At 40.1% G+C, this 144,179-nt stretch overlaps 1 protein-coding gene across 1 annotated transcript; it reads right to left on the bottom strand.

The window, feature by feature from the left end:
• Positions 1 to 3,244: 3,244 nt before the first annotated feature.
• Positions 3,245 to 120,327, bottom strand: PREP (prolyl endopeptidase). The gene is made up of 15 exons (XM_076333319.1): positions 120,127 to 120,327; positions 118,707 to 118,781; positions 110,989 to 111,122; positions 107,865 to 107,995; positions 104,901 to 105,110; positions 103,539 to 103,660; positions 90,153 to 90,258; positions 62,391 to 62,582; positions 49,976 to 50,173; positions 42,937 to 43,040; positions 20,610 to 20,746; positions 14,459 to 14,553; positions 11,392 to 11,523; positions 6,466 to 6,622; positions 3,245 to 4,062 (listed from the first exon to the last, which is right to left on the bottom strand). Exons 1-15 carry the CDS (start codon positions 120,169 to 120,171, stop codon positions 3,768 to 3,770), a joined length of 2,133 nt encoding a protein of 710 aa, XP_076189434.1. The 5' UTR covers positions 120,172 to 120,327; the 3' UTR covers positions 3,245 to 3,767.
• Between the last annotated feature and the right edge of the window lie 23,852 nt (positions 120,328 to 144,179).

Raw genomic sequence — 144,179 nt, forward strand, 5'->3', positions numbered from 1 at the left:
TCCTGGCATGCAGTATAGTAAGGCAGAAGTAATTAAAAGAACATATGGAGAAATGAACAAAGTTGCCAAACCTGGCTGTTCAAACAGCATGGACTATCCAAATCCTGAGAGGTCTGCACAAAGAGGCAATTGCAAAAAAAGCTGTCTACTAAAGGTTTTCAAAGTAGAAGAGCTTGGCAGAAAATTGGGTGGTTGTTTATTAGCTTGGCTTCCAAGTCCCTCCCTCGGCCCTCCCCCCTAAATCCTGCTCAGCTTGGAAAACCCCTTTCACAGGAGAGGCTGTCAGGAAGAATCTATAAGCAGATCTTTAGGCAATCCTGAGGGGCTACCTCAGGCTAAAAATAAATAAATGACCTGACAACATAGATGTTTGAAAGCTGTTGCTTGCCGTATCAAATCCAAAAGTACTGCTGCTCATGTTTCTGCCTTCCTACAGACAGATGGCAAAGTAGAGTCAAGTCAAGAAAATCCTGGTGAAACAGGAGAAGTCCTAGGTGCCAGGAACAGATGTCTCCAAACTCTGTCTTGAGCGCCCTTTATTCTTACATATCCACAGGCCAGCTGCCCTTCTTCCACCCTTAGATCTTGGTGGTTATATTGCTGGGGAGGGTGAAGCACCTATCTAAAGCCAGTATGTTGTGGGGTTGTTTTTTTTTTTCAGCTACCAACATGTAAATTACCTCCGATGCAAAGGAATTCAAATCTCTTTCTGTGAAGAATTTGAAGACTCAGCTTTTAAAAATACTTCTGACCTTTTTCACATAAATCAACTCTGATGCAAATGTCTTCTCAAGGGAGCAAAGACAACTAAGATATCTTTACATTAGTTGTGAAGAGTATCAGAAGGAGCAATATGTAAAAAGTTAATTTATTTCCACTTAAAAATCAGATTTCGGTTCATGTAGCATAAGCCTCTTACAGGACTTTAAAGATTTTTCTGGTTTTGATCTTGGCACAAAACACTGGTATCTCTTTTTCTAAGAAACATGATTTTGAAAAAGCAGATAGTTGTGAGGAGGTTACGTTGCCCAACTAGTGAATTTTGCTTCACGTACTGGAAATAAAAGGCACAAAATACAGAGCCTCTTCATAAAACAGCATTTCCACTGCAGAGAAAAGAAGTTAACCTTGAAACCAGACTAATAGAGATTTCATTAGGTTTTATATAGAAGGAATGGTTTGGCTCCAGGTCTATTTAATCCAAACCCCGAAGGTTTAAATCCCACTATATTACAAAAGCATTATTAGCTCAGAGTTAATTACAGATTCCAGTTGGAGCATGACCCTTTCTGCACGGAAAGGAGCAACTCAGCTAATAGGACAGCTCTGCAACATCACTTTTTTGGCACCTGAATCCTGGATTTGGCATACCTGATTAAGATCAATTAAAATGTTGACATTAAGACCCTATTACAGAAACGCAATGCCTTCCCAGTAGAAATACCAGCATTCTACAAGGGATACTCTTGAACACTTCTTATTTTGTGAGTGGTGTCTCCAGCAAGCCAGCTCCACCTCCAATACTGATGATTGCCACTCAAAGAGAGATGTTTGTTTCCAAACTCCCCACATTACAGGTCATCTGCCCCCGATACTGAGCCATTCAGGGAACTCAGCTTCAGCAGAAAGCTTCAGGAAGAAAATGAATGTTTTTTAACCTGTGCCAGAAGTTTTGTGTTTGAGCAGCTGGAGAACAAGGAAAAGCATTTTTAGGAACAAAGACCTGAAGAGATGATTGAGGTGGCTGTGCCCAAGCCTTTGCAATTCAATGCACCGACGCAGTTCAGCTCTATTTCATGAACGCATGAGGACCATGTTTTCCACACACCCTATCCTGCAAAGCTCTCCTCTCAGAGGTGAAGCTCTGCCCTCTTGATGATACTGTAACATTCGGTAAAAGGCCAGATGCCCAGCTGTGAGGCCTTACAAGTGGAGATGGCACTGCTTTATGTGCTTTGTTTCTGCCATGCAGGGAGGCCGTTGAATATTCCGAGATGATCACAGAAAGCAGTTCACATACCTCTGAGAAAAGGGGGGTGCTGAACCTGAACCCTGTTTTCACAGCCTGGAGGGAAAAAAAAACCCCAACCCTCCCTCAACTCCCTAATACTGATTGTTTAATTCAATGCTGTGATCAGAATGCATCAGTCCATAAAGTATCTGGTAAAACTGTAATGCCCATGGATCACAAATAAACCCCAGCTCACATACAGATTTTAGGTGTGGTATTTCATAGGAGAGCAGAAATCCTTTTTTTTCCCCTCTCCTAAAATCAAATTATGCATAATAAGGGCCTGGGAGGGGTGATCCTTCCTGGATTGCAGAGGGAATCAGCAGAAGTCCCAGAGCATGACAGAAACACAGAGCAAATCTGGTGCAAATTTATTTTTAATTTTGCTGCTGTTTACAGCAGCCTACTCCTCTTTTAAATACCACTCCCTCCTCTCCCTGGGCTGAGACACTGTTCACTTAGAGATGAAACTCCTGAGCCCAGAGTTAAGATACAGGCCTCAGGGTCTAAGTGTGAATATAAGGATGAGCATGATTCTGGAAGAATGTATCAGTTTCTCCAAAACTGAGAAGCAGCAGTGTTTTCTGGAGGAGCAACAAGACTAGTAATAAAATACTTTTTTGCTCTGCAAAATCAAATGCTAATTGCTGCAGTGCATCAGAGTTTAGACAGCTAGTAGGCAAATACTCACATCTACTTTACAGCTCTACAGCCTAGATGGGAAAGATATGAAATGGCAGTTCAAATACTGCGCCTGTGTCAAATCATTAGGGAGTCTGACTATGAGCTCTTGTTGTTCTGCAGCCAGAACTAGGTTATATACATATGTTCAGATTTTGGCTTGTTAGAGAACATTCTGTCAAAGGCATCAGGAAAAACTGAACTTGAACAATCTGGACAAAGCTGCGGTTTTGGGTTGGGGTTTTTGTTTTTTTTGGGTTTTTTTTTTGTTTGGTTGGTTTTGTTGTTTGTTTGGTTTTTTTTTAAACCAATGTCTGGCTACTATGCAGAAATAGTTAAAGAACTAACAGCAGATGGGTTGTTGAAGAATATCTGTATAGCTTGACTGAGATTACAGTGAGAATCTAAGAATTCTTCAAGTTTTCCGGCCTCCAATTTTCTCTTCTGTGTGGAAATAAATGACAGAAGAGAAAACTGGTGACATTTTGAAGTCTCTTTGGAAAGCAAGAACAATGTAGCAACATCATTATTACAGACTAACACACTTATGAACAGCATGTAATATAAGCTTTTTAATAATATTTGACTTAATTACCCAGATTACTGTCTCTTCAGTATTTCATGGTTATCACTGAACACCCTCAATTTACATTCTTAAATAAGTTACTGTGTAAATAAAGTATGCTCAGAGTTCTTGTATGTGGACAGTACTTACATTTAATTACAGATGATCTGGATATATTTATAGGTGCAAAATACATTAAAATTGTTTACAGGAAATAAGGTCAACTAGCACTAACTCTGGAATCTAAATGTTCACAACAGCACCGACAGTAGCTCAGCTATTTATTTGAACATGCTTTTCAAAACGTACTTTGGAACGCAGTAAAAAAGAAATTCAAAGAAATGCCAAAAAGAGGGAAGCACAGAAGATCAAAACTCCATAGCAGGTTGGATCAATAAAATATTAAACTGCAGTTCTTAAATGTAAGTACTACACCAAGTAGTAGTCTGGTTGGTCTTATATGGTGTCAAAGCCCTTGTTTTCTTAAGGAGACAGTAATAAGCATTTTCCCTATTCGATCCAATCAAGATTTAGGCATCGTGCTATAAAAGCAAACATATCTGACACTTCTTCTATAACTTTAGCAGTTGGCTTTCCTGCTCCGTGCCCAGCCTTGGTGTCAACATGTATGAGAAGTGGATTGGTTTGTTTACGGCTTCGGCCCACAACATATTGCAGAGTAGCGATAAACTTCAGTGAATGTAGAGGGACCACACGATCATCGTGGTCTGCTGTGAGAAGCAGCGTAGAGGGATACTGGATGCCATCTTGTTCTGGTAGTTTGATATTGTGAAGCGGAGAGTACCTGAGAAGAGCACACAAATGTTTACGTATTTTTTTTCCTCAAGACCCAACAAGAAGGTCCTCTCATACTGAAATCGTCACAGTGGCATTCGATAGCACTCAGAGTACTACAGTTCTCAGCTGCATAAATCAGAATTGCACTACTGGCAACTGATACATGGTCGTGGCCACAGATCTCTGGCTCTCAAATGTGAAGCAAGTACATTTCTTTAATTTCAGAGAGGCATATGCATACGTCTCACAGAAATGCCAAAAATACCAGGAACGGGCAACAGGGAAACGGCAGCAAAAACTGTCAAGTCCGTAGCAGGATCCATTTTCCTGCTGGGAAACAGGGAAATCAAGACTTTTTCACAGCATACGTATGTAGTCCAGGTCTGCATGTGGATGGCTTCTTCCCATGCAAATTTGGAAGCAGTCTCTGATGGTAAGCCACAAGTGCTGTACAGCTATTAAATTTGCTCCCTCCAATATTTAGGTCACCTTCGAACATGCACATACTCTGAGGGAACACCATGCAGGAAACTGAAAGGAGAACTGTAAGTTTTCCTGCTTTCAATAGATGACCTTGATTCCTATTTTTTTTGAGCAATGAACAATCTAACTTTCAAAATTTGCTTTCTTTGCAGGAGAATTTACATCTGTACATTTAGCTACTGTAACATAACATAAAAGGTGTTTCTACATATCTCAACACAAAGTACTCTCTAGCATTAGAAATTAAACATAATCGTAAGTCACAAAGAATTCCATCTAACCATTTCATACTTCATTTAGACAAAGCTACACCTAGGAAGAATGTTACATTCCTTAAATCAAGAGTAGGATACTATTTTCCCCCCCTATTTCATGACAGGAAATACAGAAGGAAATGTTGCTTTATTTTTGAATTACTTTCCCACTTGGAGGAGTACCCATTAAGTAAGTCCAAATTATTTTTAAGAACACGTGACAATATTTGAATGTCTAACCTAATAGGTTCCCAGCTTCCTCATTTTCATCTAAGGAACAATGTAAGTGAATTTGCAGACTATGATTTGTTTTGAAAAGAAGTTAAATGATAGTCACTACATGCTACTATTTGCCTTATGTATTTTTTGGGTATCTGTAAAGGCAACGTCTAAGCAACATTACATATATATCTTCCTACATTTGGTAAGCAATTGCCAGCTGTTGAAAAGGAGGCAAAAAAATATTTCAGGTATTACCATATCAGATGCCTCTAAAACTATGCATTGAGATCTTGTGAGTAAGCATGTGTGTAAGTAGGTATGGAGTGACTCCTTCCTACAGATGCATTTCTCCTAATCACAGAATGAATTTAAAACTTTGCTTCTACTTTACCTCTTCAGAATATCTGAACTCACAGATGTGCAGGCAAGTTTCAGCGTCCAAAATCATGAAGATTATTTGGATCATTTTTATAACAGTTAATATTTTATCTATTATCTAAGATGTAAGTTATCTATTGATAAAAGATGAATTATGAAATGTTAATTGTTTTGTGCACTATATTTACAAAAATGTGTTTGCCAGTGAAAGCTTAAATTAGGCAACTGGAGGTTTTGAAACAATCTAATTACAATGGGCCCACCTGATATCTAGTATTTGAACTTGACATTGATTTTTTTTTTTTTTTAATAAATGCTTTAGATCAAGTTAGATCTCAATGTACTTGTAGCACATGTACTTTTTAATATCTAAACACTCTATTAAATTTCAGACCAGCCAAATTGTTTAGTGTGTTTGAAGCATTCTCCTGGAATGTCAATCTTCATTATTAAAGGAATACAAATGCAATAACAGAAGACAATGTTCCAGAAAAATATTTTAAAATGATGGCACTTGTTATTAGCCATATCCAATGTGCAGATCGTTTCTGTTCTCACACAGCTGTCTCTCTCGTCTCTCTTTTTTTTTTTTTTTTTTTTTTTTTTTTTTTAAATAATCTTTCCCGACCTCTCAGCAAGGAGTTAAGAAATGGATTAATATCCTGTTATGGTCTACTGCCATTCAATTCCTACAAATAAATTCCATCCACATTGTCTCATATAATTCACAATGGTGATTGCCTCTCCCCCATCATAAAAAAATACAATTTATGTAGTGGTTCACTTGAGAATCTGTTGTGACAGCCTAAAGGAGTCATTATTCAGAAAGAATACCTTACGAGTTGTTAAAGCTGCTAGTAGAACAAGGTCTTTGAAAATATGACCAGTTGCCTCAACAGGGCTTTGAAGATAGTCTTTCATGCAAAACTGACTAGTAAGGAAATGCTGAACTCCCCAAATCCAGTGTGGGAAAGGATGAAATAATTCTTAGAATAGATATTGATCATGACAACCTGAAACCGTTGAGCAGACTATGCATTTTAACAACCACAGAAATATTTAAAGGCACTTACTTGCACAGCCATTCAAACTGCTCTTTACAGTCGGAGCAACCGTAGTCAGTGGTCCAAGCATGGCCAATGGTGTACTTGTGGAACTTGAGCATGTCCATCACTCCCACTTGGGCAATCGCACAACCAAATAGGTCGGGGCGCTGATTAGCACAGGCAGCTTCGACAGGAAAACAACTCTATTAGTATTCATATCTTAAAGAATTAAGCTCAGTAGTGAAAGGTCCGCTGCCAAGTTCGTGAAAGACCAACTTCCAAAAAGTTGTCTTTTATAAACTCAAAGTTTCTTTAAAAAAAAAAAAAGGTAAAACTGTTAAGTTAAAACAATGTGAGAAGAACTATAGGTTACCATATAATTCCTGGAGCCAAAAAACTTCAGTATAGAATATCTGATATAAACCCAATTGCACTGGGAGAAGACTGCCAGTGAATATGAAGTCAAAAAGACTTTTAAGCAAAACTGAAAGCAAATACACAAATGGATAAAAATTATAACTCCCAAAGATGGTATGTTCAAAAGAGCTTAAGAGCTATTTCCCTTTTCTTCAGGCACCAAACATGCTGTTCTTTGAAAACTGCCTTCCAAACTAGCAAACTGGGTTTAAAGGAGACATGCACTTTTAAAACATGTGAGCTTTTGGACTACTGAATTGAAGTTTCTTAAATCATTCACTGTCTAAACTTTTAATATTAGTATCAACAAAGAAAAGGGCTTTACGGAGCAAAAGCCCTCCATTTATTGATGAAAGTTTTCTTCCATAATTACTATGTAAACCCATATGAAAAGAGTTTTGATAAAAGCAGACTACTACAAAATCAGAGGAACAACCTCATTTTAATAAAGCAAATTACTGGTTTTCTTTTCTTTTATTAGTATTTCCATCTTCCTACTACTGGAAGGGACAATTTCTTTAAGAATAATGCTTGCCTCATATATTTTAAAAATAACCACAGTAGGCCCATCTAGCTCAGTGTTCAATTTATAAGAGCGGCACCTGGCAGATGCTCTGGGAAAAGGCGTTAAGCAAATACTAGATGTTTCCTGTACATTATCAGCCAAACTAGTTGTTTCGGTTTTCCCTGAGTTGGAGTTATCTCCCGCCATCCTGTTAAACAGCCATCAAAACACATATCCTCTGTAAATACATCTATTTCCTTTCTTAATGTTTATTCATCTAGTGTTCATCATATCCTGTAGCAATAAGTTCTTCAACTCCAATTTCTGTTGCTTGATTTAAATCTGTTGCCTGGTGATTTTACAAATTCCCCTGTTTTTTTTGAATTTTAAGAAATAAGAGCACTGAGATTTTCACATAACTACTACAACGCATCCCAGAATCCCTTTCTTAATTCAGAGCTAATCACTGCGCATCCACACATAGGTATTATCTTTCCCTAATTCTTCTATCTCCTCATTTTTGTCCATTGTGAAAATGGATCATTTATTCCCATTCTTTGCCTCCTACTAACCAGGGTATTGCTATGACATGACCTTGCTTCCAGCTCAGCAAGAACTTTCTTGCATAGCCTTATGCGAGGGACCTTGTCAAAAGCTTTTGAAAATCCAAGACTAACTCCTCACCTAGATCACTGTTACAAGCACCATACACTGCCTGACTCCTTCAAATAGCTCTAATAGATTTGCAAGATATAACTTCAGCCTGCAAAATTCTTCCTTATATGTCAACTATTATTTATTGGTTTCAATTGGTTTGCCCATTAGAGAAGTCAGATTTATTCATCTGCAGCTTGTGGATCACCATGAACCATTTAAAAATTGGCATTACGCTTGCCCCCTTCTGTTCCTCAGATATTCAGGCTTAGTAGCCTGCAATTTCACATCGGCGTTCACTTAGGAACTTGCATGTGCACCATCTGGTCCTGGCAACACACTACTTTTCATTTGATTGATTTATTCCAAAACCTCCTCTGCTGATGCTTCAGCTTGAGTCAGCTCCTCAGAGTATTCCCCATGAAGAGAGACTCTGGTGCAGGGAACTCCCCACACTCCTCAGGAGGGAACATCAGTACAAATAGACCATTTAGTTGTTCTGCTCTGCCATTATCTTTCTTTAGTGTTCCTTTTACACCTCACTAACCTGTAAGTCCCACAGATCCTCTGGCCAGCTTCCTGCTTCTGATGTGCATAGAAAGCTTTCATTGCTAATCTTTATATTGGAAGCAATTTGCTCATCAGTCTCCTGTGGTCCGTCAGTCCCTGTCAGAGTTTACACTCTACCCTATTTTCTTCATTTGAACGTGATTTCTATTTTCTGAAGGATGCGATTTTACTTCTGGTCATCTCTGGTACGTAACCAAGCTAACTCTTCCTGGGTCCTTTCTGAGCCATTTTCATAAGGTATATATAGTGCCTTAAACACATGCCATGTAAAAACTCTTTATCCTTTTAAATGAAGCTTTCGATCTGATCCCTCCTCTTCATGTTATTTCACTTTATGAACATAAATTATATTCTGGTAGGAAAAAAAGCCAAAACAACTATCATAACATTTAATTTTAGTACACTCTGTTGTAGTGTTTCTTGAAGCACTGTGGGTTGCTCAGGATTTTATAAAAAATTGCTGCTCCTAGTTCCCTAAATAGTTACTTCAGTAAGCAATCACTTACGGAGACGCTCATCCATTCCCACTGCACCCCTTTAATTAGCCACAATACTTAATTATATGCATTAATAAACTGTAACCTGGAACAACAATTTATTTGTGAATTTTACTCCCCTACACATACTTTGAGCTTCGAAATTCAGTACAAAAGTAAGATTTCAAAACCTCAGAACTGTTTGTCTAAGCAAACACGAGAGGTCAAACACTACGTTTGCATGAAGGAGGTTTTCAGCTCACAGCTGTGCTGCTCTACTCGGCTTTGGGATCACACTGCAGGACAAGGAGGTCTTGTTTCACAGTTGAATGAGGCAAGAGCTCAGGACTCTGCACTCTCTCAGAGACACCTCCTGTTAGTCAGACTAAAAGGAAACAGTATTTTGGAAGAGCAACAATAGTCTTCCTTGTCAGTTTTTTCTTCAATAAATGAGAACTGAGAAAATCTGGCAGTGGGTCCTTGCACCTAAAGTATGAGTTATGCTCTCTAGTGCTGCATGAACATCTATTGCAAAATTTAGTTCTGCTTTGATGAAAAAGCACTTACAAGAATTTCCTAAATTCACCTAATTCTACCCAGTCAAGGAGAATCCCTATCTGGCTAATCAAGAGCATGGAAATCCAGCTGGACTGTAATCCATCTGCAAGTGCAAGGGAAGGTTTCTAACAACAGATTTTTCAGAGCAGGGAAGTCTAGATTCCTAACACCTGTCTCCTACTGGAATGACCTACACTCTGCAGATGTCACTCGCTTCCCTTTACCTAAACAAGGAGCCCAGCTGACTTGTTCAGCCAGAAACACATGGTTTTTTATGACTAAAGCTGGGTAGGATGAATCTTATCCTGTCTGAAACTGAAGTCCATGTAACCATAAAACAGGATTTTCAGAAGCTATGTAACATGTTGACAGTTTAACTGCATTTCCAAATATACATTTACACTCACATAAAATTGATTTGTGCAATGCTTGCACTCCCAATGGTGTGCAAACCCTTTAATCCTTTACCATATTCATCCATTTCTATTGGTGCTCTTATTTACAATGCACAAATACCTCCTGCCACCTGTAACCGAGAAGCATGTAAGCAGAAAGCAAAAATACAACTTTACTTGTACTTGTTATTTATCTTTAAAACAATTGCTTTTTAAAAATAAGAATGCATGAATAGCCAAGATGCCTTAGACCAAAGATCTGTATAACTCCAAATCCTGTTTCTTATGCTGGATGCTAGTTCACTGAAAAAAAAAAAAAAAATCAATAGAGCCAGTATTCAGCAGCAGACAAATAGGGAGGAGTATAAAAAGAAGAGCAAGCAAAGAGTGTGCCTAGTAAATCTGCTCATTTCCTATACGTCAGTGGTTTATGAACTTGAAATGCTTTTTTTTTCCTTCTCACATGAGTAGCTCAACTCTGTCATACTGTCACATGCCTTTCATGCTGTTTAAGAAAAATACAATCCCCAATATTATTCATTTGTGTTTTCTTCTCCTTTCAAAATTGAACAAAATCACCTCCCTTTTCCTTCTACTACTTTCAGATACAGGGATTTAATCAGAAATAAATTTTGTAGCTCTTTCAATACTGCTTAGACTCTCAGACACTTTTGTGACAAGCTTTTCTGTTTAAGAGAGGGCTATTGAAGTGCTACATTTACACAGTCCCTCAAAAGCTCATGACTTTTTCAAGTAGCTGTGCTTGTGTTTTATGTTTCTCACCAGAGATATTCATGATTTTATTTGTGGTCATGTAACCACACAGTGAAAGTAGAGTCAAATTATTACATGTCCCTGTACAAAGGCTTTAAATGCAGAACTGTCATGTTTTCATTTGCTCTCTAAGAACAAGAATGCATGACTACGGAAAGAGTAAACGAGAAACTCTGATGAAGGATTACAGGACATGGGATTCTGGCTTACGCTACAGACCGCACAAAGTTTCCCAATGCTATATAACAGATTTCTGGTTACTCAGTAATTATTCTGTAATGGTTAGCCTTAAGAAAGAAAAATCAAAAAACAAATGTTTTTTAAAGCATTCTTACTTACTGTGTGATTCTACCACAGGGTTAGCTCTACCACACAAGACAGTAATTGTAAGCATGGCTTTTAACAGTCAGCCTTTGCTAGAGACTGCAGAATCCCAACGTCCTATGCAAACAGCAAATGGAGTACAATTATATGTATTTAACACCTGGTATATATTAATGCATTGACATTCTGGCAACTTTTGAAAAGAGGATCTCATAAATTTTTGTCTGTTTACTTTGACGAACCCAGTACCAAACCCAGGAAATACACGAGCAGTTCTTACCTACTAAGAGGCCCCCATTTGAGCCTCCATTAATAGTCAGCTTCTTTGGGGATGTGTAGCCTTCCTTGATGAGGTATTTGGCAGCACACTGAAAGTCATCAAAGCAATTTTGTTTGTTGGCCAAGATACCACCTAGCACACAAGTAAAACAAATCAGTTGATGCTGTAAAATCCATTTGGTACCGTCTCTTCAGAAAAACGTGTGCAAAAATACCTGGGAACAATTCCAGTTTCATGAACATTTTAATAATTGATGCAGCTCAGAAAGACAGCAAAAATGAAAGATTCTTTCAACACAGAGAGGGTATAAGATGGTTCTGTCGATAACTCTAATGCTTTCAGAAACTCTGAATAATACATACCTATACTGTGGAGTGAGTGCCAGGTAATGCTCCTAACCAGTAAAATTAAAGCTAAAAGCTTTGCATTGCAAAATATATACAAAATGACCACATACAATCCACTTGTGGTTTGATCTAATGGGACTTTAACAGCATTAAACTCAGTCACAGTTTCTTAAGGCAATAAAGCTTCAACTTACAAAATAAGCTATATAAAATACGCACTTCTAATTTCCTGAACATAGAATATGTGGCTGGTAATTTACTTTTTTTTCTGTTAGTTGTTTTCAAATCAGATGATATATACCTATGGTCAAAAAAGGACTTCAGAGTTGCATCTTGGTTTGAAATTTTATTAATTAACTATCAATAGGGAAATGCTTAAGATGCTGCCATCCTGTTGAACAAAATTCCAAACGTGATCAGATGTATGAGGAATAAATCATGACTGAAAATGTAGGTCCAGATGACATCATTGGTAAGACTTCCAGTTCTCAAAACAAAAAATTTTGCAGGGTGGGATAAGGAAGGAAAAGGACGGTTTTGCCCTACAATCTTTCAACTATTTGAGCAGAAGAATATCAGCCTAGAGAACTCACAGTTGACGAATTCTCATAATCTTCCCACTTCAGATGCTTTGGGAAGGGACTAAAACTGGCTTCTCCTTGGAGGTATCCTACCTTAAGACCTGGTATGTTCTTTCTCAGGCAATTAAATGCTAGTAAGAAATGGGAACTAGGAAGAAAATCCTCATATTCCTGTAGCAAAGGCTGTGGTCCAGCCAGGTAAGAGGGGCTTAGTGGATTCAGAAGTGGAACTCCAGTTCCTTCTACTTTGTTTAAAAGCTGGATGTTTATTCTAAGCTAATTGCCTAAGGTTCCCACTATGGTCCAGGAACCTCCAGGATAATTAACTCTACCCTAAAATAAGTGAGATGAGCTATAATCTGGAGGTGTCTCTATCTCCATTGTCCATCCAGTGATCCTAGACAGCCAGTTTACACCAGATGCTTCATTTCTATGTTGCAAAAGTTTGGTAAGATAACTATGACATTTAGTCATACAGATTTTGTAGAACTGGGACCAGTAAATTTTTAATTTTTTATTTTTTAACAAATACACAATATTCTCACATTAACAAGACCATTGAAGAGAGACATACTGGGACAACAAAAAAGTCTTCAAGTGTGTGGCAATAAAGGAGAAATAAACCTTACTCTTTGCTCAAAGTTCTGGTCTGGTGTAAGGTCAGAATCCTATCTATACAATTAAGCCTAAGCAAACAGACTTCTGTAATTGCTTCTGGAATTAACAAAGAACAGATACATAGCTTATTATGCAACTGCAATAAAAGACTTGGGTCAAAATTAAGCAGGAAATAGGTGGACCAAAAAAGCATTATCATATTAAGATAAATTTTATTAAAACCTATTACAAACCAATTGGCAAATTAAAATTAATGAAGGATACTTCATCTTTAGCAATAATATCCTGTATCTGCAAGCATCTATAGCTTCTATTTATGAAACTATTATATATTCAACTCAATTGTGAGGAAATGACCCAGACAAAAAGTTACCGCAGATGAAATAGTAAAACCAAGATGTAATGATCTGGGAATACCGTTTTGTTTGATAAAAAGTTATTATGAATTACTCCCATGGCAAATTGCTGCATCATAAACACCACTGTTTTGGTGCATTTGCCTTGCTGACAACATCTCCAGCAACTTATCCACCAGATTCTTGGGATATGAATAAGGTGTCACCATTAAATAGTGATGGGTATGTTACAGAGATGAGTAGGACTTTTTCCAGCTTTTTCCTCTGGTGAAGGGATGCAGAAAATTGTCAACAATAGGGCAAGTGGACAATCAAAGGATTAAGACAAGGATTGGATGGGAAAAACATGGAGAGAAATACATCAAAGGTATTAAGAAAAGGGGAAAAGAGATTGACAGGGTTTTGTAGTGAGTGACTTGGTTTCCCTGCAGCATAAAAGTCAGCTTAAAAAAAACCAAAAAGGTCAAATGCCTGCCTAGAAAAAGTTGGACCCCCTAGGAGAGTGGGGAGGGGATGACATGTCACTGCACCTGTGGAGCTGATTGTTTTCATATGAACTTCAATCACATTCACTAAATACAAAAAAAAAAGGGTCTATTCATAAATTGTGCAAAAACAATCTGGAGGAGTTACATTCTGAACTCAAAAGTTTACACCTTCTGTAAGGTTCTGCAAATGGTTTATTTTTTTTGTGTGATACCAACAGAGTCTAAATAGTCAGTGCTGTTGTCTTGGGGATCTAGAATTGTGGGGCCATGTGCACCTGCAAACAATGAAAAAGGTATGTGAAAGCAAGCCAGGTCTCCTGCAATACAGACAGACATTTTTTTGAAAATCAGTTCAAGATAAATAGCTGCATTTTCAAATCCTTAAGTCTAGGGAACTTGATCTTGCTTAAAAAAAGGCAATAATTTTATTGGTAAATATTGTGTTTCTACGAAACTATTTTTAAGTAGGTTGCAGAAATTAAAACAATCTAATGCAAACCATCAGATAACACTGGACAACGTACAGATCTAACATATGAGTAAGGAAAAAATTTACTTTTCTACAGAATAAATAAAAGGCAAAAGGAGATGTGAGTATGGAAGAGGGAGTGAAGAGAAAATGTTGTCATTTTCATTGCTAAGCCTGCAGTTTTGTTCCTCTACTTGGACTGATTTACCTTTGTGCCAGGTCTCTCCATATTCACCACCGCCCCTGATGTTCGCCACCGCTAGAACACCCCCTAGGTGTCGCACAAAAATAAGTCTTGACACACTGAAAAAGCAAACAGATAGAGGATTATTTTTAACTTCCAATTTTTATATCCCTACCACTTTTACAAAAATACTTTGAGGGAAAGATCTCTCCCAAAATCAATTATAAAATCGTGAATGAAGTCCCCCTTGATGGCATACCTGAGTAGCCAGGCTTTTTTCAACGGTTATCCATGGAAATGAAACCCTCTGCAGCCTCAGGAGAGGAAGGAACCAGTGCTGGTCCATTCTTCCTCCTTTAGTTCTGCACTTCGGAGGAGAGTGGCCAGTGGTTCTGCCTAACAGAAGAACCCCCCCCTAGGACGTGTCACCATTTTTTTTATCATCTTCAAAGCCTTCAGGGTGGGGACTAGAGCTATGCCGTACCACTATAGCTTTCTGAACTGTTCCTCTTCCGTGGGTCCTCTGCTTTTTCAGAGGAAAGGAAGGCTTAGCCCAAATGAAGAAAGCAAAGAATTAAGATCAGCACTTGATCTTTGTTTATGAGCAGGTATTTTCAACTTCTGCTTAATGTACTTCTTTTTGGACCTTTATAAAACTGTGTTTGCAAAGAAAAACTCTGCTTCTACCATTGTTTTGTGCCAGGATCTGCAGTCAAGTTCTGGCCAATCCCCTTCTTATTTATTTTCCACTTGCATTGCTAAATACAAAACAAACACTAAAAAATAAAATTACAAGTTCTGCCTTCCCTAGTATCTCTAGAACCTCGCTGAAAGCTAAAGTAGCATATTTTTTTTAAATGTCAAATTGCAAAAGTATCAAAGCTATTTCTATCTTTTTAAAAGGGACTGAAGTAATTTAAATTGTATTTAACAATTCAGAGAAATAGATCTCTGATCTGCTGAGGCAGCAGCTTAACATAGTAGAAGCTGCAGATGGCAAACCACACATATGCCAAGGAGACCAGTAAAATACTAAAATTTAATCCCAACAAGACTTTTTTTTCCTCTAGTAGGTTTAAGTTTCTTATTTACTTGAAATCTTTGCTCATGCAAGAAACCACTGCCTGCAGAAATTAATCCTATTCAATCACAAGAGCAAGGACTGGGCCTTTTTACCTTTAAGTCCCCCTATGGCTTATCAGAAATGTCTTGAAAGATGGTAGTCCTACAGTGTGTCTCATGTGGATGTAGTATCAAAACAGGTAAATTTTTCGTACCTCCCAAAGCAATTATCTATGTACTGGCACTTGTTCTTGACAGCACATACCAAGGATTAAGGAAACAAAAAGAAAAGCAGGAGGATGACTGATAAGAGATTTCTGTATTTTCATAACTCATCAAAGGAAAAACTTTCTACCTAGGCTGGTTATCTGTGGCCATCAGATGGCTCAGGAGGCATGAATTATCTCTGCTTCTGTAAAATCAATTCTGAAGTCCATCACTGTGAATTGTACTTTTCTTAGATTGCTGTGACATGCTGATCAGATGCAAGATTGATATTTGATAAGCACACTGTGCACAGGTCAGAGAGCATTATTCTGTCAAACTCCAAGACACCTAATTTCGACAGGCTGCTGCACAGCTAATGTGGAATAGCCTGACAGTAGGTTGCCTCATGAGATTGTGGCTTCTTAGTTTTTGGTATGTTAGAGCCACAAAACCTCCCAGAATATTCTGCGCTTCTTTTCCCTGTCTCTGTCCCAAACAAAATCAATGGAAACATTTTGGTCCAAACTTACTTGATCTCCTAGTAATCCAAGGTAGCAAGTATAAGAATTGCAGGTAAGGTAAGAGCTTGCTACCCAAATATATTGCCTGAGAATATTTAAAAAATAAAAAATTCCAGAACAGAGTCCATCCTCTTCCATCTGCTGAAAGAAACTGTGCCCGTCTGAGGGATCAGCATATTTAACCAGCAAAGAATCTGCGAGCAACGCAAAATGAAAGTATTGAGTGCATCCTATCCTGTTCATGGACACCTCTAACAGAGATGGTACCTTGATGATAATTTTTGGAGGAGTGTAAGTGACTTAGGATCTCACAGGATATGCAAGTACTCTTATTATAGGACGCTAGTCCCCATTTCCACAAACAAACAATTTTTCTGTTGCACAGACCCTCAATAGGATAAAGTCCAGAGTTTGGTAACAATCATTATATTGCCCAAATTATAAGTAAGGTTTAGTATATCTGTGCTCACTCTCAGCAATACTACTGGGATTTAGACACCTCAGAAAATATTACCCCATATACCCCAACATATACATCTAGTAATGTCACTGCCAATGACTATTAATTAATACCCACTCTGGTACGGGCAGTAGTAAAGTGAGTCAGGACCCTAACTTGACCAATACTTTGAAGTAGATGTGCCTAGAGCTTATAACAAGCTTTCTCAAAGTGACTTTTAAGTTCAAGGAACCAGGTTTTATAAGTATATAATCAGGACTCATTAACGTTTAAAAAAAGTGAAAATTCCAAGTGATCAGACAGCACAAAATTCAAGTTTTATACGCAGCCCTGCTACTGCCTCCTGTGTTCTTCCAGGCAGGTTCTTGCTTCCAGATTTGATTTCAAGTCAACTTGCTGTCTGAGTCACAGCAAACTGCCCAGTCGCCCTGGATGCCTACGAAATGTCTCATTCTGCACAGGAAGGTCTGGCTCCCTGCTCTTCCCAACAGTCTCTATAGCCTTTTGCTTATTATCCCTGTTTTTCCTTCTCTCCTGGGAGCTGGGTAAAGAAAAACAGGGTCAGGAAGGAGCCAGTGGAAGGAGCAGAAGATAGTTCCTTCCCTGGAGAGCTCCTTCCAGATCCTATCACTCTTAAGGAGCATAACATAAAAAATAAGAAAACAGGTATTGTTTTTTACAGTATAGAGCAACGTGAGGAGCTGTGCTTCAAGGAGCAAGAATGCTTTTCCAGAATTACTGATCTGCTGTCAGGTATTACAGCTGACAGAGAAATGCAGGCTAGTACACTGGTGATGGGGAAAAAAATTCTGAGTCACTGGACGTGGTTGCTTTCTTGGCTTTTGTGGAGAAGGAGGGAGTGGTAACAAAGTAACCCAAAAGAGTAACCTTGCACTCTGCAGCGGTGGCTGCTACGTTGCCTGACCTTTCTGTGGGCTTACAGTCTCTCCCCGCACCACCTCTTTGCTTAAAGGCTTGGTACAACCTGGCCCTGTAGCAGTGAAATGCAATTTCACAGCCTGCTTCACAATCAGCTGTATTCCAGCATGCAGTAGAAATTGCTTCTCCTGTACCCACACAGGCAGATACAGAACAGTGAAGGGAAACACGTTGGTTCCTGCTGGGTAATTAGCCAAATCTGAGGCATTAGTGGTGGGTTTGTGATGGCGTTTCCCCAGCAGCTCTGCCAAGCCACTGGTGTCAGTTCCATCAGCCTTAACTTGCACTTGCTATGCAGGCTGTATAATTAATGACAGTGCTTTAGCGGGCACCATACTCAAAATGCTACCAAATGCAGCTCTTCAGTCCAGAGGAGCATATAAAAGATGCATGCTTGCATTCAAAAATAAACCACTACTGTAACTGACTTAATGACTTTGGCCTATCATTCTCATAGTTATTTCTGGATCCTCTAACCTGTTGGTTTGTTTCTATTGCTTTTGGTGAAAAAGATTTTAGTTTCATTTTTTGTGTTGGAGAACAAATGAAAAGCAACATCAGTTTCTGAATTAAGCAGAAATAAGCTCCCCAAGCCAGAGAGTTGGCTCATGTTGACATGTGCAAAATACCAGTGAGAAAACATTGTAGTGGCTTGAAGAAATACAGGGCAGAAACGAACCACTGGAAAGGAGAAGGTGGAGTGCTTTGTGAAAAGTAAGAGGCTTAAGTTCAAATAAAAAATCCAGGAACTTTTTTGTTTGTTTTTTAAAGGTAAGCAGGCTACTACTCGGTTGCGTTTCCATAGCCATGTCTTGGCTCAGGATCAGGTAAACTATGTGGTAAGCCTCAGCCTTGACCATCCTGTGGCTGCTTTCTAGCACTCGTGCCTGTGGTCATCTACAAAAAGTGACCAAATCGTGGTGTTGGGCTGTGGCTGGAGCAGCACACGGACCTGGGAACTACTCATGGAATATTGCAGTACATAGTAACAGGGATGTAGTCAAACATTACTTGAATCTGCCAGGTAAAGGGGGAACTGGACGTCCTGCCTTTCTGGCATAAATTCTTTTATTGCAATTTCCTTTCCCCAATCTTACCTGCCTACTTTTGGAACACACTTCCTTACTGAGTACTCGGTTCTCAGGTTATTAACCATAAAGATGAATTAGAAGGCTTTGGCTTTTCTTACTTTTCTGTTAGAAAGAGAAAGGCTGAGAAGGGATATGTTGGTATTACAGGGAGAGAATGAGGGGGGAGGTGTGGCCAATCATGTTTTACTTATGTTGTCAGTGGGATAATGTATTTTGATCTGGAGGTGACTGATAGTTCTCTGTGCATTTACTTTTAAGGGACTGTTACAGATTCATATTCTTATTTTATGAACTGTATAATAAAGGTTTCATAGCGCTCAGGAAGACATAGGTCACTGCTCCAACCTCCCACCTTCCTCTCTTCTGTCAGCTGCACCCTCCTGCTGCTGTTTGCTGGACTCCTACGAGAGTCAATTTTTAACTTGCCAAGATGGCAGAAAACCACCCACCCCTTTTTGTTGGGATAGTTTTCTGCCATTCTTGCGAGGTAAATCAGCTTAGCAAAGGTTCCAGCAAGCACCAGGGAGGTGGAAGGAGGCACCGTGAGATACCTTCTCCTTTTGCCAGCAGCCAGCTCGCGTCAGCTCTGCAGTATGTGAAATTTTATCTTAAATCAATAGATAGATAATATTTACTTTAAAAAAGAAAACATGATAAGTTTTATCACAGTTTTCAGCAGCTACAATAAACTGTAATAAATCAGTGCTTGAGCCTAATCTAAAAAGGAATTTAAAAACTATTTTGGTTATATAATTGTCTCTCTCAAAACCCACAGGAAATTAAAAGTGTAGCTTTACAAGGCAGATAAAAACCATTCAAATAATCATAGAACACAAGATGGGAGGTCCATTGTTAGACAAGGTATTTGCTAGAAAGAACGAGAAACTGTAAATGCTATTTAGAAATACAATCACAGTGACCTGGAAGAGCAAGCACTACAAAGGATTTCTTGAAGTGTGCTGGCTCTAAAGCAAAACTGGTAGCACCTAAACTTAATAGGATGGTTGCATAATAAATTATTTTTGTGTTGGTGAGCTGCTCTTCTACTATCTGAAAAACTGCTCTCCATTCAAGTCTTTTGCATTTCTGTTTTCCCCTGCCTTGCCTAGGAGCATTTCTTACGTATTACAGACAATCACTGCCTCTTGGTAAGTCTATTCAAATTCCCTTGCTGAGGAAATAAGCCTTTTCTTTAAAGAGATCATCTATTCAATAAAGCTTATGGCTTTTGAGGGCTACAAATCCTGTTCTGCACACAGCATTTTTGATTTACAATGCATCGCTTTGCATATGCAGAGCCTGTATCATGTGCATCTCCAGACAGAATCATCTTTCTTCTTCCCTGTTTATATGGGAACACAGTAGGATTTTGCTTCTGACGTAATCTCCTCAAAAGTATAATATGAAAATACAGCTAAATTTTAATTATTTACATTAATTTAAACAAATACTCGATTTTCTATACTATTTAGGCATAGGTAATTGTGTAACTTGGAAAAAAGAAAACTTCCTGTGTTATTAGTTCAGCAAAGGGCTCAAATACTTGCTTAATGTAATATGTCCATGTGCTTTTCTGTTGAGCTCAGTGACAAAGCAGGAAGAGGTTAAGGTGTAATCAAAAGGGCAGGGTGCCTGCTGTAAACCTCAGAACAGCACAGTACTTCTCTGCTCTGACATACATTTCTTCTGTGACCCTTGAATTCAGAACTAACAAAGCAGACAAATGATGCCTGGACACTGATGACAATAGTGACCTATGTCCTTATGGCCCCCATCTTGTGTCTCAGGGACCTCAAATGCATTACTCTGTCAGATCCATAGTGCACCCTGCCCTCAGTCTGTGACAGTTGTGAATACCAGATACTTCAGAAGAAGGTATAAATTACCCTGCTTACCTGTAGCTTGGTGTAATTGATATGTTGAAGCCTCCATATCCATACAAGAAGGCAGGATGAGAACCATCCAACTTAATTCCTTTCTTGTGAATAATAAACATCGGGATCTTAGTACCATCTTTGCTAGGGTAGAAAACCTAAGACAAGAGAAAAAGAAATCTGAAATGCTGTTATTGTTGTAACTCTCCATAGCTGCTGTTAACAAGAATCAGAGGCGATCAATTCCATGGTGTCCAATGGGTAAAACTTTCCAAACAATCTGCACCAATTGCCCAGGTCAGGTTCAGTAATGGCCATCACCTGCTTGGTTGCTTAATAGCTCTGGAAAATGTATCAAAATGAGACAATACAAAAGGTATGACAGTATCATTTTTACGCATCTTATCCATCAATTCTACATACAAGGGGGTTTAAGAAAATGCTACAAAAAGGATACAATTCTCTGCAAGGGAAGACTGGTGTTGTGAAAACACAAGAACTGCATGGTCCATCATATATGAAAGCAACAAAGACTGAGCTGGCAAGGAGAATGAAGAGAACTAAAACCAGATTTTCAATCTAAAATTGTAATTTCTAAAAATTTCTCCTTTTTAAATATTCAAAATTTCAGACACTAGAGAACAGTGGACAGAGAAGACACACACTCGTGGTAGGGTGGTGACTTAGTGAGACCCCACCAAACATTACATTGTTCTGGATAACAGAGAGCTATGTTACTACCAAATAAATATGTAAAACTCTCTGAAGATCTGGTCTTGTACCACTGAAATCACAGAGAATTCCTTTATATCAGTTGATGCAGCAGCCTTTGCTTGTAAAAACATAAATTTAATCCCAAGCAGAAGGCCAAAGATATTTAAAAAGTCACGGTATTTTGGTTTTAGTATTAGTACATTGACATTAACAACATTTCTCAACGGAGTCACTCCACCCACCAGATTCAAGTCAAGAGAGTAAACTTTGAATAGCTGAAGACACTGTTTCTTACTAAGCCTTGTGAAAACAGCAAAAAGCTGACTACTCAACACTTGTACATACAGCATGAATTCACCAAAGCAAGTCTGCATCCAGCAAAAGTGGACTAAGCATTGGCCAGTCTTTCCAGGTGGTCTCAATGACAACCGCACCTCATCAGGGTGGTAACGTAAGCCATGACAGAAACTTTCGTAGCACTCGGTGCATTTTCAGGCATTACCTAGCAGCTAGAACCAGGAGCCCTAATGCTGCAGAACCCCCAAACCCATCCAGCAAGACAACTGAACTACCTGCTGGCTTTCAGGAAATCAGCTCCCAAAACACCAAGTATCCATGTAGCACGTGCTTTCGTATGTCTTTCTATTACTGCCACAGCACTGTGTGAACTTAAAAGCTAAATTCCATGTACACAGAGACTGCAATTGCTTAACACAGTTCCCATATCTTGTTGTTTTGATGCATGTATCTGCCTGCATGCTCTAATTTAGGATCCAGCATGTCTTATTTTGCCAGTCAAGCAAAACACGTGGGTGTGAGTGCAGTTTACTGCTTGCCGTAAAGTTCTTGTTGACTACTTTTCATTGCTTTGTTTTAGCATCATTATTTGCAGCTTCTAGTCTAATTAGGACAAAGAAGAAGCAAATGAAGAATGACATTCTTATCACCTTGTTGCATGTTTACAACCTCTGTGCTTCTAAAGGAAATAGACCTACCATGCTTTATAAAGCACACAATCAACAGGATCTATTTTTATAACACATGAACTCCAACAGTAATATGAACCTGTGCAACACATTTATTCTGAGAATTTCCTATAATGTGAAACATATAAATCCACATGGCATGTTGAAAACAAAATAATCACATTTAATTTTAGTTTAATCATTGCTAAGGAACTGTGAGACATTTCAAATGAAACCACATCTACCTCCGAAGGCTTCACCAAAACCTGTAGACATATTCCAGATAAGATTCAGTATTTCACAGTTCCCAGCAGATGCAAAAATTCAGAACAAAAGCCTGAAGGCATTTTTACACAGATGAAATCACTGTTTCCAACTACTGCCACAACTGTATCTTCACTGACAAAGCGCTCATCAGAACTCACTGCAGCAGAATACAAAGGATTTTCATTTTAAGTATTTAGCTGAACACTATAAACAAATAAAATATCTGATGGACAGGAGAACTGCTGAGGCTGGTGATGAGTTCCAGAGAGACTCCTCTCTAACGTGCCATCCATCAACTCCAGTTGTTGCTGGCAATTCACAGGAAGCGAGCACCCGGCCCTCCTATGTTTCCAGCAACTTACTGCTGTTGGCCAGTCCTTTCCTGATGATTAAAGGATGCCACTAATTTTCCTGCTTCTTTCTGAACAAGGGGCTGTTTTCTTTTTTTTAAACAACTCTGAAAACTGACTTCAGTAGGGCTTTTATCATCATCAGTTAAGATTAAATAACATACCATTAAATGAAAACTCAACAACAAAAAGATGCATGTCAAGGTGACATTTGCAATTTAAGAGTTTTCACTCCTATCTTTGCTAAAATAATGATTACCTCTCCCTCCAAGATGAACAAACGGGATGGGGGTGGAAATCAATTCAGTGAGACACCGAGATATGTGAAGCTATTTAAGCTTCTCCAAATAGACTATGTTCAACAACTGATTCAATCTCACCTTTAAATTAGGTGTTATCTCTGAAGCAAGTCCAATGGTTTATTCATGTAACCAATAAAGGGACGTGCTTCTATCTCAAAGATTAAGGTAAACTGGAAAGGGCAAGCCCTAAAAAGAATTCCCCAAGATGGTATTTCATGCCTAATTTTAGAAGCTGTCAGCTTTTACAGAGTAAATGCTCATAAAAGGGTACTACCTTTTCTGCTTTATCACAGATAGGAGTGATCCACTTGTACTGGTCACATTATATTATTACTCATTGCTCATATATTTTCAAATAAAGACTCATGTTGCTACAGCGTTAGCACATATAAGCAGAAGACAAATCAGCAAAGTGATTTTGGAGGGAAAAGGATGGAGAACAATGCTTCAGACATATTATTATGAATGCTGAAACTCACCAGTCAAGGGGGGACATGCTAAAAATAAATATTTTCAGCCTCTAGGAAGGCACCAGCAATGCTGTGTGGTTGACAGGACGCTCCTGCTGCATGCAACCCTTCATGCTATTCTAGGAGCATACCGCTGGAACAATACAGCAGCCCTGAAATAGTTGTAGCTAACTTCGGCTCACACTAATGTCCCTATCTGTCACACAGCAGAGGGGTCTCAGTGCCAGAAAGAATCACTTTAAATTCAGATGCCAGAACCTGAGGCATAAATTTATAGCCCCTGTTCTTCTTCTTATGACCCAGGGAGAAAGCAACACTATTTGCACGATTACTCATTACTATAAACTACATGAAGATTAAGCTGTATAAGCTACACAAACAACAATCTTAGTCATTCTTCTTTAGTGCATACGTATATATTTATAGAGTGGTGGTTTTGTTTTGTTGGGTTTTTTTGTTTGTGTTTTTTTTTTTTAAACTTAGCATTTGAAAGCAATTTACACTCCATTTTCACCTAACGAAGACAATGGAAGTTTACTTCCAAGACAGTTTACAGAGTAAGTTTTACAAGTAAATACAGTTAATGGCTGTGTGATAGGATTTGTAAATTTACTTAGGAGTTAAGTAGGATAAAAAAGTTCTGTGCATTCACTCCTGGGGAGGTCTTTGTCCTCCTAATTATTATTTGCTTTAAATGTGCAGTATTTATGTTAGGTGAATCTTCACTTAGGGAAGAGGGGAACAATCAGCCAGTATTGCAGACACAGACCTAAATTCAGAAAGACTCTTAATCTCTTTATCCACTTCTGCCTCTGCAGTGACAAGAAGCATCCTCTCCATCTCAAGTCACCAGGAGGCAAAACTAAGTATTTTACCTTTTAAAAAGCTAAGAGGATTTGAAAGAGAGAGGTTGAAGACAAAGTTTTTCTTTCATTTGTCTATAGAGATAATATAGCCAGACACTGAGACTTACACACAGCCCTAAAAATAATTTTGGCAATCATCCACTATGCACTTCTCTTGTGAGTAAATATGAAATCAGTATCTTTGAATATTAAACAAAGTGATACAATCATCACAACAAATGAAGAAATAAAACTAATCTGCCTGAATACTCACATTGTGCCACATAATTAAACATACCTAAAACTACTGACATTGAATAGAAACTTCAATTTTTAAAAATTAAAAAACTCAGCAATTTGTGAGTATTCAGTTTCACTTCTTCTCCCTTTCAGAAATGTTTTCTCTCTTTATATAATGGAGAGATTAAAAGATGTATGTAATTACAATTGTTTGGGGAAAAAAGTGCATGTACGCCAGAAATCATCTTACTTTTACAAAACCAAAAATCCTTCTAAGCAAAAACCAACCCCAAACTTGTACAGATTTAAAATTAACCTTATAAAGGTAACATTCAATGCAGGTTTTGAAATACTGCTGTAAACCACAAATAAAAAATAATCTTATCCAAACAGGTCTAATGCATATATTTTTAAGCTGTGAACAATACCTCAATGTCTAGAAACCTTTTATAATTTTTCTGACTCGCTCATTAATGGCAAAGAGAATGAAAATCCAATTAAAAAGTGATTAGTTTGGCTTTTCAGAAAGAATTATTTCCTGCAGATAACACATGAATTTTACATATGAAAAGAAACTTTGACTTCTGGGACTTGAAAACACCCCTTAAGTCACAGTGGGCTAATTATTCTTAGAAAGCCACTAGTGATTCTAAAAATGTCTCTCTCAACCTCTCTTTCAAGATTAGGTACTACATACCAGAGATATCAATTCTTTCCATGTCTTTGTGTGCTTGATCAAAACCAGGCGAGAGTTACACTTGTCATTAAATTGACATCCATTGTGCAAAATGCCAAAGAATTTTACAAAGAGCAACTAAAAAGGCATACAAATCATGCTGGAATACTCCTTGTTAAAAATGCACGTTCAATAATTTAGGTTTAATAACACCACGACAATGCCTTTAAAATTAGTTTTGTTCCAATGTCTTCTATATAGTTTTACTGAGATAATTTCTTTTCATTTGAAACAAATACAAGATGTAGCAGTCCTGTGAAATTTAGCAATTGTTTTCTGCCTCTAGATAAGAGTGGCTGCCCTTCCACATGGCTGCTGTGATTCCACTAGCAGCCACCACAAAGTTACAGGCAGCGCTAGAGAAGCACAGTATCCCATTGGGTCCCAGCAGAGACAGGTACAAGTGAAGCACGCGTGGCTGTGTTGAGCAGTCGATCAAAGGGAATGACTACTTCAGTTTTTATTTCCTGGAACTGCATGTCAAGCTTCCAGTTTCACATAAAGTATTTCCTTCATTGAGTGTGAAATGAAGATTTCTCATCACGCTTACACCAACATTTGTGTTTTGAGATTTGGGGAAGAAAAGCATAAAGAATTCATAGTAAATTACTTAACGTCGCTCACATTTTCCCAAACGTCGCAAATGCTTTGTGAAAGGCTCACCAGTTTAAAAATCTCACACAACTATCTTTGAAAGATGTCTGGAAGAGTAAACTTAAGGGAGTAGTCCCTGGAGAAAGTTTTCTTACACAGACGGTGGCATCAGGGTGTTCAAACCCGTATTTAAGTACAGAGAGAATGGTGCCCGAGGCTGAACAATGCTATACAGCAACATCTCCCACTGACAAGTCCTAATAGCTGCTACTCAGTGCTTCAGGAAGGCAAGTCACAAAGACTCTGCCTTCACACCAGCAAGTCTGAACACTTCAGCATTGGCAGGCAGGGAGAAATCCTCTCCTTGAGAGGACAGGAGAGAAATCTCATTGATTCAAAAAGAATCATGCGCTGCCATGCACACCACCTCCCCACAGCCCATTCAATCCCTCATCGCCTCTGACCTTACAAAAAACCCGATACTAGTCTGGGGCTAAAGACTATATAGCACATCACAAGCAAAATGCCTTATTTATTGCAGCAGTGGCATGGACCCAAGTGTAAGACCACCAGTGGCCCCATGGACAGCTCTGGCAGCCAGCCAATGGCCATCTATAAGAGCAGCTCTTACTAACCACCAGTTTTTGTATTCCTATATACAGGATGAACCAGAAGTCAGGAGAAGTAGTAAAGAACTATTACCACTACACAGCAAATCCACTGAATCTGAGGTTTCCTTTCTTCAGAGGGGAATCCTCATCAATCTTCTTTAAGCCTCTTAAATTAGCTTCAAAGCAATTCTGTGCAGGTTGCAAAGCTTGCTTAATACAGACCTGGACAGGGGCCAAAGTAACTCAATACAGTAAAAATTCGTGCAGGTAAAACCCAGAAAGAACACCCACTACAGACATCTGCAAAAGCACTACTAAAATAATCAAGAAACCTTTTAGAAGAAATTGTTTCACCACCCACCCACCGGCACAAAAAGCAGCCTCATGCTGACAGAGGCAAAGTACCAGGAGATGGTCTTTTAGAAGAAATGCCTCCTTACTAAGTTTGGCTGCCTAGCTGCAAATGACTACAGGGAGGTATCTCACAGGGTGGTGGGAAGAGGGAGGGGAAGGCAAGAGAAAAATATGGCTGAAAGTTCAGAAATCCTGCAGGACCGCCATGGTAGAAATTGCTTTTAAATCACACTTTTCTAGATTAGTTAAAAGGCAGCATTCCGTTTACCTAAAGCCTTAGTGGTAAATGGCATCCAGTGAGACCCCTTTACTCCACTTCTGCAACCTGAAAGACTTCTTGTCTCTTCTCTAAATGTTTATCCTCTGCCCCTTTCAGTGTGATCTCAGGGCTTCCTGCAGCAGAATAATTAGCATCTGCCATGTACGGTTATTCCTTTTCTTTCATCAATTTGCCTTAAATAAAACTTAGTGTACAGTGTAGAGACAGACAGATATCAGATAGGTAACATTTACCTTTTGAGTTAAATATACATTATAGTCATGTTAAACAGAAAAAAGTCCCAGGGACAGTTACAGTCTCTTTCTTGAATTACCTCTGCGCTTACACATTCAAGAAATATATTACTCTGAAGTAGTATAGCATGAGATAAGCAAAGGGCTGTATCAGTTGAAGTAGCACACTGTTATAAATAAAAACATAAGTAACAGCTGCTGGCTAGTGCTATTTCTTTCATTAAATTAAGCTTTACTTCATTGAGAAAACTGCTCTGACAGGAGACAACTCACTGTAATAGTGTGTAGGCATTAGAAAGCAAACACCACTTATCTTCACCATGCTGGAAATCAGTTCAAGTCCTAATGAAAAACACTATAAGAATAAAAATGTAGAGGCAAGTTACCACGGGGTAAGCAAGGGGAAGAACTTACCTTATGCAAACTACTCCACAATAACTATTCTTATTTACGGTTTTACACTGTGGTAGGTGCACACATCTAATTCAACATGCTGAGAAAGAGAGATATTCACTCAAACAGTAACTGGCTAATCCAGCTTTTCTGTTTCTGACTCCATCTTGCTCAAAACTTGCTTCGCTGTTGAGCTTTTACAAGCTTAAAAAAGAGGATACAAACCCTGTTGTTTTTTCTCCCTAACGCAGGGGCATCTACATGGTTCGGGTTGCTCAAATTTCACCTGTAAACCTGTATCCAAAAATTCTGGCATAGAACAAATTCAATCTTGACACTGGTGATGTCAAGTGCCCAGCTTGTGTCAAAGCCCCAACAGGACCCACATATTCCACTCACATTGCCAAGAAGCTTTATTTATGACTTTCAATAGCTGGACAATTTCGGAGCACTCCGCTCTCTCTTCCTTAGAGAACTGTATCCTGTTTATAGATGTCAAGCTGGCTACCCAAAACCAGAGGTGGTATACATCACTAAACACCTACAAAAATTCTGCATGCGGCTAGCACAATATTGAAAAAATAGCTGATACTCTTCATTTCTACTCTTTGGTTTGAAAAGAAACAGATCATCTACACCGGACAATGCATGTTTCAAAATCAGTCCCAGATCACTCATCCTGTGAATATTTATTCTGAAGAACTTACTGAAATAAGCAGGTCACTTAAAAGTATTGTGAAGCACTTCCATGTGTGGTTTCTCACTCAAATCATAGCTACAAATAATTTAATTTCTGAGATTTAAGCCTGAATTTAAAGTTACCCATTTGTGCCCCTACATGATTAAAAAAACCCCACCAAAATGGCAGCAGAAGAAAAAAACCCTTGAGAATGGCCGAGGATAAACTAGTCCTAGAAAATATCTGGGGTGCTAGCTTAGAAGAAAATAATTCTAAGGATCAGATGCTATTGATTTCAACAGTTGTGTCTTGGTGACCACCTCCTTGCTGTGGAGACAGTACTTCAGGCTCATCTATTGTTTTCAGATTTGCAGTACTCATTGTACAATGAAGAAAAATCGCCCAGCGAGTAGCAGGACGTAGAAGAGAATGATGAGAATGAGTTTTTGTGACCCTGTTGTAGCAATACTTAGGAAAAAATTAAACCAAAACTAGTATAAAGCAACGCAGGAAAAATTTCACTCGATGGTGTAATTTCCAGACAAACGTCGTAACAAGACTTTAAGGTACTTCTTAACAGGAACACCACAAAGTATGCTGATACATCCCTGTAATACTGTTGGAATGCCTTTTTTTTTTAAAGCCGTAAGACTAAGGACAGTTTGCAGCAATCTTCTTTCTTGGGCAAAATGTGAACAAGACAGCAAAATTCAACAAACATATCAGTCATAAGGAATTTAACTGCTAATAGTCACACTCAACAGCTCAAATGTCTAACGATCTCAAGTCAACTTCAGTGAGTGCTAGCAGTTCAAAAAACACCGATAAGTGGAAGGAAAAAGTCAGCGATGTTCCTATTGGTAAAAGATTCCCTGATTTTAGGCATTCTACCATTATGCTTCAAGGCTTTTCTGCATCTTGTATATTTTCAGCTGTTAGCAGTGATCACTGTGCACTATTACTTTCAAAAATAATTGACAAATTGGCTGAAAAGCAAGCAGTTCAGGGAGCTGTCAGGGAGAATTTCTGTATCAAATTTTCCCTGTCCATGAGTTCAGCAAGCCAGAACTAAGGAAATCATCTATCTCTTGATATCATTAATCTACACAGTTGAAAAACTAGTTACTATGAATAATAATGATATTTCTAGGAGGCTTCCCTTGTCCCATAAATTTCCTGGGAGATGTCTCAAGGACAGAGCAGAAATAATTAATCTAAGGAAAATGATATTCTATCAGTACCTCTGGGCAGTGTTGATAAAATCAAATCAACGGCTAAATGAAGATGCAAACTAGATTACCCTTAATAAAATTGCGCATTGATGAATTTGTACTGGATCATAAGCAGACAAAAGCCCACAGAAAAAAACCTGACATTATTAGTGACTGAACTGTTTCTGGGTGGAAATTGAACTGCCACCTCCCTTCCTTTTCCTTGGAAAAAACATTCTTTCAGAATGCCCCAAGATTTTATAATTTTTAAACTTTTACTACTTCTGATCTTATACTGAGGGACAAGAGAGAAGTCTCCTGAATGATTCCACTCACACGAGTGTTCCACATACACAAGTTGACAACTGCATTTCTGGATACTTACCAAAGCACTTTGTGTTTAATTTGTCCTATCTTTTCACCGGCGAATGACAATTTCAGGAAAAAACCCAAACCAAACAACAACGCCAAAGCTGTCTAGATAAAAAGCTATTCACTAAGAAGCTTTTTTAGCTCTGCCTTACATGTTATTAGTGCAAACTTTTTGTGTTTGGTATTAATGGAGACTACGCCGTTTGAAAGCGTCCAGCAACACCAACATATTGTTAAGAGGTTTGAGTGTGCTACAGAACACTGATAAAAGATAAACCTTTGAGAGGTTCTCCAAAACCCCCACATTTCTATTTAATAAAAATTATTTTCTCAGTACAAACTGAACTGCTCATAACTATTATATGACCATCTTGGTTAATATGCATCCTTTTCTAAGGTAATCATGTTCACAGTGAAAGCAAGGGTCATAGCCTTATGCTATCATTTGCTTCCCTTTTTTCCTTTAAATTGCGAAGTCTGCTCCAAGCAGTGGCCACAGAGCCTCATTTACTTTGCAGAGGCTCCCGGGTTATAAACGACTTAGTTACACTAAGAGTGAATGAAGTCTATGTAAGATCTCACCAACATTTGAAATTGCTATTTTCCATTAATAGTCACCACTCTCAACTCTATTAATCTGTTTTCCACCATAGTGATGAATGTTAATTAACAACAACAAAAATCCTAATCTACCAAGCAGTTTTAGCCCTGGGTGAAGAGAGCAAGTAGAATTTTATTAGGCTGCTGTCCTGCTTTCAGCTGAGGTAGAGTTAATTTTCTTCCTAGTAGCTGGTACAGTGCTGTGTTTTGGATTTAGCATGAGAACAATGTTGATAACACACCAATGTTTTAGTTGTTGCTAGGTAGTGCTTACACTAGTCAAGGACTTTTCAGCTTCCCATGCTCTACCGACTGAGAAGGCTGGAGGTGCACAAGAAGCTGGGAGGGGGCACAGCCAGGACAGCTGACCCAAACTGGCCAAAGGGACATTCCATACCATGTGACGTCATGCTCAGTACATCAACTGGGGGAAAGCTGGCCGGGGGGGCCACTGCTCGGGGACTGGCTGGGCATCAGTCGGCAGGTGAGCAATTGCACTGTGCATCACCTATTTTGTATATTCTTTTATCATTATTATTATTTTCCCTTCCTTTTCTGTCCTATTAAACTGTCTTTATCTCAACCCACGAATTTTACTTTTTTTTTTTTCCTCTCCGATTCTCTCCCCCATCCCACTGGGGGAGGGGGGGAAGTGAGCAAACGGCTGTGTGGTGTTTAGCTGCCTGCTGGCTTAAACCACAACAGCTACTGTAATATATATTAGAAGTTTATCTGCATTTTTCACTAGTGTTAAATATTACCAATTATAATTTGTTTTTGTCTCCTGTATGTAGTTAATGCATAGTTAAAATTATTAATCTTCCAAATGCATAATTTATTTCTCTGTCCTGCTTTCAAGCTGTGGTTGGTAAGGGCCCTGCGATGGCCTGCACTGGTATGCTATCCAGCACTCTGGTGAATGTGGTCCATGACTAAGACTCCAAAGTGCTGCGATAACGCAAGTAAATAAAGAAGCAACAACCTTCTAATTTTATTCTCTGCAGGCTGTACTACCTTAAACCTCTTTGTATCAGTTGTATGCCAAGCCTAACGAATGACTGCATAAACGAGTTACCAACTTCTGTGTGCTTGGAGGCCTGCAGCTCTGAAACACAAACCTCCCAGCTCTGCCAGAGCCGTTTCTCTTCTGAAAACACCCCAGTTCCCTGGTAGCCTACAGGGACACCATTCAGAATGAGAGATGCATCCACTGTAAAGTATTTAAATGGAACATGTGGCTGTGGGGAAGCTTAATTGCTAACAGGAAACACTGAGGCACTGCAGAAAAGAGGGGACAAGGGAGTGCTTTTTGGAAGGAGAAACAAACAGAAGGCAAACCTACCTGAAAAAGTAAAATGCAATCCAGTAAGGCCAGAAGTGCAACATGCTATACTCTAACAGGTGTAGTCACCTACAGGATAGGGAACAACTGACCAAAAAAAAAATTCAGGAAAGTATCTTGGAGTTATAGTACACACCAAACTGAACTTTAACAAACAATGAATTGTTAGGGAAAAGGCAAACCCTGTACTGCGACATATAAGCTGAAGTCTCACCCACAAGAAGTATGAAGTAATGCTGTATTTCTGCTGTATTCAACATTTACAAAGCCTCAGCTAGAGTGCTGTGTTCAGTTTAAAATATGGCACACCATATGCTGGCCATCTAAAGAGATTCTGGGGAAAGAAAGAAGAGTGATAGGAGGCCCAGAAAATACAATCTGCTAGAAAAACTGAACAGAGTGCAGTTTGTTTTTTTTTTTAAGTTTAAAGAAAAAAAAAATTGTGGGGACACACAGTGAGTGTCTCTAAATATGCAGAAGTTTGCTGTAACTAGAAAGAGAATTACCTGTCTTCCATGTCTGTGAGGAACACAAAGCAATGCATTTCAGCTGCAGCAAGGGAATTTAGGTGAGACCTTGTGGCGGACCCCCTGCTCCCTGCAAAAGCTTTTTAACAGTAAATACAGTGAGACACCGGGACAGATTGCCTAGGGAGACTGAAGGCTTTTAAGTGCAAGGCAGACAAAAGCCAGGCAGGAATGGTACAGGCAGAAGTGACCTGCCACAGAGCCCAGGACAAGATCAGCATGCTCTAGCCTTGGTAGCCACGATGGCCAGCTTTGGGACATGGGTACATGCCCACGTTGCCGCCACTACCTCCAACCACATTCAGGCACTGTAGTTTCTTCCCTTTCCCAGTTTTTCTGTCCCTTGGTTATTACAGCAGCTCTGCCATGGGTTTTTCTGTTCACAACTGCAACATCACCTGCTGGGCAGTAACAGCTGGTTCCTCTCTTCTTGCAGGAAAAGCCAGTATCCTACCTCTTGGCCTGCAATGGATTAGATGATCTTTTGAGATTGCTTTTACCCATGTTTTATATGATTTCAAGAAGAGAGGCTTCAAAAGTAGAAGTGGAGAAGATAAAGGGACCTCCCTTCTCCCTGCCTTCTACCTTTCACAAAACCATGATTGTTTGAGAGATGTGAAGGCCATCCAGGGAGCTTACATATATAATAAAATTTACAGGAACAACTGGTGAGAATAGAAACATTAAAAAAACCACCACTTGCATTGACAATTTGTACTAGTTAAATTTCAGCAAATGGTTTAAATTTTTAAATATTAAAAATGTAAATGTTAAAATTAAAAACAATCTTTTAAAACTTGCCCATATATATTACAGATGTGTAAACACCTATAAACAGAGTGCACAATATTTTATTCTCAAGCAGCATGGGCTTCACTAACAAGTAAACAACTGTAATGACTATTGTTCTGGAAATCTGCTTGAATTAAAAAAACATCCCATGGCAGACATGGATATATACCTCTGTATATAGTTCTTACTAAATGTAAGTCCCCTTCTTTGGAAACCTAATGACTACTCAAGAGACTTACATGACACTGCTAGCATAATACCGAAAAAGACAACCAGAAGAGTCTGGTTGTCTTGGTGACCTGGTAAAGGAATTCAATGCGTTTCCCTGCTGGATCAATGGCTCGAATGCTGGCCCACACCAGTGATGACTGACAACTGCAATCATCTAATGATCTTTTGCTAGCTGTGTGAATAAAACCAACGATTGTGGTCCCAGAGCATTCTGTCCTCAATACAGCATTATCATCACAATTTAACACCCTCCTGGGTAGGCTTCATGAGGCAAAGTAATGGGTGGGCAGATGGTTAGAAAAATTCCCACACTTGCAGAGGAGCGCTCTCATTCTGAACAATGCTGGCACGCCGAAGTTTGACATTTAGCCTCAAAAATGGGACAGAGAAAAGAAGTGGTAGCTACCACTTCTTTCTTTCAGTAGAGGACTATACATGCAGTCCTTAGTGTGCTGAAATTTTCCATTTTTATGACTGTTTGGTCTGTGCAAGAATTGAACACAAAGCTTTGGAGCAGTTTTTTTGTGGAAGCATCCTGTGTGTTTAATCCTCCACCACTGATGTATAGTACAGATTGAACAGCCAATTCCAAGACACACAAACACCATACTGATCAAAAGACAGTGTTTTGTCAGCATTTAATATTATTAGAGATATCGAGAGTGGGGGCTTTTTATTGATGCTGAAGTTCTATGAACTGCTACTTGTGTAAGACTAATAACTGTCTTAAGTTTTCAAACCACATCTGAAGACTCAACTCTGAGGATCAGCAAAAAGAGGAGTAGTAAACTACTGCCATTAGAACAGCAAACCATCAAAACATATCCCCAGTGCAACACCTCATCAATGTGCAACCACGGACAAAATTCATTCTGAATGTTTCTGCTCCTGTAGAATGAAGCTAGTAATACTCACTACCTTTGAGGAATAACACTGATATGCTTATACAAAAGGGAGAAGAAAAGTTGAAAGAAGATTCCCACTGAGAATCATTAAATAGAATTCTTACTTATCTTGTGAGTAAGGGAGTTAATTAAAATAGTAATGTGTTCATGGTTAATTACTGGAGGTGAGATCAATCACAGGAGTGAATATGAAAGCTGGAGAAAAAAGAGAAGGGATGAAATCTTCAGTGATTTGTATAGAAAGAGGACACGAAACGAGCATTTTCACAACAACAACATTCTCATTTTAATCTCTCTATATCAGCAAAGAATCTACCTACTGAGATTCCTGAAGGTTTAAACACACATGTTCATTTAACGTGTCCAAGTGAATGACTTTTTAAATCTTTATCCTGATGGCAAAATGTATTTCACCATTTATTGTAAAAATCAAAACTATTTTTTATTCACAATTAATGATACAATCATTTAAGACATGGGAGGCTGTAAAACAATCCTTTAAGCTCCATTACAATTGCTTAAGCTCTTGTTTAAAACTCCTGTGTGTAAAAAGGGATTCTCTACACTATGTTCAATGGTTACAGCTCTGTTTCAATCCATGTTATTTCACCTTGTGTTTTAAGGAATTCTGAGAAAGAAACGAAGCACTGAATGCAGTTTGGGATCAAGTATGCCAACTAACAGCTCCGCTCACTAGAAAAGTGGATAACAAACCACTGCGAATTCAAACAGAAGTTCTACTAAGGCATAAGAGTAATATTTCGCAATGAGTTTTAGTTAAACTACTAAGCAATCACTTCTCTCATAGGCTTCAAACGAATGTTTTTATAATGTCTTGAGGAGCATGAAGTTTCTACAGACTCTAACATTTTAAGAAGCTCTTCAATTCCCTGCACACTTAGCAGAAAAATAAACAATCTAATATTAAAAGCTTGGAACTAGTGAATCACAAAGCTTATATGACGATCCAAATGAACACAGACTGGTATTTTAGTATTATCCCCCGCACTGTGTGGTCTGGTATTGTGCTAATTCTTCCTAAGAGCAGTTCTGTACTCCTCCATCCCAAACCACATTTCCTTTGTTCTGCATTCTGCTGAACAAAAGCTCCCAACGTCCTAAACTGTGCAGCAATCCTCTGTGGTATGCAAGAAGGGGATAAAGCAACCCCAGACATTTAGACCTTAAAGAGGGATTTGAACTGGATTGGTGAAGAAAGCAATGCAAAATCCTATCACTTCATCCTCTTACTTGGAATACGGAGATCTGGTTCCTACTCCAGACACTTAGGGAGTATCACAGTCTGCCAGAATTACTGGTGTAATTATCTGAAGTGCATTGGATGGGGCTGCTTAAATATAATGGGTGTAGAGCCAACTGCTACTCCTCTGCTCAGACATAAGGATTTCAAAGTTCAAGAGCATGTAAGGCCATTATGGGAAATCCTTCTACTTGATACTCTTCTAGACATAAAGTCCTTCACACCGACAATTTCTCCCCTTAAAATGGAGTGTAATGTGGCTGCAAATATGTAACATATTTAATACACAATCTCTCGGCTTTCAAGAAATACAGGGCCTTAAAACTAGAGGACTGCACTTTCAGTTAGCGTTTCTTCACTGACCTGCAATTAGAAGAGGTAATGGCAGATTAAAGTGGTGTTGTAACAACCACATGCCAAGGGTGTAAGATGCTAAATTCACACTGGCAAACAGCCAATACTGCCACAGTTGTCACTGTGATTTTCTTGAAGTCCTCTGGAGTGAGACCGTTTTTCTTGGTGCCAAAACCAGAGCCGTTGCCAAAACACTGGCAGAGATCAGAGCTGAAGACTTCAGTCTTCTTCCTGGGAACTCTGACGGAAGCAGCTCAAAGCTCATTTTCCCCCCTGCAAGAGGGCAGGTGTCTGACACGCTGTAGCAAGCACTAAAACTGGTACATTTCTTCACATTCTGTCCCCCCGCCCCGATATTTCTTCAATTTCTTCCTCACTGCAATATGGAACCACAAGGAAATAAAAGGAGTAAAATAGAAACAAAAAACAATAAGCAACTTGTTTCCCCCAAATATTAATTCTACCCTCCCATCCCATGAGATTGAGGCAGGATTCAAACCCCAAATACTGTTAGAAGCAAGGAAGTCCAGCTCCTCAAAAATCAATCCCCTTTTGGCTGTGCTGGATTCTCAGGAGGGGGAAGAAAAGGATGCCAAAACAACTTACTTCCCTGAAGAAAAGAGGGGAATTCTTTGTGTCTGCTCAGAATCAATGTAAGAAGTACATGCCTCTCTTCTCTGGTTTGAGAGTGCTTTTTCTCAACAGAGATAAATTCAGAGCTATTGAATTTCTCTCCAAACTCCAGTGATCTATTCATACATACTTAGATAAGGGAAAGAAACAACAGTAAGACCATCTCTATATCCACACTGAAAAAACAGGGATAATATCAGCTCTTGCATTGCTAAGCAGGTTGAGCTTACTACAGCTTTCACAGGACGCTGCTTTCCTCTGCTGCCCTCTGTTACTTTTTATTTTAATGATGGAATCTAATCTAATGCTCATGGAATGACACCACCAGCAATGGCGAGATCCAGGAATAGCGTGGGCAGGTGCTGTGCACAAGTTTCTCCCACAACTCTGCCAATCAACCTCAAGCCTGACCCATCTTCTCTGAGTTGTATTTTCCTGAAACAGAGATTAACCGCTGTGCCAAACTGTACGGTGCAAAGTTCCATCAGGAATTAGAATGACTGTAGACAAATTTTCCCTATCAGTGACTCACAATGTGAAATCAGTGCTGTAAGGGCTTGAAGATGGGGGTGAAAGACTGAAGAATAAACTTCTCATGAAAATTACTTCACCTATAAAAAATAATTTCTGCAAAAGAAAGAGGAGGAAATTCACCCCAGCCCCAAGAAAAGAAATATCCTTTTTAAGGCTTGTCCTTCTTTCATCTCTGCAACAATATCTAAACAGCAGCTGCTCTTAAATCAAACTAAGTTGTAAAACTAAGTTGTGTTATGAATTTCACCATTCTTCTGCAAGAGCTAATCCAAAGTGCATCTGTCAATAGCAACATCTATTTTTGGTTCATCTCAAACTATTTTAAGGACAGTACTGCAAGGTATTCAAAGAATGGCAAAGGAAGCCAAACAACATTTTTATTGTTGCAGTTTCAACACTTATAATCCTGCATATCAGCCTAAAAGTAGGTGAGTTATGAGCCAGGCCAGAAGACTGCTTATCCATGATTAAGTGTCACTGTGAGGTGTTAATATGGAGAGGCATAGAAGAACTTAGTTGGCAACTCTGTAAAGATAAAATAAAGGCTTTTTACTTAAAGCAGCAGTTGAGTTATTTATGCAGTAAACAGCTTACAGCAAGTGCCATTTGTAAGTTCCTGCGAAAGTCTTTTTTCCTCCTGTAAAACCCACCCCAGGCTATTTCCTGAAAAAGTCTGTCATTGTGATGGATGGAAGCGTGCAAGGAAGCAGAGGCAAATTTCAAGAAGCGTTTGGCAGAGGAAAAGTTATTAACACAACTTAATATATCGTTTAACAAAAGTAGCCAGAATAAATTTTTGATGTGTGGCAAGCATTTTAATCAGTCTGACTTTTTCATGAAGGTCACACAGAGTCTTTCAAGGTAAGGGCATATGCACGCGCTACTGCACAGTAAGTCAGACTATGTACTCGCAGGGTGTCACATACAGCCAACAACCTACAGGCACACTCTTACCCTGGTGTAACAGTCGGGTACATTGAAACAGCTCTCCCTTCAGTGCAAGGTAAGTTGGCTAATTTGTTCTTACTTTGGGCTGCCAAAGGGCAAGAACTTAACCTCAGGTACTACAAAGCAGCTGCTCTACCATAGATTTACTTAGTGTAGTAAACTTTATCACTGGTCCACACTTGCACTGCACAGCATCTGTGAAATACTGTAAAGTGGATCCAAAAGAGCAAAAAACAGGCACCGTGGCATTTTCCAATTGCCATTAATTCAGGTTTCATATACATAACACCTTACACTTCAGCTGAAATCTTCTTAACTCAGTTATGTTCAAAGACTGCTAAAGAACAACTCATTAAAGTTTCATATATGCTACACAGACAAAGCTAGGCAGATTGCTAGTCTTAGTAGGTATTTCTTCAGGTATATGAGAATAAAGGAAAAACCTGGGCAGGAGACCTGCTTTTCATTAAGGACATGGATCAGGACAGAGCGAGCAATATTTTTCTTTACTACTTAATAATTCTGATGGAAAATAAAATTATGAAATAAATCCCACAGTGTTGTTCATTCTCCTGTAACCAGCAATCTTTGCCTATTCTCAATATATTTCTTGCATTCTTAATTTTGAGTTTCTTTCACAATTCCCTGCAATGTTGCCTGAGTTTTGCAACGGCTATGCAAGGCTTTCATCTAAGTCAACAGCCGTTTATAAACTGCTTTGATAAGCTGCCATCTCCCTTTCCCTTCTCCAACCAGAAGCATCATCAAGGGTCCAAGCGGGACCCCACAAATGGAAACGAGGACTGAAGTCTGGCAGAAGTGTGTAGCACTGGCAGGCTGAGTTACTACAAAGGCGACCAGGCAGTCCCAGCCCTGGCCCTGACGAACAGCCTCTTTCACAGCTCAGCTGAGATTTCTCCATGGATCTGAATGATATGGGAAACCAATCTCCAAGATGTTGCCACACTGAGATCATTTATTGATAAAAGGCAAAACTGGATGAGTGGTGAGCCAAGAGTGCTCTTTATAAGCACTGATCCCAGTGTAACTACACAGGTCACACTTCCCTTGAGCTGGTACTGAGCAGGAGTGAGTAAGGACAAAAACCAGAAACGGTGATATTGACTTCCACCCCATTACAGCCTAGCAGTGAAGCTCTGCCAGTGATTTACAAAGTGAAGGTTTCCAAGGGCATAGCAACAGCATGCTTCCTCCTTGAAATTATTTGTATTACTGTTCTACTTTACCTTAATTTAGCATGTAATTGATTTAAATGCAAAATGAGATTTTGTTTTTCCAGATATTTATTTCATAAAATTTGATTTACTAGAAAAATACATTATTTCTAATTCATGGCAACCCCTTCTAAGCTCTTTTTAATTACATGGGTATTTGTGTTCCATTATTATCCTTCTGAGTTTGACAGCAGTATTATAATTGTACCAAGTTCTTTCCTAAAGAGAATGCTGTTTTCTTTCCCTTTTTCAGCTCACTATGCCCTGAAGTTATCCTGCGGAAGTCCCTTAATGAATCTGAGTGAAGCAGTAGCAACATACTCTCTGTGAGAACATTTCCAGCAGCTGTCCTCTACAACAGTCTTATTTCTGTCTGGAGATGCAGAGACAAACAGATGGGGCTGTTTACAACCACCTCATGCACACACACTACTGTCTTTATGCTTTTGGAGAATCTGCCCTGTGTATGTGCCAGAAGCAAAATTAAAAATAAGAGATTAAGAAAAATATCTAATCTCCTTTCAAAGACTCCAAGCCATGCTGTCACACTGGTGCTTAACTTTATCTTCTAGATCATTTCACCGTTTTCCAGGCTAAGCTTATTTAAGTTCCACTTTAGGCGCTGGATCTTGTTATACCTTTGTCTATAGAAATAAAAATCCTCTATTCCACTCTTACTCTACAGATGCAAAATCCTACATATAAAATAATTAATCCACCCTCCAATATTTCTTCTATATATTGCAGGTATTAAATATACTAAGCATCACAGTATAATGACTGTTTTTCTAGACCCCTAATTATTTTGGTTGAGTCACCATCCCTGGAGGTATTTAAAAGACGTGTAGATGTGGCATTTAGGGACATGGTTTAGTGGTGGACTTGGCAGTGTTAGGTTTATGATTGGACTCGATGATCTTAAAGGTCTTTTCCAACCTAAATGATTCTATGATTTCAACAAGTTTCTATGAACTCCCTCTAGAAGTTCCGTATCTTCCTTAAAGTCCTGATCAGGGCATAGTATTTTATCAGGGGCTTACCTAAGCTGTGTTTAGCTGAAAGATCACTTACTACTTAAAACGTATATTTTGCATAATCTTTTTAGTCACAATACTTGTTATGAGGCCAAAGCAGTTGTCTGTGAAGAGCCCTGTACTTTCCTGAACCTGTTCCATATCATCTGTAGCTTACGCTGTTTTCCACAGGAGTAATTCCTCTTAACTTTATAAGCCTTAAACTTAGCTAATTCTTACATGCCTTCACTTATGTGTGAGGAATAGGCACCTCCAAAGAGTCTCCATGCTACTAAACTAAGGTACCTGTCTGAGCCTTTGCTGCACCTACAATAACATTTCAGTTCAAAACAAAAGTGTGGTTCCAAAGCAAGTCTCCTCACCACTCTCACTTCCCACAGCAGAGTGGTTTCAGTGTATGCAGACTAGATTCCTTCTGGATGAAACTCAAGTAGCAGATACACTCCAGGAGTGCACCAAAAGTACTTCAATCGATAATGGAGATTCAGTTCACAGGACAGGACTACAGCTAGTCCAAAGTAAAACTCTCAAAATGGCCATTGGATCCTCAGCACAAGCCATTTCCCTCCTGCTATTATTATGCCACACTGCTTGTTACTGTAGATGCAGCTTATGGCCTTCCAGGGATTGCAAAGGGAGCTCTGGGAGACCAGCTGAGACAACCTACCTGATTTCAGATTTTGAAGCGGGATAAATCCCTTCTTGGTTCCCAGATGTCTTACCCTCACTTGGTTATACTGAAAAGCAGATTGTCATAATGGGACCATTTAACAAGGAGTTCACATCGTTATAAATCAGTAATCTGCTGTCCTGCTTACTTTGTTAACTGCCAATCTTTGCTGACTCCAAATACTTTATCAGCAAAGATTTTATTTTCTAGATTCCTGAGGAATGTACTGAACAGCATTATACCTTGCTAGGAAAGACCTCACTCATTTCTCTCCATGTTCACATCTCACAGAACCAGTTTGTAGATCATCCATGTCTGTAATTTTAACTCCACTTGTTCAAACTTTTAAATCCAGGGGCCTTTGTTTTATCAAGGCAAAAAGCCTCTTAGGAAATTTGAGCCTTTGATGGCTTTATAAACCATCCATGCAATCTTGCCCTCCCAAGAGGCATATTTGACAACACCTGTTTTTCACAAAACCATGCTACATAGGACTAATATGTTTGTCTTTTAGTTCTTTATCCATGGAGTCCCAATGAATCATTAGAACCTTGGGAAACAGAGTATTAATGCAGTGCTAACCTACTATTTATTAAGTACTGAAGCAATATCCCATGGACCCAGATCCTATGGTACTAGGTAGTGTACAGATAGAATGGAAGGGTCCCTGTCCCAAATTGTTTAAACATCTAATATTAAAAGCTGTTAGACCTGTACAATAATTCCTTCATGGGATTTTACATTAGAAATGTTAATTACATACATGTACGTATTTTAAATTGCTTTTATCCTTTGCTCCTTGTTCTAGTTGTTCCAGCACTGCAAGCAAAGGGTCTAATCCCCTTCTTATGAAAACCAAAGTGAGTTGCTCCAAGTGTAACTGCACTGATGCATTAATGAACACAATATACTACGGCACTTCTTGCAAAGGTGGACAGAATGGGAAATTCTTACACAGCATGAATGAACGTGATTTTTCTGTTCACATCACTAGATATTTTCCTGCTTTCCTTCCAAATAATCATGGTTAAGACCTTTCATAGTTCCACGGCAGATTTCATATTTGATGCCCGCTACAAATGAATCAATGCATTTCCTTCTTTCCTCCCAATTTCTTCTTGAGGTCTTAATAGAGATCCACAGGATGAACTTGTGGCAAAAATCATCACTATTTTTATACAAGAGTGGTGGGGACAGAAGTGTTTTATCTGTTGTTGCCACTTCCCACGGTGGGCCCCGGAATACTGTGGAAGTGCTGGGAAGATGACTGGCTATTCCAAGTTTCCTCTATTTCTCCACTGCCTCTTAAGCCTTGCCCTATCACACACTTGCCTACTGGAGCTGTGCCAAGTTGCCCTGGTGGAAGAAATACATAAACATGGAAAAGCAGCAACTTGATGTTAAAACAAATACCAAAGAATACTGTAACATGGGAGAAAAAAATAAATCAGAGAACATATTGCCTCATAATGTGAGATGACTGAGGATTGAGTCTGCCCCATTACTTGCAGTGGCATCTTCCAATCTCTCTAACAAGACTTGGTGGAATTCCTTCAGACTTGCAACCCAGGAGCTAATCAAAGCACTCTCACCTTTAGCCAAGTGCAATTTTGTTAAATCCTTGCATAAGTGATTGCAGCAAAACAGCAGAATTCATGTTTATTACCTGAACTGTCTGGTAAACTGAAGGATCAAATCCTTTCACAGTCACCTCCCGGAAAACTCTTGGCTCCAGTTCCTCTTTGGTCAGATCACAGTGATATATAATACCTAAAACAGAGTGCAAGTTTGTCAGCTTAGTGTATGTCCATCATTAAAAGGATGCTGGTTTAGGCACTGTGATGGATTAATGAATGGCAAAGGTAGCTCAGCAGGGTGAAAAACAGTAGCTCCAGACACATTCTTTCAGTTAATATGTAATTTAACACATACATATATGCACTTTGTCTAGGAAGGGTGCAAAGGCTTTCTGTACATAAAGAATAATTCTCACCGCCCATACAAAGCCAGGTATCCAAAGTGGGTTAAGCAAAATGGAGAAAAGATTTGTTTTCATAAAGTTACACAGCACTTACTGAGAATGATAATGTTGGAAGAAAGAAGTATAAAGTCAATTTTAAAATATCTCCTCTAGAACCACCAGACTGAGAATAAATTTATCAAGAATTTCACTCAGGTCAACGTTTTTCTCTTTATGATAAAATATTTTGAAATTACAATTCAAATGGACCCCCAGATAACAGAAGGAGCTGAGCATCCACTTGAAATTGTGGCAGACTAGCACAGGTTACCTATGTAACTGAATGAATTTGGTCTCGTATAATTTGTTTTACATCCTGATCCTGCAGGTTTGAAGGCAACTTCACTTGCTTGAGTTGTACCTACGATTTCCAAAGGATTGTGCACATGAGAAAATTTATGTCTATAAGCAGTATAAAATTTCTGGGTTGCAGCAGAGGCAGAATCACAGAGACTATAGCAATCTAGACACTACACAGATGTGTCACTGGCCAAGAAGAGTTTTGCATTTAGACTATAAATCACATTTCCTGTCATTCAATCCTAAGAACATTTGAGCATGTGCCATACAGTGTGACTATCATTGTGTTTGCACACTGGTTAATGTACTACAAAATCCTAATATTCATGGATATACTACAGATACATAAAACTAACCTCAGTGTTTATTATTCTTTGTTTTTCTGCTTTACAACAAACTGGTCTCTGTAAAATTTTAAATGTGTATCAGAGAAAACAACACTAAAAGTTAAGACAACAAACCCTCTACAGGGATCCTCAATGTAATAAAATTAATCAAGGTGGAGAGGACTTGACTGAAATACTGCTGGGTTGTGTATATTTTGGATACTTTCAGAAAACCAGAAGTAATTATTATAGAGGTTATAGCTATAAAAAATTATATTGAAACATGAAATAATGGAGGAAACATATCTGATACAAGAGATTTACCTTGTTAAATCACTTTTAAATGACTGTGGAAAATCAAAGATACAGATTGGCAAAGGAGCACAGATGAAAACCAATATTTCTAATAACTGATAAAGCCTTTTTCCACAATGGTGAATTAATAGGGGAATAAAAGTAGGACTACTCTAATCCGCTGGGAACTTTTTTTCTTCATTTGTTACAAAGTGACTAGCAAGCCTAATGCAGGGTGACAGGTACAAACAAGCATTAAAGCAGCATTTCCCTTAAAGATTAGGAGCCGGAAAGTGATGCGAAAGCACAAAGGAAAGCACACCAGGCAGTCACAGGCAGAGCAGTCATTTGACATATATACAGCTGCCCAAGCTGGATAATGTATTGGCAAACATTACACACAGAGCAGGCAGAATAGCTGCATATTAGGAAACCACATGATGAAGCATAAGCACAGTCATAGACTGCATTTCAGGAGTCAATCAACCTAATATTACAGTAACATGCAATTGAACCTCTGGTACTGCATCTCTTATTCTGTTGTCTTTTTAGCGGCATGGCAGTTAATATCCAAAAACATAGTAATGCTGGGGCTTGCACTCTTTTGGTGGGTGCTAAATAAATGCAAAACACTAGAGTTGCTCACTTAAGCGTCTGACTGGAGTGGACAGCAGGGATAACTATTTTTTAGGGAATAGCAAAAATTGTTTTTATGGTGTCGGCATCTATGCTTTTAGAATTGCTTTATTCATTATTTCATATACATGTTTACTATCACTTTTGTTGTAGGTATTAAACACCAGTATGTTAATTTGTTTCTTATTAGAAAAAAATATAGTGCAACTTAATACAAGTGCAAGTTATATTGATTTCTAAGTAAAGTAGGAAGATCTAGGTTAACCAAGGACCATCCCTATACCTTTTCTCTAGTTATTTTACTGATAGGCAAACGGAGGTTGCATGCAAATTAAAAACATATCTGCACACCTACCTAAAAATTACCTCTCTGTTCTGCTTTCCTCACCCTTTCCTTACTCCCATACATTCTACCTCCACTTCTTCCCTTCCTCTTTCTTCCAGCTTCCAGGTCGCTCTGCCCCAGTTAAGAGAGCTACGCTATGGTGAATTCTCTGTAGGCACATGGATGAAAAGGAGAAAAAAAAAAATCTGCCTAAGCAAGCAGCAGGCAGTGAGAGCAGCCATTACTGGCTAGCTGGCAAGCCAGGGGCTAAAAAAGATCTGAGGGCTCTTCCCCTCCACATGTTTAGCAGCTGCAGAGACTCTGCTGGCTCAGCTGAGATGAATGGTGCAGGTTTACAAGACTGGCAACTTCTGGCCCACGAGGTGGGATGTGAGCAAGTGAACTATCTGAACCATCAAGTTGGGATGAAGTTAGAGGTAAAAGCAAGAGTGTCCTCAAGCTCCTCCCCAGATGCAATGGCTGCAATGATCTGAACGTTATTTACAAGCTTGTTTAAAAAAGGAACTAGAAACATAATACATCTTATTTCTGGTTATGCAAACAGTAAGATAAGAATAGGAAATTCATCACACTTCTTATCTGCTAAGCTTGAAACATAGTTTTGATAATTTGACACAATCCTTTGTAGCAAAACCAGCAAACCTATCAAAAATATTATATAGCCATTTTGCAGTGTGGCTGTGCTCTGAAACAGCAAAAATATGTCAGATGCTATAAGAACATTTTTGATCATCTTATGATTCATGATCACTCACAACACTGGAAGAAGATAAAGATTCTGGAGACTATCTCCCCTCTTCATATTTGCATCCTGTCCTGTATTAGCTATTGATTGTTTGGGCCATAAAGAAAGAAAGAAAAAAAAAAAAAAAGAGAGCACAGCAAATACATTTTCTTGTCATATACTAGCTTGACAATTGTGTAGAAACTCCCTTCCTGTTCAAAATCCTGGAATACTTATTGGTGTGCCACACATATATTACATAATGCTTTGGACAGCTCTGGCTTTGCAGGATTGTACAAAGAGGATTCCCACAGCAATCCAACACCACCAAGTGTTGTAAGGACAGATAGTAAGGGTGCTTTAATGAGGCTATGCATAAATGAATCACAAAGCTGTCAGAGAAAGAATATTTGTGACTTTTATTAACGTTCTACAAAACTGTGATGAAAGTCACATTAAATGCATTAAAAATTGTCTTTAACAGAACTCGTAAACTTGTATCTCGCTGTATGAAGCAAGAGCCGTGAGAATGCTACAATTTCATCTCTAGTACAAGCCCGCCTTGAGTAATTTCTCAGTGCAGGTCTCTCAAGTATTAGTAGGCATATTATTCAGGCTTCATGGATCAAGGACTGGTACATTTTAAAGTGCACAACCACTGTGCACGGGGGGGGAAGTAGTTTAATCTGCATCTTAGACATACCTAATAACTAACTGAGCCTGGTGTCACCAGCAGAATTTTGGGGGTTTTGATCATGGATCGGTCTACACGACACCAGGCCTGCTGGCAACAGACGGGGTACACCTGTCTCAAAGGGGGAAAGGGATCTTTGCACAGGAGTTAGCAGGACTCATTGAAAGAGCTTTAAACTAGATCTGAAGGGGGAAAGGGATAAAACCAGGCTCACTACAGATAAGCCTGGGGGCAGCACGCCAATGTTTGAGGGACAGTCTACTGGTGAGGTCCTTCGGTCTGCTGTCTCAGTGGAGGTAGGGGATGGAGATCCATGCAGCAGCAAAGGCGCCAGGATTATGGATGTGTTAGAAGCCACGGAAGCGCCTGAGAATGGTCACATAGGAATTAGGGCTTCTCCACTCCAAAAGGTGGCGGGATCAATAGCCCAACTGAAGTGCATCTACACCAATGCGCGCAGCATGGGCAACAAACAGGAGGAGCTGGAAGCCACTGTGCAGCAGGAAAACTATGATATAGTTGCCATCACAGAAACATGGTGGGATGACTCACACAACTGGAGTGCTACAATGGATGGCTATAAACTCTTCAGAAGGGACAGGCGAGGAAGGAGAGGCGGTGGGGTAGCCCTGTATGTTAGGGAGAATTTTGATTGTCTAGAGCTTAATGATGGTGATAATAGGGTTGAGTGTTTGTGAGTAAGAATCAGGGGGAAGGCCAACAAGGCAGATATGGTGGGAGTCTGTTATAGACCACCCAACCAGGATGAAGAGGCAGATGAAATATTCTGTAAGTAGCTGGGAGAAGTCTCACAATTGCTAGTCCTTGTTCTCTTGGGGGACTTCAACTTACCAGATGTCTGCTGGAAATAACATACAGCAGAGAGGAAACACTCTAGGAGGTTCCTGGAGTGTGTGGAAGACAACTTCCTGACACAGCTGGTGAGGGAGCCAACTAGGGAAGGCGCCCCACTGGACCTGTTGTATGTGAACAGAGAAGGACTTGTGGGTGATGTGATGGTTGGATGCTGTCTTGGGCATAGCAATCACGAAATTATCGATAGTTTTTGATTCCTGGAGAAGTAAGGAGGAGGGTCAGCAGAACTGCTACGTTGGACTTCCAGAGGGCAGACTTTGGCCTGTTTAAGAGACTGGCTGACACAGTCCCTTGGGAGGCAGTCCTGAAGGGCAAAGGAGTCCAGGAAGGCTGGACATTCTTCAAGAAGGAAATCTTCAAGGCGCAGGAGCAGGCCGTCCCCATATGCTAGAAGATGAGCCGGTGGGGAAGAAGACCGGCATGGTTGCACAGAGAGCTTTGGCTGGAACTCAGGAAAAAAAGGTGAGTTTATGAACTTTGGAAGGAGGGGCAGGCAACTCAGGAGGACTACAAGGATGTTGTGAGGTTATGCAGGGAGAAAATTAGAAGGGCCAGAGCCCAATTAGAACTTAATCTGGCTACTACCATAAAAGACAATAAAAAATGTTTCTATAAATACATTAGCAACAACAGGAGGGCTAAGGAGGATCTCCATCCTTTATTGGATGCGGGGGGAAAATTAGTGACAAAGGATGACGAAGAGGCTGAGGTACTTAATGCCTTCTTTGCCTCAGTCTTTGATAGTAAGGTTCTCCGGGCACCCAGCCCCCTGAGCTGGAAGACAGGGATGGGGAGCAGAAGGAAGGCCCCATAATCCAAGTGGAAATGATTAGCAACCTGCTATACCACTTAGACACACACAAGTCTATGGGGCTGGATAGGATCCACCCAAGGGTACTGAGGGAGCTGGCGGAAGTGCTCACCAAGCCACTTTCAATCCTTTATCAGCAGTCCTGGCTAAGCGGGGAGGTCCCAGTTGACTGGAGGTTAGCAAACGTGATGGCCATCTACAAGAAGGGCCAGAAGGAGGATCCAGGGAACTACAGGCCTGTCAGCCTGACCTCAGTGCTGGGCAAGGTTATGGAGCAGATCACCTTGAGTGACATCATGCAGCACGTACAGGACAACCAGGCGATCAGGCCCAGTCAGCATGGGTTTATGAAAGGTAGGTCCTCCTTGACCAACCTGATCTCCTTCTATGACCAGGTGACCCGCCTAGTGGATGAGGGAAAGGCTGTGGATGTGGTCTACCTGGACTTTAGTAAAGCCTTTGACACAATTTCCTGCAGCATTCTCCTGGAGAAACTGGCTGCTCATGGCTTGGATAGGTGTACTCTGTGCTGGGTCAAAAACTGGCTGGATGGCCAGGCCCAGAGAGTTGTGGTGAATGGAATTAACTCCAGTTGGCGGCCGGTCACGAGCGGTGTTCCCCAGGGCTCAGTACTGGGGCCAGTTCTGTTTAATATCTTTATCAATGATCTGGATGAGGGGATCGAGTGCACCCTCAGTAAGTCTGCAGATGACACCAAGTTGGGCGGGAGTGTTGATCTGCTCGAGGGTAGGAAGGCTCTGCAGAGGGACCTGGACAGGCTGGATTGATGGGCCCAGGCCAACTGTATGAGGTTCAACAAGGCCAAGTGCCGGGTCCTGCACTTCGGCCACAGCAACCCCATGCAGCACTACAGGCTTGGGGAAGAGTGGCTGGAAAGCTGCCCAGCGGAAAAAGACCTGGGGGTGCTGGTGGACAGCCAGCTGAATATGAGCCGGCAGCGTGTCCAGGTGGCCAAGAAGGCCAATAGCATCCTGGCCTGTATCAGAAATAGTGTGGCCAGCAGGACTAGGGAAGTGATTGTGCCCCTGTACTTGGCACTGGTGAGGCCACACCTCGAATACTGTGTTCAGTTTTGGGCCCCTTACTGCAAGAAAGACATTGAGGTGCTGGAGTGTGTTCAAGAAGGGCAACGAAGCTGGTGAAGGGTCTAGAGAACAAGTCGTATGAGGAGCGGCTGAGGGAACTGGGGTTGTTTAGCCTGGAGAAAAGGAGGGACCTGAGAGGTCTCCCTCTCAAGGGAGATCTTATTGCTCTCTACAACTACCTGAAAGGAGGTTGTAGCGAGGTGGGTGTCGGTCTCTTCTCCCAAGTAACAAGCAATAGGACAAGAGGAAATGGGCTCAAGTTGTGCCAGGAGAGGTTTGGATTGGATATTAGGAAAAATTTCTTCACTGAAAGGGTTGTCAGGCATTGGAACAGGCTGCCCAGGGAAGTTGTTGAGTCACCATCCCTGGAGGTATTTAAAAGACGTGTAGATGTGGTGCTGAGGGACACAGTTTATTGGTGGACTTGGCAGTGCTAGGTTAATGGTTGGACTTGATGATCTTAAAGGTCTTTTCCAACCTAAACGATTCTATGATTCTACTAAACAACAGAAAATGAGAAAGATATTGTTCCCAGGAAAAGAAACAATAACTAAGAGAAAAAACAATCTTACCTGGAGATAAAAAGGAAGTAAACTGATAGAATATTTCTGTGTCCTTCTTTTGGCCACTATATCCCACAATACTGCCAACCTCTAGGGGGAAAGTCTTGAGATGTGCACCAGTAGCTAGATCATGAAGTTGCAGGATATTCTTCACGTCGTGCAGATAGCACAAAACCAGGAAGTTCGACCTCACACAAGCAACCCATTCTGCAGAGTGTGGAAAAGAAAAAAAAAGCCACAGAAAATACAGTAAAAAAAAATTGTAAGAAACAAACAATCAGACATAATCTGATTCTAAAATTCTTTAGCATACCTAAATACACGCACCAAAATTTCTGACATGCATTGAATTTAACTCTTAAATCTTTAGAAGTCACCTGCCTTCTGAAACAAAAAAAAATGAACCCAAAAGTAAAGGCTGATATTCTTTGGAAATGCACTAACCATGCCACTTGAAGCTAATTTATGCAGACACAGGAATAAAGAATTGCTTAACCAAGATGCTTATGCATTTGGGGTGCTTATAGATCAATACTGCTCTTAAATATCACATATTTCAATGCAAAACCCAAGCAAAACATTGATCTTTGCCAGCAATACTTACGGAAATGCATGAAAATCAAAACAATAGTTATGATTTAGACTCAAGCTAAACTAAGAAGAACAAAAAAAAGACATGTGATCTGGTATTGCACATTAAAGTATACAATCTAGAGGTTACTGTTCATCTTGTTTTTATTGCCTAAGTATTCAGGAGGCTATTCTCGTAAGCAAGCCCTACCGGGTGTAAGAAAAGGGCTATTCTGAGGCGATATCCTCAACACACCATTTTCAGAAAAACCACATTTATTCAAGAAGCTAGTGTTGTTACACAGCATTCTTGAGACTCTAAAGGTAGTAGGAACAGGATACAGCACAGTGAACTCAATCTGGCAAAAGGACCCTGGAACGAAGTGTTCTGCAGAGGTTCATTTCCTTTATGCCTCTGTCGTGGTTTAACCTCAGCCGGCAACTGAGCACCACACAGCCGCTCGCTCACTTTCCCCCCCACCCCTGGTGGGATGGGGGTGAGAACTGGAAGAGTAAAAGTGAGAAAACTCGTGGGTTGAGATAAAAACAGTTTAATAATCAAAATAGAATAAAACAGTAATAATATACAAAGCAAGTAATGAACAATGCAATTGCTCACCGCCTGCCGACCAATGCCCAGCCAGTCCCCAAGCAGCAGCCGCCCCAGCCAGCTTTCCCCCAGTTTATGTACTGAGCATGATGTCATATGGTATGGAATGTCCCTTTGGCCAGTTTGGGTCACCTGTCCTGGCTGTGCCCCCTCCCAGCCTCTCGCTGGCAGGGCACGAGAAGCTGAAAAGTCCTTGACTAGTGTAAGCACTGCTCAGCAACAACTAAACCATCGGTGTGTTACCAACATTATTCTTATGCTAAATCCAAAACACAGCACTGTACCAGCTACTAGGAAGAAAATTAACTCTATCCCAGCTGAAACCAGGACAGTGTCTCCTGACAGTCGTGGGCCCCTGCAGAGCTGCCCACCTCAGATGTGCAGCTGTGCAGGAACGAGAGCTTCTGCTTCACAGAACCTTTCACATTCTGAATTTGTTCCTCAGAAGAATTAAAGGAAGAAGCACCCGAGATACGTGAACTTTTTCATGGAATGCTAATTTTTTTAATTGGACTTTGGAAAATCCCAACTGATTTTAAAGAAATGGTCTGGGCTGGCAATTTCTACAAAAATCCCTGCAGTTCTACTGACCATCTCACTTCAATCCCCATCTTTATATCCTGTGAAGTGTAGAAACTTTTCAGGGCTCCAGTCCACCCAGAATATATCATATAACATACTCTCTTCTGTCTCCTGTGCCACTGGCTTTAGACCTTTAGTGACAAATCTATTTATTTACTCATGCAGATAGAAAAAAGATTGAAGCCTCTTCATCTCTCTTAGTATTTCTGTCATTTAAGAAATGGGTTACCCTACTTTGCAACAAAAGTATTTCAACTTCTTCTCATTAATTCACAAATCAAATAAAAACTAGACAAAATACAAACAAGGTTAAAAGTCAAGAAAAAATATCTGGAAAAAGGGAATGAGGGATATTTTTTTTTGTCTGTAGGACTAGGTAAGGTGGTGATTCTTGTCCTCTTCCAACTACGTATGTGCAACTTCTCCCCTGACAAGTGAGACTGGAAACCTAAATAGAATCATAGAATCATAGAATCATTGAGGTTGGAAAAGACCTCTTAAGATCATCGAGTCCAACCATCGACCCAACACCACCATGTCCACTAAACCATGTCCCTAAGTGCTGCATCTACTCATCTTTTAAATACCTCCAGGGATGGGGACTCCACCACTTCCCTCGGCAGCCTCTTCCAATGTTTCACCACTCTTTCCATAAAGACATTTTTCCTCACATCCAATCTAAACCTCCCCTGGTGCAACTTGAGGCCATTTCCTCTCGTCCTATCGCTAGTTACTTGGGAGAAGAGACCGACACCCACCTCGCTACAACCTCCTTTCAGGTAGTTGTAGAGAGCGATGAGGTCTCCCCTCAGCCTCCTTTTCTCCAGGCTAAACAACCCCAGTTCCCTCAGCCGCTCCTCATAAGACTTGTTCTCCAGACCCCTCACCAGCCTCGTTGCCCTTCTCTGGACACGCTCCAGCACCTCGATGTCCTTCTTGTAGTGAGGGGCCCAAAACTGAACACAGTATTCGAGGTGCGGCCTCACCAGTGCCGAGTACAGGGGCACGATCACTTCCCTACTCCTGCTGGCCACACGATTTCTGATACAGGCCAGGATGCCATTGGCCTTCTTGGCCGCCTGGGCACACTGCCGGCTCATATTCAGCCGGCTGTCGACCAACACCCCCAGGTCTTTTTCCGACAGGCAGCTTTCCAGCCACTCTTCCCCAAGCCTGTAGCGCTGCATGGGGTTGTTGTGGCCGAAGTGCAGGACCCGGCACTTGGCCTTGTTGAACCTCATACAGTTGGCCTGGGCCCATCGATCCAGCCTGTCCAGGTCCCTCTGCAGAGCCTTCCTACCCTTGAGCAGATCAACACTCCCGCCCAACTTGGTGTCGTCTGCAAACTTACTGAGGGTGCACTTGATCCCCCCATCCAGATCATTGATAAAGATATTGAACAAGACCGGCCCCAGTACTGAGCCCTGGGGAACACCGCTCGTGACCGGCCGCCAACTGGATGTAACTCCATTCACCACAACTCTCTGGGCCCGGCCATCCAGCCAGTTTTTGACCCAGCACAGAGTACACCTGTCTAAGCCGTGAGCCACCAGCTTCTCTAGGAGAATGCTGTGGGAGACAGTGTCAAAGGCCTTGCTGAAGTCCAGGTAGACCACATCCACAGCCTTTCCCTCATCCACTAGGCGGGTCACCTGGTCATAGAAGGAGATCAGGTTGGTCAAGCAGGACCTGCCTCTCATGAACCCGTGCTGGCTGGGCCGGATCCCCTGGTTGTCCCGCTCATGCCTTGTGAGCGCCCTCAAGATGAACCGCTCCATAATCTTCCCCGGCACCAAGGTCAGGCTGACAGGCCTGTAGTTCCCCGGATCCTCCTTCCGGCCCTTCTTGTAGATGGGCGTCACATTGGCAAGCCTCCAGTCGTCCGGGACCTCCCCCGTTAACCAGGACTGCTGATAAATGATGGAGAGTGGCTTGGCGAACACCTCCGCCAGCTCCCTCAGCACTCTCAGGTGGATCCCATCCGGCCCCATAGACTTGTGAGCATCCAGGTGGCGTAGCAGGTCATTGACTGCTTCCTCTTGGATTATGGGGGGTTCATCCTGCTCGCCGTCCCTGTCTTCCAGGTTGGGGGGCCAAGTACCCTGAGGATAACTGGTCTGCCTGTTAAAGACTGAGGCAAAGAAGGCATTGAGTACCTCAGCCTTTTCCTCATCCTCAGTGACAATGTTCCCCCCCGCATCCAATAAAGGGTGGAGATTTTCCTTGGCTCTCTTCTTGTCATTAATATATTTGTAAAAGCTTTTTTTGTTGTCTTTAACGACAGCAGCCAGATTGCGTTCTAGCTGGGCTTTTGCCTTTCTCATTTCTTCTCTGCACGACCATGGGCAAGGTACCAGCATTGGACAATGCCTTCTCTTATCTGCTGGAAGCAAAAACTGAAAAGATGGGCTCAAACGAGCAAGAAAAAACAGCCCCAGAAGAACTGGGGCATGCTGTAATGTCAAAGTAGCACTTTGAAATGGGGAGTTTAAAATACCAACATCGGAGGAAAAAACAGAAAACAAAACAGAAGCAAGGCAAAATTGACTGTATTTCAGTTTTACACTATTTTACGTTGTTCACATTTTAACAGTTCTTTCCAGTTTCCCCAAAGCCCTATAAAACCAAATAATTTGAATTCACAGAGTTGTACTGAAGACAGTCTTATTAATGCATCTTTGCACATTCCATAACAAAAGTTCAAAGTTGTATCATGTGCCCCTTCCATTAAGGGTAACAAGCTCTTTCTGAATTGAAGGTCAAAACTCATTATTCTGTAACACTTAGCTTCTTTAACCATCCCTGCTTTCATATACAGTTCAGGTCTGTCACGACCCCCTAGAGCTCGAAGACCTTCAAATCCTAATAGCTCGATAGAGTCTACTTTCCTTTTAGCTTGTTCCTGAAGGACCGGTGAAATTTAACACCAGTCTGACTTTCTAGCCATATGAATTTATGCTACATAAACACCAAAATAAAGCTTTACTACTCCCCTCTTCCCAAAGACCACCACTGATATTTCCCCCCGCCCCGCAGACTTTCTAACTCCCTCATGAGCTTCTAGCCTAAATCTCAGAATTTTCGAACCAAAGCCCCAGAGTACAACACTAATTGAAATTTCAACCATGAAGCCATGACCTGAAATAGTAAGATACAGCACAACATAACACTGCTTATAAATTAGTAATTGATGTGTAATTTTGGCTCTGGAGTGACTTAAATTTCTTAAGTGAGGCTGGAGAACAGAATAAACTGTAAGTTTGTTATATGCAATTACATATTTTGAAATATAGAATCATTCTTGCCTGTATGAACAGGGAGAGTATGCAGTAATTTAAAATATTTATTACATTTTCATTGCGCAAATCTGCCAACATTCACATGTATAACTGGTTTTATAACACAAAATATGAATTTAAAAAATAGCATCCCTACAGTAACACACCATTTTTGCCTGTAGAATTAATTGCTCTGCAATAACTATGAGATCCCATGAACTCCATTGGTATTCTCAGTAACATCTGTAACTAAAATATCCAGTTTTACTCTCAGAATTTCCTGACACTTAAAGTTTCATAAAATGGATTATAGACACTCTTAGATCAACTTCAAATGTATATAATATGTAGCATTGCCTCAGCAAAAATACTATTTAAGCAATTTTTATTTTAAAATTAAATTGTGATGACCCTTGATTCCTCACTAATCATTTGATGAAGCACTGCAGTTTAATGGATGTTTTCATTAAAAGTTGAGGTACATTATTACTTCAACTTACATATTACGAAGAGATATTACTCTTTTATTAAAAAGATTCAATTGCCCAGGGGTAAGGCTGCTGGCTTATGTGGGGATTCTTGCTATTGAAGAACTTGCCTAGGAAGCAGCAATATTAATTCTCCATCACCCCTTTCGTTTACAAATTAGATGCTCTCAGCAAGGTGAAGATAACAGATGAGAAGACAACACAAAACGTTTTTAAAACATTCCATGAGATTTAGGAACACAGCTTCTGTGTACAATACCTGTATTATAACTGGTTTTGGTGCATTGCTAACTGCCTCCAAAACTTACAGCAATGGAAGCTACAAAGAAATGCAAAAATCAAAACAGAGCAAAACATTGAAGCAGACTTGAAAGAGCAGAAGAAAAAAAAGACACTAAGAACCAACACTTATATACATAGCAAGCTAAAACAATGCTGAATTATTAACAGCAGCTATTTTTTGACTACAGGCTGAGCCTCTGTTACTCCCATGCTTGGCACCGAGAACTGCAGATACTGACGAGTTTGTTGCATTAACAGTCAGTCTCCTTGGTTTTGTTCATGCTTTGCAGAGTGCATCCTGCATGCCTCTGTACTTCCTGGAAGCTTTCAAGATTGTGCGCTTGCAAACTTCACAAAGCTAAGCCTGACACCACTGTTGTAGGCTCCCTTTATAGAAAATGGGCAGGAATAAGCACCTTTCGAATGCAGTTCACCCAATTATTTTGGATACCCTGTTCTGGGATGCTGTGAATTGCTTGCTGAGCAGTTTCACTCACACAGGTGTTTTTTTAAAAAAGCTAACCATCCAAGACCTCTCCAATGTATAGGGTCAGTTTATTTTCAGTTAATACCAATGAACAGAGCAGTTTGTCTCACAGTTACACCTGAATTTATCAATTGTTCTCCAGCATACTTACAATCCACCTACTTACAATACCCATCAGGCAAAGGATTTATTTTACTAAACGATAAATATGTAGAGGTTGCCTTTTCCAACCTGAGTCTCTTGACTCAGGCATCAGAGACAGATGGACACACTTGGAGGCACTTGTAGGTACTGAAAGCAGGTGTGAAGAATTATCCTTGGTACTGCCCATTTCTCTTCAAAGATGACAGCGAACACCTTGATGACTACAATAGGTTACACACAATTCTTCAATAGCTAAATTTGGGCTAGAGGAATTATACTTCTTAACAAGGCCTAGAAAACTGAGCCTAACCATCTCTAGAAGAAATGGTCTAGTTCAACCTTTTAGAAATTTTCTTTTCCAAAAAACACTTTTATTTTGACAGCTTTCATTAGTAGCAAAGGCATGCCATTAACTTGGCACCTGCAACGTTGCTACGAACAACTTTTGAAATAGTTTCAGGAAAAAAAAAAAGGTTGAATCCTCACACCAAACATCTGTGCCACTAACCTTAATTACTTATGACAGTTCTGACCTTTCATTTCTGCAGCAGTAGCTACAGCATGTTAAGTGTCCAACTGTACAAACATGCTTTGACAGATGCAGGCTAAAATGTTGATGGAAAAGAACATGCCAAGCTAGAAGAGCTAGGTAGCCATAAGTCTTCGGCAGAAACTGCTGAGTTACTTGCTGTACAATGTGCTTGTGTGTCTACTCAACAAAGAATGAATATATTTTAATGGACTGTCAAAGCTTTAGCTGGAAAATAGACCTGGAAGGTCCTTTTGGTTTCTTTGGACATCACAGACAGCCATCATAAACTTCAGTGTCTCTGCAGATTAACAGGTATCCATGCTGATCTCTATTAAAATGACCCGTAACCACCACTCAAGGCTACTTATGGGTGGACTTGCAAACAAAGCATGAGCAATTTAGAGAATAAAACATGAATCATTCTGAAACATGTGAGTAAATGTTGATGAGCCCTCACAACATATGAAAAGGCGTATGTCTTCTTTGAGAGACCATCCTCAGTGACAGCCTGCCACGTTTAAGTTAATGGAAAAGCTCCAACCAATTTCAACAAGACAAGGATCTTATACCCCACATCCTCTCAGTATGAGACACACAAACGAGAGACAGAGTCGGGGCGGGGGCAAAGCTCTTCTGAAGCTGCAAACATCAGGAGCAACGCTTCCTTAAGTAACCTACAGGCTTCAGTCATCTGTGACTGATGCAGGTTTTCCATGGTAAACAGAATTAAACAGAGCCACAAAAGCCCTACCAGCGGAGCAGAATAAAACTTTCAGTCAGGGACGTGCAACTGGACCACCACCTTTCCCCATGTCCCCAGTGAGTGAGGGACTGTATCTGGCTTGGCCAGATCTTAGGGGGTGCTTTTTGTTGCTGGGAAACACTGGAGGTAAGCCACATTCCAGGTTGGTTTTTTTTTTTTTTTTTTTTTATACATTTCACAGTAGAAGCTTATCAATCTGGTCATTTGTGTTGCAGCCAATTTTCTCCTCTCTGCCACGCTTTGCACTAGCCGTCTCTGCAGGGTGCTTCCTCTGGGCTACACACAGAAGGTCACACAACTGCTCCTCAGAACAGTAACACAATCCTTCACATACACACTTTGCAAGCAAAACTCCCAAGTGTGTAAAGCTATGGGTACTCTGAAAAACACCACAGGGTAACGGAGAGCACAAGCTTCCTGACGACCGAGATGAACATGAGGGATTACTCACACCCATGCACATCCTTGTCATTCAGGATCAACAATTTTGTGGTACTCATTCCAGACTTTCCCTCCTGGTTTCACTACAGTGCCAAAAGATAACTATTTATCTCGCAATGCATTTGACGATTCTGGGTGGTTGCTCAGTATATTGTCTCCACGCTGCATTTTCCACTGTATGCTACATTCAAAAGAATTAAATAAAATCTGAAAGAATGCCTGGGACTTTTTTTTACTTAATGCTGTACGTCAGGCGTGGATAGGACAGTGACCCAAAATCTGGCTTTAGAGCTTAAATTTGTAAAAACGCAGCTAGAAATCTTTGTCACACTGCTGGAGCATAACAACATTTTAGTTGCAGTAACTCCCCTCCCCAAACTCTTAAGCGTTTATAAATTAGCTAGTAGGTTAAAGGTATGAAGAAAAATACTATTTTTTCACTTGGAGTGCACATGCTAGCTGAGGGAAGGGAAGCATTTTACATGCACTGAGTTTACGTGTGCAGATGTGTACAAGGTACAGGAGCATTACTAGCTGTGCCCCTGCTTGTTAAATGGCCAACTGAGATTCAAGGAATTGTTCCAAGATCATTCACCTCATCTATGACACATTCAGGAATAAGTCTTATTTCTTAGCTCTCCTTACTCAGGAGATCTATTCTGTTTTTCTTTTCATTGTCACAAGTACAGGGCTGGATATAACTGCTACTCTCAAATTGCCCTGCTCCACTGGTATTGGGCACTTCTAGAGGGAGTCACAGTTCTCAGAATTAATTATTTAACCTTCTAAAGACAGCAGAGTTATCCTATGCCTTAGAACTAGGGTCACAGTGTCTGTAATGATCAGTCTGCACTTACTGTTTCATAGCTGCCTTTTAACTGATTCAGCACACCCACTTGCAGGTATGTGGTCATTTAAACCACTTGTTCAACATTAGATGTGAATCTCTCCTATGGTTCTATTTTAGACTCCCTGAAAATTAAAAGTAACACTTTATAAACAAACTCCAAAGGGGGGGAAATGAGTCTCATCACACCCCAACATATTCTGAGGCCCCCCTTAAATTTCATTTTAAAATAGCTGTCATTTATTTCTTCCCCTCAGCTCACAGAGTAGAGATCTAAAATTACTTCAACTCTGTGTGAAATCCCTGCTGAGAGGTGTAAAATGAGGTGTGTGTACAACCTCATTGCAGGAATATGTCTGTTTTTTTTCCCCTGGATTTCCCAAATAAGTTCATCTATAAACAGTTTTGAAAACAAAAAGATCAAAGCCAATAAAAAGGTCTATCTTGAAGAATATGTTGGAGAAACCAAATGACATTCAGACTGCCTTGTAGGCATGTGTGTTTATTTCTTGGTTAGACTATATTAGCTGTAGCATCTTCCCTAAGAATACATTATGATACTTTGTAGAATTTATCTTTTTTGCCATTGATAGATGCTGGCAGAGCTTCATAATTCTTAATCCTGAATTTATTATTCATAAATAAATCTATTTCTATATGTGCATGGTGCACCTTTTATGAAACTGAATCTCAGTTAACACATAGAAATAAAGAAGGCTATGGCTACCAGGCAGATCACACCAGGGTAGGAGACTTTTGAACTGAGTATCTATATATTCCAGTAAAAAACATTTGTGACCTAAAGCATCACTAACTATAATGTTTATAAAGAAATTCTAATACAGCTAATTACATCTGTGTAAAGAGTCACTCCCACACATATGTAAAATTGGACAAGCAGCAATACTCATTTACCCTTTGAATCACTGCTGTCCTAGCTTTTGCAGAAGGCGTTTCATTACATTGTCATCTCTGGATCACTCAAAATCAAATTCACTTGACTGCAAGGTTTTCAAGACAATGAATTATTAACTGCCTTCTGCTATAATTATGTCTTTCTAAACCAAATCTTGAAATTATTAAAACAACATGACATAGAGACTGGCTTGCTTGCTGACTTCATCAAGTGAACAAGCGGGTTTTTTATTTATTCAGGGCTACAACTTCCTGAACATGATAAACTCCTTTATTTTGGTGCTGAGGATACAAAACTAATTTGCAAGTGTCTGCCACAAAGAAGCAACTGAACAATTCAAACTTACTTTACTGTAGTGCTAAGATCTTAGTAGTACTTATAACTCATCTTCTTAGGGAGACTCTTTCATTTGTTAATTTAATCCAATTCCTTTACGTACCACTCCAAAAAGCTAGAGAGAGAAGTGGACATATGATTGCCTACTCTGGCTTCACATTCAAATACAGTAGAAGCTTAATGATACACAATAGACTCCTGAAAGTCACTCTGATGGTTTTATATGACAGATTATGTTTGCCTTCAAGTGTTTAAGAGCTGAATGATGCCTGTTGTGTTTACAATCTGAAGGCCAGTGCCCTCAGCAAACCCATTTATCTGATCTTTCCGTTTTCTAAATGCAGTTCTTGTTATGTTTGTATAGTCAAGGCTGTCACGTATAATCCATTAAAGGAGCATTGCGTGCATTAAAATTTTTTTTGCATGTCCACAAACATGAACTCAGCACAACTTTGCCTTTAGAATGAAAACAAAATGGAGTTGAGCTAAATAGTGCAGCGTAGTGAAGAGCAGATGTGGCCTTTATCGTACTGGGAAGGAATATACAGTCAGTGCTTATACAGCCACTAGTCAAAGCTCCTTTGGCTGCCTAGACCACATCTCAGGTAAATCCACACGTGCTAACCACATTTCATGTCAATCACACGTTTCTGTCCCATCCTATTTGGACATTCGCCATCTCTAAGTCAATTCTTCAACTTGGTCCCACTTTATAAACTGCTGTTCCTCATAACTTAAGCATGGCTTCACAGGCTGTCAGCAAATTCACATGCAATCAGAAATTAGACTTGGAAGCAATTTTTCACTTACACCTATTATTTACTCTCTGCTTAGGACTTGAATCGTAGAATGGTTTGGGTTGGAAGGGACCTTTAAAGGCCATCTAGTCCAACCCCCCTTCAATGAGCAGGGACAAGGTAAAGGTACTTCATTTAAGATGCAGGTGGTTCCTGTTTCAGAGAGTTCACAATCTTAAGAAAAAGATATGTGTCCCACCAAGCTCTATTTTGCTACTTTTGTGTTTACCAAAGTTCTTGCAATACTGTAGACCCCCAGTCGTTTGCAACATCACTACAATTCTGGGCATACTCAGAGCCACCATTTATGTCAAACTGGTGACATACCTTGTCTAGGCTGTTGGCAGAAATCATGCAGGACACGTTGTGAAATGCAGACAGAAATTAAGATTTTTTTAGGTGTCTTGAAAAGCAAGATCTTAAAAGGAACTTGAAAGAGTAGTCAAATAGGTTTGTTTTAGTGTGGGAAGACAGAAGTTACTGAATACACACACACACAGAGAATTCTACTCCTTCTACAAAGCAGCTCTTCACTGGAAAAGTAGCAAACATGAATGAATTTGTATAAAGATGGATTAATAAAAAAAATTAGAGTCTTTTTGAATAGCTATAGTTATTCTAGTCACATAAATCATAATTGTATTTTGCACTGTATGGAGAACGGACTACATAAATGTACACAAAGCATCTGTCAAAAACAGCTCAGAGGAGGTTTTTCTGTATTATCTGTAACTAAGTCTAAGTTTTAATTGAATTTTCCCAAAAATGATCGGATTAAAAAAATACACCTTTATTTCAATTATATTAAAACCAAAGATATATGTTTTGAACTTGCTTTTATACTTAGAGAATTCCATGCCCTTCAACTTCCCTAAGGCCTTTTTTCAAGTGTTGTCTACTCCTTTTATCCCAGGAACAACAGAAAATCCTGTCTCAAACTCTGACCAACTCTGTTCACAGTGTGCTGCGCTACTGCCAGACTTGCTCTTTCCCTTCTTTCTGCTTACAAAGTCCCTCTTGCTGTAATCCCTGACTGTCTAGTAAACGTTTACTATGCTGACATGAAGCAGGAAAATACTTTCCCCTAATTTCCTACAAACACAGAACTAGAACAAGGACAGATGAAGCAACTTCACTATGGCCACACAGGACGAGAGAGAGAGAGAGAGAGAGAGAGAAATGGATCCTGGATCTCTCGAGTCTCAGCAAGTCTTTTAATCGCAAATCCTAAACAAAGTTTAAGCACAGGAAAAAAGTAAGAAGGTCTGTACAAGATCATTCAATAGACTAATTACTGAATTAATTTGAAAAAAGGAGAATAGGAAGTCTTTTACTTGACATGAACTCTTACCTAGAACATCTCTTTCATGTTCGGGGATGAGAACTTTCCATTTGGATTCCTCTGGGTCACTGAAGTCAATGTTGATTAACCGGTAATTTGGAGAATGGCAGTTTGTCTTGAAAGTGAATACTGTTCCTTCATTGGTGACATACTCATACTCAGCCTCAAAGTTATCTATCAGCTTCACCCATTGAAGAATTCCTGCAAGATAAAACATATAATGTAAATTCTTCACCTCCTGAAACAAAACCTTTTAACACCTGAGAGCAAGGTCTTCCTGACAATTGCTGTAGGCTCTTTCTTGAACAACGGCAGTGACCAGAAAAGGTACAGCTATGGAAAGGGCTGAATATGTACTAAGTATTAAGAACTTAAAAAGAATTCTCCAGATTAATAGGTTGCAGTGGAAAAATGCCAGTTCACGGACATGTTAACATACTGGTTTTGAGGAATTTCTAGCAAAATACATGCAGAATACTGACAGAACTATGTTGAGCGTTTCACCAGCTTTCCTAAGGGACTGCTGGAAAGCTCTGATGTTTGCTACAGAGGTGCTTCTACCACACTGACTGCCGTGGAGCCCACGCCACCAAGCACATCAGGTTCTTGCCAACAGAGCTCACAAGCCCCCACTTCTACAGACTTCTTGGAATGGGGAGTCACAGCTGAGTCAAAAGACTCTGCACTAAGCTTTCAAGCTCAATTTTATTTTTAATAGCTTTTTTTAAATTACTATTTAATTCTAAAATAAATTATTTTTATTTTTTTTTCTTTCTGCAAAAAAAGTTACTTGTTCTTGAAATGGGAAGTTTTCCATCCTCCTTAAAAGCCCGGAACTTCCCACAGAATAGAAATGATGCTATTTGAATGAGTACAATAAACTTCGATATCAGGAATTTCCCTGTTAATTCAGAAACAACATTTCTGAAGTGTTGTTCTGCAGAAGCTTGTCACCACCAAAAGACAACTACAGGCAGTTAGCTAAAATGTTAACTTCTGGATTTGCGAAGAATGAAATTGCATTTTCCCTATCAACCTTCTAGAATATCACACTCACTAATAGAAGTGCACTTCTCTCAAACATGAATTGCCTCAGTTTACTCACTCTGTACCACAGTCTTAGTATTGACTCAACCTGGAGTTGGGACTGAAAGACTCCACTACTTTTTATTCACATTTTGCTGTTTTGCAATAGGTTTAGAGGCTAGTAGAAAGAAAAAGCAGCAAGGCTAGATCAGATATGCAATATGCTTGCTATATCTACAAACCAACCTATCAACCAATCTTACTATTATAAGTACATTAGCTATGCTGAAAAATCAGAATCCTTATTGATATGTGAAATTAAAGCTTTTATATCTTAACATTTGGCACACTCTCTGCCTCCTTCCTAAAACTAAAGGTTAGGTCTTTGCTTTTAAGTATAAACAAATAAACTGTGCATAAATCTGTTCATGAAACTCTATAATATAATGTTTGCATCAATAAAACAGCTCATCAGCTTATTTTATAATATTAAAAGCTGAGCAGAATAATGGAAGTAGATCATAGCTGAGCTGTAATTACTGTAAGTTTAAAAAAAGAAAAGAATAATTGAGGAAGCAGTGAGATGGCTAAGGTCATTTTAAACCCATTAAATGTAACAAGAGAGTATAGCCAGGCCTAGTATATTCAGAAAGCTCCTATCTCTTAATTGTCATTTTGGTTTAAGGAAAACTTCCCTGTCTCTTCATGCAAAGTGACAGATTAGCCAATTAAATTCTACTTTTCATACTGCTGTAATACAAACTTTCCAGACAATCCAGCCAACTTAGTATCCTGTCTCTGAGTGAACCAATTGCATGTTAAGTCTTGATTTTCACTGAGGTCCAAAGTTTTGTCCTTCTCAAGAGATTTCACATCAAAGAAAAATCCTGCTAAGTCAATCCAGTGGCTCAGAGTTCTATAGAGAAAACCTGCTTTGATGCCCAGTAAAACAAAGAAACGCCAGCCTACAGTGAACTCTGATATATACCAGCGAAACTGGTTTAAGATCTCAAGTCACACGCACAAGCATTTTAGTACATAAAAACTTAACTGCAGTATAACACCATAACAATATTGGAACATTTGTATTTTAGTATGACAGAATGAAACCATCCTACTACAGAAGAACTAGACTTCATAAAAAGGAATCCCCAGACTGTTGAAAAAAACCACTTTTTTTTTTAATGGTAAATGTGCACAATAACTATAGCCTCCATGACTGCAACAGAAGTTGGATTCCGTGAAGAAAAAGGACAATAATGTGACATTAGGGATTTACATTGCTGCCTTGCAACTCATTCATCCACTCCCAAATGAACAGCTAGCAAAACAGCGAGAGGGTTGATATTCTACAGGGATACGCTAAGTTGTTATAACAAAATCAAGAGCATTCATCTTGTTAAAGTGGATGTTATATAGTCCTTAGAAGACAAATATTACAGATGAATTACCTCTAAACCATTGTCTCACTGAAGTGGTTAAATACACCAATATCTAGTCTAAGTTAAAGAGGTGGTAACGAGGCAATTACAAGCAGTTGAAAGAGACCGTTACATCAGGTACATCGCTACTGTATAGAATGGGTGTTGCAGTTTTCCAGTGAGAGGAAAAAACCCTTTGCAATGAGACAGATATCAGACGTAAGAGGATGCATCTTTATGGCTGGGTTGCAGCTGATCCAGTTGTGGCCCGTGACTGAAAGGGATGTTCTAGCATTGCCTTAGATCAACCTGCTTAGCTCTCTCCTTTGGGCTAGGAATAACAACCTGGTGACCAGCGTGGCCAGTTCACTGGGCACTAATATGGCTGAAAACCGATTGGGGGTGGGGGAACCCATTTATCCCCAGGTCACGTCAGTGGCAGCACAAGGGAGGAGCAGGCCCATGTAGCTTACTACCGTGGTACTGCCCCCCTGCCGAGCGCTCTAGCCTTGCTGCCAAGTTGAGCTAACACCTAATCATCGCCATAGAGGAGTTTGTCCTTCATCACATTACTCCTAGCCTGCTGCTTCTGTTTTGCTCATCTGCCCCAGTAGTGAGCTGGTTCAATGAGTTAAATGACTTTAAAAAAAAAAAAAAAAAAATTGTGCCACAAAATAAAGTTCTCTTTTGCTGCCTGAACCAGCTCACTGCTCGGGCAGAGGAGTGCCACTACGTACAAGGCAGCCAGCACGCACAAGGCAGCAGCAGAGAGAGAGGCTGAAGAGGAGCAACAGCATTTTTCATTAGCAATGAGCCGTAAGATAAGCTTGACTGCAGCAAAACTGCACCCTCCCATTTCTCCCTCCTCCTCCATCAGCATGTCTCTACCTTCATGCTTGGTTTGGCATTTGCCTGAGTGAATAGTAAAGCTGATTAAATTAGCTAACCTAGAAGAAAACTAATCTCTTTCTATTTTACAGGTTTTTTTCCCGCGACAGATTAGCAAGTGCAATCACCTAACCACAGGGTCAGATGGGTGAAGACGCTGACTGACTCAACAGGAGGGGATGGTGTTAGGCAATCCCGGAGCATGAGGAGATAAGATGGGACATCTCTCCTTACCATGGCAGCAACTGCTTAATCTGCCTCTGCTTGTCTCACAAAACTGCTCCCTTCAGTACCCAAAAAGCCCAGGGGAATGGACAAGGCAGATTTTTATTAAAGACAGCACATTACACCAGGAGAAGAGTTTGCTTGAATGAACACAATTTGAAGTGTAGAGCATACCTTGTCAAAGATTCTGTCTTTCTGTAAGTGTCAGGAATACATCTACAAGTCTGTCTAGATAGAGAGACAGACATGCATTTCCAATTCAAACTCTGTGCAAGTAGATTAAGCACAACTCTTCTTGTTCATAGCTTTCTTTTGTTTATATGCGTGACGACTGAGTACTAGGAAAGGTATCTGCGTGCAGCTTTCACCTGACCTGAATTTAGGATGGATGATTTTGCAGTAACTGGTTAAACATTCAAAAGCATGGTGAACTATGTACCGAGGGCCTCAAGCAGTGCTCACTTCCTTACAGCACGGTTCTCTGTACATGTGGAACAGAGCACACTCTTACAGAAGCTGAATGAGCTGGGCTGAGCACTTACCTAAGCATCAGAAGAGGATGTTCCAGTGATTAGAGGTAAGCAAAAAAAGTGGTTTAGCATGCAGTGCAGACATGGGAAAATGTGCTTGATCATAGAGGACTCACATTATAACTTCTGGAAGAATAATAAAGATATCTATACACAATCTAGATGGGACAACACAAAGCCTCCCAAGTAACTTGTTGCAACACTAAGTCACATGCACCAGTTCCCAAGGGAGCCAAGAAAGTCAGTGAAGGTATCGACGAATATACAGACATAGTCAAAAAAGCAGATGCCTTACTTAAGCGCATATAGCTAAGGAAAGAGAGAGATGAACTATGTGGTTTCACTAAGACAACAGGCATCTGGAAAGGGCTCTGCAGGGGTGGATGACTGACAGTCTTCCCAGGAGCTAGACAAGATGCAGGAAACAGAGGTTCAAAATACACCAGAAGTAATGATAAAAGGCCTAAACCATAGTTTTCATATAAAATGACCTATGAAAATACCTTATGCCTTACATTAGAGAAGAGATGAATACACAAGAGCATGATAAAATGTATAAAACAATGAATGATCGGGAGCTACGGTGCCCAGACCTTCTGTCAGAGCAAGGATGCTGGTCCTAGACAAGTCATAGACCACAGCCAGTTCTCCATTGTATGACTGAAAACTCATGTGATCAGCACATCCATTCTTACCAAATGGCCTGAGGTACATGCACACATCCCATCATATGACTGGATGGATACTCACTCGCTGGTTACATACCTCACCAAAAGTGAATGTGTGCACGGTGTCATGTGGCGTGCATGTATCTATCCAGTTATCGAAACAGGAGAGGGACTACAGAGTCTCAGAAAAAAGGAATGGTCTGTTGACCCCCCAAACAGTTCATGCAAACCAGTTTCTCCTCACCTCTGAAGCACTCCAGCAAAAAGGGCACCAAGGCCCATGAATGGGAGGTTGGTTATCATGATCTAGAGGCAGGTGAAGGATTCTTGCTTCAGTCTCAAACCCAGAACAAACAGCCTCTCAGTAACAAAAAGAACAGTACATCTCTAAGTTTTGACTTTAAAAAGCCCTCCAAATACAAAGCGAAGGATGGGCACTCAGTTCATTCTTCTTTAAAAGAAAGGAGGGGCAGGGGGAGGCAAAGAACTGGATCTTGATAGAGATTTGCAGGTTTAACCAGCAGGCCTGAGAACGTCTGTCTTTGAGGACAGCCATTGAGAAGTAGCGTTTGTAGTCCAGGCTCCCTTATCCTTAACACCAGAGCCACTGAAGGCTTCAGTTTAATCCACATAAGCATACAATGAGACAGATTATTATACACGGGAAAAGCATGAGGTTGAAGATCTTGACAGTTTACTGTATACTGCTGCTATAACCTAATCCTTTTCTCTGCCAGTCCTTCCACTAAAACACACTGCTGAAGAGCTATAGATGCTTTTACCTATATACTTTATACCAGCCAGTTATCCATCATCAAATAATTGCATTACAATAGGAACTGCAGGTGGAGGATTTATAACCTTTATTCAATGGACAATAAAGCCATGCCACACAACAGCAAATCATAATCCTACAGAGCTGGCCCTTCTTCTGCAATGTTTAGGACAAAAGCAACATAAGAGCGTACAGACAGAATTTTTAAACAAAATTTTTGGATCCACAGAAGATCAAAAGGGAAATTATATCAGTAAGCATCACAGAGCAAGCCCTCAATCTTGTACTGGCCTCCGAACATAGCAAAACAGTCACTGGTCTGCTGAGAGCTCTCTGTGTGATGAAGCGGGTTCGTAGCTGAATGATGACAACTACAGGAAAAGGAAAAGCTAATTTGAACAAACTGATTATAACAGCAAGAATGATCACAGAAAGCCTGTTATCAACCTTCTTTCAGATGGAAAGGATAGAGTGCCTGAGAGTCACTGTTCATCAGTTCAAAAAATGTTCTCAATTCTTCCTTCCATATTTCATGTTTCATGGAAAGGCCAAACAATCCATTTGTGGCAAATAACCTCTCAACTGTGCCAGCTGGAGAGACAGGGCTTAGTGATCAGCTAATGGTAGTTTTTTTTATCTAATGTTGTGGAAGAAAGTTTTATGGTCAAGGTAAACACTCTCATTTGGCTTTTTTCATGTACTCTAGCAGCAAAAATTATCAGGTGAAAATATAAGTGTTAACCTCCGTAAATTTATATTCCATTCTAACTTGTCAATTATATTTTTTGTAAGACAGACAGTTTTTCTGGAAACGGGGGAGAACGTTCAGGAAGTGAACCAAGAGGTTTGGCTCATAACAATGGGACAGGCTTTCTACCCAGAAGAGCCACGCCAAATTTCATTATAGTACATGCATTAAGCAGGTAAACGTCTACTAGGAAAGATCACAATTTTTCAACTCTTAGATTTTACTCTGAATTGATTTTTCAGGGAGGCACTGGAAGATAAGCACATAATGTGTTTGTCTCTGAATCATAACTGGAATATTAAAAAGGTTTGGAAAAAAACAAACCAACTAACCCAGCCAGTTGTCTTCAGCCTTAACAACTAAGCCTCCAACTTAGCTACAGGTATGACTTCCTAAATTTAATTAATTTTGATAGCTGTTCATCAGTTATTTGGAATTCAGTTTACCTTTCATCTTAAAGATAATTTGCTCGATTATTTCGATAAAGAAGATTTTTTAAACAGACTGAAAATACAAATCAAACTAAAAATGCCTTTAAATCTAATCTGCTCACAGAAAAGCCTTAAAAATAATGTAATTTTGATTTTGCAGTTCCATATATATAGAGAGAGTAACATCCACCTTGAGTATCTACATACAAAACTGTAACTTTAGAGCATATGGGGTTTATGTATGTTTTACACTAGAATTATAACACATCCACCTCCTAAACTTGAATGATCAATGCATTCAGTACTACCAGCATGGGAGACAGGAGAGAGAGAAACGTGCTGGTTTAGTTCAATACTTTGCTACTGACAGATTAATCAACACACGCATCTATACAAGAGCACATCCTAGTAGGACATAAGAGGACATAAACTTCACAGAATTAACACTTTCAGTTTCAAAAAACTGGACACTGCCAAAAAGCCTTATAAAAGCAGAAGTCACAGTGCTTAATAATGCATTATTAAGCACTTTCAATTTATTTACTTACTTTCATTTTCTATGTTTTCCCCATTCATTTAAGAGTTAAAGTACACATTTTACTGAAAATTTTATAAACAGAAATGAATGTGTCTCTATGTTAGGTCTTAAATCCTGTGAAGATAAAAATCTTATTTTTAGTTAAGTCATCATACTGTTTCCTTCTTACCTCACTGTATTTTTAAGGTAAATTTTACAAAGTCTCTGTATCTACTCTTTGAACTCTGGGGTTTTTTTCATCTTTATTTCTAGAAGGAAATCAATAGTTCAACTCTACAATTTAGAACTCTGTTAGTAGATCATTTTTTCTTTTTCAGTCTCAGGAAAATGGGTTAAAATCACTCATTCCCTCATAATTTCTGCTTTTTATATGTTTCCCACTGAAGAGAAAGCTCTTACTCCCCAAATTTTATTTTCATAAAGAATCATCAGCATCCTTTATAAATTCCATTTTCCAATATTAACTTATCTACATAGCCTGTAGTACATTTAAAATAGCTTAAAATTTATAATGCATGGGTGTACAAATATTTATACCTCTATATATATGTGTACAGACATATATATACATGTCAAGTTTTGAACACCTTTGCTATAGCAGAGAAATATCTTTTGCTCTTGGACTGTCAATCACTAACTGAAAATTTCTTTCCCTTGCTAGTGGTACCTGGCAACCTCTTTCCATCGCCGCAAACCTTAATCACAGGATACATAATGCCTTCCATCACAGGGGAAAAAAACCAACCCAAATCTCACGGTGCAATTTAAACTTTGTCTATTAGTCACATTTCCTTTTAGTATTCTCCCATTTATATTTTCTCTTTTCCTTTCTTAGATTTACCCTATACATTGTAACAGGCAACGTCCAACTACTGCATGTCACATGGCCATAATTCCCTACAATACTTATTGAATGTATTCTCCCTATATTTCTCATCATATCACAAAGCATCCTGTATCTCACACTGATGACTGCTGGATATTTAGATATAACAGAGAATCTGGTATGAGGCTGCTGTCATATTTCAGAGTATGTTGAAACAGTGAGTTTGCTTTAGGATAGCTACAGTACACAGCTTTCAAATAGTGGTGTGCAGCACCTTCCTGTGTGAAATGAGAGCAGAGAAGAGTAGATCATGGCTATACATTGATGCATTGTGCCCATCCCTCCAGTCTGTCTCAGCGACTCTATTCTGAAAGCACAAACGTACCCAAGAACCTCAGCGCTTAGGAGATTTCTACCAGCTAGTGTATCTCTAACTGAAATAGTTTTACTTCACCTGCAAACCCTGAGCCACCACAGATGTTAATCTCTTGCTTCCTACTTCCCCTGTCAGCAGCTGCATCAACTAACTATGCATCTTCACTTGATTTGCACCTTCCAACTGCTGAAGACTTTTCTTCAAAAATACTCTGAAATTATGAGCCAGCTACCCAGTTCTATAGACATTACTCCTTCTGAGACCTCTGACTTTGCTCCACCAGCAGCTTTCTTAAAAAAGAAGCAAACAAAACAAATACCGCCCCCCCCAACCAACCCAACTGCAAAATGTAAGAGGCTGACAGATCATGCTTGTGTTTAAATAGCTAGCTATTCCTCCCTACGTTTTATTCTCTGTATTTGGTATCTAGAGAAGAACTAGTTAGTCTAACGATTAACTAATTCAGTAACGTACCACACAGTTGGACACAAAAAAGTATTTTTAAGGAAAAGCACAGTGCTGTTTCCGATGTTTCCAATGTCAAAAACTTCTTTTTTTTAACCTCAGAATTTCTGCACTTGTTACTGTGGATGCCAAAGAGAGTTGAATTTCTTTTTTAAAATAATATGAAAAGTATTATCCCTACTATAAAATTTCACATCATTTGTCACCAAGAGACCTATGAGGACAGGAACCACAAGACGTTTAGGATGGCAACAGTTTATATAGTCACCATGCTTTTCTGGTGTCCCAGAATACTAACAAAAACAAAGAAGGGGGTAGTGGTGAATATGCTGACTGACAGAAGTTTATAACCTGCAAAAGTAAAAATTATGTTGACAGGCAGATGAAGGTTAATCTTGTATTTTTCACCACTGCTACTCGTACCATTCATCAGCTTAATTGCACAAGGTTGCATGGTTGAGCGCGCAGTCACCATATAAAAAGTATCTTGAGTTTTCACGCAGAAGCACATTTTCATTGATGAATACTGGCTCACTAAAGCAAGTCAGATCTGTCAAACTTTTAAGAGACTTCCCAAATCCCTGAAAATCCACACACTCAAAGGCTTCCAAATTTCAAGTATCCTCTATGAGAGATTTTGAAAACTGGGCATTTACTCTGGAGTTGTCACAGTGCTAATCTACAACAGTATTTACATTCAACAGAAGACAGATAATCTCATGGTACACAGTGTGCTTCAAATTGGAAGAGACTGTTTCAAGGCCCCAGTGGTGTGTTCATAACGTATCCTGGGAAATGAATGGCAGAGCACAGCCCTTCACTCAGACATCTACTTCCACATCAGAATCTAATTTCTTTTTGAATCATGCAATACTCAGCTTGCTCTCAAGATCTCGCTCTGAGCCAGGCAGCTACGCAAAAGAACTCAGGGTTTTTTTGCCTCTTTCTTCTTCAGAGCCACAAATATTGTGTCTCACTCTGGAGGCTCCAAAGGCAAGAGACATTTTCAAACAATGTGGACTCTCTTTGAAAGTAGGATCTCTTAATCTCTTGGGACCTGACTTCACTTACGAACATCTGAGGGAGGGAATACTGGAGAGGAGATATTAAGATGTCCCTGAAAGGAATGCAAATTTGTTGTTTGTACTGAGATGGCTCCCAGTACCACTCATCCTGCAGACGATGGATGATGGCTACTCAATGATCATAGAAAGTTAGTGTATTTGCAAATAAATAAATAAATAAATGGAAGGAGGCAATATTTATCCATTTGAGTTAAAAAGTTCAGACATGTCAAGATATATCAAAGATTAGCCCAGAAGTAAGAAATCAAGCACTTTTATGAGCAGAGATTTCTCCATCAGTTTCAAGGCTTCTATTTTACTTCCATTTGGATGATCACTCAAAAGATATGCTTTGTTTTGAGAAAGTTATAGCTTATGTCTTCATGCAGCATAACACAGCAACAGAAAAAGAGGAACCAAAGGTGATCTCTCTCACACCACACTTTCTCTAATATACACAAAGAAAAGCACAAATACATAATCTAAAAAATAACTTCATTGTGAATACTATTTATAAGTGTAATGTCCAGTCAGACACTAGCAGCATGAAGACCACCTTGCTCAAATTAATAGCAAGCTATTTAATTTTATGGCTAATGATTTGCCTCCAATTTAAAAAAAATGACATTGAAAGCAAAACTCTTTGGAATTGGTATTTAAGGGGTATGAAACTGTTTTCTTAAAGTAAACACTCTATTGCTGAGGCTTCCACATATTTTCCAAGACTTAACTGATTTTTTCTCCCTATTTGTTAGGGAACTAGGATATAATGGCCTTGTTTCAATATTGATTTTTGAAAGTTTTTTTTTTTTAAAGTTACTTCAACCACAGAAAAGTCTTTCAAAAAAAGAAGAGTAGAGTATTCTCCCTTGCACCACATTCCACTTTCTAGCTGATGTCTACTGTCTCCTCACTATCCTTTTTCTCTTGTTCATTTTCATTACAAAGGTTTTGATTCACTTTTTCAGGCTACGCAGCACATACTGACTCATCCCTTTGATGTTACTGTATATAGCACTGTTCATTGGTTGTTTTGGGTTTTTGTTTGTTTGTTTGTTCTTAAAGAGAGCCTTATAAATTGCAAGACTAAACTAAAACACAAAAGGCCAGATAAACCTCTTTTCAACAGGAAGTGGACAAACATCACCTTTGCTTTTCTACCTGCCCTCAAGCCACATACATGCTTTCTTCAGTGTGGGGAAAAAAAGAACAGCCTTCTAAACAAAGGAACAAAATAAAAATTCTTATGGCTGATAACCGTGCTCTTAAATTCCTTCTTGCAACCTGTCTCTGCCAGTCTAGTGCAAAGCAGTTCCAGCTGATGATGACTAAGCAACCAGCAAGTTGTGAACTTCAGTTTTTGCTCAATTTTTATTGCATCTTTCCAAGCCAGTGGTTCTCAAATATTTTACACTAGCTCCTCTTCCCACATACATGTCCTCCCACCACCTCCCACTGTTCCCACCAGACACAAACTGCCGATCTCCAAGCAGCCCAGTACCCAAGCATAAGAGCCCCTACCACTGTCCCATCTCCCCAAACTCCTTGTACCTCCAACTTCTACAAAGCTGTGTTTAGCTTCTAGCCAGTGCAATCCCTTCCAATCCAACAACCCAGGCTGTGCTTTCCAACTAGCCATCCCTCTCAACTTTTTGCATTCCAGAAGTCACAGCAGTCTTCCACAGTTTCTATCTGCCCAGAGGTTACAACAAGCTCCCCATGCTGCCTTATGTCCCCCCCATTTTTCCTCTGTTCTCATGCTTCAGCTCCCACAAGAAGAGGAAAGTGGGGCTCTGCCCAGAGCTCTGAGTCACTGACTCATAAATCAGCTCTATGGTGCTCACAGGAAGAGGGTCCTGATTTTTTTATTAGGCTTCCTAGCTGCTACCATAATACAAAATAAAGAAAAAGGTCAATATTAAGATCAACTTCAATCAGCCATATCATGTTTGTTTAAGTTCATAGCCAAGACTGATTAAAGAGCTTTCATTTATTTCTTGTTGCACACCAACAGATTTGTGCTAAATCCCCTCTTCCCTGCACCAAACCACACATTCAAAAGAATAAATAGTCAAGGCTGACAATCTAATCGAAAAGAAACAATCTCATTTCTCAAGAAAAGGGAAAACCAAAATTATTACCAGGCACAGAAACAGTGAGAGACATGCTACAGAAAAAGCACTGATTTTTTGTTTGGTTTTGGGGTTTTGGGGGAGTTTTTTTGTAAGGTTTACAACAAGGTTTGCTAATGTATAATTGCTTGATTACTGTGTATCCAGCTGTTTGGAAAATATGAGGCATTTTCAGGCATACCAAGAACAACAGTTAAGCAAAGTGATTAACGAGGGAAGTTTTCTGGTTTGACTGGTTCAACATACAAGCAAATGTCAGTGCTGTCTGTATTCTGGAAGACAAGTTTGGTAAAATAGCCACTAAAAAAATTGTGCCTTACAATGCTCAGCTACTGGGAAAACGCGTATTTGTGTTTTTTTAAAGAAAAAACATTTTAGCATTAGATAATTTCATTCACTTAGATAATTTTTAAATGTTTGTTATAAAAGTCAAGGCTTGAAAATCCTACTTGCAGTTTGGCAAGACAAGTAGGGAAATCTGGAGTCTTGAATGAGGGATAACCTTCTGGACATGAACCCACAGTGCTGTCCTTCCTGACACAATGTACAACTGTTACACCTCTGCTACTGAAATTTCATAAAGCAAAATTGAACTGTATTAGCTGGCTCAGTGGCTGACAAAGAGTGGTGAAATCCTGACAAGAATACCATCATTTTAATTTTCCCTAATTTTTCTAAACCCCACCCCATAAGCAACAAAAGGGGCAAACTTGAAGGGGAAAAGCCCCCATATCCACAGCTACTTGAAGCAGAGTATAGCAAGGGAGTTCCCCCAAAAGCTTAAAGAACAGCCTAGCTGTCTTCTCCCAGTGGTGTCTTCTCCCAGTACTGTCTTGCCACAATATTGTGAATTATGACCACAGGTATCTAGTCTTGAGGAATGGAGTATTTGCAAAACACTTTGATATAAGTTAATAAAACTTTTTTTAAAAGTGTATTTGGTTAAGTTAGTTGTAAACATAAAATTCCAATTGGTAAACCTGGTCATTTCTAACATGAAGAGTTTTGTGGTAAAAGCTAAGCCGCAAACTGCGTTAACCTGGTGGGATTCACAAGATGCATGTAGTAGTAGTGGAGTAGGGGAAACAATATCCCCCAAACCTCTTATCTTTTCAGACTAATTTAAAATTCTCATAAAAAATAGCTATGTATTTGTCATAAGTTACTTATCACAGTGATTTTCTATTCTAAAAAGGAGCATTCTTGGCGCAAATAGCTCACAGTAGCCCACTTAAAAACCTAGCAAACAACCTGAATATTTGAACAGGAAAATTACTCAGTCTGTATACAGTGAAGGGGGGGAAGGGAAGCATGAAAACATTTTAGCTAACCTGGGAAGCAGAAGATGCTCAGATGCTCCCTGTAATGTTCGTGGAAAGAAACAGAAACACTGCTGTGTAGATTATCTTCCAGGGGAAACAAACTGACAAGGATTATTACGGAAGATTGCACTGCAAATTCCATTAACCTATGGCTGTTGACAAAATATCATGAGTAATCACATAGAGTAAAGGGGGAAGGGCTACCTGACACAGTTAAAGTTTCAAGTGTAGAAATAAGCAAGTTAAATTTCTTAAACATTTAGAAATAGTCTATTCCCATTTATTAGATGTGATCTCCACTCAGAGTCAAGATCAGCTCCTGCCCAACACAGGGCAAGTTAATTTCCACTGGTCCACAGCCACTGAAACATACCAAGAATCAACGAATGCACAAGATACAACTGCCCTCAGTACAGCAGAACTAATAAAATGTCATGCTTGCACAGAGTCTTTAATGATATCATTGTCTCCTCACTTGTAATTTAAAGGGAATACATGCAAAGAGAAGCCACAACTCATGCTGTGCAGGAAGTTAATGAAATGCATTAATTCAAGATTACTAAAGCAATAATAAAGTGGCAAATATTGGGCAAACCATGTTTCATAAAAAGATAACGTGAGAAAGTTAAGCCAGGGGTTCCCTCTAAAAAGCAATTTACTTTGGATTGGTTGACACCTAGAATACTGTACTGAAATGCACAGAAGTGACAGAGGTCCCAACAGATGATTTCCACAAGGAACATGTTTTCCCGAAGTACTTAAAATGTCACTTTTTAGATTCTGATTTGATTAAAATATATATAATATCTGCTAAGAAGCTCAGCTGAAGGCAAAGTATGCAGGGAATACAGAGTCTTATCCCAAGAGACAACATCCACAGTCAAAGCAAAGACATAGTATGTGTTCTCCACGCTATGCCATTACAGGAAAAACAGCACCTCCTTGCATACTTCATGATACCTCAGGGAGGTAGCTACCTATTGAACATGGAGTGCCTATATCCCATGTAGTTTCAGCCTTGTCCCTCTCACCTCAACACTGCCTATTTCCTAATTTCAGTAGCTCAGTAGGCAGGTTATCATGCATCCTTTTCTGTGGTCCCTGTCTCTGAATTTTATAGAATGGAAATGTAGCTCAGGACTGCAGGTTCCATGGGGTAGCAAAGAATCTGAAAGATAAATATTGAAATATTTCAGTGTTGTAATGTCCAGATCATGTTACAGATCTATCCAATATGGGACAAAACATGGAAATATACATTATCTTCCTTCTTCGTAAGGCCCAGTATAGTAATCCTTCTTCACTAGCAAGATGACTGAAGATGACTTCCATTCTTGCAAATGGAAGCATCACATTCTGTGAAAAAATGAAAATTCTTTAAAACAAAGATAACTAAAGGTAAGCAAGCTAAAACCTAAGTCAGGCACCTCGAAACAACAAGGCATTTTGATTTAGCATTACTGCCTGCCAGAAAACAAGACCAGTGGGGTAAAGAAAAGATTAAAGGAGCCACAAAAAAACCCAGCACCATCTGGGATGAGATACAGAGGAACACCTACAATATTATTCTTCTGCTTTGGAAAGTAAGGCATTGTTCCTACTACTTATAGATTGTTAGTAAAAAGGGCTGAACTTTTTATTTCATTCTGTTCTAGTTCTTGCTGATTCTTGTGGGACAATCTGAATCTTCCCTTTCAGCCTCTAAGATGGAAAAGCTGCAGGTTTACTTATTTATTTCTATTGTCTAGATATCCAGTAAAAACAGGATAGGTATGTAATTGAGCATAAATATGGAAAAAGTTCACAACTTAAGGAGGCAAAAAAGGTTTTACAGCTTTGTTTTTTCCACTTGGATATGCTTATCCGGTTGCATTAATCTTTTCAAAACAGTCAGAAACTAATGAATTTAATTTGAAATTAAAAAGGAGATCTTTTTCTTGCCATAAAAACGTTACATGTAAATAGAAGTAAAAAGGGAAGACTATGCCTTCCTTCCATCTGCTGGGGGAAGACATATCTGAACTCCTGTAAGCCTATTATGGGCTATATTGTGTTGCTCAATAATTCCCACAGTAGCTGACTCATCCCTGAATTCACAGTCATCTTCTGAGTTCTGTCAGGCAGATATTTGATAAGTGTTTTTCATTTCCATGCATGAAACATACTGTTTCATTTTGCATTCCTGTTTCTTCTTTCTTTTTCCAAGATGGATTTCCCCCCCCCTTTCAGACCAGCAAAATAAAACTTTACTCTGAGCAAGCAGGTCTCTTAACATATAGGTAAAAAAAATTTTCAGAAAAATTGTACCACGTTTCTAATTACACTGTTAGAAACAAATCCCACAAATGAGCTAACCAACCTTAATTCTAACAACCCTCCCTAAGTACAGTATATTTACTCTACTGCAATGAGAAACTGCAATGTAGGTCTCTAAACTATGACTTTACAATATAAATAAATTCAGAACTATGGGAAATTAGTTGATACCAGACTTGAAATATTCCACAAGAGTATAACCCCCTCCTATACGCCCATCTGTGTGCTGAATTAGACTAGTTCACCTAAAACAAACCCCCAAAGATGAATATAATAATGAAAAACTATATCATGATCTCTATACGTGACAGAGAAGACTTAAAGTTGTATATGCTCATATGAAATCTGTCACCTCCCAACCTCTAAGTATATCCAGTGTAATATTGCCAGATTGCATGGAATTTTCCAAATTTTTTTTTCTTAAGGCCTCCTTAAAATGAGAAAAATTATAAAAGCAATTACTATTTCTAAATAAGCGGTACAGCACACCATCAAAGGGATCCAAACTATGAATCATTTCATGGAAACACAAACGTCTTTCACTTAATACAAGGGCCTCAACCTAGAAACCAGAACATTACTATTCAGTACAAGAAGAGCTAGCAACATGTAACATGCCTATAAAATGTCTGGGATAGGAACAGTTTATTACCCTGATCCCTCTGTAGTTAAGAGAAGCCCTACCTTTTGTTTTGCCCCATCTAGACAAGAGAATTCAAATCTGCCTATTCATCCTTGCTGCTACAGCCAGGATGCTGCTGTAGAGCGACATACTCAGATGCATTGAGCATGTGAGCTTCTACAGTGGTAGTGTAACTTTAGTCCTTAAGTACGTGCACATGCACGTATTATTTTGTCCCGCTGCTCAAACAGTGTTTAAGTTCTGACGCATCTCAAAGAAATTTAACAGGATAAAGGAGACTCCTATAACCAGAGCATTTTGCTTCTGTCAGATTTTAAAGGACAGGTCCAAACACAGGAAGTGTCGTAGGGAACAGGGGTGGCAGGGGTCTATTACAGAAGAAGGGAAAATAAAAAAAAGAGGGGGAGGGGAAGACAACCTAAGTACAGAATTACTACGAGACCATTTATAATACCAGAAACCAGTCGTGCCCCTTCAATTTTGAGGTGCATTCCATTTATTAGGTCCTTTCCCTTAATTACCAGATCTGTTATTTTTTCTTTCCTCATTACAGAATCATATTTGACAGAAGCTTTCTCTGGTCAATCATCTTCAACAATACAGTAACCAGTTTGGTGAATGTCACTGTAACATGGTGTTAAAAAAATAAACAAAAATACAATGGTCATCATCTCAGCTTTCAGTTGCAAATTCAGACTATTTGTACATGTCTTTCCTCAGCGAGCATCTCCAGGATGTAAAGGCATTTTGACTGCAATAATCAAAGCCTCTCCTCTTTCTAATCTAGTATTATTTCACCTCTTCTTTAAGGTCACTAAATTGGAATTTCACTGTCAAAGCACTCTGTCCTTAAAACATAAAAGAAGCATCTATATAAGATGTGTTATCTGCTAGATCCCAGGCTACCTATAATATCCTACCATTTTCTCTCATTTTTCAATTTCCCTCATCCCCTATTTGCCAGTCAGTACAATTTCTGAAATAACTAATACTCACTTAAATAGTCTTGCAACTAGTTCTCTTTGAGGAGGACTAATTTAATTTTAGAGGAGCATGTGAGCCAACAGCCATGGGCACCCTTTGCAATCAGCAGAGGTCCAGACAGCTACTTGTATTCCACATGGACTGAATCATCCTGAGGACTCATTTCACACAGACTCTTTCCACGTAATAGCTACAGGGGGAGCACAGGAACGCAGGAGCCTCAGCTAATGGTCTAAACAAGTAAATTCAGTCCATCATCTCCTCTAACACAGTGATTCTCACTTTACCTCCAACACAGAATTTGGTAGTGACCAAATTCCTGCAGTACAGCATAACGTAAGAAAATTCATTAACCATCTCATCCATGCTTTGGATCTCACAGCAGTCAATGATGCAACTAGCTGTCAGATGAGCTTAATGAACATGCGACATAGAGCAAATTAGCCCTGTTATTACATACCCAACCTACATCTCAGTTAATAGCCCGTTCAAGTAAATGGGCATACGAATTTAAAACCAAACAAAACTACCCTATTTGTGCACCCTATACGTCCTTTAAATCATACACCACCACCTCAGCTAATACTTCTTTACTATGATATTTCAGTGCATTTTCCCAGTTATAGCAGTTAGACTCACTTCAACTCTGAGAACACACTTGTCTAACACACTATGAATTGATCTATGACTTACAGTTGTCACCTCTGAGAAAAGTCAGAATAGAAAACAGGTTGTTTAAGGAGTTCTCTAGAAACCTAGCTGTGTTTATTACTGCTCCTTCTAATCCACGGATCGGTTCTGAAACTGTGCATTCTCAGGTCACCACAATCCCCCGTGATGACAAAGCCCTGCTGAACACAATAACAATCTGAGTAAACGAATGTACAGGAAGGGCGCCTCTTAAAAGACTACAAAGCATAATCAGAATCTTGTATGCAATGAAGAGACACTTAAGCCTCTGAGTACTAGAACTAATGGAGCCTGGTGTACAGATGTGTATAAAGTTGGTTGACATTTTAACTCAATTTACATTAAGATTCAGCGTAAGCAGGGTGTCATCTTATTATTCATCAGAGAATTCAGAGAAGAGAGCTGTTATGAATGTCACAACTGAAGGACAAATTTCCATTGACTTTCATGTCTCGGATAATCTACAGGGGAGAGGACCTTGACTGAAAGTGTCTTAAGTCTAATAAAGCAAAAATTTCTTCTGAAGCCTTCTCCACGCCTCAGGCATCCAAAATATTGCTTATCTGAGTGAATCTTCAAGGTATAACATGATCAAGCTTATGCCACAGCCCTTACTTCACAAGTTCTTGCCTCTCCCTGGCCACTTGACCTCCCATGCATTCTTGTGAGGGCTGCACCACTGGGACTCCTACTTCGCCATCATGATTGAATTTGGGAGCTAGTGGTTCAAAAAGCAAAGTGGGATTAAGCATCTCTTATTTCCACAGAAAACAGGCTGCAAATAAGGAACAGAAGACATCCATCCGTCGAGATCCATTAGAGAAACTAATGATTCAGCAGCTATTCTAATTTATCTCATCCCGTGCTACTGCTGTACTGTTATCCACCTGACTAAGCAGGGCAGAAGTATCCTTGCAGGCTGACCAACCTAGTAAGCAGAGCTTTAAACTAGAAACGACAGAGGAGAGAGATTCTTCAACAAACAAGTAAGGAAGTTGTGGATGGGGTAGGCAAGCCAAGGGCCCGGGTGATAGGAATAGAAGGGTCAAGCAGTCAACAGAACAGAGCTGAAGTGGATCTTTCCAAGCGTAGGCATGTAAAGAAGGAAGTGCCTGCAAACAGCCTCATGGAGAAAGCTCTCAAGCGTGTACTGGGGAATCAGCATGCTTGGGTGCCTGCCTGAACCGCCTCTACACTGATGCACACAACACGGGAAACAAACAGGAGGAGTTAGAAGTCTGTGTGTAGTCTCCAGGCTATGATCTCATCGGGATCACAGAGACATGGTGGGATAGCTCACAGGACTGGAGTGTTGTGATGGATGAAGGCTTTTTAGGAAGGACAGGCTGGGAAGGCGAGGAGGGGAGTTGCCATTTACATGAAAGAGCAGCTGGAATTCATGGAGCTCTGCCTTGGGATGGGTCAGGAGCCAGTAAAGAGCTTATAGGTCAAGAGTAGCAGGCAGACCAACATGGTACAGGGTACTGCTGTAGTGGGTATATGCTATAGACCTGATCAGGAAGAATAAGTAGATAATGCCACCTTCAGACAACTGGAAGAAGCCTCGTGTTCACAGGCCCTGCTCCTTATGGTAGAAATTTTAACCACTGTGATATCTGCTGGAAGGACAATGCAGCAGGGCTCAAGCAATCTAGGAGAACTCTAGAGTGCCCTGATGATAACTTCCCAAGGTGATCAAGAAGTCAAAGAAAGAAAGGTGCTCTGCTTGACCTGATACTTACAAACAAGGAAGAACTGGTTGTGCATATGGAAGTTGCAGGCAGCCTTGGCTGAAGTTTGGCTGAAGACAAGTCACTAGTGGTGTACCCCGATGTTTGATACTGGGGCCAATACTCTTTTAAGACCTTCATTAATGACCTGGATGCTGGGAAAGTGTGCACCCTAAGCAAGTTTACAGATGACAGAAAACTGGGGGGAGCAGCAGCTGGTAAACCAGATTGTGGTGGTGCCATTCAGAATGACTAGGACAGGTTGGTGAATTGGGCTGAAAGGAATCTCATGAAGTTCAACAAGAGGAAAAACAAAGTCCTGCATCTAGGGAAGAATAACCCCAGGCACAAGTACACACCGGGAGCTGAGTAGCTGGAAGGCAGCTCTGCAGAAGAGGATCTTGGAGTCCTGCTGGACAACAAACTGACAATGAGCCACCAATGTGCCCTTGTATCAAAGAAGGACAACAGCATCTGTGCTGCACTAAGAAGAACGTTACCAGCAGGTCAAGGGAGGTGGTTCCTCCTCTCTACTCAGCACTGATGAGGCCACATCTTGAGTGCTGTATCCAGTTCCAGGCTCCCCAGTAAAAGAAAAATATGGACTTATTGGAGCAAGCCTTGCACAGGGCCACAAAGACGATTAAGGGACTGGAGCATATACGAGAAGAGATGAAGGAAGCTCCAACTTTTCAGTCTGGACAAGAGAAGGCTCAGGGACATCTTATCAATGTGTATCAATACCTGATGGGAAGGAATAAAGAAGAGGGAGCCAGACTCTTCTCAGAAGTGCACACTGACAGGACAAGAGATGATGGGCACAAAAAAAATAGGAAATTCAATCTGAACTCAAGAAAACACTTTTTAATGTGGGGTAGTCAAACACTGACACGAGGTTGCTCAGAGAGGTTGTGGAGAATATCTGTAGAGATATTCAAAACCCAGTCAGACATGGTCCTGGGCAACCTGTTCTAGCTGACCCTGATTGAGCAAAGGAGGTGGACTAGATGATCTCAAGAGGTCCCCTCCAACCTAAACAATTCTGTACCTCACAAATTAGTGCTTGGTCAAAGATGTAAGACATGCACATAGAGACAGAAGGAGAGATGGAGACCATCTTTTAAGTTTACTTGTTTCCTTAAGACAACTTTTTGATAGAAATTATTAGTCATTACCATCATACTAATATTTCCATCATTCCTGTTTTGTGACCACTGCTTCCTAAAGGAACATAACTTTCATTCAGGCAAATTGCAACTGTATTGCTTCCTTTCCTCACTTCTGTCCATCACCCAACATTGCCATCTCCTCAGCTCTTGAACAGTTCAGCCAGAAACACATCACAACAAGAAGTCTATACTCAATGCCAGGTAATTCACATCCCCGGCTGTAGAAAAAGTTGACACAAACCAGGCTGCTGTGTGAAATCAACCTGGTCATACATATACATAAATATATAAAAGAGAGGTGGGGCACATGCCTGAAGCACTGCTCAATGACTTCCGGACTATTTAACTGCTAGCATACCCCCCATCACATTTTTAGTCTGGGCCAATTAGCAGACAGCATGTAGTCACAGTTTGGGGGACGGTATTTGCCAAACCATTCCCAACAGACAACCTGGACATAGTTATGATGTCTTGGAGGAAGAGAGCTTTGACACACGGAGGTGAGGTGGCGTGTACCTCTTGGCTTCAGTGTCAGAGTACAGGCTGTACTACAGTACCTGCTACTGTACAGACATAGCCCCCAAGTTACACAGGCAGCGTACCCCATCCCCATGATGAAGCAGTGGGAAGCCTGAACACATGCTTCCATCAGCCAGAAGATCTGAAGGGCTCGGGACTTCTAGCAGGAAGGTGGTACTGAGAAGAACATAAATACAAACTATGGCCACATTGGTTGCAAATTCTGTGCTAGGTCTCTGTTTCAGCAACAGCAAAAGGTAGTAGAGGATATGTTGACTGGGACCTTCACCGAGGGGTGCCAATTATCTCAGACTCATTTTCTCCTTTTCAGGAAATACAATGTAAAAGGTACAGATTATACACTGATGTAAGATGGGACCTGCCTTCTAGCTGCCTTCAGTTCATTTTTTAACCTGTGAAGATAGCAGTAATTAATTATGCTGCTTGTTTGTAAGACATTATCCAGATAATCTGTTTATTAATTGCATTTAGAAGCGCTATTAGGATAACTGGAACCCAACTGCCTTGGAAATCGGATTTTTGTCAGTTTTGGAGATCACTACTGATTAAGAGGTACTCCATGAAAATGTACCACACTATTCTTTGAAGAGGCCAAATATATTTTCTTTTGCTCTCTCACTGCTCCCTAATGTGGTGTTTTTCAGCCTGGATTTTCATTTTCTATAAAACAAGAATGAAGACACTTTGGGATTGGACAAGATCAAATTATAATTATGAACTTTGAAAACACACTAAATACTGAAAAAGCAGATCATTTGGGTCCAACTTTGGAAGAGACTATATTACTGTTTTTTTCACTGTTTTTATGAACCAGACTGTTAGATAAGGTATGAAATAACAAATGTTAGTAAGGTCTACCACTGCACACACTGTGCAATAAAGACATGTCTTAACTAATCAAACTCAATCTGGATAAAATCAGTTTAAGATACTCATCTGTCCTACAGACTTAATAATCATTCAGGCTTAGGAGAAGGAAAAAAAAAAAGTCTCTCATTTCATTCAGGGAATGGTGTTGATGACAGATGTGTTAGTGCTAAAAGAAATTTCTTTGTACAGTCTTCACTGAATAGAGCAACTTAGTGCTTCTTTTTGGATAAGGCTGGATTGTTTTCAAGAAAATACATTTTTCAATTTGTCACGTTCCTATTGACTCATTTAAGGCTTCAGCAGATCTTGGATTGTGAACTCTCTGGAGTATTTATTCAGTTCCTCTAAAGCAAGTTTTAATCTTGAGGACTGAGGCTTAAGACAACCAAAGTTAAAAAACTAACAAACAAAAAACTAATACTGCCACATTAACTGTCTAGAAATTAAGACCATCATCAGTACAGTAACAGTTAAGTGCTGAAGTGTGATACTAAATAAGTCAACTTAAAAGCTGTGAAACATACCTCACACCGTAATAAACAAACAGGCAAGAAGTTGGCCCTTTGTGGTTTCAATAATATTAGCCTGAAGGAAACTAACAGAGAAGTTACTATGAACACTGCAAAAAGATTCAATAATTAAAAGATCTGATGCATCTTAGATAAGAAATAAACAACCAATTTTTCAATATAGTAGATCAGGACACAGTGGATCTAGGTCTGATGCAACTTTTTGGTTATATTTGTTATCTTGTCCTGACATCCTTCCCACTGAAAGAGACATTATGCAGAATCTTCTAATGCAAACTTTGCCACAGTTATAAAAGAAGAGAAGGTTGTTTAGGTAACACACACTCAGTCATTCAATATACCCCTTCCTCTACAAATTTACATCTAACCTACAGATAGAGAAGACTTTCTAGTTTTTGGCCATTTTAGTTTCTAACATGAGAGACACTTTCCCACCTCATATCCCCCAAGAAATTATTTCTGCTTTTTCAGAAGCAGAAAGTATTAATAACAGCATTTATTTTTAGTTTTCAAAACTAATTTTCTTTGCTTCTGAACCAGCAAAAATATACACAGGCATAAACAAGTAACTGTGCTAATTTTTTAAAAATCAAATTATCCCACGTTACTTTTCTTAAATCGGGAAATATGCATATTTCTCTCCCAGTAAAAAGATAAGTTTCTCTATCTTGAGAATAAACTATTGCTCTATAAGCATAATGAACTGCATTTCACAGACATCCCTGCAGTTTTCCTACAGAGAATGACCAGGCATTTTGGCAGTCAGTACTGAAGTTGCAATGCCAAAATTTATGACTTCTTCACAGCCATTTGTTAGCAAGTGGGCCAAATAAGCAGCCTTTATCATTGCAACCATCATCTCTAAGAAATAGTAACAGAACTACAGTTAACTCCACAAGGCCCTCACTACATCGGAAGGAAAAGAACATGTTCTCAATAGTCAAGAAATACGACCACGTTCTTTTTAAAGAAAACTGTTTAAGCAACTAAGAAATTTGATTACCTCCTACCAAAGGAAAAGAATGCACTGCTAGCAACCAAAATCAAGAAAGGTGCCCCTAAGTTAGTTAACATGACATTTTGAAATAGGATTTTCAGGTAGTAAGTCACAGATGAGAATCGGTTGTTTGCATTCTAAGTAACAGAAAATTCTGTAACTCACGGTTTTACATGTACCATTTCAAACTATGCAATGATATGTTTACCTTGGGACAGAAAGTATTTTAAAAAAAGAGAAATTTACATGATAGAAACATTATTTTATAAACAATATATGCTATGGAGCAGCTTTAAAAACAATCTGTTGAAGTGTGTCATTCTCTAATTAGGGTTTTGTCACAAACTTCATAAAAATTAGAATCTCATCCGCTACCTTTTACTTAGCAGTTGCTTTTGCTTCCTCAAAGAAATATGCAGTATATGTAATGGATGCCATGTAAAATTTTACTGCCCGTTACCTTTCAAAAAGGCCTCATTGCCTTTTGTGTTTGATGCCCTCTAAATAAGTCTAAAGAAGGTTGAGACTTGAAAGATCTAAAGCATAAAAATAAAATTTTCTAAAGAACTAGTGTATTCTTGGACAACCTGGATTAAAAGAGCAAGTAGGGAAGAAAAATAATGTGTCTGAAAATCTAATTATTTATCTATATCTAGGACACTGGAAAAACACTAGCTATCCTACTTTTCTTTCCTTTATATTTTTTTCGGAACTAAGATGAGGTATTCTGAACACTAGAATGGATTATTGAACAAACAGATCATTGTAAACAGGTCACGTGAAAAGGCTCAGATTAAACATTCAATAGTTCTGAAAGAGGAAAATGGCAAGAAGTATCTTAGATGTCACCACAGGTATAAGGTCTACTCATAAATGAAGTCTGTTCTAAAAGATAGAAGGATAATGTAATACATTTTAAAAGTACAAATACTTTTTTCCTAAGACACTTGATTCTCTTAACACTTCCTAACAAGTGGTACGCTTTGCTACTATCATAGACCCTTGTACTGAACACTGCATTCTATAGACAGCATAACAAGAGCCAGTATGTTTGTATCTCATGGTTTTGTTAAGAATGTGCTTCTGTTATAAATAATTCTCTAAGCATTGCTTAATCTTAACCCATCTGAACATACCTTGAGATATTACTGAGCAGTCTGTACAAATTGGCAGCTAAACGCAAGTCTTAAAAAATACCTGCCATTAAACTCCATTATTCTAGAGCTGCTTATTTACTTGTCTAAAACAGCTTAAATAACGAAATTTGGCATTCATTTCTCCTAACTTCATAAGCAACCTCTTCTACACTTGTGTCCTTGTTTCAGCTGGGATAGAGTTCATTTTCTTCCTAGTAGCTAGTATAGTGCTGTGTTTTGGATTTAGGATGAGAATAAAGTTGGTAACACACCGATGGTTTAGTCGTTGCTAAGCAGTGCTTACACTAGTCAAGGAGTTTTCAGCTTCCCATGCTCTACCGACTGAGAAGGCTGGAGGTGCACAAGAAGCCGGGAGGGGGCACAGCCAGGACAGCTGACCCAAACTGGCCCAAGGGACATTCCATACCATGTGACATCATGCTCAGTACATAAACTGGGGGAAAGCTGGCTGGGGGGGGCCGCTGCTCGGGGACTGGCTGGGCATCGGTCGGCAGGTGGTGAGCAATTGCATTGTGCATCACTTGCTTTGTATATTCTATCATTATTATTATTGTATTTCAATTATTAAACTGTTATTAACCCACAAGTTTTCTCACTTTTACTCTTCCGATTCTCTCCCCCATCCCATGGGCCGGGGGGATGAGGGGGAGTGAGCGAGCAGCTGTGTGGTGCTCAGTTGCCAGCTGAGGTTAAACCACAACAACTTGCTGTCCCAGAAAATTACAAACTGAACTGAAATTACACCTCTTGTGGTCTAAATTGATAGAGCCAATAATTAAGCTTACATATATTACTGCTTGCTCAACTTCATTGCCTCTGGCCACCAAAGGCTGAAGGACCAGTGGTTCAGGGTGTTTACATTTAAACAGAAGATCAACTCTAGGAAACATCCCAGATGTTTACTGTTAGGTCTGTGCTTACTAACATGGAGGTAGAAAGACAGGGGTAAAGATAAGAGCCTTTGTACTGAAAATGCATTTGGCAACTTAGCGAGACAGATACGGAGAGTTCCTAAGTTTATAAAATAGAGAATTTGTGCAAGCAAATGGTTACAGCTAGATCCTTCCTTTTATAAGCAAAAAGGGAGAATTTGGAGGGATGGAACTACTCCCACCCACCAACAAACAAATAGGAAGACAAGTCAAAGACTGGTTCAGAGAAAAAACTTTTTTAAAGAAGCATTTCCAAGCTCAGAAAAGGTTAAACTGTAGGTTTGCCTTATACCAGGTAGTACAAAATAGAAGCTTCATTATCTCATCCATGGTTTTTCAAGCCTCCATGCCAGCACTCTCTTCAAGATTGTCCAGTGTATCTATAAATGGGAGGGTGAATATGGGAGGAGAACTATGCTTTTTATGTATTCTGTCTCTAGCTGGAAAGTGTCAACTTGAATGACAATGCAATTTATCATTTATGAAAATGCTTCACTGTACTGAAGTTTTATCTACACAGTTTTCTGCTTGTAATAAAGTTGCATGGAAAGCATCTGTAATAATTTTGCTTAGGCCTGCCATTTTCTACATTCAAGAGGACATTAAACAACTACTCAGTTGTTCAAGACAAGTTTAGAAGTAATTAAGAAGTATCCTTCATAAAAGGAGAGTGACATGCCCACAAAACAAAATTAATAATCCCCCAGAAAGGAGCATAAAACTATTAACTATTATCACTAACACTCAACTTACCAAAATTCAAAATATTGTACTAAGACTTGTTGATGAACTAAGGGAAGACCACACAACCACGTAGTATAATAAAGGAAGGGAGAAACAGAACTATACACCCCATATTGCAGAGCTGCTATCAGTTCTAGTCATGCTCATGAACCTCAAATATTCTGTTTACGGGCAAGAGAACAAGTTTCTCGAGACCCAATATTTAACAAGGAGCTACTGCAGTATTTATTCTGTTTCTGAAGTTTTTAAAGACAGAAGCCGCAAAGAATCAAAAAGAGCCGAGTTGTGTTCTACGCAAAGCACATATTGAGGAAGAGATTTCGATAATCAGTACTCTGGAAATACAAAACCACTGATCAGTAAAACAACTAACTATACGAACCATCAACAATAGCCATATGGAGCAAAGTATCATACTTTCAGCCCATACCACTGAGGCTAAAAAGCCAAATACACAAAAGCCAAAGGCTAATCCAACTAGAAGGCAAGGAAGGAGCAGTTCATGAACATGTATTTGAAATATTAGTAGATACTTCTACTGTAATAATAATAATGCTACAAAGCGAAGTTATATTACTAAAATATTAGAGGATTTTTGTTCGTTTCCTAGCACTATATGGAGAAAAAATGTTACCTATAAACCAGGTACTTTTTTAAAAAAGGGAGATCGGCGCTTGAAGTGAGACACATGAATTTTTAAATGTAAAAAAAATTAAACATGGAAAAGTACTAGTGGTGTAGAAAGAAATGGAACATACACTGGTAAGGCTGCTTACACTATCTCAATTTTTCCTTGTGACCTTTTAAACAAACTACAGAACTAAGAATGGAGTTTTCCATCTGCTGATACATAACAGAAAATGGAATGCTAGCAGAAGCAGTGCATATTTTCTCATAATGTCTGCATTAGAAAAAAAGAGAGGAGATGAAGCAACACACGTTTAAATATATATATATTTAAACATAAATACGACAACATAAGACTTGAAATACTTTAAAATGAAGGAAAACTTACAAAGCAAGAAAACACATACCTGATATACCCTGAGACTCTCTCTGTAGATCACAGTACCACAGTCTGTTCACTGGATCACACCCTTCTCGGATAGACAGCAAGACATATCGACCATCATCTGATACCTGTAAGAAGTTACAGAAAAATCAGAAACAACTCATCCACTGGGAAAAAAAAAAAATCCAACTGGAAAAGTTAGTCCCTAAACCCCGAGCAAAAAAAGAAATTGATGCTACAGTTAGTTGAGTGAACAGATGTGTATGGAACATGAGAACTCACCAAGAACCCACACTCATCACTTACATCAATAAATAACATAAGTGTAGTCTGCTGACATTTCAGGAGATAAAAACCAAACAGCATTATCTGTTTATTCCCACCGTCAATTGAAAAAAAGAAAGTTTATGATTATTAAAAGTATTCCAGTTAAAAAGGTGTCTAAATGAGTCAGGGTGGATATCTGCTCCACTGTGGACCTCCATGGGCTGCAGAAGGACAACCTGCTTCACCATGGTCTTCACCACGGGCTGCAGGGGAATCTCTGCTCCGGCACCTGGAGCACCTCCTCCCCCTCCTCTTTCACTGACCATGGTATCTGCAGGGTGGTTTCTCTCACATAGTCTCACTCTTCTCTCACAGCTGTTGTGCAGCGTTTTTTGCCCTTTCTTAAATACATTATCACAGAGGTGCTACCAGCATCGCTGATGGGCTCAGCTTTGGCCAGCAGCGGGTCCACCTTGGAGCTGGCTGGTATTGGCTCTGTCTGACATGGAGGCAGCCCTGGCATCTTCTCACAGAAGCCACTCCTGCAGCCCCCCCGGTACCAAAACCTTGCCACATAAACCCAATACAACAACTAATATACAGAACTAACCTGACATTTCAGTAACTAAGAATGGACTCAGTATAAACAGTCCAAAGACTACAACCTGCTGGTAAGAAGATGACAAATAAACAGAAAACCCCCACCAAAACCACAAATGGCATTAAAAATACCTCACAGTCAATGACTTCAACATGAAGAAGTTTAATTGAATCCACTGTGTTGAATATAAAGCACTGTTTAGTCCTGTAATCAACTGGATTGCCAGGGTCCTACTGAACTACAGTACTCAAAAAGAACCCTCCTACATCAATTAAAACATAGCTTTATGTAGCTCAATAGAAATTTCTCAAAAAACTACGAGGCAGCCACATCTGATGATGTAAGTGTCCAGTTTCTCTCTAGTCAATGACTATAATGTCAGCATTCAAATTCAATGTTAAATTGTGCAAGAGTATTTGCTAACTTAGCCATCTTTGTAAAGACACAATGGAGCAACCAGTGGTTTTTGTCCAAAAAAACCTCAAGAGTTTCCTGTGAAGATGAGGTCAAAACTTCTGAACTTGAACTTCCAAACTCCTTTTTCAAGGTATCAATTCCATGCAAAAGGAAATTTACCTCCCCTCCCCCGAATCCTATGGAAATAAATGGAGGCTAGCAATGACTTGAGAAGGACCAGCGACATGTATCTCATTGAAAATCAGTAATTTGGGATATACATATTAATTCAGGTATTTTAAGAGATGCAGAGATGTACCAGGGTTGCACTTGCTCATCAATCAAAGGGAAGACTGTGCTGCTGAAACTGCTAATACTTAAGTGAAAGAGGCAGTCTTTCGGTCTCTCAGTCACGTCTTTATTTCGATCCCTGTGTAAGCACTCCTTTTTTACTGTGTAACCTGCCAGCGAAACTGAATCTATAGAAAAGTGTTTGTCACTAACTTCTGAAAATGGGCCCTCACTGCATCTTACAGGTCTACATGAACTGACTGCTGCCTCCTCTACACGAGGAGGTCTCCTCACCATGCTTCCTCTCTCTAGCAATTCCCGCACGGTCAGTGTTTGAGCCTGTGAATATCCTAGATATGCTGAAACCCAGGTTCACCAAACAACGCTAGATTCACACGCTGGGTGAATTAAGCCCTGTAAGATCATCTTGCTGACGCATGCACACCGCTACACAGGCCATCACAGTACTATGTACAGAGCAGTAGAGTTTAATCAGAACAATACCTATTGTTTGAATGGGAAAGCCAAAATTTAGTTGCTCACAAGGCAGGACAGTGAAAACCATCAAGTCAGCACTTCACATATGGCAAACATGCTTGCTCTGCATAGCTCTGTCAATCTATTTTTTAAAAGAAAAAGCTGAACACACCTACTTAATATGTTATTCATAGTACGACATACCACAGAAAAAATTACCCAAGTGGTAGAGGTTAGCTTTGGATTTCTGGCTGCCTTATTTCAATGAGCTTCCAAAGGTATCTGCTAAAAGTCCATCTCAGAGGTGGAAAAAGGTTGGCAGCTTAGTCCGTCTGAATGACAGTCACTTAATTCACAGCAGATTTTCCCTCAAGTTGTCAAGTGATGGAATTAATAAGGTGTGTTTTCTGTCACAAAGCAGTATGAAATTTCTTAGAAACCATCCAAGCTGATAATTTCAAGGGTACTTCTGCTTATTGTGGCAAACGAAATGACGCTTACAGAGTTTTCATTTTTGCCATTTTCATTAGGTTTACACACACAAAAATCTAATGCTGCTGTTAAATGAACATTATAAGCTACAACCACATTATAAATTTTCCGATGCTGCTGCTTGATTTGCCTTTGCACATGCATGTACACACAGGATAATATTTCCAAAGTGGTGTCTACTGGTACATCAATGAGTCCTTCTTTCTGCTCCAGCTTTGCAAACATACTCTGTTTCCTGGCAAAGCTTTTGAAAGTGCAAGTCCGTCAAGGAAAGGCAGGAAGTAACAGGAAGTCATCAACCTAAAGTTTCCCTCTCCTGACTGAGCTATTACAGAATTACCAGATTTAGATGTTTTATTAACAACTGATACAGAAGGCTGTTTCCTGTTCACATTCTGATATGATAATATTTAATGGAAATTTAAACCTCTAGTCACAAAACATGAATCTGAGTTCTGGAAACTTTCCATTTGGCCCTAAACACACCTTCAAAAAAAATTCTTATTCATATACTGTAATCACTTCTTAGATGTACTTTGGTTAATAATCATAACATTAGTTGTGCCAAATATCTATAGAATTAGTTCTGCAAAGTAAATTGCAGAAGAATTAGCCCCTAACTATACTGCTATTCAAACAGATCCATAGTTTTGAAGACACAAGGAGGGAACTAAGTAGAACACAGAGCCAAATCTCTAGTATATGAAAGCTAGCAAAAAACCCCCAACTACCAAACACTCCTTAAAAAAACCCTAAAACCCCCAAATGAGTGTTTCCAAGTTGTATTTTTTACAAGCATTTTGTCAACAACTAATTATACCACTAAAAAAAGACCATACAGCTGAAAGCTCACACGGCAAACAGAAAAGAACACCTAAGATTCCCACCAGACCAAAAAAACCCATTATATGAAACTGCTAAGATACCTTCAACAGGGCAGCCTGCAAAATTGAGACATTTTGCCTCCTCCTGCCAAGACGGGAGTATATCCAGAAATGGAAACCAAGATTAGGTGATCTTTTTTGAAAGAAGCATCTTCAGTGTTTTTAGACAAACATTAACTGCAGGTGTCAGTTTTAATTAAACTAGTGACTGCAATATGCTGCTTAAACAACTGTTCATACTTGTAAAAGTACCAAGTTTCCTTCTCTTCCTCACCAACTCATAAAACATGTTAAATAATTGCAAGTGGTATATACAAATATAAATTTCAGGTAAACTCAAGAGTATGACACACAAAATTCTTTCAGTCATAGTCAGAACCCACACAAATTTGTTCTTTGATGCTGTGAGTTAACAGTTAACAGAAGACTGCTCGCTATACCAAGAATGAAAACTTATTTGCAAATTTCTGATGATGTTGTTGCAAGGGCAATTCAGAACCTCTGATGACAACACATCTGAGTACATCTAATGAGTTTTTCCTTCCACATTCCCAGCTGGACTACTGAAGAGCTGATAGCAGTTGATGTTTAATTTGAAGTAGGAATTCCCAAAGCATATTGCTGGTGGGATGCCAATTAGGTTTGTCTCTATCACTAAAGCTATTCTTACATCAGTGAGTTCTATAACCCAAAGAAATTTGACAGAAACAGGACAAGACACTGTTGATTGCAGCATGCTGAAATGTTTAGTATTATACCGCAGATTTAGACATCCACATTGCAAAGTTACAGTTTGATGAGCAAATACTGGCAGCAGTACCAGCTTATGCAGTCTCTCTAGCTCTTCCTACTGCTATGGTTGCTTGTATCCATGCGAATTCATTCCCCTGGTCATGCCAATACAAGCATTTACCATTTGTGTGGTAAACCAGACTGGGGAGCTGATCCAGCTGAAAAAATAGCATGTTAAAAAAAAAAAGGAAAAGATATAAAAGAAGAATCCAGAAAAAAACAAAACCAAGAGAATCCAGGAGAGAAAAAAAAAGAAAGAAAAAAACACAATAAAAAAGAAAAAGAATAAAAGAAAAAGTCCCTCTGCTAGATTAGTATCTCAGTCAGTTCACTGTGCAGTTGCACAAATGGCTGAGCTAACACACTGCACCAAGCAGCTGGAAACATGAGTAATAGGGGCAGAGATTGCTTAAGGCAGCTCAGATGGCAGTACTGACAAATGTGTAATCACAGCCTGAATGCCACTGACTCTTCTATATCGTAAACAGACAAGAGTCTGGGTTTCAGAATGGCAAAAGGAAATAGGATTTCCCAACTACCGTTTGGGTTATTCTTATGCTGCTACATCATCTTCATGAGCCAAACTGCAATCCTTGCCCTTGGCCCACAAATTCAGGAACTGAAATTTCATACCAGCATTTCACTCGAATCTTAGAATGCATTCATGGTTCAGCGTAAGGGAGACAGCTGTAATGTCAGAACTGACAGCTTGGATCAAAAGTAAATTCTCCTGTTTTCCCACATCCAAGCTGAAAAGGAAACATATCTCAAGAATTTCTGAGAGAGATCTGGAATGCTACCCAGTGCACATTTCTCTCATTAAAATAATTTCTATCGTTTCAAACAACACCCAGTGGTAAAAGGTAAGGAGGTTATAAAGCAATTGAACATCTTAAAATGACATTTAGGTCCTGTCAAAATAGGCCAGAAGAAATCCTGTAGCCTTTCAACTGGAGCTTTTAAAAACCTTCCGCGTAACAATGATTTTATTGGCATAACACAGCACTAATCCCGAACTCAGCACTAGTAAAGGAAGGATTATTTCAAAGAGCTGATGTTGGTATATAGTTTGTAGTTTCACTGCTGCCATTCAGTCACTTGGTAATTTTGAATTTATTAGATCTGTTATTTCTGAAATATTTGCTGTGACCGTGTTTACACCATACAAACATACAGAAGTATCATTACAATAGCTGTGCTCACAAGTACTATTCTATTTAGTCTTTCAAGGATCAAACCCTTTGAAGTAAAATCTTTATAGAGAAGTTTTGGTTTATAGTAGAGTATTTTTTTGTTTTTACTAGCAATTTTGTTTCAATGTTACCTGTTCTCTCCATTTTGATGAAAAGTAACCACTGCTTAGAAAAACATTAAGGGATGAAGTGGTTTACCTGTAACTTCAATAAATCAATGGGTATCAAAAGAAGAAAAATTATTTAAAGCCTAATTAGTAAAAGCAGTTTTCCAACTACCTAATTTTTTTCTTTCATTACAAAATATAGTTAATTCATCATACAAGCCATATAAGGAACTCCAAAGGGTTGTATGTTCTGCATTTATAATAGCAGTAACCACCTATGAGGATCCACAGCAAAAATGAAATTAAATATTTTGTCTACTAGCAGCACATTTCAGACCAAAAATTCATACATAATTAAACAAAAAAAGAAAAAGAAAGAACAGGAGAAGGCTGTCGGGTTTTCAGAGTTCCTGGCTTTATGTATTACTCCTCAACTAAAACATCAATAGGAGAGACATTAAAGTGCTTTGCTTCCAAGTAAAGTGCATGACAGCAACCCCAGTGAATATTAATGCTAGTTCTTTGAATACTACCTGGGTAGTCACCACTGCAAGAGTCAAGATAAGGAAGAGCTCTCTATTTTTAGTTCACAAATAGGGGCCCTTTGAGTGCACAGTATTATATTAAGGCAACTATATACACACATCATTCCTTTTTAAGCTAACCAATTAAAAGTTTTACCACCTCTGCCCTTTCTATTATCAAGGTGGAAAAAAACTAATCACTGTATAATTTGTTTCTGCACAAGATATTAAAAAATTAAATGAGTAAAATTCAGATATTAGATAATATGCCTGTGTTGAGGAAAAGATAAACCGGCTTCTCCTTTAACTGCAGATGTTAACACTACTATAACCTACAACCTGATCTGCACCTGCGATTATTTTACAAACTACTGCTCTTTATACACTAGTGTCTTTTGCATATGGAACAAGGCAACTATCATTGCTATCTAATGCATTTCCAATGAAACAGAGCAAATGAATCACATACAAAAAAAAAAATCAAAGCTCACAAAATCACAGACAGAATCAAAGCTTTCAAACAGAGCCAAATGGTCAAATTAGTAACTGGACTCCGTGTACCCAGTCATGGGAAGATCAAACCATCCAGAGAAGGTAAGATGGGTGGTAATAAAGATGCAACCATGCAATGTATGGCATTAATTAACTAGGAATTAAAAACTCACAGCATCAATAAGCTGCATTTTAAAACTCCTACAATTTTCTCTATGCGCTATGTTTATAACAGTTTAAAACTACCCAGAGTGACTGACTAAAATTTTTTTGTTGTTGTTGTTTTTTTTAAATACTCATTTAGGAGTGTACCCAGCCACCACAATGGAACAGACTGATGACAGTGGTTACTTCCTAAACTTTAGGTACATGCTGCACAAAGATTTTTGCATAACACCACTGAACCTGAATATGATTTGACCAAGAAGAGTCTACATGGAAGAGACATTTCAGATTGATGCAGAAATTACCTGCCTTGCGTTATGTATCAATATTTTAAAGCTTCGTATCAGATGAGTAAAGTAAAATACTGAACACAAAAACCACAAAACACAAGCCTTCTACAGAGAAAAAAGTAAAAATTCCTGTAGAATTTGCCGAAACATTTGGTCAGTAAAAGATGAGAGCAATTACACTGTCTGAACAGCCTCAAGTGTTCTAACGTCACAGATGTGCACATGCTCCCATGCCACAAAGTTCTGCTTGCACGATGACAAAGTCAAGAACCCCCGCTGTAATCTCCCAGCCTTTCAAATTCTGCTTTTATTAACTAGTAGAAAAACCAAAGCTGTTTCCTTTGCTAGAACAGGACACATTTTTTCATAAGGTAAAATGATCCTGAAGGGTTTTTTTTGGGGGGTGGGGTATAATGAAAGGAACATAAAGCTATGTTCTCACATTATCTTTGCAGTGGTGCTAGAAAGTCACTGAAGCTTGCATATAGCTCCTATCACATTTTATGTTCTCGCAGTCTTTTGAGATGAGGAGGACTGGGGCAAGAACTCCCTTTCACGAAGCAACCTCTTGGGACTGTCTGCACAATCCAAGGCCTCTGAAGCTGGTACTCTAACACTGCAAATGCTTTGTTTTGCTTTCTATTTGCATCATACTGGTTTAATCAACTGTATTTCAAAGACCTCATGAGTTTCAACAAGGCCAAGTGCAGGGTCCTGCACCGCAGTCGGGACAACCCCCCCGGTATCAATCCAGGCTGGGGGATGAAGGGATTGAGAGCAGCCCTGCCGAGAAGGACCTGGGGATACTGGTGGATGAAAAGCTGGACATGAGCCAGCAATGTGCGCTCACAGCCCAGAAGGCCAGCCGTATCCTGGGCTGCATCAAAAGAAGCGTGGCCAGCAGGTCGAGGGAGGGGATTCTGCCCCTCTGCTCTGCTCTGGTGAGACCCCACCTGGAGTACTGCGTCCAGCTCTGGAGCCCTCAGCGTAAGAAAGACACGGACCTGTTGGAGCGGGTCCAGAGGAGGGTCACAAAAATGATCAGGGGGATGGAACACCTCTCCTATGAAGAAAGGCTGAGAGAGTTGGGGTTGTTCAGCCTGGAGAAGAGGCAGCTTCGGGGAGACCTTATTGCAGCCTATCAGTACTTAAAGGGGCCTTATAAGAAAGATGGGGACAAACTTTTTAGCAGGGCCTGTTGCGACAGGACAAGGGGGAATGGCTTTAAACTAAACGGGGGTAGATTTAGACTAGATATAAAGAAGAAATTTTTTACACTGAGGGTGGTGAAACACTGGCACAGGTTGCCCAGAGAGGTGATGGATGCCCCATCCCTGGAAACATTCCAGGTCAGGTGGGACGGGGCTCTGAGCAATCTGATCTAGTTGAAGATGTCCCTGCTCATGGCAGGGGGGTTGGACTAGATGACCTTTAGAGGTCCCTTCCAACCCAAACTATTCCATGACTCTATGATTCTATGACCTAATGATGGTTGATCACAGGAATGCATAATTTCAGGATCAGGTCCAACAGAAACTACTTACTACATTCTGAGGAGCAGGTCTGACATACATATCCTATGTAGAACATGGACTGATTATATGTAAACAACATGCTGATATGCTCTCTCCATCCATTCCCCAGGTTAGCAAAATTGCTTTAGGCATTAATTCAATTTCCTTATTCCAGGCAGGTTTTTATTCTTTGATTTCAGATACAATGTGCTGGTATAAAGAGCATTTCTGTTCTGACCATATCTTTCTGAGCCTCTGCTAAGCCTGGGGTTGAAGGAGACCTACCAAAGCCAGCGAACTGGGACTTTGACCCTAGATCATCGTGCTTACAACTGTTTCAATTACAACAGGACATGAGACAGACTTGGTCAGAGGAAGAACACAGCAATATGTATATGCATATTTACATGCATTCTCTTCCTTAAATCTAGCAGAGAGTAAAATCAGTAGCCTTCTGAGGTGATAGACAAACATCACACACGATTTTTCCTGTGGCTTTCAGCTTGCTTTTGAGTGCAATGAAAGCACCAAAGCATCAGGAACTTGGCTATGTAAGAGATTACCATCTACCATAGCCCCATGTGCAGCCAGAAAGATTGCCTGCCTGTTTCTTAATGGTAAAACTCTCCAGACCTATTGCCAGGGCTGAAAAAAGTTATTCATAGTAGGCTTCTATTCCAGATTCAGCCTTGACAAAGATAGTGTAAGGCTTTCGAAAAATTCCCACAGCCCTGTTTAGTCCACCAGCGAGTCTCACTTGAGAAAACTGACAGTGTTTTGAGCCCTTCCCCTTCATGCTGCTCACTTTTCCTCTGTGGATGCTGCACTTCCACGTTCCTGCAGTGAAAACACACCATAGCCATCACACATCCGGCACAGCTTACTCCTCTGTGCTCTGAATTGCATTTGCAAGATCACCTCCCTGGCTGAGAACCACTGATGGTAACTGACAGCTCTAGACATTAAAAAAAACCAAACTATTGTCAATTCAGGGACTGTGCACTGTGTTTGTTAGACAACATGAAAAATTGTACTTGTTTTACTACTGGCAGAATTGGGATGGGAGGGTTCCCCCCACCCCCTCCTTTCCCTCCTGTTTACTTTCCTGCCAGTACCGTAGGGACTTTTAACACTACCAACTGTGAAAGGCTCTTATATAACTTATTGTTTAACTTTGAGAATTACAGCCTGGCTGTGAAAGACAGATATGCTCTGTGAGTCTGGAGAGGAAGCAAGAACATGCCACTTAAATAGAGTAGCATTGGAAGCTCCTCTTTTCTGAGAGTAGCTATGACATTGCCAAGGTTTTAAAAATCTTCATACCAGACTGCCCTCTACTGGGACGTTATTCAAATAAACTCCATCCCTGCTCTTCCCAACTCCCCCACCATCCTAGAATCTGTACCAGAAACACATATGCTTTTTCTAGACTAATGAAAAGACTTTTCAAAACTTATATATCTAACAAACTTTTTTTTTTTCCTCACAAGCAATCCATTCAAGTGAGGAGTTGGAAATGCATCTATATTTCTATGCCAACACCATTTTCAGCACCACAGATTTTGTTTAAATCAAGTGTACTTGGGGCTGGTGTTGAATGTATAATGAGAAAAAAACCTGACCCTATTTTCTTGCATGTTGTCTGGTAAATGTATTAAGCTGACAAAATTTTACACAACCCTCTTTTTCCCTAACCAGTGACCTAGTCTCTTCTCTCCATTGAAAACATACACCACACTGATGCCCTACAGTGCACCTGAGATTACTCATTTTTTTTGAAGTATCGTGGCAACATTATTACTTTTGCAGTCTCTGAAGGATCTCCTTGTCAGGTGCTTTTCACTTGCAGGTAAGGTATTTCTCTCTTTTGACCCAACAGTTGCAAGACCTGCAAATTCTGCTCTAAACCTGAGTATGGAAGTTCAAGTTTTGCCCCCACTATAGAGAAAGGTTTGGTAGTTGAGACTAGATCACCCACACCATAATCCAACTGTCTTTACTGGAGCTTGTGTAAAACAGAAAAGAACCCAAATGTCTCTACCTATTTGGCCCAGCAAGGCCCTGTAAAATAAAAACATTTGTTTATTAATCTGACAGGAATGCATGAAAGTGGACTTTCATAAAATGTTGAGCTGTGCAAAGCTGTATTTTAAAATCTGTGGCAGCATATTAGTACCAAATAAGAATATTCAGGACAGTGCCAATAAGCCACATAATTTGATTTTTACTAAAGAGATTTTAATTTTTCCCCCACTACTTTGTGGTCTTCCACTTTCTCGAACACATGCTTCAGAAAAATTGACCAGAAAACTTGTCTGAATGGCCTGAAAAGAAGATTTTTGACCTACTGCACAAGGATGAAACCACACTTTGCAATTGCATTGTTTTGTTTTTTTTTTTTAATTGCAGAATATGATTTTCCTGACGATTAAAGACCATTCTTCATTAGTAGCAGGATGACAGAGCCACATTTTACAGCTGGAGCTCACAGCACAACCCCAGAATTTCAGCTGTTTTAAAGTACTTTCACTGAGATAAGCTCATGATTATTTACCAACGTGGATCTCTGCTTTACCACACCTCCTTAAAATATCATTTCTTCTTAAATACCAACATCTCTGGAAGTTTATGCCTCCTAGAGGTCAAGAAAACAGTCATAAGCAGCCACATAGATTTATTAAACAAGAATCCACAGTAGTGAGGTGTTTCTCTATTCACCGCCTTCCCCACTTTCCCAATACTTATGGGGCTGTTTCAATTCCAGTGGCTTCAGAACTGGTAGCTGCACTACATTCTGTTATTCTCCTATTCTACGGCAAGAGTTATTACTACCAGTCCCTTCTTGCCACCCCAAAGACCTTTTGATCATTTAATATAAGGGCTATATATGCTCATTAATCACAAAAATTACCTGAGACATTTGGTATCAGAAAAAAAGAGATACTTATTTTACATTTAAGGCTGCCTCAAGCTTTTCTTTCACAACAGAAGAGCCAGGAGATGCAGGACGGCTGCTTCTCTGCACCCTGGCCAGGCAAACTCTTTGCTACTCACTACAAGCACTATACTATGAATTCTCTTCCACAGTCCTCCTCATATTCAGTTCTGTATTTCTGATCTTGAAATGCTCCAGCCCTGCTTCTTCAACTTAGATAAGAAAAGGCTCTGTTAATAAAAGGCTATTATCTCAAAGAAGGTTTTGCTACCTGTAAGACAAATGTATCTTTACACCTAATACAGAAGATATAATTTCCACTGGATTTAGTATCATCTGAGACTGCAAACTTTCACTACCCTAAAAAGCTGTATAGTCTAATGAATCAGACTGCAACAGCCCTCCCCCACGGAAAATGAAATTGCCTTCACAACAACATGTGTAGTTTAGCTCACGACACTGCAAAACAATAATAATAATATGCATCACTCATGTGAATCAGTGGATACATCACTACAAGACATCTGTCACCAACAGAAAGCCCATTTATTTACGGAACTAGGGAAAAATAAGGATAATGATTTCCAAATTCCATTTTATTGCCAGTTAAACTCAACAGAGCTGACTAGTTTTTGAACAGTAAAAAAAATTCCAAAGCCCCATTTGCGAGTTTACACTGATATTCAGGTCAGTTGTTAAAGGTACGTTTCATGAATAGATGAGATGATGTAAAAAAGGTTCTGTTTATTCACAGAACCTACAGGTAAGTCTGATTTGTATAGAGAAAGCTCAGTGTGGTCACTTTGCTGGGGAGCCTTTCACATTCTCACTCACTGTCTCATTTTGAATCCCACTGTTCAAATTCTTTGAAAGAACCTTTCTTTTCTGGCAGCCCACAGAAAAGAAACCCCCACATTTTCATGGGTTGAAAAGTGAGCACAGACTGATGATCAATTTTTTTAAAAAGAGGCGCTCTCAGGGAAAAGTAGTTCTAGGAACTGAATAGCCCAAATCAGAGTAAAAACATTTCCTATTTATCGAAAGTGTCAGACCAAAAAAGACCCTGTATAGAAACAAAATGTACTGATTAAACATAGTAGCTAGGAGAGTACAAAGAATTACAACAGGTTTTTATCCACTGGAAAAACGTCAGTTCCCTGATAAACAGAATAACCACTACTACATTCCAGCAGCACTTAGAACAGTGCACTCAACCAAGCAGTTAAATCTCATATGAAGAATAAAACACACATTAATTACAAAACTTAGGGTCTTTTGAATCATTCACGTAAGGAAGAGAGCATCGTTACCTATCGTTTTGGTTCACTGGGACTTTGCACAATATAGTAGTAGTTCAACAAAATAAGCTTAAGCAATCAATTCCAGCAGTCACTTGTTCCATCTCCAATAACACAGTCCACACCATATTTGTGCTGATAAAACTTGTTGTAGGGAAACTTAAAAGTCGCCAGCTCTGCACACAGTATTAACAGATTTCAACCTGTATGTCTCCATTCTTTAAATTAGTAGAACAGACATATTTCATTTTCAGGAAAGACATCACAAAAATAAATATAAACAAAATAAATACAGGGCAGGGAATATCCAGACATGCGGATTATTGGAATAAGCTTTTTGTGCAGGAAGTGAAGGCTGGGGCTCAACACTAAGAAGAAACAATAGCAGTGATGCATTGTCCATCAAATGATCCTTCTCTGTCCTTGAATGTACATCAGGCAGAATGTCCTCAATGAAGAAAAAGGGTATGTGATTGTGTCATTACAGGCTTGAGGACTGATTTAAAGCACACTAAGACAGTCTTATTTTCAGCAATTCTTAATCAATGATTCTTAGTTCAATGGTCAACTCTGCAACACTAACAAAAAGTATTCTTTTAACAAAATGTTTTCCACTTTATACCTACTACCAGTTGTTAGAATCTGAAAAACTGAACATAATGATAACAAGCTTCAGGGTGTTTATCATACCTCAGCTCCACCCATCCATTTTGGTTCATCGGGAAATTCAGCACATAGGATATCTTCTGACTGGTTAGTTCCTAATACATGATAATGCAGCTTTTGGTGCAGATTAGTGGAGGTCTCAGTGCCTAGTGAATTGCAGATATTTAAACAAATTAGTTCTCAAAGAAATCCAACAACAACCAAATAAAACCCTTAGAAACTTCTGTATCCCTTTGCATATAAAAGAGTAATTCAGCAGAGAGAACTACGAATGGTTCCAGTCTACAACCATGCCCCTCCAAACAAACACCCCCCTCCAAAACAAAATAAAATTTCAAACCACACTGCAAACCTGTTCAAACAGTTACCCTTTCCTTTTATTGCTGATAATACGTTCTTCAAATGTGAAGATTTATCATTTCAAGCTTTGCTTTCTAGAAATACTAAGCAAGCAAAGAAAAACAACAATCCCTGCCACCCTCCAATGATGTTTTTGCTCCCATTTCACCCTGGGCAACTAAGGGGAGATTTATTGCTAGCTAACATTCCTAGAAACCTTCATACTTCCATTTGCTGAAAATAAAGAAGTATTTTAAAGCACTGCATGAGGTGCTACTTGATTTTTATTTTTTTTTTTAAGTTCTGTTCTTGCAACATTTTCCAACACTTCAGCTTCTGAACTACAAATGTTTAAAAGTAAAAAACACAAGGTGGGTACCTAACTTGCGAGTTTGGCAAAATGATAGGCTGCAAAAGCAAATACAGAGGCAAAATTCAGGCTCCTTCCAAGGTCTAACAAAGAGCACAGCTCCAGAAGAAACTTTTCAGTAGCACTACCTTATAATAAGAGCTGCTAAATTCCTTCCCTGTTGATGCTCCTTGGCAATTTATTCTACTTTGTATGCTGCTCCTTGAGTTTTGCTAGCATAAACATTTTGTGTTGCTGTGCTAGGAACCACAGATGAATTAATCTGGTTGAATAACAAAAACCTTATGCCCCAGATTGCTATTCATCAGGTCAACCTCCCAAGCCAGTTCACCTATGCCCACACAAATGCATAAGGGGAAGAGATCTAAGCAAGCTGTCACCAGACATCAAATTCCAGCCAGTAACACCCTGTATGAAAGCTAAGTAAATCACTGCAGAGAAAAATAAAAGGAGCAGCAGACTTTTAAGAGAAAGACAGGGACAGGCAGACAAGAGGATACTCAAACTAACTGAGTATAGGCTTTGGTCATACAAGACATACTCTGATACCTAATTGTATAAACTAGTATAGCTAGTTATTTCAGTATGAACTAGTAGAGCTGATTGTTTGTTGCACCAATTTACTGAAAAGGTCATTTTGCTTCCATATAGCATGCAATTACTACAGCCATACTTACCATCACTTTTCCCATCTTGTTTTGGATAGCAGTTGTAGAACATGCCTTTTCCATCATGGGTCCATGCCATGCAACTGAATTTAACTCTCTCCAGTGTATCGGGAAGATCCTCAGGACCTTCTACTTTCATAAACTTGATAGTAACCCAATCAGAGCCACTAGAACTCAGGCCATATGCAAAGTATTCACCGTCTTCACTGAATGCATAACCTAGGATATTGGAACCAAACAAGTTAAAGTAAGAACCAGCACAAGGAATCAGTATTTTCAAAAAAGTGTTTGTTATTTTGCCACACAGCTTTTTATTATTTACTACATGCTAGCCAAATCCCAATGAAACAGAGGTGAAATTGGGAAAGTAGTTAAAAGAAAGGTGTTCACTGAACACTGAGAGAAGAGGGTTTATTTTCTAAAAGACAGTGCAAGCAACTACATCTGCTATCATTTGGGATTCGCAGCACTTTTCCAGTCTCTGTGGACTTCTCAAGTAGTTCACAGATCTGAGTTTAGGCATGCATACTCAGTAAGCATGTTCAGTAACATTGCTTATGCCCAACATCTGAATTATGATTTGAGTAATAGTTCTTCTACTTCCCTGAGTTTGGGGGGAAGAGATGGAGACTGAAAATGCGCACAGTTAGAGAACTTAAAGTGAGATTTTAAGAAACAGTACCAAAGAAGTCAACAGAAATTGAGATGCAAGCAATGCATCCTGAAATAAAGCAAATACCACTTCAATATAGGAGTCAATGAAAACTAGACCCTGCAAAGCCATGAAAACTGAAGTAACTAGAAAAATTTGCCACCAGCACGCAAATGGATTAATCACCAGTATTCTCAGCTAAGACCTCTGATCTGTATGTCGCTCTATCCAAACTGTGAGGAAAACATGATTCTGAAAAAAATTCAGAAGAGCTTCCATCATAGTTGATAAGGATCAAATTCACTCTTGCAAATCAATTCAAGTGAAGAGATTGAATTATCATAGGCCTGTACAGACCTGAAAGTAACCACTGAAAAAAAACACACACAAGAGTTGCATTTCGTAGAAATCATAGGTTTGAGAGATGTCACTGTGCCACCCTAACATATTCTCCCCTATAAGAATGTAAGAGTGGCCATTCTGATTCAGAACAAGATTCCGCCTAGCTATCCTCAGGAGTAGTCACAAGGAGATGCCTACAAGAGTAAGAACAACGCAAGCACATGTAATATTTCCCTCAAATATTCTTACAACCTCTGACCATCTTTAGCTTAGGAGACTTCTTTTCCATGAAGTAGTTGGTTAATAATCTTCAATGCTTACCTCCTCCTTGACCTTGTCCAGCTTCCCTTTAAACCCGCAGTAAGTTTTTTGCACCACCAACATTCATTGGTAAGGGGTTCTACAAATCTACTACTTCTGGTATGAACCACCACCTCCTTTTGTTTGCTTTGGACTCGACTCCCACTGCCTTCATTTGATATTCCCTCATCCTTGTAATAGAAAAAATGTCAACTAACCAACCCCTACTCACTCGCTCCATGCTACTGCACACCACAAATGATTCTGTAGACTTCTATTACATCCCTGCTAAATTGTCTCTTTTCCAAGCTGATTGATCTGGGCACATTCAATTGTTCCTGACCTTTGCTCCATACCTTTCGTTGTTCCTACTGCCCTCCTCTGAACTGTATTTCAGAGCCCCCTTTGAGCTGAGGGGACGGGAACTATATTTAATATTCAATGTTACTGTATAAACCCCTGGGTTGCTAACGTAATGGTGTTTTCTGTTTTGTTCTCTATTTCCTTCTTAATCATTTCTGACATTTGATGTGCTGGTTTGGCTGCTACCGAGAACCAGGCTGACATTTTCACGGAACTACCTATTACAGCCTAAGAATTGTTCCCAAGTGGTCATAGTCAGCTCAGAGTTCATTCCATGCATTCCTCTACAAATGAGGTTAGGATTGTTTGTCCCCTGTGCATCACTTAATTTATCTGCACAGAGACTTTTACCTGTTAATTTATTGCCCACTCACTATTACTAAGGTCTTCCTGCAGCTCTTCACAGTCATTCTTCAGCCTTTACCTGGAATAACTTTGTATCGTCGCCAAACTCTGCCACCTCACTGCTCACTCCTTTTTCTAATATATATGAATGTACTGAACAGTGCAAGTCCTAGCATAATCCCTGACAGAACTCTACTGGTGATATCCACCTTGAGAGCCAACCAGTTATTCCTGTCCCAGCCTTTAAATCAATTATTTATCAACAGCAGGAGTTTCCCCTCTTGTTCCATGGCTGTTGTTTCTCTAAGTGCATTTGGAAAGAGACTTTGTCATAAGCTTTTTAGAAATACAGAAAGATTATATGAACCCAATTCCTTATATCCACCGTTTAAGGCAGGAATTCTCACTAAAAAAGCCGTACTGATTCTTTTCAACTAGGTCACGCTTAAAGAAGCATTCACTAATTCTGTCCTCTGTTTTTATTAACTGGCCTTGAACAGACTTAAAAGACTTCTAGGTCCAACTTGCTTCTACAATAAGCCAATAGGGAGTGGGAAAATGGACAGCTAACACAAGTTAAACACAAGTTACTAGTGAATACAAGTAAATTTGTGATTCTCATAAAAGTTAATGCTACGTTCCTTCACAGTCTCTTACTTCAACTTGCTCGCTTGTGTTAAAGATACAAAATACAATTTTAAGAGAATTAGTCAATATAAATACATAAACTTTTTTCCTTGCTATGGACAGCCTCAAGATCTGTTCATATTTCAGTAGAAACCTGTTACAGAGTTGTGAAAAAAGACATTGAGAAACTGAACCAAGTTAATTGTGAATACAATGTAGATTTAGATTTACTTTGATTAAAACAAGCCACTCTAGCCATACTTGTACAGATGAAGAGCTGGAAACCATTTCCAACTTCTGCTGAAGACCCAGACTTATTCAGCAGGAACTGCTGTCTCACTAACCTCGTAAAGCCACAGTGCCATCATCAGAAAGCTTATTTGGATCAAGAAAAACTTTGGCATTGGCATCCAAGGAGTCTTGTACATATAAAACTCGCTGGTTCTGCAGTCCTGTATTGTAGAAGTGAAAATACCTAAAAGAACACAAGAGGGAAAAATAAGTAGGAAGAACTCAAGATTTTTCAGTTAGGCAAGCAAGAAAAACTTGTATGAGATTGTCATGAAGTGAATAAAAGACAGATAAATATATATTTATATTCTATATAATAATACACTCTTCACGGTAGAGTAGGAATCATAGCTTCCCCTGTGGCCGGCCATCAGGGATTTAACCATCCTCTGTAAGTGCCTTTCTCTCCCCCTTAGTACAGAGGAAGCCCAGACACCAATTTCTAGGCCTCTAAAAATGAGAGGAATCTTATCCCAATGTGATATAGACTGTATAGAGGAGACTGTATGATGCATCCAAAAGATCTTTTAAAAATAAAAGCTGCATTGGCCACAGTGCATTTCAAACAAAGCTAAGTATACTATAAACTCTACACAACTGTCTATGTTAAACAGCTCTGGCAGCCTTAGCGTTTCTCTGTTACAAGTATTGGTGCAGGTTCCCATCACCTGTGTTCTAAGCTTTGCCATTCATATAGCTGTTTTCAATCTGTATCGCGTGGCAGACAGATGTTCAAATGATACAGAACTGAAATTGTTTCATCTGTATTTCCCAATGTCCATAAAACTCTGTGTTTTGAAAAGGTTGTAGGAACAGAGAATTACAGAATTGCCTTTAGTGAGGGATACTCTTCACATCAGAAGACACTACAGAGCGCAAAGAAATTAACAACTGTATTCTATGCAATTCATAGGTACTACACTTTTATTCCTTAATAGGACTTCTGAGTTTTACTACACAAACCTGTGACTTAACAAATCAAATAGAAGCTTCACTTGGGGGAAGTTCAAACCTAAACATAAGTTCACACATTCCCTAAGACTGTCCAGTACTTGGATACAAGCACGGGAACCTGGTAAACCCAGAAGGGGGAACTATACTCACAAAGGCCTGGCTAACAATCTGAACTAGTAATGTGTTCAAATACTAACAATAACGTTCAGCAAATGACAAAATCAAAAGATTCAAAAGAACAGAAGAAAAAGATAAGTAATTTTCCATTTGACCATGCATTTTCTAGCCAATTTCACCTCTGCCATGCTGGGTAATAAGCTGGGAACCAAAGGTCAAAATGTGACAGGAACAGCACCTCCCTGGGCACTGTTCTTTTCTGCAGATTCTACAGAACAGCTCTTCAGACACCGCCTTTCAGCAGCTATTCTTTGGCAGAAAACTGGAGCAATTAAATTTGAGAATTTTTAAGTGTCATAGGAAGTTTAGATAGTTCTTCAAATAGAATAGTTCCTCCCCCCGCCCCTTACTAAATGTTACTTAACTTGGTAGAGCCCTCTTGATCTCCTCAAATGCCATAATTTATGTTTTTTGGCATAATTTTTAAACCACTGTGATTTAAGTTCAGCACGTGCCAAGAAATAGAGTAACACTCAAAAAAACTAAAAAGACATCTATTAAAATCAAAGTAAAGTGTCACAAATTAAAGCACAGGAAGCTCCTGGCATAAATGTTCTTCCTGGAGGACAGTCAGCTGCATCAAATTAAGACTTTTTATCTCTAGTGGAGACTATATTCATCACTGCCATGAGCACTTCTGCAACATCAAGCCTTATGAGCACTGCAGATAACCACACCCAGGCATGTTTGCACTGCACAGGGAGAATGGGTCAGAGAATCCGGAGCAGTCACTGACCAGGCTTGCTCCAGAATCAGATCAGCATAGCTACATCTGCATGAGCATCACATACAAACTAATAAGCTTTGTCTGACTTGCTCAACAAGGCTTACGTCCCCGGATGCAGCACTGTCCTAAACAGCTCCACTGCTTCTGGGCTTAAATCTCACACCTCTACACATTGACATGCCGTGCCACATCAGTGATAACTTAAATCAACATCAGCTTGGGTTCACTCCCCACAATATACTTTTTAAAAAACCCACATAGTACAGACTTTCCCTCCTTAGTAAAAAGCATCCACACCCTCCTCACAGCATAGGACAGATAACTGAAGAGCAGCAGATCTCCCTCAATATCTGTGCAGAAATCTTAAGGCAATGAGACATCTTCTGCTCTTTCCTGTGGATGACAGTGAAAATATACCTGGCATATCTAGGTGCTCACTCAACAAGGATCAAACAAATTAAAAATACTAAAAAAGACTATTTGTGTTTCCCATGATTAAGAACGGCTGGACTGCTAAAACAATCTTACTAAGTTACTAAGTTAATCAGCAGTTTCATCCCTTTCCTCTCTTTCTCTAGGAGATTACTAGTGTTTCTGAAAGAGGTCACATAAAATTGAGTAGCAGCTGCAGTCTCCAGACCTTAGGTAAGCCACATAAGCACCATCCCTTTACCTAGCCACAGAATTAAAACAGGGATACAAGTAGACTAGGTATTGGAATATAGCAGGATTTCTTTATTTCTTAGAAGACAGATCTTTTTGCATCAGTTGCCTTAAGTCCTCCAAATGATTTTTTCCCCTATTCCCTGCAGATACAGGAGCCATTTTTCACAAGGGAATTCCCACAGCTTTTCACTGTCTATGACTAAACAAAAATTGTACCAGCTGCTCAAGCTACGTCCAACATAAGAGAAGTATTTTAGTAAATATTTAGAACAACATGCTCATGACAGACTTGTGCTGTTTTCAGGATGAGGTGCCTTTAACTACACTGACAGTGACCAACCCTGAAAGGAACTCCTCCAAGTTTTACTTTTACAACAGTTATTCTACAAAGTTGTCTGAGTTTTGATAAACTCTTCTTATAAAAAGCAAAGACAACAAAAGCACAAGAAAATAATATGACTGGGAACTGGAGACAGTCAAGTATCTTGTGCTCTGCATCATGCAACCATATATATTAACATTGGCTTACTTTTCCTACTTCCCAACTATAAAGGAATAAATACAAATATAATTCATAATTTGTTTTCCTAACTAGTAGTTGCTTTTGACTTGCTTCACGTTCATCACCACCTACAAAGACATTCCTCACATACCTTTTTCCTTTCTTGAAGTGGCAACTGTACTTAGGATAATCGTAGAGTTCCGTCATTCGTTCTTTGAACAGTCCTCTGACAGGACACTGCTCGAGAAAGGGTACTGTAAGCTTGTTCTGAGCCTCCACAAATGCCTGAAAGAAAATAATCCCCCCCCCAAAATACATGAACTCAAGCAGAAATGCATATTTTCTACAGAAAACACTATTTTCTGAAGCAATGCATCACAGACATCTTTCCCCGCATAGGAAATTCCCAGACATAGGTTTTGTAGAGTCACACCTGAAGAGTCTTACTCCTGTAAGTCACACCTCTAAGATCAGTAACAGGATTGATCTTATACCTTAAGTAACGTCTCTCCAGGGCACGCACTGGGGTAACCAGTGGTTCGGCCAAAGCCAGATTACTGCCATTCCCCTTTAAAAAAACCCCAAATGTCATACTTTTAAAAACTCTCCCTATATTTGCCTAAATGGCATAGCAAAGCTAATTTACAGTATATACCTAGGAAATACCATCTTCCCTTACTTCACCACAAACTACGATACTCTAATACTCTATGATAAATAAATTAGGAAATGGATAAAGAACAGAGACCCTTTTGCCCACAGACAGCACTATCATTTTGGGAGCTGTGAAGGGCTGGAAGAAGATACAAAATGTCATATGCACCATCTGTTCATCCTATTAACATAACACACAGGATTAGTCCCAGCCACTGTTTCTTGGAAAGGCTGTCCACAGATCAGTTCTTAGTTACAATAGGCAAGAATACCTAATCTCCAAGAACAGAACTTTGAGGAGTCTGGTTTCTTCAAAACACTCCACCGCCCAGTCACAAACACTTAATGACAGTGGCCAAAACCATTGCCACTCCAGCTGTTTGTTAGAGGCTGCCACTCCCATGGCATGCATGGAAAAACTGGTGCTCTGTTGGTGTTTCACCATCCCTATTTATAGCACAGTACATTAACATAAAATTAATACCTAAGCGTCTTAAGGTGAACCACAGCTGCTAAGAAGCAGACATGCAGGCTTTTCTGTCTCTAACATGGAGTAGGAAGGACAGGACACTGTGTGTGTGGCTGTAATTCACAGCCAGACGTCGCAATGATGGCTGCACTATCGCTCTCGGACCCCAGCCTCTCGCCTCCAGATGTCCACTTATCTCTTGCTTACACGGGTCTCTTCCCCAGTTATTACAAGAGGCTATTGTTTCTACCTGTCCTGAATCTGTCACACTGCAAGCAGATCCAACGCATGATAACCTCTGAGCTACACTTCACCGCAGGGCATGACCCACAGGAGCAGCAGGGCTACAATCCATATTCCACACCTTGTGTTTCACAGTTCTTCAGAAAAGCCAGCTGCTGTACAAACAGAGTACCTGGCATACATTTACCAATTGCTATCAATGTTTACTCATTCATTAATTCTTCAGGTGAAAAAGAGGAAAGAATAGAACATAAAACTCTTTCAGTAGCATTTTACAGACATTTCACATGGTGAGAAGTAAGCACAGAGGGCAAGTAGAGACACTCGCCTTCCCATTTGCCTCGCTGCCACAGCAGTGCATAGCCAAGAGCTGCATTACATGCCAAGCTGTGTTTTCAGAGACTTGTCAGGCCAAAAGGTAAAGGAGAAAGTGCATTAATTATGGTCAGTCTCCACTTGAGAGGTATTTGTTCATGCCTAACAAAGCATACAGAAACTGATAAGCTTTAAACACAAGTGCAGAACTAGTAATGCCCTAAGAGCACTTGGCTAAGTGCTGAAACATATTAGTTTAAGAACATGCAGGCTGGTTACATGCAAGTCACCACTCAAGGATGACACAAGAAAGCAAGCACTACAGCACTGAAAAGGAACAGATACAGAAGGCTAACAATGACAACTTCTGGACCTTTACTCAAAATTAGACTCTATGCATCAGCGAGGATCGAGTCAGGAAACGATCCCCTGAGAAAAAGGAAGGAAAGACGTGAAAGCATTGCCAAGGGAAGGCCAATTTTTGCTTCTGTTCTCCCTTTGAGGATCTTACTGGCATAGACAGCTTTAACACCCAGCACGGCAGCACAGCACATCCCAGTGGTAGCCTCCACATTGTACCACTGTAACAGTTTGCCCCCGCCTCATCAGATGATGAAAGTATTTACTTAATCAAATTATCAATTTATCAAAATATCAAATTATCAAAAAAATTACTTAATCAAATCTACCCAAGAACTATGTGTATCTGAATGTTTCTTCTAACATAAACACATGAATTTCAAAGACCACATACACAAAAATCTAGACAATGCATGCTACATAAATAAACCAACTACTCAAAGGGCTGTGACATTTTCAGAGAAAAGATGTCTTATAAAAATATGTCTAAAACCATCCATTGTACTGGATGGGCAAAAGCACTTTTCAGTTGCATTTAGTGGACAGAAACTGGCACACATCTTTGTTTCATCTATCAATAATGCAACCAAAATGGTAACATTGCTGCAAGGGTATACTGGAACTGTGTGTTACTCACTTCTAACTGCACAGTCACATCTTACCACATCTGCTTTCATTACTGATATTCAAAGAGGAGACACAAACTTTTCTTTACAAGCATTTGTTGCACAAGAGCACGCTTACATGCTACTGCACTCACAACTGAATCACTAGTAATTTTGCTTCTACAGGGACTTAATATATTTTTCCCATTTGCCTCCAAGATTCCAAGACTATTTGTAAAAGGGAATGCCATGGCTATCTAAAAAAGGAGGTAGGAATTACAGGTTTTTGAAAGAGTTCCACTGAGGAGAATCCAGTCCAGTTTGGAAACTCTCCGTTCTTACACTTTTGAGCATGAGGTTGCACTCATGTTCAAAAAGCAATACATAATTAAAATACTGCTCTAGGTAAAGTACAGGAACAGATGTTGTCAGCAGAAACTCTCATAGTAAACAACTCCCTCCACCACGCAGGGCTAAACAGATGCCACCCAGGCTATAAGGCTAACAGTAACTCTCTGTATATCTTCATGAGCCTACAGAGAAAGATTCCTATTTTACTTGTAGAAATCTGCGTCTGACAATCTATCACAAGCCTTGAACCAGGACAGAATTTGGCAGCAGAAGAAAGGACAGAATAAGGGTCCAAGTAAGGCATATGCTTATGGGTGTCTCAGAAAATAAGGTAATTTGAAAAGCAAAAGAATTTCTGAAGTGTTGTACTAAGAATAGAGATGTTCTACTTGAGGCTGAAGTGTTTGGCCATTACTTGAGCAGGCCAGCTGTTATTTTTTTAGAAAGTGTAACTAAATTTCATCTAAAAAACACATGCCACAAATTTTTTTAACCATGTTTTGTTACAACCTATCAGCTTTCTACATGGCACTAAGCTATTCTCTCGACAAAATAATGACTTCCACTCACAGTATGCTTTCCAAGAAGTCTTAGGATAGAAATTGTTTTAACATTACCAGTCTTTGTTATCAATCTGTAAAGTATTTACAGTTTGTTTAATAGTTACCCCCAAAATCTTTATATATATCTTCTCAGTAAAACATAGTTCAGTGCAACTCCTACAAGAGGGCACATACCTTTTTTAAGTATTTAAACAAAACTAAGCAGATTTCTGGTGACTTGCCTCTTAGTGTTTACTTTAGTATTTAGCAAAGAAAAATTCAAAGTGCAATTGGAAATTTATCAAAACATGTGAATGAAACACTGGTCAATTAGAACTACAAATACATTTAACTGTAGTTTTGAGAGTTTCAATTCTATTCTTAATCCAAACATACACCTGTTCATAATACCACAACTCAACTGTGTATGCTACGTGACCTCTTTCATCCCTTGTCCATCCCTCATGTCTGAAACAAGCTACACATTACTGCCTAGACTGTCAATGAGTTAAGATACTGTATATTACTGACATTCTTACAGTAGCAAAAGACTTTGCTGGAGTCTGAAAAAGAGCTTATTTCCCACAAAGCACAAAAACAAACCATGAAGTTGAGAAGTCCAACCAAGCCAAACCCAAGATGACAGTAGAAGCATGGTTTTGGAGTTGTGGCCTATGTCATCACCAGAAGCGTTTTACCAGCATAGCATAACATTTCAACTATGCCAGGGATGCTTCCTCAGTCTGTCTTAAAGGTCAATGGCTGAACAGTAGCAGAGCATGAACCCAGCTTCCGCACCTCCTCTCTCTAAAATGAGGTAGGAACTTCTCCATCTGACCAGGGGCTCACTTTTTATTTATATATGTGGAGAAGGGAGTTTTGTTTGCTTATAGCTGCGCATGACTACTCCAGCCAAGCACGCGCAGGGAAAAAGTGATACAGTAAAGCACATAGATCATGAACATGGAAGCACATACTTGTTGAACAACAGCTTTTCCACAAGAGATTGAGGATGTGGCTTGATGATTGGCTTAATCAGCTCTAAGACTGCACGTCTGACAGGAAACAGTCCTGCTTAGCCACCTGCAAATTTCAATAACCTCCTTTTTATAGCAGATATATACACTGCATACGGAATAAGATCATCTTGGCGACCTGGCTGAAAAGTTTCTAAACCTATTTGCCTTTCACCTAATTAAAAGTAGGCTGTGGGCTGCTAGAAAAGAAAAGATCCCATTCTTGAACCATCTTAGATCCAACTATCATGTGGTCTTGGGGTGACCTAGATTAAGCATGTGTGCCAACAGAAAACTAATCCACCGAAGGCTTCCCCTCCAGAACATCACCTTGTGACGGCTATACCCATGCAAGGGAGGGACAGAAACATTCAGGTCAGCACAAGGAGGAGGATGGAGGGCAGAGAGAAACCACAGAACCACCTGACTTAATGGAAAACTGCAAACTACAGTGGATCAGGTACAGTACACCATCTACACTCTACTCTCACTGCAAAAATACCTGATTAAACCAATTACAAAAAAAAAAAAATTGCACCCTTCATGTTCACTTGTTTGTAAGCTGCTAACTAGCAGAGCCCACAAGATCATTTGGACTAGCCACAGGAAAAATTAGTATGATTCTTTATACTCATAGCTGTTGTGGATAATTTCTTTCAGTCCCAGTCCTGTTAACCCTACAGTGGACATCAGGTGAAACTACCATGAAAATTCCGGAGTTAAAACTAATCTCACTTGCCTGTGCTTCTTTCTCCATGCCTCAAGAAATAGTAAACTTCATGTTTCACTGAATCACATCAACACAGAAACAATGTGAGGCCTACCCATTTATTTTCTATGACCACACCAATGCTTGACATGACTATTTCTGCTAAGTCTAGAAAAGTAGAGTTCCAACATATTTGTGTATCTATTTGACAGCACACACCAAATAATTTTGACTGTTTGCATGTAAGAAAAGATTCCTAACTTAATAAATGAATGATGTTCAGTCTTCGTTCTGGTTGAAAATTCAACCAGAATTTTCACTGTTACACATACTCAAATCAAGCAAGCATGTTGTACACAGGAACGAAATAGGGGCTCTTTCACTACAGATGAGCATGGGTGCCCAAGGAATTCTTCTTCTAGTTCTGTACTTAATATGTAGAAAATTAAAGGTAGCCTGTTGTTGGAGGTGTACACAGGATATTTTTACTTTTCCCCAAAACAATTGGAGGTTTGGGATATTAAGGAGTGCATAAAGAGAGCGAGCGACTTGGAGGAAGAATGGGAAGGACACAGGTCCCAAGGTCAGTGACTTGAAGGCTTGAAAAGTCTACAAAGCACACTCCAAATTCTCTCTGAAGCCTGCACAGTCATTCAATTGCCTCTATACCAGTGTCTGGTTATTCTCTGATCTGGCAGGTGCAGAATGGCTATTCTGCAGAAGTCCTGCAAACTATCTCAAGAACTTGGAGATAAAACTATTAAGAAAAGCTAGCAAGAAAGAGTGGCCGTCAGCAACCTCTGCTGCAGGGCACAAAGAAGTGAGTGATGAAGCAGATTAAAGGAGTTTAGCACTTCAAGATTATTTTTTTCTGACCTCTTCTGTGAAAGAGGTAGAACAGCAAAATACTTTAATTCCCTTTGTTCAGTAACTCCTGGAACTTCAGAAAAAGATGACATACTCACATACTTATACACAAAGGAACTCTCCACTCTTTGCATCGTACTACTACTACTGCAAAATTCTGCCAAGGCGTGTGGTTTTTAGAGTGCAGGCAAGTAAGATTTAACAATATTTTCATTCCACCAATGTGACATCTTTGTGTCTGGGCTGCTGCACTTTTATGAGGATGTTATAATCCCCCACTCCTTATTTTGCCTCCTCTATAAACTACAACTTCTGGAGAATGAGATTCACCCTCCTCCAAGTGTTCTCACACAACCTGTTCACAGTATGTGGCGAGAGTACTGAACACAGGGACGCAAAAAGTCAGGTCTTGGCATTTTCTCAATCCCAACTCTTCCATAGGATCCCGAAAACCACTTCAGTGGGTATCTGTCAGGCCTCTATAAAAGAAAGACATCATCATTCCTCCCCACAGATATATCCCTCTGAATTTGGCACAAAACTATCCTATGTGTACCATTTCTTAAGGATACCAGAATCAAAAAATCAAAATACTCCCAACTTACTAAACATCTAATTTTCAATGTTAATGTCCATGGCAGAGTTTTTCACTAAAACCTGATCCCAAATGAACCTTTTTAATCCACATGAGTCTTTATATATGCCGATAGATCTGTAAGCAGGGAATGGGATCCTAACTGTACACATTTTATCTTGCTCTTGACAGTTACAAGAAGTTCTATTTGACCATCCTCCTCATGATAATTCATCAAGATGTATTATGCAAGCACATACATGAGAGAACCTAGAAGGAATCTCACTAATGGAAAGCCACTCTGCAGGATATTTTTAAATGGAGATCCTGCCCTCCATCATCTTTCTGATACAATCATGCATACTAGATAGACGCCAGTGTTTTAGATCTGGAACTACAGTTATCACAAAGTTATTAGCCATTACAGAGGAAACCCCCTCCACATTGCCACCTACCACTTTCTGGCCATCACCCCTGCAACTCGCTATGCCATGAATATCAGAGGAACTGGCTCACAGTCATACTTTATTATTTTTCAAGATTCTTTCTCAGCGAAAGACCAGTTCCAGCAGCACAGTCCAGCTGTACCAGACTGCAAACTGAAAACACTGCAACATCCGCAATCTGTAATAAAAGCCACTAACAAAGCCTAACTTCAGGAGGAAAACATTTTGTGGTTTTTTTTTTTTAAAAACGGGTCAAAACCCCCCCCAGTATTCACACACTTTATCACTGTACAAAGAAAGCAAGCCAAAGGAGTTTTCTTTCTACCTTTTCTTAACTACTTTATTATAGCAATTTTAGATGTACTGAGGACAGTGGATAAAGCGCTCTAAAATCAGAGTGTTTTGCTTCAGTGTGACAACACCACCTTGAGCACTTGAACTGTCTAAGAAAAATGGGTGCAAGATAAACAGGGCCTTAGTTTTCCAAATTCTGTGATCTACGTTATACCAAGTATTCCAGTCTTCACCCCATTAACACAAAGGTACAAAATAATGGCATTGCTGTCAGCGCCATAAGGTATCACATGAACTACACGTACATTCACTATGTAAGTTTTCAAAAAGTATTGGCAAGTCCTTCAAAAACAGCGTACCCATGCATCTAGTCTATAAAAGAGAACCATGTCAAAACAGCCATTCCCGTACAAAGAAAGGTTACCTTCGTCTGTTCGCTATCAGGATCTTCAAGCCAGCAGTATGGGTCGCTTATTTTACACCCATGGTAATCCAACACCTGAAGTTATAAAAGACAGTACTTTAAAAAAAGACATGCACACAAGCAAACTCTATTCATTAAGGAATGATAGTCATCAAGATGAAGGGTATTTGGAATTTCACAAAAGCATACAGTTCTAAGAAGCAAAGGAAGAGAAAAGCAAGACCTTGCTCCAAGGTGAATTGCTAATATTACCATTCTTTGGTGATGGCACCAAGGCAGCAGAGTTGTCCTCGGAAAAAACACAGAGCACCAGAGAAATGCAGAACACGAACATAAATTCCTTCCACAAGATAGATTAGTAATTAGAAAAAGACCAAAAAAACCCACACAAACCCCCCCAAAAAACAAACAACCCCAAACCTCCTCCAAATCCAGGTGTTCGTGTCAAATCACAAAACCTGATTACTGGATGCACCTAAAGTATAGTTCTGGTTACACAACTGCCTCTGGTTTAGCCCTCCCTACTATTCCTGCTCACAAACATGTGAGTAAAGTACATACATAAATAAAAAAAAACCCACCCAACACAAAAGACTAACCCACGTGGTTGAATTTATTTGCTTTCTTCCTCCAGTATACAAAATAAGACTAGATACCTGCGGTTAGGATTTGCATATTTCAGCCTTTCATTCAACTATGAAAGCAAATACTTAAGTTTTTCCAGTGTTGGCTCATGTCGGCAAACATTTTGGTTTAAAAGCAACGTTAGTTTTGTAAGTAATTCCTGGGCTGGCGCCTAAAGCACAGTCCTTTGCAGAAGGAGAAGAAAACTGAACCCATTTTAGCCAAACTTACACAGCAATCCTTGCGTATCAAGTTACGGTTGGAACACAAGGAGACAGATTATCTGGCAGATGTGCCATCACATAAAAATAGACTACTTGTTCCTCTGCATGCTGCTCCAGCCCAGGTGGAGGCCTGGATTCCCCAGAAACACGCAGCGGTACTAGAAGCTCCGGGATTTGCACTCCCCCCTCGGCACGGCCGTGAGAGCGGCCACCCCCCGGCCACCCCCCGGCTCAGCCGGGCAGCAGCCCGCCCCGGGCGCCGGCGTTGGCCCCGCACACGCGGGACGTGCCCGCAGGCAGCGGCACAACGGCCACAAATCCTAATTTTAACAAGACCCCAGCAGCCGCCACGGCCCACGGACGCTAAAACCCGAGACCCTTTAAACGGAGCACGCTGGACTTTTACCGGCCGAAGCCGAACAAAGCCCTGAAAGCCGAGAAGCCGCTAACCCCCCTCGAGGCGGCCCGCGGCCCCCGCAGCACCGAGGGGGCTGGTGAGACCGGCTGCCCCCGCGGCCGGGCCCGGCGGCCACCACGCGCCGGCGGGCTGCCCCGGCGAGGGCCGTACTCACGGCGGTCTCGTCGCGGTACACCTCGGGGTACTGGAAGGCCTGCATAGCGGGCGGCGGCGGAGAGAGGCGTGAAGAAACAGAAGAAAAGGAAGAGGAGGAGTACGAAACGAGGCGCGGAGGCGGCCGCGGGACTAGGACTCGGGCCGTAGCGGCGGCGGCAGCCGGCAGCAGGCGTGCAGCGCGGCCCAGGCGGAACGGCGCCGCCATACAACCCGCCCCCTGCCGACGAGCCGCCGCCCGCCCCAGCCAAGAGAGGGCCCCGCCGCCGGCGGGCTGAGTCGCACAGCGCCCCCTGCAGGGAGCCGCCGCACAGGCACCGGCTGGCCGCGGAGAGCCGCGCAGGCGGCGGCGGGCCGGGGCGGGTGAGGGTGGACATCGGTGCCGCCCTTGCGCTCTGCTCGCCGCTCCTGGCGCACCCTGCTCCGGCGGCGGAGTTGTTTCCCACTCACCACCCGGCCAACGGGTTTCATCTTCCTTGTAGTAAACGCTGTAAAAAAAAAAGCCATAATTAGTGGGTTTTGATTGCGGTTTTTTTTTTTCCTCTCGGCTCCCCCACCTTGACACAGGGTGCGGGGAGAGGCGCAGGCCCACCCGGAGGGGTCCCCTCTGTGCTGCCTGGAAAACAGCGGCTGTTGCGTGGGTGGGGGCTCGGGGCAGCTCGAGGCCGGGCCCACCCAAACCTTCAGTGCGTTTCCATCAAACACGCTTCTCCGCAAGCTGCCGGAGACTCTCCTTCACCCTAAAAGCGAAGGCCGAGTTGGCCACCGAGTCCCGCTGAGGACGGCTGCTCCAGCACACCAGCCCGGCTGGCTGGCGCTTGTCCTGCTCACCCCTGGTGTCGGGGGCTCCGGTCCCACGTCAGCACAGGCTCTGGCCTGCGCGGCTGGTCTGGATGAATGTGCACCCGCTAAAGGTGTTTCGGGTGGGTGACCTCGGGGCTCATCAGCCAGGCGTTTATTTTACAATAGGGTTTCCTGGGCCAGAAAACTTGCAAACATTTTTCCTTCCAGGCCCAGTGGACCCTCGTGTCACAAAAATACTGGAAACCTGCAAGGGACGGGTTGTCCTTTGGCTAGCAGCATGGCCGAACTGCTTTTCTTCCAAACAGTTCTTGTTTCAGAGTTACCAGCAGCCCTCCTGGTATCCAGCAGCCATCCTGTCAGCCTGGGGAGGACTTCACCGCAGCTTATCCGGGGTAAAATTGTGTGTACGTGTGGTGCGTGGCACCAGCGGCAGACAAGGAGGCTTGCACGTAGTGGTGTTTAAAGGTTTGATCAGCCCGAAGAGTGTTCACGGTTGCGAATAAAGTAACCGCCTGGAATGACAATGACCTAAAACATTTCAGAAATGGCATCAAACGTTTATAGTTACCAGCTCAGAAATGTGCCTTGATTGCTTACTCTTAATGAAAAGAGTTACCATCTCTAATTGGGCATCCTGTGGATGGTTAGGAGGTTGAGGGTTGTGTGCGTATGAGGAAATAAGCCAACCCCATAATGATCACTGTAACTAAGTGACATAACTGCTTTAATCAGCTTCATTTACATCCTAAACAACGCCTACGTGGCTTCTCGTCTCTCGTCCCTTCTCTTTTGGTCATTTTTCCTTCTTACCTTGTTTCTCTATTAATCTCCCTTTGCAAGGCTGGAGCACAGCTGCCGACTACACCTTTTATTACAGCACTCGGGAACATGCAACCAGCAAGGTGGCTAATGGCAACACCTTGACATGCCCAAGGCTGATAAAAGCTTGCTAACTGTCTGAGCAACTTGCTTAGGTAAATACTGGCAGGCAAAGGCTGCCACGTTTCTGTCTAGAGCTTCCCGGACAGAGGTGCATGTGTATATGAACTGGTATCATACGAAGAATTATTAGCTCGATACTTTTGTAAAGCATTCGGCTTGGCTGTGAGCTACGCAGACATGCCGTATGTGCACAGTATATCTGAGAGTTTTGAGCAGTCTGCGAATTCACTTCATACACAGCAAAGGCCTCGCATCTGATTCAAAGCCGCAGTTTGTCTGAAGAAAACATTGTCTTTTTCAGCCTGAAGATGTTGTCTGGGATGAGCGTATTTTGCATTTGGCCAGAATTTCTGGACGTTTAGCAGCTCGGTCAGACTTGCATGTAGCTCTGACTGAGCAGCCGTCCATCCAAATACCCTGGGCATTGCCACAGCGCCTCCGCAGATCAGGTTTACGCTCCAAAGGCGGCCAAGCCGGGGTGTACTGGAGGTTTTGGGCAGCTGTGCTTTACGCAGACGAAGAGGGCTGCTCTGCCGGGAGAGGGCAGCCTGGCTGCACGCCGCTGTGCAGCTGGCACACAGCGGCCGCCCGGATTTTTCAGGCTTCAGCAACCCTTTCAATCCAGGGCACTGTAATTCCTGAATGGGCTGGCAAGCATCCAGTAATCACAGTAATTATCCATTACAATACCTTCCAATTCATCCTGGATACAGAGAAGGCGGGAATATACAAAGAAACCCAAGTACATGGTTGTCCAAGATAAGATCTTTCGGCCTGTATTTTACAAGCAGCAATTTTCTTTCAAAGGTGAGCACCAGGGACAGAAAGTGAATTTTCTCTTTACTGTAAATTTCTCCTTTGTTTCTTTGGGGGGGGAAGGATCACATGTGAACAACAGCAAAAGCAGCACATCTACACTGTCTGAACTTTTCTTATCAGAAAAGCAGTTAATACAGGTTACATAGTGTCGAAAATGCTGCCCGAAACATGTTTTTCTTACCAGGGACCATGCACCCCCTGTACAAATGAAAAAGAGTACAGCGCTCCATCTGTTAACAAAATACTTACTATGAAAGGTGTAGCAATCTTCTCCCTTTGTTTGCTTAAGACAAAGTTAAAAGTGATTAGTGTTAGGACTGTACGGTAACTGAAAATTTGCAGCCTATCTTAATTGTTTAGTGTTGTAGCAGCAAGTAAAATGCTATTAAAATTTTCCCTTTTCTTGGGCCTAACCAACCCCAGCAGAGTTCAGATATGATATTTGCTGAGTTTTGAGGCTAAGCTGCTGAGTAAGCAAAAAATTATTTTCCCGTATTTAAAAAAAATAGTTTGAAAATCTCTCAGTAGCCTTTATCATCTCATCACACTCCCATGTTAGCATGTATCTGATCATTTGAAAAACACATACTGGTCTCTGCTGATATTAATTATACTTCTGCTGATCATCCAGTCATTAGCAAATCTCTTTCAGCTTAGTCAGCATCTCCACAATGACTCATTGCAAGTAGTGTATTGACTCAGTAGGAAGTGACCTCATCGTCCTTCTCAGGGAAGATCTGACAAAAAATCTAACAGCAAATTTTGGTTTCGTCCTTTCCCCAACCTCACTCCACCACTATGACTTAGCAATGACTGGAAACTTTTCTGCTATAGAAGGAAGGCAGGTCAGTACCTTTGCTCCTGTTTTGTTGTATTTTTTTTTTTCATTTACCTAATTGTAAGACACCGGTTCTGCTGTTCAGACATTTATCAACAGGTGTCAGCAGAACCTCAGTCTTTCACTGTCATGAGCATGTGCTGAGGTGTACAAATAACTCGAGTTTCAGAGGAATGTGACTCTGAAAGTGTCTGCTCTGCTGGATTGCTATTTTGGAAGCACTGACTCAAGAGCCTAAGTCATGTTGATTTTCAGTGAATCTTTGATTCCTAAATTATGTTCATCTACTGTACATATTAATTATGAAAATTGTGTATTGTTTATGGATAATTGAAGGGTTGCTTGCTTTTTGAGCTGAATTATGAAGTAGCTTATGTAACATAAAATATGGTTTTATTATCTCAGTTACAGAAACTTTGACATGATGTAGGTCTGGTTGATATTTGAAAGTACAATCAAGCAAAGCAATATTTCATTGTGGTAAACTGCTCTGCGCACCATGGGACAGGATGGGTGCATTGAAGTCAGTGGCATGCTGCAGAATCATACTCTAGCTTGCCCTGGGGTTGTGCATTGGTATGCTTACACTCCCGGTGCTGTGAAGTCAATTAAGCAATGTAGGGATGTCCACATGGGGAATTAGTATGGAATAGCAATTACAAAGTAGTATTTCAAAGTATTTCATCAGGTAGGCAATCTAAACCATGATTATGGTATGATAAACATATCTAAACTGACGTGTGAGTATCAACACACAGATCATAGTATAACTACACCCAATTAAAAATAACTTTTCTTTGAAGGAATTTTTTCAGATAGATGAAAGTTAAGGTGTTTTAGGCTCACCTTTTCCTTCTGCAGTGACCTTCTTTGTGAAGTGAAGAATGAACAAAATTCTAACCCTAGAAGAGGCTGATGACCAAATTTTTTTAATTGACGCTTTGTTTTTAGTCTTCAGTTTTTAACTGATAACAATTGGCCATTAAAAGAAGGATTTGCCAAATACCAGAGATCACATAGGAAAATCTGGGCCCTTGTGTCCCTGGGTAGATAGTCAATACTCAGCTTTCACTGAATTTGGTGTGTTTGGGTCTTTTAATAAGTTATCAGAGAGAGCTCCAGTGTTTGCAAGGTTAGGTACTGCCTACTTATACACCAGATCACCATGTATTCCTGACACCTAGGTTATACTTACTTCAGCATTTCCGGAAATGTATCCTAAACTTATACAATTCAGCTGAGACTCCATGGCTTGTGTATTTTGCTGTTATTGTTAAGAAGGCTCTTGCAGAAAAATTAGAACAGTTTGAACTTTCCTTGCTACGCAGTATTTAACAGCGGAGAAGGGTGTGACATAAAGCCCAACACAGTCAGTAGAAGTTTTTCTATCTACTTTTTCCCCACCTATTTCACTGATCTTTGAATCAACCTTTCTTCATCTCCTCCCACCAAACATCACTCTGCAAAAAGAACTATCTATAAGCATCATTCTCTGTCTAATGAAATGATATTAATTCTTTTCTGTGGAAAGATAGCAAATCCATATTAATAAAATGGAAAGAGAAGTGCTTATTTTTGTGTGTTTGCTTTTGTCTTTCTGAACTACTCTTTTTTGTTGTTGTATGGTGCAAAAATACTTCTATAAGCTAATTCCTGTCTTCAGGCATCAAAACCAACTAAGATAACCTTTATATTGAACAGGATGACAGTATACATGGCAGTATCTGAAAATGGAGATAAGTATGAATTGGAAGGGGGCTTTATATTCTTTTCAGTTCTGAAAATGTAAGGATAATAATTTTCTTGCTTTGGATGAAATCTTCTCCCTATTGAAGTCAAAGGAAGTTTTGTCACTGATCTCAAGAGGGTAGGAATGTCACCCCTAATCTTGGCAGCGAGCGAAACAGAAGGCAGCTTCCTGTTAACAGCTTATGACTTGTTGACAGAATTTGAAATACACTAAACATAGGGAAACGGATATATTTTTCTTGGAAAGGAAAACAGTTTTAGCTCCTTTTAAAAGACTCCACATCTAGAAATATCTTCTTCTGCAGTCATCATCTACCCATGTTTAATACATTTCGAATACATGTGTTCAAATGGCTTAGAAATAGAGCTTTCTATTGTGCCTCAGAAAACATTTGGTTTGGGTTATAATACTATAGAAACTATAGATCCCTGAAGAAAAAATAAACTTTAGAGTCAGAGAACCAGAAATGTGATTCCAAGCAAGACTTGCACATGCCTTTGAGAAGAGCCTCTCGATACATGGGAAAAAGAAAGAAAGAAAAATGTATGCAATTCAGTGATCACCGCATCTGAAATGCAGACTACGTTGGACAATGTGCTAGGTTATCACACACAGTAGTGCTCTAGCCACCCTGTATAACAACTCATTTAAAATATTGCCACTACAATTCCACAATGGAGACAAAAATAAGAAGAAAGAAAAAAATTCAATTCCAGAAGTGCCTTTGAAGAGAGGTACTAAATTTTGGTAGACACTAAATAATTATATTTGTAAAGAATCCAATTTTTTTTTTTTTAACATTCAGGGATAACTTTAGCCTCTCCTCTAAATAAGTATGAATTAAACCTAGTCCGGTAACTGAATAACGTATTCCCAACATTTGTGTAGGTGAATGTGAAATGTCTGTAGTTCTGGTACTGCAGTGTCTGTGCAATTCAGTTGTGGACCAGGGCTTCGCTGTGCCCTATGCCACACATGCCCAAGTGGTAAAGATGCTGCATTTACGATCTAAGGTTTACGATCAAAGTAGAAAACACAAAACGACAGGTAGCTACATTCAGGGATGTGGAGGAAAATAATACGACGTTACTGGTCATTGTGTATATAACACTTGCAGTGAGCCAGCAACCTGTTTTTTGCAGACAGTGGGAAAAAGGAAAGCTCCTGGGGAAATTTTGAAGGTGCGTAATGGCGGAGTGCTGTATATTTTTACAGAGAGCTCCTCCCAGGCTGGAAGGGCAGTGTAGGAAGAGGACATTACTGGTGTGAAAGATTTACGAATGTGCGATGACAGCTGGTGCCGTGGGTTATCAGAGATGGCAGCAGGGCTGCAATCTGCACGGAGGAAAATTATGTTATGCTTGATGACGGAGGAGCTGGTGGGAAGGCGCAAGGAGAGAGGAAACCCGCTTACAGCTGTGGGCACAGAGGAAAGAGCGGGAAACGCGCGCTATCAAAACCGGGGAGAAGCATCTTGTGGGAACAGAAAGGTGAAAGGATGAAAGCCGGACTGGTAATTTTAGCTGCATGGAAGTATGAGGTCACAGCTTTGAAGTTTTATGTATCAGGATTTACACAGAGGCTTGATATAAGAAGCCGAGGTGGAGAAAGTCCCAGCCTGAAGGTGCTGACAAGTTCAAGGCCCAGACAGCAGACGGGCCAGTGATGTTAGCCACGGTGACTAGAAAAAGCAGCAGTAAAGAGAGCTTAGAAGACAGATTAAGAGCTCTGGTGAGCCATACTGAGCTTGAGCCGATGGCGAGACATTCCGAGAGAAGCAGGCTGAGCTTTGGGCTTGGACAGAAGGGAGCATACGGGTGGATTTGAGTCATCAGCGCAAGCAGTTGGGCTTGTGTTTACAGACGAGTTTCCCCTGAGAGGAGGTGCCCTCTCCTGGGGCAGGAGGGAAGGCGACCGAGGGCAGAGCCCTTCGGAGCCCACAGAAAGCTGGAGAAAAACGAGGGCATGTTATTCTCCTGTTCCAGCATGTGATTTGTTGATAGTAAAAGCTTTTAATAACTGATTTTAAATCCTACTACCAAAACTTTTAAAGACACAGATTCTAAGGGAGCATGGAGCTGGTACAGAAGCCCTACATGGTTTACTGAGTAAATAGTCACTTTTGGAGATGAATTTTGAGTTTCTCAAGTTACAACAATATTACAGAAAATGAATGCCTTTTATATTTTGTTACTTCCTTCTGGAGGAGCATGCAAGAATTTCAAAGGAACAGAAAATTCAAAGATCCAATAGATATTAGAACAAGTTTAATGTTTTTCTTCACCTGGAAATTTTGATGACATTTTGCAAGCTTTTTTTTTTAAAAATTTTTCTATTCATAGGATTTCAAATTCTGACAGAAAATGAGGGGAAGGAGAAATTGAGACAAATTTTGTGACAATCAGTTCCTCTTCTGAATGTTTTATTAGATGTTCTTCCTTTGCCTTCAGTCTAGGCAGAGGAGGCATCCTTTTCACTGACTGGAACAGGTTTCTGAGCACAGCCAGGAAACATGGAGCAAGTCAAAGAAATTGCAAAAATAAGTATGACACATTTGGGTGGAAGAAAATTCCACAAAAAAATCCTCACTAACTTTCCTCTAATTCATTTAATCCAATTAATGTAATTCATTTTTACCTCCTGGCAGGAGTCCTATTCTAAACCATGCACATGCCTGAGAGTCATCAAAAGGCACAGGACAAGGCCAAGGTAGAACAAGGCCACTGCCCTATAACTTTATAGACCTACTATTCCAAAGCACTGCTGAAATTACCCGGGTCAGAAGGACCCTTTATGCATCTTGGGAAAAAATTTTAAATCGGCATTTGTGCTAAATAACAGTGACGTGTCCTGCTTCCCCTTGCCACGTTCCTCTCATATGTAGTAGTATTATGAAGTCAATATTCAGCAGTCGTTTCTGCCGTCTAGCTTCTGTAGAAACAACAGGCTACTGCTGCAGGTTATTTGATCCCTTACAAAAATTATTTCATTATCCATGGTTAAATATTCTAGAGGAAATAAAAGTACTTGGGAAAGAAACTTAAAGGAGAGAAAAGCAAGAATTAAAGACTGGGAGACCACATCTTCTTCTGCAAGAAGGGTCTTGCTTGCCTGGTAGACTTTCTTTGATCTCTAATTATGTCAGATGTTAGTGTTGTCGTAGGTTTTTTTTGATCCCTAATTACGTTAGATGTTATGTTGTTGATGTTAGTGCTGTAAATAACCCCTCTCTGAATTCATTAATTAAATCTTTTACTATTATTCATTCCTTCCTACCAAAACTTGTTTCAATAATTAAAAATATGATGGTAATTTATTCTGGCCATATGACTATTTTGTTCAGATATTTATTTAAATAATTGTATTTTATTACAACCTCACAAAAATTCATCCTCATTATTTAATTAGAGATGTATGTGAAAAGCCAAGAGGTCTTTGGATTTAGGCTGTGTTTGTTCACTTTATTTATGCCCTTACTCTTGCGAACTTCAGGGTATTTACAAAGGTGTAAAGGGTAATAGTTGTTACCACACCAAGTAAAACTTGCAAAATATCTCCATCTGCTTCATGATAAGCATGTTATCTAAATCTTGTAAGCACTAAAGAGATCAGAGAAAGAAATGTACCTTTCTCTTGTGTAATGCTACTTGGATTTTCTTTTTGTCTTGTAGGAGGCTGGCATGTTGCTGTAAACCAGTCTTATTAATCACTTGTGTACTCACTGCCCTTAACCGATACCACTATCATACAGACATAACCGCAGGCACATGGAAACAGACACATTTCTACACAGCTCTTAGGATTTCTCTTTTACCAGAGCTAACTGAAGGTTGCTGCCTATGTAAGGTCTTTGCTCATGCTGGCAGGTCACGATTTGAGCTGCGGATTTCGGCCAAAGAGATGTCGGGGCATCAGGTAATTAGTGGGAATAACAGACTTGCTCCAAGTCTCAACCCTTTTTAAAAAGCACGGTAAATTTAGTAACCGTACCCCTACCTAGTAAAGAAACTGAACTGGCCTTCTAGCTTCAGGATAATAAACCTAACAGCCTTGTTTCCTGGAGGGTGCTGAAAATAAATGAAGCCAGCCCCCCTTGTTCCAGGGAGTGGAAAAGTTGGCAATCGGTCTTCTCCAAAGGAAAACAAACAGAACCAGTCCCTTGGTCCCAAACACAGGAGATCCCTCCCTTTTCTCCTTGCAGAAGAGCACAGAGCTGAAACCATGTTTGACTGAGTTAAAATAACCCTTTTTTCTTCCCTGGAGGCTGCCTGATATGCAAGTAAGATGCTGTGCCAACCACTGGGCTGGAACAGGCGGTTTGCCTGCTGAGCCATCCACTTCTTCTGGCCCACCGCAGCCAGGGGAGGTCAAGCCCCCCTTATTTACTCCTGCTAATTTCTCCTTTTTGGGAGGATTTGCTCACCAGCGGGGAGAGGGACTTAGTGATCAGGAGTGTTACACCTGAGACTGACACTTCATAGGTCACGTAAAAAGAGATTTATCCATGTCTTACCTGTTACCATCCAACCACTCCAGTCCCCCTCATAATCTGTCCCTGAACGGGCAGGATCAGATTTGGAAGGACAGCGAGGAAATGATGAGGAGAGCCTTCATCCCCCAGCTTCCTGGGGCTCTGCCTTAAAAACCACTCAACCAGCACATGGCTTTCACAGCTGCGCTAGTCCGACCAACCGGTGGGCTCGTGCCTATGGGCAGCTCTTCTGCGGTACCTCATGGTTCTGTCACTCCACCAGGCCTTCGCGTTTCCTCACATACATCTGAAAGACATCTTCATCATATGTGAGCAGAAATCTCATGATACCTTGTGCTGTGTTATAGCAAACCACTTGAAGATCCTTCCCCAGTGACGCAGGGAGGAGCCCGCAGAAAAACAGAAAATTCTGGAATGGCACCACTGGAGGACCATCAGCAGGTCCCTGGTCCAGCTTATGCCTCCACTACAAAGCAGGTGATATGTTACTAGCCGGAGTGAACACAGAACCAGGTTTCCAGCCCATATACCTAAATCCTTCTGCCAACACTCAATTTAACTCTGCAGCAGAGACATCTTGCATTGTTTTACTACTAATCTTGCAGAATCCCACACTCCCTGACATGCATGCACCGAAGGCCTGTTTACCACTATGTACTACGCTGTCCAACATGTTAAAACATGCCCATGGACTCAGGTCCCCTCCTCCCTTTCCCCTGCCCTTGCATACCTGCACACTCAGCGCTTCCCTCATACAGCATGAAGATCTTCCTCTAGGTTTGCTTTGCTTGCTTATCATAGTCTCAAGAGTTAGTACTATGCAAAGTTAAAATCTGTTGAGCACAAGGGCATTTGACCCTGACCACAACCTGCTGTTCCTTTAACAAACAATTAAGACATTCCATGTGTGACTAAATTTGAAAGCAAACCCAAGAATTAATCTGCTTGTTTTAAATAGGGATATAAATAAGAACCAGCCCAGCCATTGCCCAAGAGATAAGCCAAAACTTTGAGGTTCAATAAAAGTTCAGTCACTTCCGTAGTTTCTTAGGCGGGATTTGTTGGGTCTTTATTTAGGGAATAGGGTCTTAATTTAGGGACAAGGTCTTTATTTAGGGTTTTTAGGGAACACAATGTTCCCCTGAAGCTTGGAGTATGTGTTCTCATTTCTATTTGAGTAACAGTTCCCTCTGGGTATGGATGGTACTAAAGGAAAATAGTGTAGCCAAATCCATTCTTGCCTAACACAAAAAGTATTTCTGTGGGACTTCTAGTTCTAGTGTTCAGTAGCAAGAAACAAAATAGTTATAAAGGTATCTGCATAACTGCACTACATGTATCTATCCCATGGTTTGTGAGGAGAACAGAATGCAGTCAGCATTTAAATCAGTTGGCATCGAGGCTTGGCTGGTATAATATGGCTTAGCCTTTTAAAAAGATATTAACAAAAAAAACCAATACCAAATTTTAAAGTTAGTGGCACCTTGCTTGATCAATTTTGTTAAAATGATAAGGATCTTATATAAAATGGTATCTTAAATCCTTGAATAAGCTGAGTAAAATACATCTTCTAAATGTTCATATATTTCTATGTTACAGTTTTGGATCACATAATTTAGGAAAACATAAAATAGTTTCAATGCTCTATCTAGGTAAAAATGCTATAATAAAAACTGCGTGTAGCAGGAGAACTATTAAAGTAGCTTTTTAGCATGAAACGTTTCTGTGTGGCAGAAAAATAGATGGAAGGAGAATTTTTGTTTAGCTTAATAGTATGAAGTTAACAAAATCAGTGATAAAGTTATGAGATCATGGAAAGTGACTATACCCACACATTTTTCGAGGTGATATGGAGTGCGGACAGTTCATTTTTCAGGGTTTGTAGGTTGAAGGTTACATATTAACCACTAACCTAACTGATAACTCTATGGACAGAGTCCATTTTTCGATGTAATATGGCCTCACTTGTCCCATGCATAATGTTTTATGAGAGCTCTAAAATTTATGTTCACAGTGTTTTCTTGCAAATTATTTTCCATGTAGGTCAATAGAGCCTTTCCTAAAGGATTCAGCAAAATATCTGAGGATTTTCATGTAGATAAAATGAAACCTTACATGAGAACTGCTTCAAAGAGGAGTTTTACTTCAGAATACCAAAGTGATCAAGTATTCCTATTACTGTTGCAAAATGAATTTGGAAGACCTCTGCTGTCTGCCCAAGAATTGCACACTGCAGCCTATCACTGCAGTGTAAAGCTTAAATACTTCAAGGTATTCAAGTACCTAAGAAGTATCATGATTTCAGAGGGACTGGGTGCATGAGCATCTTTGAAAGCTTAGTGCCCTCTACACAAAATCAAGAGCAGCGGCAAGGTCAAGGGGATTTCATGATGTTTCCGGCAATTCTCCTTTCTGAGGGATACTTTCTCAGAGTAGCAGAGAAATTGTTAATTTCTCTGAAGTTGCTAGTTCAATATTCTATTTTATTAGCAGAAGAAGGTAAGCACATTGTTAGAGCAATTCTTATAATGGTAAGATTTTTTTTAAAAGAAGGAAGCTTTCATGCAACATTTTAATGAGATGTTTCATGGCAGTACCAGCAGTGTTCAGTGAAAGTCAGAAGATCCATTTGTTCTGTAAAACACAGGAAAAAATATACGCATACAATGGTATAATTTTCTTTCAAGTTAAAATCTTTAGTGTTTCATGCTACAAGTGAACTAAAATCATGTAGCCGTTATAATAAGTTATCGCTCAAATGCAACATTGCAGTATCAATATTGAATTCTATTGCCCTGTAAATCCTTTGTGATAGTTTTTTTGCAACCTTATGTAAATCAAGTGAACACATACTATTCATTAACAAGTGTTTAATTTTATTTCTGCTTTTGTAGCGTTAGCAAAATATTCATTTTCAACTTCATCATTTTTTATGTCTCTTTGTTCACAGACATGCTATGAAAGTGTTTCAAACACCATGCTGTTGATATTTTCTCTTATTGGTAAAAAAGAATGATAGGTCTTTTGTTGAAATCAAAAGGATTCAAAGCACTTCAATGACTGTATTTGAAAGACAAATGTACTGAATCTTTTGACTCACCCATTTGTTCCCACTTCACCATCCTAATTAATTTTCATTACATGGCATATTTTATTAACCATAGATTTTATATTTATATGTGCCTACTGTTTCAAATCTATCAAATAACTGGTACTGTGATGTTTCAGCAGTATTTTCAAAATAAATCAGCCCCATGACTCTGATTGCTTCCCCCCAAATTTCTGCGTTTGCAAGAAATTTCAAATTGACAGCTTTTCCACAATGAAAACCAAATGTCAAAATATAAAAATATTTGCCCTAAAAAAAGTGTTATTTTATAACTAGCAACAGTAATTTTCCTTTGGAGTAATTTTTAAAATGCATTTCTTCTCTATAAGATGTAAGAAATATGTTATATTTTCACACAACCGAGGCAAGAGCTGCCTTTTTGAAAGGCTTCAGAAATGAAACCTTTGGAATGCTTTAATTAACTTCAGAGAAATCGTATCTTTGATTTCCTGAAAACTCACTTAAAAAGGCAGATAGTACTTTCTTGTTTGATTTTTGCCTGTTTTGAGGAGGTTCCTAAAGATCAGAAAGTTTAGAGGTCAACGAGATGATCTGACCCTTAGTAAGTGAACCCCTAATTATTCCAAACGACTGAGGCACTGGGGATCTGGGATCTTCATTATTCTCTGAAACACGGTGTTTCCACTGAGCTCTGTTGAGAGATCCCTTTCCTCAATCAGCTCTTTGCCTGCCCGGCAATTCTATACTTTACATTCTTGTTCTACAGATAGCACAAAATCCAACAAATGAAATATAAACTTGTTATTTGTTATCGTATTGTTTTACCACAAATGACATAGTGCACATTATACAACTTAAAAATAGCACTAGAAACTATTATATTCCGCTTCAAAAAATGAGGCTGTCTGAAGCCCTCAGACACTGGCAGTGTCTTTTCAAAACCTTCTGGAGCTTGATCCAAAGCCAGTTCAAGTTAATGAGACATTTTCCACTGACTTAAAAATGTGATTCCTCAGAGGGCAATGCATGTTGCATGTTACAAAGAAATAGGTGCATTTTACTTTCAGGCTTTTTAGGGAGCTGTGTTTTTTGGTTTTTTTTTAAACAAGCATTTTAAAGGCTCGATCCAAAGTCCACTGGTCTCAGAAGGCTGAATCAAGCTGAAAATTCTGTTCTATAGCTATAAAATATTTCACCGAGGTAAAATGAAACTCATAAATCCTCCCATCATGTACCCAGCTGGCTGGTTTTTTCTTCATCCTGCCTTGCCCCTCTAGTGAATATAAGCTGAGTGGTGCCCATGGTTGCAAAGAAAGACCCTTGTACCGAGATGTGTTGTTTATAGTTAGATTTAAGGACTCTCTGGTCTGTGCTCCTAAGCTGTAATGATTAATGTTACAATAATGCAAAGGTTTCAGGCTCTAGACCCCCTTTTCTTTGGGTCTTATCTGGACAAAATATTTCTGGCCCAGATTTTGAGAGGTGCCGATTATTTTAAAAGATTTTATTACACATGAGCCTGGTTAAAAATGAGTAAGAATTGAGGATTCATTCAGTAAAAATAGTGACTGACCAAGAGGGAGCTTCGGCCAGGAGCTCTGCTTGAGTTAAATGTGACATTATTCTACTTCTGTATTGCTGTACACCTCAGTGAAATGGCTTAGCCTTATTGTAAAGAAGCAGCCGTGTTTCTGTCTTTCACCCATTTTTATTGCAGGTTCCTGTCTTCAAAGTTCAATTTGTATGGCTGCACTGCCTGCTGTGTGCTGGTGTCCCCACAGGACCCTTTGTTTCCTACCTTTGAAAACATTCAAAACAAACAAGACCCTTTCTCTTCCCATAGACAGTACACGTAATATTAATGGTTATCTACCTGTGATAAGCAGAGCAGTATCATTTTACATGACTTGAAAGGGTCATCCATATCGTCAGGCACAATTAACTTGTCGTACTCTCACAAAACGGGCTGGGGGCGGTAACTAAGAGGTCATACTTCTTCACATACCTCAGAAAACAGTTCCGGGACAAGGGGACAGCCAAAAGATACAAAAAACTTCCAAACACAACGGGCTTTTTATTGAGATCACAAGAAGGTGTGCTGCACCTTCTCGCTGTGATACCTTCTGCGGTGCCTGTGTGCGCATTCACTGGAGATGATCAGTCGCATGCAAGTTTGAACAAGTCTAGCTGCAAGATTTAACTTGCTATTTATCCCACTTTTAAAGGAAGCAAACTGCAAAAAATTTTCTGAAAAACAGAACGGATTTCAATGAAAGTTGTTTTGAGGCTCTATCCAGACGACAACAAAATGTGTGCTGATATCTTGCAGAACTTGCACCGTTTTTCTATTTTGTTTCTGTTTTGACAGCCTGCCTAGATCAGAATAGCAAATTAAGGATGAACAGTAACTGCAGTTCTCTGAAGCAGGCTTTCACACCCTATGTACTAGCCCTCCTTCAGTTCTCAAAACTAATAAGTTTAACAAGGACCCTGCTTTGAGCAGAAAATGTCCAGGGAACACATTATGTAGAGAATGATGTTTGTAATTTAGCATGTTAGCATATCGCCTCCGAGCCAGCACTGAATCGGTGTCCCAACTGATGTTTAGGGTACTGCTATACTATTGAAGCTGCCATCATTCAGATGAAATGATGTTGACCACTTGGGCTGTGGAGAATTGCATAGCACTTGTCACAATAACACAGCTATTAAATGTGTGACGTGACCAAATGCCAAATCAAAGTATTGCTCTAGCCACGTACATTATTCCTGCAATTAAATGAAATATATTTCACTTCCTGTCTGAAATAACCAGGTAGTGCTGCTGCCAACAAGGTGCTGAGTTTCAACAGAAGAATGACTGACTGTCAATGATACATCACTGCATCCTTTAGAGTTTTTTTCTAAAACGCTTTAGGATCCTTTGGGAGAAAGCATCCTGGTTAATGTAATTTTTTTGCTATTAATAACATGGCAAGTTTGAATGTGCTGTTTTCTTTTTATGACTAATCTAAAAATCTTTACAATGTCAATCGTTTTGTGTCTTTTCCCAGCTGAATATACATATATAGGGAGAGATGGCCAGAAGAAAGTTAATCTTTCTTACTCAGATAAAATTTAAAATAGAAAAATAACAGAGAAATGCCTATTTTTCCATATTTTTACAAAAAAGAGTATAAAATCTGTAGACTTATTTTCTTCAGTATGAAAAAAAGATTTTGAAAAGGAAGAGAAAGTCTTCCCGCATAATTTCTGTCCCTTTTAAATTATTTCCCGATAATGGAATCATTCCTATGTGTATTTTCCCCTTGATAAGAAAAGGAAAGTTGGAAATGCTTCAGACTTCCATTTCGATTGCTTTCACAATGATTAAAGATAAACTGGTGTGTTTTGGTGAAGAAATCAAAACATCCTTTCCTCCTGCTATCCCGCGGTGTCAAATTTTTGCCAGCCCTACGCTAAGGGAATGCAGCCTGCTTGAATAATCGGGAGGTTCACAGGCGTTTAAAATAGGAAGCGGAGGAAAGCCAGTATTGTCTGTAAGGGAGAGAGGAGACGCAGCGAGGCAGCGAGGGGGTGTCTCAGAGTACTGCTGAAGACGGACCAGCTCTGTCGGTGCTTGCAGCCGATGACTGCTGTAACGTGAAGCTCGCGAAAGGTCAGCGGCCGCGCTCTGTAGTCTGCTCTCTGCCTATCTGTGCCATCTCTTGAAATAACAGCGACTTCCAGGACTCCTTCACCTTCTTCCCTCTCTGGCCCAGGCATCCCCTCCCTCCCCGTCCCTCTCTGGCACACATCCTTCAGCGCCACTCTCTTTTCTTCCTTGAGCTTTTCCTGTTGTCATCACAAAGACCTCTATGTCCTTTATTGTACTGTGTCCTCTCCTTGCCTGGCTCAAAGGCTATCTCTGGCTCCGGAGATAAAGTCACTGCTGAGAAAAGGATGGAGATTTAATTTAGGAAAAAAAAAACCCATAAAGGGTTAAGAAAAAGAAACATGCTGGTGCCCTGTTTGGGAGGCACGTCCATTGCTGCTGTAACTTAGTCAGATAGGTAAATTCAAAATTTGCCTTTAATCAACTACTTTCTCATTATCGTACCCAAACTTTGTGAATTTCCTGAACAATCTATTTATGACCTGTTCCCTTGAAACTTGGAAGCAGTTCATTTGAGAGACGCTTCCATATTACTCTGCCAAAAGAATTACCAAAATAGACCTGCAGCATTGTTATTTTTGAGGATTCGTGACCCTTCATTCGTTTGTTTGTTTTAGAGGGATTTTTTTGTTTGAAGCCATTTTATCTTGGTGACAATGAAAGTTGAAAGGGGTGTTTTAAGTAATAAAAAAGTAGCTGTTTATGTCTGCAGTGCAAATTATTTCAGAAGGACCTGCGTAGCTGATAGAATGAGAGTTCATGTTACTGCTATAACATACTATTATGCGATATATCAGGTACTAAAAAATACGTACTGTTCTAAGAAACTTCACTAACCTGGAGCTGGAACTTACTATAGAAAAGCAATTTGCTCCATGCTTTTAGGACACAAAGTCCTGCTCAAATTCCCTTCCGAAATGAGGGAACTGTCTCCGCTGCAAGAGCTCTGCCTGGGGCTGCAGGGCCACGCGTGGCTCCTTTTCCCATGGGTTTTCTCACAGACGTGCGAGCAATAGGTTTTATCTGCTGGGAGAGTGTTTGCCACTAGCAAGGCCTCCTTGACACCTACTCAGATAAGGAGCACCAGCCTGGTAACTGGTAGGTGAAGGGGACACAGGCTTTGCTGTTCACAGACACCAGTCCTGTGCAAATTAAATGGCTGTCTGCAGAGCGATACATGCATTGGGGTAAGAACCTGACTTCCTTGTCTCAACTGTGCACGTAGAAGGGAGAGTGCCATGTGCACTGTCACACCACCACACTGACGTCATTGATGTGTAATAACCACCTCTGCTCTCCCTTGCTTTGCTAAATCGTTTTGCTGCAATATGGCACAAACACAGGGTAAAATCTGCAGCACCCAAATCATGTGCCTACCCAAAGCATATTTCACATTTGGAAAAAAGCAAGCAAGCAAAACAGGTGAAGATTATTAACATAATAGAAATATGATGAGCAGGGCACAGAATTTTACAGACTTTGTCATTAACTGTTCCCCAGTGCCTGTTGAAATATTTGACCAGGGTCTCAAAGGAAATTCAGTTACGACTAGTTTAAATAAAGAAGAGAGTAGGACCTATTTAAAAGGAAGGTATTTGTAGTAACAGAGCTGGAAAATGTTTCTAGGACTGACAGATTACTTCTAAAAAGTTCCATGCAATTTACCACAATGCTGTTCATGGATCCAAAAAGACATGTAAGCTTGTACAGGCAAATGAATCACAATAAACTCTCAAAAATCTATGCTGAAGCTACATTACAATTTAGGAACATCCTTATATGCATATATATTGGGGGGGAACATTGTCACTGAGGATGAGGAAAAGGCTGAGGTACTCAATGCCTTCTTTGCCTCAGTCTTTAACAGGCAGACCAGTTATCCTCAGGGTACTCGGCCCCCCGACCTGGAAGACGGGGACGGCGAGCAGGATGAACCCCCCGTAATCCAAGAGGAAGCAGTCAATGACCTGCTACGCCACCTGGATGCTCACAAGTCTATGGGGCCGGATGGGATCCACCCGAGAGTGCTGAGGGAGCTGGCGGAGGTGTTCGCCAAGCCGCTCTCCATCATTTATCAGCAGTCCTGGTTAACGGGGGAGGTCCCGGACGACTGGAGGCTTGCCAATGTGACGCCCATCCACAAGAAGGGCCGGAAGGAGGATCTGGGGAACTACAGGCCTGTCAGCCTGACCTCGGTGCCGGGGAAGATTATGGAGCGGTTCATCTTGAGGGCACTCACAAGGCATGAGCGGGACAACCAGAGGATCCGGCCCAGCCAGCACGGGTTCATGAGAGGCAGGTCCTGCTTGACAAACCTGATCTCCTTCTATGACCAGGTGACCCGCCTAGTGGATGAGGGAAAGGCTGTGGATGTGGTCTACCTGGACTTCAGCAAGGCCTTTGACACCGTGTCCCACAGCATTCTCCTAGAGAAGCTGGCGGCTCACGGCTTAGACAGGTGGACTCTGCGCTGGGTAAAAAACTGGCTGGACGGCTGGGCCCAGAGAGTTGTGGTGAATGGAGTTACATCCAGTTGGTGGCCGGTCACGAGCGGTGTTCCTCAGGGCTCAGTACTGGGGCCAATCTTGTTCAATATTTTTATCGATGATCTGGATGAGGGGATCGAGTGCACCCTCAGTAAGTTTGCAGATGACACCAAGTTGGGCGGGAGTGTTGATCTGCTCGAGGGTAGGAAGGCTCTGCAGAGGGACCTGGACAGGCTGGATCGATGGGCCCAGGCCAACTGTATGAGGTTCAACAAGGACAAGTGCCGGGTCTTGCACTTCGGCCCCAACAACCCCATGCAGCGCTACAGGCTTGGGGAAGAGTGGCTGGAAAGCTGCCCAGCAGAGAAGGACCTGGGGGTGCTGGTCGACAGCTGGCTGAACATGAGCCGGCAGTGTGCCCAGGCAGCCAAGAAAGCCAATGGCATCCTGGCCTGTATCAGAAATAGTGTGGCCAGCAGGAGTAGGGAAGTGATCGTGCCCCTGTACTCGGCACTGGTGAGGCCGCACCTTGAATACTGTGTTCAGTTTTGGGGCCCTCACTACAGGAAGGACATCGAGGTGCTGGAGCGTGTCCAGAGAAGGGCAACGAGGCTGGTGAGGGGTCTGGAGAACAAGTCTTATGAGGAGCGGCTGAGGGAACTGGGGGTGTTTAGCCTGGAGAAAAGGAGGCTGAGGGGAGACCTCATTGCTCTCTACAACTACCTGAAAGGAGGTTGTAGCGAGGTGGGTGTCGGTCTCTTCTCCGAAGTAACAAGTGATAGGACGAGAGGAAATGGCCTCAAGTTGTGCCAGGGGAGGTTTAGATTGGATGTGAGGAAAAATGTCTTTACGGAAAGAGTGGTGAAACATTGGAAGAGGCTGCCCAGGGAAGTGGTGGAGTCCCCATCCCTGGAGGTATTTAAAAGACGTGTAGATGAGGCACTTAAGGACATGGTTTAGTGGGCATGGTGGTGTTGGGTTGACGGTTGGACTCGATGATCTTAGAGGTCTTTTCCAACCTCAATGATTCTATGATTCTATGATTCTATCCACTCTACTGAAGATGTCAAATCTTGTCCAAGCATCTTCCTCAACCCTGAGTACCTGCAGCCTACTTCAGGACTGAGGATGTAAGGAGTGCTCTGAACACATATTAAGCACCTTTGTAAAAAAATACATATACAGGTTGCCTTCTTAAACAGCATGGTACCTATTAATCAGCAGCTCATTTGCATTGCTTGTTCTTTAATTTCGTTTTGAAGCTCCTAATACCCAAGGCAAATCTCAGCTCAAGACTTACAGACGTGGTGTGTGCTTCCTGACTTGTGAAATAAAGTTCTACTCTGGGACCTCTGAACTGAAATTGCCAATATTTCACTCAGAGAATGAGTATTCCTTGCCTTTAACAAATGCATAGTTTGATGGTCAGCACTGAAGACATCTGGCTATATCATAGTGAAATACCATTAGATAAACACCCCACTTGTAAATCCAGAGGAGTTATATGCCATTTACAAGCTCATCTACTTAAAAGTAATATTTTAGATTCAGAAAAAACTACTTCTTCAAATGTTAATTTGTTAAAGTTATGGATTATTCCATAATTCCAGTGAATAGGTGTGCTTATAGGGATATGCATGCATTTCTTTCCCCCAGACCCTGTGTTTAGCATTTAAAGATGATGACCAAGACATTGTTGTCTCCACTGAGAGAAGTGGTAGCATTTCAGGTCAATGAATTAAACTGATATCTCACTGGAGGAAGTCCTAATCTTTACATCTCTTCCACCTTTCTTTTACACTATTACTGCCAGAATAGCCCATTTATTGGACAGGTCAAATTATGAGTAAAGAGTGACTGATCTGAAATAAAGCCATGGCAGAAATTGTGCGAGTGGATCGTGGAATGTAATTTGATGACTTTGTAGCCACCGTGAATAATTTTCTTGGCTTTAATAGGTAGATTGAGACTGCAGTCTAGAAATATTTTTGAAGTCCTGCTCATCCTAAATGACAACACAGCCGGTTTTCTGTCTCCTCTGGCCAGTGAAGAGTTTCCATCTCATCTTAGTAGATGACGACCTGACTTCGCTTATTTATGTCCTTTAGCTGGGGTACAGCAATGTGATGTACACAGGCTTTCGATGCTGAAGAAACTTCAGAAGGCACAGGACACTACAGCACACAGGTTATCTGAAGCTATTGAAATCCTTTTCTTTTCCAGCTTCTGCAAACCATTACATGCACAACCCAAGAGCTCCTCATGCTCTTGGGTGAAGATCACAGTGAGCAAAAGCTTTCCTCTGCTTTAGTGAAACTATGTGTAATAAGGATGACAATCTTTGCAGAAGGCAATTAGTCAGACTCATGAATAAACTCCTGTGGGGTCTGAGGATTATCATAAATTTCACCAACTTCCCTTCCAAGTGTCTCACACATTGGTGCCCATTTCTTGGACCTCGCCTGCCCTACAGTAATCACTTATATTTAGAATAGAAATTAGAAAACATTTTCCAACCATTGAAACAGTCGGTTCTGAAATGGCCTTCTTAACAGAATTGTGGGAGAAAGAATCCAAAATTAATTTTAAGATAAATTTATGGGTGGGATTATATGGCAAGATATGATGAACCCAGCATACAGATTAATGTTTGAGCCATCAGTCTTTGGCTGTTTCATTTTTGGACCTTCTGATCAGCATGGAAAGTAGATGTGCTCTCCGTTGTTCATGAGATGAGTTGTGTCATGTTAACATAAGGCTTCATGTTTCTGCTGGCCACCTGCAAAGACCATTTTTTCTCTCTTCTTTGATATTAAACTTGGCTCCCAGTTTGTTTTGGTTTTAAAATAATTTCTTGCTTCTTTCTGCAGCAATAAACATTGTCTACAGTAAGACCAAGGTTATCATGCAGGATGTACTGGGGCTCCAACCTCGTGCATAAAGTAATCACCAGATTTGGGATCAGGAACACATTTTCCCTCATGCCATATTGGTGAGGCCCATGGGTGTTTGGGAGGCAGTGGGGGCTTCTTTACAGAGGGGCAAATAAATAATTTTCTGACCCTTTGAGCAAGCCAAACAGCAAACATAAACAGGACATTGTCAGTGATCTTGATTTCTCTTGCTCCCTTCTTGTGGCACTACATAGTCCCACAAGAATCTCCACAAATCTTTTTTCGGTGGTATGCCGGGAAATATATGGCTTGCGGTAGATGGAGACATGTGGAATACATGTGCTTGGCATCCTTTTAGGCCTGTTCTCTGTATCCCGGTCTGTGGGATAGTCTTAGCTTCCACATAGTAATGTCTATATTAAAAAAACAAATGGAAGGCAAAAAAAGGCCAGAACTCTGTACCAAAACCAAACAATTCACTGTGTGCCTCTCCTCCTGGGGAGCGGATGAGAAAACAAAGAGCATATGATAGACACTAACTGTGCTACTTAATGCATTAATGACAATTACTTGCAAACTTCTGATGATTGAGCTGTAAGACTCCAAAGCACAGACTGGAATAAAGTAAGGTGAAGTAATACGGGCAAGTAGAGATTTCACTATGTAACACCATAAATATTTTTAGCATGTTAAGCATAAATTCCCTTCAATTATATAGATAGAGGAATCCAAAGGTAAATGTCATTGTTAATATTCACAGTGTGTGTATCTAAAATGTGTTATTTATTGAACATTTAAACTATGAACAAGTGTATTTAAAGACACTTAGTGTAAAGTGTTACTGTCTGCTAAATATCTCTTCACTTAATGTTTGTAGAGTCCTGAGTGGTTTGCAAGTCAATTAAACACTGATGGAACAGAGATAAATGCTTCCTATTGAGAAATGTCACATCAGTCTTTATGCTTCATTTCATTGTGTCATTTAATGCGCTGAAAGCCATTCAAGTGACACAGCACTAGCTATGATATCATGGCACAGGCTATATAACATCCTGAGGCGCGTGCAGATGGGTAAACAGTATTGTAGTCACACCAATTGGCACAGAGAGCAGAGAGAAGCTGTCATGTATTTACTTTTAGGGCACACTAACATGCAACCAGAGCCTCAATAAATGGATTTTCTCTCTTGCATTACTCTCTAAGCAGCAGCATGCACGCATATGCAATATAACACCCAGTAGCTCTCCCTTCCTTGAAAATGAAGAAGTCTGGCAACCAGCATTGTCAGGATCCTTTTTAGGATTAGGTTTCCTCTTGTTTTCTACAAATGGGAATGTTAGCAAACACTGTTACTCTGCTCTACATGATATATCACTCACATTGTTCAGGATAATAGATAAAGCACTGGAGTTTCAGGAGTGCTTAAAGAGTTGCAGTTCAATTAATGCTTGCAATTTTTCTATCAGCTGAGATTTCTACCTATTATCAATTGTCTTTATGAAGAGCTCGAGAGGCCTTGTTTTCTTAAGAGCTATGTAGTTACAATGAAGGTAAAAGCATGCCTGGTGAGCAGAGAAACCATATGTCCCTATTTTAATATGAGGCCTCATGAATTTGGTTTCAAAATACTTGAAAGCTTCCAGATTTTTATTTCATTGTTGGGATGCTCTGCTATTGTTGCTAGCATATTGTTTGATAACAGCAAAATCTATGTTCAGAGTTGACTTAGAAGTCATTGCTATCTTGAGTACTATGTTTCATTGAAGTAAAAATACTGGAAGAAGTATACAGTAGTATTTAGAAGTATTTTGAGAGATAAACACTGAAAAAAAGAAGAGAGGAAAGCTCAATGCATTTGGGAACTATTAGAGTTAGTCTTGTACTTCAAGTAAAGTTGGTGTCATATGATTCATACTTTATGATAAATTAATGCAGCACCCTGAAATAGAAATAAGTCTCCAGTTCTCAGAAATGTGCATGCATTACTGTTGAATCAGAGCTTGGCAACAATACCACTGGCACACATGAAAGAAGTCTCCTTTTGTCTTCTACAGGGATATTTTTGAAACTGTGTTTTGAAAATACTGTACAGCTTGTAGCTGCAGCGAACCAAAGAATGCTAGGTAGCCGATGTAGCCATGAATGAAACTTACTGCATTTCCTAATCAAAGCAGTGACACAATCTTTTCTCTGTTCCCATTGCCAACTAATGGTGCCAAGCCTCCTTCCCACTGCGACTGAACCATGCTTCCTGCAGTAGATGCGTTAGATGGAAGAGAGGCATGGGTCCCTCTTTTCCATCTG

Source organism: Aptenodytes patagonicus, chromosome 3 (genome assembly GCF_965638725.1).
Source record: "Aptenodytes patagonicus chromosome 3, bAptPat1.pri.cur, whole genome shotgun sequence".
In the NCBI taxonomy this organism is placed as follows: Eukaryota; Metazoa; Chordata; class Aves; order Sphenisciformes; family Spheniscidae; genus Aptenodytes; species Aptenodytes patagonicus.

Coding starts and splice junctions, on each gene's coding strand:
- PREP (XM_076333319.1), bottom strand. CDS start 120,171: ATGCAGGCCTTCCAGTACCCCGAGGTGTACCGCGACGAGACCGCC. Junction 105,111..107,864: donor TGGCACTGTGGCTTTACGAG/GTTAGTGAGACA, acceptor CCAATATCCTAG/GTTATGCATTCAGTGAAGAC. Junction 50,174..62,390: donor ACATGAAAGAGATGTTCTAG/GTAAGAGTTCAT, acceptor CACACTCTGCAG/AATGGGTTGCTTGTGTGAGG.